Source organism: Vitis riparia, chromosome 17, assembly GCF_004353265.1.
Source record: "Vitis riparia cultivar Riparia Gloire de Montpellier isolate 1030 chromosome 17, EGFV_Vit.rip_1.0, whole genome shotgun sequence".
In the NCBI taxonomy this organism is placed as follows: domain Eukaryota; kingdom Viridiplantae; phylum Streptophyta; class Magnoliopsida; order Vitales; family Vitaceae; genus Vitis; species Vitis riparia.
Genome location: NC_048447.1, coordinates 7,177,978 through 7,279,263, shown reverse-complemented (window position 1 = coordinate 7,279,263; position 101,286 = coordinate 7,177,978). Strand labels below are relative to the sequence as shown.

At 32.9% G+C, this 101,286-nt stretch overlaps 5 protein-coding genes across 10 annotated transcripts; 1 reads left to right on the top strand and 4 right to left on the bottom strand.

Annotated features, from left to right (window-relative positions):
- Window positions 1–23,670: 23,670 nt before the first annotated feature.
- On the bottom strand, window positions 23,671–33,860 carry LOC117904646. 6 transcript variants are annotated; one of them, XM_034817350.1, is made up of 10 exons: window positions 33,639–33,860; window positions 32,754–33,545; window positions 31,277–31,410; window positions 31,125–31,182; window positions 30,881–31,015; window positions 30,210–30,812; window positions 29,982–30,125; window positions 29,785–29,913; window positions 26,065–26,106; window positions 23,671–24,562 (listed from the first exon to the last, which is right to left on the bottom strand). In XM_034817350.1, exons 2-10 carry the CDS (start codon window positions 32,769–32,771, stop codon window positions 23,918–23,920), a joined length of 1,908 nt encoding a protein of 635 aa, XP_034673241.1. In that variant the 5' UTR covers window positions 32,772–33,545; window positions 33,639–33,860; the 3' UTR covers window positions 23,671–23,917. The 6 variants fall into 6 exon arrangements, with proteins under 6 accessions (XP_034673241.1, XP_034673242.1, XP_034673243.1 ...); XM_034817351.1 differs by having other exon boundaries at window positions 32,754–33,034; XM_034817352.1 differs by lacking the exon at window positions 33,639–33,860 and having other exon boundaries at window positions 32,754–33,034; window positions 33,154–33,632.
- A 13,366-nt stretch (window positions 33,861–47,226) lies between these two features.
- Window positions 47,227–48,492, bottom strand: LOC117904049. The gene has a single exon (XM_034816577.1). It carries the CDS (start codon window positions 48,490–48,492, stop codon window positions 47,227–47,229), a length of 1,266 nt encoding a protein of 421 aa, XP_034672468.1.
- Window positions 48,493–55,648: 7,156 nt separating this feature from the next.
- LOC117905107 (E3 ubiquitin-protein ligase SINA-like 7) lies at window positions 55,649–64,391 on the bottom strand. The gene is made up of 2 exons (XM_034818011.1): window positions 63,860–64,391; window positions 55,649–56,492 (listed from the first exon to the last, which is right to left on the bottom strand). Exons 1-2 carry the CDS (start codon window positions 64,238–64,240, stop codon window positions 55,806–55,808), a joined length of 1,068 nt encoding a protein of 355 aa, XP_034673902.1. The 5' UTR covers window positions 64,241–64,391; the 3' UTR covers window positions 55,649–55,805.
- Window positions 64,392–70,469: 6,078 nt separating this feature from the next.
- On the top strand, window positions 70,470–85,801 carry LOC117904277 (ATP-dependent Clp protease proteolytic subunit 3, chloroplastic). The gene is made up of 5 exons (XM_034816801.1): window positions 70,470–70,817; window positions 71,464–71,578; window positions 74,478–74,653; window positions 85,048–85,143; window positions 85,252–85,801. The coding sequence occupies exons 1-5, from the start codon at window positions 70,527–70,529 to the stop codon at window positions 85,534–85,536; spliced, it is 963 nt and encodes a 320-aa protein (XP_034672692.1). The 5' UTR covers window positions 70,470–70,526; the 3' UTR covers window positions 85,537–85,801.
- Window positions 85,802–86,472: 671 nt separating this feature from the next.
- Window positions 86,473–93,614, bottom strand: LOC117904276 (ell-associated factor Eaf-like). The gene is made up of 4 exons (XM_034816800.1): window positions 93,374–93,614; window positions 92,538–92,908; window positions 88,596–88,638; window positions 86,473–87,440 (listed from the first exon to the last, which is right to left on the bottom strand). Exons 1-4 carry the CDS (start codon window positions 93,501–93,503, stop codon window positions 86,944–86,946), a joined length of 1,041 nt encoding a protein of 346 aa, XP_034672691.1. The 5' UTR covers window positions 93,504–93,614; the 3' UTR covers window positions 86,473–86,943.
- Between the last annotated feature and the right edge of the window lie 7,672 nt (window positions 93,615–101,286).

Genomic DNA, 101,286 nt, shown 5'->3' with positions numbered 1-101,286 from the left:
ATCGCTATTGTTGTCATCCTCTACCTCTTTGATTATTGAACAAGGTGATACTTGTGCTACTCATTCGTCTATCTCTAAACCTATCATACCTAGCACTACTCCATCCCACTTCAAACCTTTCCATAGAACCTATTTGCCACCCCCCACATCAAGCCAAATGGTAACTTGGTCCAAAAATGATATCTTCAAACATAAAGCTTTCATCGCCATAGAAAACCTGGTTGTCTAATCCATTAAACCTACTTGCATAGCTTAGGCCCTCGAGTCTTCTTATTAGCATCAAGCAATGATCGAATAACTCAATAGCCTCCTTCACAATGGCATGTGAGAGTTGGTTGTTCCAAGTCCCACCGACTAAATCTCTCTAGGCTACAATAAAACATCTTCTATGATATTTGGAACATATTATCCACTGCACCATGTTTCTCAAAAGAAATCATGATTGCACCTCCACAATTACATGAATTGTTACCTTAATGGCAATGCCATTCATGGTGTTCAATGAAGCAAAAATCAATTGCTCAATCTTCTATAGAAGTAGAATATCAAGCACTCACCTTATGTGTCATTGAAGTTCACTAGCATTGCAATCTCCTTAGTGAATTTTAAGTGTCTCTTACTCAAAAACCTATCATCCATTATGACAACATTGATGCTACTTATCAATTAGTAAACTTGAAGCATATATTAATTGACTATCATTTTATCTAAGATGATGTTGCTTGCAACTCCATTGGCATGTTGTGTATCTCTTCCAAACACCAACTGATATATTCTTTTACAAAGCCTCTCTATTCTCTTTCCAGTTTTTATGCACCAAGATCAATATCTTTAATGAGAATATCATCTTGTCAAGGCTGATGGGAACCTTGGATCTCTTCGCTCCCAAACCTCATATCATATAGGTACTTGCAATCTGCACTAAGCTTTTAGAACCTATGCAATGGAAGTGAAAAATAATATTTTTCTTATTCTAAGATCTAGATTAAAAGCATTAGAAAAAAAATACTTTTGATTTTGACATTCCCAAATCAACCCCTTATGGTGAAAAAGAAGCCTGAAGAGTTTGGAGAGTCGTACACCTAAAATATATCGCCCAATGATTCAAACCATAATTTTGACACTCTAAAATGTGGGATTTGGAAGGATAAATCCTTTTACTCTCCCTATATTTCTTTGAAGATGGAAGATGATGATTAAAAGCTTTGGAAACCCTAACTCCTAAGGGATATTTATAGGGTTCCCCTATCAGGCTTAAATCAAGCCCACTAAGGCTTGAGTCACTTAATTAAACCTAAAATGGGTACTAATTGATTAATTAATCATAAAGCTATCTATTTAATCAATTAGCCCAATCCAAAAACCTTGTTAACTATCCCCTAGGCAATCCTACGTAATTATCAAAATACCTTTATGCATAAAAGTGAACCTAGAACTAATTTAGTTATCATAAACTATGTCATCATGATATATAAGTTCAAGACAGAGACCATTAGGAGCCATAAGAGTATTAACTACCTCATAATCCAATTCCAAAGTTGTTTCAATATTCCACTAAAGAGAATCAATTGCATTCCAATACCTTATGTAAATAACAATAAGACAAACCTTAGGTTTGTGACCTACTATTCATTATATGCAAACTTGTCATGAACTAGTGTCTGTAATCTAACAAGGTAGTGTTAACCTATCAAGATTACATCTTCAATCATTGAGTTACAAATCTCACTTATTATGTGATCAATTAACATACTTTAGTTCCAAAGAGCATATGTTAAATTTCCAATAAAGAAAATGTTATGGTCATAGTTTTTTAGATCACATATTTTTTCGATCACCCAAGGGGACACATTATCTCAATCCATCAACAATGACCTAATTCATAGGGATATATAACCACCTTAGGGTCTTGTCCATAAAACAAAGCCTCATGTTCACTTTAGCATAAGCTCAATATTTTCTTAAGATTGAGAGTCTACGTAGTATAGTAGCTTGGTAAATCATGACAACCAATAACCTTATGTCATGATTCACCGTAGGTCTTATCCAATGTGCATCACATACACTAGTGTACTTACTATGGGAAAGCCATCTAGACGACTAAGGTAAGTTATTCCTCAAATTGGGAGATAGTGCACTACACTCTCATATGGATTGTCTAAATCCATGAACAGACTGTGGTACTCATCACTATACAAGGAACCCATGACTTGGATCTTTTATGCAAGTCTTAATGCACCTTAAGTCATGTACAATGCAAGTGATATAGGGTGTATGTACTCAAATAACTAATTAATGCAAAAGAGATAATAAATGAGAAACTAAGAAATATAAATAAATCTCTATTTATTACATCATGTCATGATTTCTAATGCTCAATCCCAACAAATGCATGTTGTTAGCCCAAGGGTTCTCCTAATCAGGTTTTGATGATAACAAACCATGGTTAAGTGACTAATTGTTTTAAACTGTTAAGAATCTCAGGCTTAATCTCAAAAATTCATCAAGGACCAAACGAATACGGGATCGAGATCATTTGGAAGACTTGTGATCATAGGAAATGAATGTAAGATGATAGCATGAGTGCACTTAGGATGTTCATACCTTTTCATGCATCTTAGAAAACTTGGTTTATTCTCTAAAACTTGATTTTCTTTAAAAACCCTAGTTTTATCAAATATACCTTAGGCAAATTGATTCAAAATTGGCATATTAACTCACCTAAAGACTTTGCCTAAGTATTGGAAAAGAAAGAAATAAAAAAAGATAGGTTTTCAGGGCCAAAAGGCTCAACCGGTCGTGGCTATGGCCAACCGGCTCAATCGGTTGGGGAACTGGTCGACCGGTTGCCCTTGTCCGGTCGAGGACCGGTCGAGGGAGACACAAAATTTTCTCTCTCTCCCAATAGCTTTCTCTTCCCGGTCGAGCCTCACCTTTGTCCGGTCGAGGTCCGGTCGAGGCAACGATAACCTGCCATGCATTAAATGCACCAACGGCTAGTGATCCGGTCGACCCTTTGCTCGTCCGGTCGAGGCTACTTCTCTGCTGTTTTTGTCTCCTGAGCTTAGAAACCTATAAATAAAGAGCTCCTCTTCATTTATGAGTAAGAGAACAATTGCATTCAAAGCCCACCTACTTGTTCTTGATCAAAAAGCTCTCATTTTCTTTCTAAGTGCATCAAACCATCACTTGCATATTCTTAGTGCACTCTTGCAATTCATCCTAGCTTTCTCTTGTACTTGAGCCATCCTTAAGCTAGGTTGAGAGTTTCATCCTTGTATAAACTGAGTGTGAAAGCCTTCAAGTGGTTCAAATCTTGAAGAGATTGTGTGAGAGCCCATTGGAGCCGGAATCCAAGTGTAAGACGATTGAAAGCTTGATTGAAGCTTCAAGTTAGTGGAACCCTCACTCGGTTAGGAGATTGAGGAGAGTGGACGCAAGTAAGGGAGGGCCGAACCACTATAACCCGAGTTTGAATTCTCTAACTTTATCTCTTTCCTTTATTTATTTTGTGCATATATTAGTGTGTGGAAAAAGATTTTGAAAAACCCAATTCACCCCCCCTTTTGGGTATTTTCCTTAATTATTCATAGTCTTTGTTTTATCACATGTTAAAGACTCTTATTCTGGTTTCTCAAGTCAAGGGATTTCATTTGATTTAATTTAATCTCATTTTGGTTCCTTAAGTCAAGGGATTTGCTGTGATTTTAATTCATTATTTATTACATTTAATTTAAATAAGTTAATGTGATATTTCTTATAATCTAATTTCCTAATATTCGAGTTTTTTTGTACAATTTGTACATAAACATTTATGTATCACCAAATGAATTTATTATAAAACACTTTGTAAATTTTCTGGTTATTGTCAATAATCACGTTCAAAGCTTAGTAATTAACATACATAACAAGATCCATCAAGTTTATGCATTAATAGGATAGGTGATGAAAAATGGGAGTGTTTAGGTGAATAATTCCATAAATAGGTCATGGACTGAAGGAATTGATTAAATTGGATTTAATTAATTTTTTATTTTGATGTAATGACATGAGAAACTAGACTCCAATTGAATATCTTTAGTGGAATTTTTAGTCAACTTCAAAATTGGATTATGAGGAAGCTGATATTTTCCTATGAGTCTCAATTGTCTTGGCTTGAGCTCACATTCTTTGGTGGCACATCATTTGAGGGATGAGTGAATTTTTTATATATTCAAAGTGTGTATAAGGGTGTTTTGGTAAAAATGTAAAGTTATATAGGAGCTTATGATTTGTATTTTCGGATTGAGCTAATTAATTAATTAGAGTCCAATAAGGCTAGTTAATTAATTAGAAGTTGGTAGATTAAACTAAGTGACTTAAGCCTAAGATGAGCTCAAGTAACTTAAGCCCATTGACAAACCTATATAAACCCCCTTTAGAGTTTAGGGCTTGAAACTTCAACCATCTTACTTTCTAGAAAGAAAGAACTTTACTCTCCATCCTTATGGAAAGGATTCCATAATCCTCACTTGTCAAGGTCTAAGAGAGAGCCATCGAGTAGAAGAATATGAGGTTTCAAAATCTCTATTATGAAAAAATTTGAGTTTGGGAACATCCAAACCCTAGGTATGATTTATAACACACCTTGTGAGGGCAAAAATATATTTTTTATTGGTTTTTTTATGCTTAGGATCTTAAATGCATGTACCTCAAAACCCAAACAACACCATAATCAACAACCATGAAATTAATAATAATATTTTGAAGGAGATAATTCATGAATTTGTTTAACCATTCACCAATCTATAAAATTGTTTGTACTTCTTAAGTCAAGCAAAATAGAAATGAAGTTTTCTTTAAAAGACTATGCACACAAAGGGTTTGCGGATTAAAAGACCCACCTAATGCATGTAGGGAAAATTTCAGTTAATGAACTTTATCAACCATTTAAACATCTTTATCAATTATATTATCATGATCATCAATCTTAGTTGGCCATTTACTTTCAATAAGAAAAAGTTGTTTGATCATGCATTGAAGACCACATTGGAATTATTGATAACAATTAAAGAATAAGGCTTGCTATGATGTTTAGCCAATTTACATGGCAATAATTAGTTAAACAAGAATTTTGGAATGTAGATTTATTGTTGATTAAAGTAGCTATAGATGGTGAAGCAAGTGTAGGTACATACCTACCATTAGATGTCTATGGTTGGCAAACTAAGAAACTATAATTTTTCCCCAAACAAGTTTCAAATAGCCTAAATAAGTGATTGTGGGACAAGAAGCTTCACATGCATCAACATGGATATCTTTTTCTTTTTCTTTTTCTTTTTCTTTTTTAGTATATCGATGACATAATTAATCATAAATGACCCTAACACTTTGATAACGAGGTTGGTGTGGGCACCCAGGTAGTGAGGTAGCTGAGTCTGTCCCAAGTAATATTAACCTGAATGGTCTCATTTGACCAAAAACTATCCAGGTAGTAAGTAACCATAAATAGATGGCCATTATGTGTCATCAGCGAGGCAACATTATGAGATTAAATGCAAATATAAAGAAAAGTCATTGTGAAAAAAAAAAGTTATAAAATTCATCTTATATAAATGATAGAGGGACAAGAGTTGAAAATACAGAATTCTCCCCCATAAATTCACTTCTTAATTCTCAAAAGTGACCTAGGCTTAGAGAGGTCTACCTAGAGCATACCTAGGCTTACCTTTTTCGTAGGATCATTGAATACAAGAGACAGTTAAGAAGCTACCCAGAGGGTGATCACAATCCAAAACCAACAATTGGCGTCGTTTATGGGAATCTGAAACAAAACCTACTATAAAAAGATTGAAAATGATGACCAACCCATCTAGAATTGGTGCCAACGCTTAATCTGCTACACAACCTTTTGGTTTTGATAAAAGATTCAACACATTTTAGGTGAAATATGGAAAAAAGATAGAAAGAATATGAGCTATGTATACAGTCCCTTCTTCAACACATAAATCAATTGAGGCAAGAAAATGAAGAATTATAAGTGCTTATGCTTGGAAAATAATGCTTCAATAGGAAAAGTCATTACTCAACCAATTTGAGTCTCCCATAATAGTCTCGGAGTAAAAGGACCAAAGTTTCATCTTTAAGTAGACAACATTCACCCCAAGTAGATTATGAACTATCCACAAGTGACCCACATATCTTGCCTACAATTCAAAAGTTGCAAAAAAAAAAAAAAACATACTAGGGAGATTTGCTCTGATGAAGCCATTAGCATGTCTACGAAAAGGTGTCATTGAGGCTTAACTTAAGGCCCCAACATTGCTATTACACTCAGAATGTGGTTGAACATCCCATACAATGAAGAGACTCAAAACCCCGAGCATAACAACCAATCCAAGTAGATCTCCAAAGAAATCGGACTTATAACATTTGTAGGTTTTGTCAGTAGACGCCTAGATAACATGGTATTCACATCATCGCTCATATAACGAACTATGAATCTTCGAGAGAATTCATGGTCCTGAAGTTTACTATGTACGATAGGACAAGTGATTCATTCAATCATATTCTACATTACAAATAGGAGATAACTTTAGACATAGGGAATGATATCCTTCTTTGTAAGGTTTTCCCCAACAACTTGCCGACCCGACTTTATCTTGGTTCCATCACCTTTCTCATAATCTTATCAACTCATTATATAACATCTTGAAAGTATTTGTAGTGCACTATTTGTACTCAACTCGCTACAAGCAAAATATGATCAGGCTACAAAACATAAAAGTGATGGAAAATGAGTATTTGTAGGATTTCATGAAAAGGTTTGAGCAAGTCATTATCCAGGTGGAGTCGTATAGTATAGATGCAATTCTATAGATTTTCAAGAGAAGCATTAGTCCAGGTATTTCTTTTTTTGAATCCATCACTAAGAAGCCACTGGTGTCAAGGGAAAATTTATTTTAGTGGGATGATAAGTATGTAATGTTGGAAGATGATATCCAAGCAACTTTACAACAATTTTTGGTTGCAATGCGGTGTACCCAAGAAAATAAAGCAAGAAACTCAAGTCTTCAAGGAATAGATTAAGGCAAAACAACTAAAAGCCTGTTCAACACAATCAAAGCAAGAATGAGCCATTGCAATTAACTCATCTTACTATCTCTTATAAATGACTTATCGTGTTGGTTCACGATCTTCTTAGGCCTACGAGATTGAACCCTATGAGAACAAACTCGACAAAGAGAAACCAATGACAACACTGCTCCTATCATAAAGAACATGGTCATACCATAGAGGAATGCCATCACTTCTACTTTTTAATAGGAAAGTTAATAAAAGTCAATACCTTCACCAATATATTAGCAAACCTAGTAGTAATAATAAAGCTTCACCGACTAAGAGGAATAGGGGCACACACTCTGCTTTTTGAACAATGTCCAATCATCCATTACATTCATGAATGGTCAGTTGATAATTAGTACAAATCCCAAAGGCATAAAAGATAAGTGATTAGAGTCATGTCATGGTGAAATGAGTGAATGTTGTTCAATATTCCTTCATGTTGGGTAGCACATAGCCGATTGATAAGCCCATAACCTTTTTGCCTATCCAATTAGGATAATACTCCATTCTTCATGAAGATGCCCTCATTTTAACTTCGAATATTAATGGGTTTAATCTACATAAGATATTGGTTGATCTAAGTAGTTTCGTCTATTTCTTGCAAATGACAACATATAAGTAGATAGGTCACTCACTCGCAACCCTAGAAAGCCTGGGACATATCCTAATCAAATTCAATGGAGCTACAATAATGTCATTGACGATGTAATACTTCTAGTGGAATTCGTGACTATTCGACTAAATGCGAATTTCTCAGTTATAAGGAATCTATCATCATATATTGCCATAATGGGGCAAACATGGATCCATAAAATGAAAGTCATCCTATCTACCTATCATCAAATGGTCAGTTTCCTCACGAAATAGAGATAGGTAGATTTGCACAAAAGTTAACTAGTGTCTCGAAAATGCTATCAAATAAACACAAATTGAGCAAGAGAAGTAGCCCAATGTGCCTAGTCCTTAAGCAATCATTCCAAATAGCAATTACTATTTGAGGAAAAAAAATAAAGCCAAGGAGTGTGAATCTCCAATTGTAGACACATTAGTAGGAGTTGATTTTTTAAAGATAGTAGCAAGAAAATAGTGTATGTAAGTGTTCTATTGTCTGATGAAGAGCATAATTGGCTAACGCTAGTTTTGAAAATAAATAATGATGTGTTCACCTAGAAGTATTTGGATATGACAAGCATCAATTACAAGGTGGCATCTCATAAGCTAAATATCGACTCAACAATATGACCACTCAAGCAAAAGGTTTGACATTTTCACCCAGATAGATAAAGGATTATTAAAGAGGAGGTAGCTAATTTGTTGGAAGTAAGTGCATTCATGAAGTGCACGACCTTAATTGGTTAGCAAATGTCATTGTGGCGCCTAAGAAAGAAGAAAAGTGGAAGGTTTGCATTATCTTCATTGATCTAAACAAAGCTTGTCCAAAAGATAGCTTTTCGCTACTGAGGATTTACTACATAATAGATGCCACCCTTGGACATGGTATATTGTCATTCATGAAGGCATTTTTTTACTATAACCAAATCTCAATGTATTTGCCAAATTTAGATAAGACCGCGATAATAATTCCTCAAGGCTTGTACTATTACAATGTAATGTCATTTGGACTTAAAAGTGTTAAAGCAACATATCAATGAATAGTGACTAAGATTTTCTAACCAATATTAGGAAAGACAATTGAGGTTTATATTGATGATATGCTTATTAAGAGCTTCGTCCGAACAAACCATTTACAAGATTTGGAGAAAGCCTTTGTTCTTCTTCGAAAGTATGTATGAAGCTAAATCCATTAGAAAGTGTGTTCAATGTAAGTGTAAGGAAATTTTTAGGGTCTATGGTTGCCATAATGGGAATAGGGGCAAATCTAGCTCAAATTAAGGCACTACTCGAATTCAAGTCCCCAACTAGTCGTAAAGAGGTGCAAAAGTTGTTTAGAGCATTATCAACTTTAGGAAGGTTTATCTTTCAATTTACTGATTGCCTTTGACCACTTTTTAATATTCTTTGAAAATCAAATTCAATTGAATTTATTAAAAAGTGTGAACGAATCTTTCACTAGATAAAGCAGTATTTAACTAAGCCCTTGATCCTTAATAGTCTGGTTGTATATGAGGGTTATATATGTACCTGGCTATCTTAAAAATTGTCGTTAATGGGTATCATTGCGGGTAAATGGGGAAAAACGACAAAAACATGTATATTATGTGAGTAAAGCCTTGATTAGAGTTGAGATAAGGAACACTCACATCAAGAAAGCAACATTTTCCTCAAAATTAACAACTAAGAAACTTTATCATTATTTCCAAGCACAACCGATTGTCATCTTGACAACTTTTCCTTTGCGAGCCATGTTGCATAAGCTAATCCAAGAGAATGATAAAATAAGCACTGGAATTGAGTGAGTATGGAATTCAATATAGGTATAGGCTATATCTCAAAGGGTAGGTCCTAACGGACTTTAATGTTGAATTACCTTAGATGGATGTGGCAAAAAAAAGAACTATTTGGACAATGGCGGCTCTTAAATGTAAATAAACCATAAAAAAGCATTTGGATCAAGAGTGAGAATCCTTCTATAGTCCCCAAAATATGAGTAGATTAAGTCAGCTATCAAGCTATGTTTTACAGCTTCCAATAATAAGTCCGAGTATGAAGCTATAATAGTCAGCCTTGATTTCTCTCTTTCACTCTTTGCATCAAAAATGGAAATTAGAAGTGACTCACAACTAGTAGTCAAGGATATTCAAGGGGACTATGAGAGAAGTGATGAGCACATGCTGCATTACTTAATGTTAGTAGTGCATTCTTTATGAAGAAGACGGGAAAGTTGATGCTTTAATTGAGGTGGCGACCACAGTTCTTATAAAGTAAACAACACTTTTGTTAATTTATTTTCATTCAACTCCTTTAAAAGTAATACGCGAAAAGAGTGGATGATTCATGCCCAGCTGGTGTATGCCCTGTTGATTGGTGTTCAATCAACGAGTGTACTCTGATTTCGGTCATCAGAAAGGAGTAATCAACAAAATTTATAAACCTATTTCACCATATACTAGGGTAGCATTAGCTAGCATAGCATAGTGGCTCTAGGATCGTCCATAGGGATGGGTTTTCAAATTACAATTGATATTAGTTCAAAACTGAATTGGTGCCTTTTCTTTTCAAGGTTAGCTTTAAAAGAAAACATAAATATGTTTGAAAATGTTGGTTTTAAGTGAAACCAATAATAAAGTAACTGGCATTACTTACAAAGAAAAGTGCTTCTTGGAGTTTTAGATCACTAAGCTCAGGTTTGTCATATAAAAATGGAGATTTCAATCACTTGAATCTTTTCCTCGCATTGGGGATTTAACATATAGTTATTTCCCGAACCGGTGTGGTACAAATGCTTCCCCTTAATGGGTTCAAACACTAAATCCTATCACTGAATCATCTTGCAATGGTTCATACCTCTCACCTAGTATTGGCCATTCAAGGTGATCCTTAACCCTAGATTACCCGTCAAAAGCTCATAAGAGATAACTAATGGATGTCTCCTAGGAGTCCAAAAGCTTACCAAGTGTTGGCTATTCTAGATAATCCTACCTTTAAACCACCTCCCAAAGGCTCGCAAGAGATAAACTAGTGTATCTCAATGAACGGAGACCACTTGCCTTACCAAGTGTTGGCCCATGTGATTTTAAGGGATTTTAAGTTAACTAAAAAGATAAAAACCATTAACGGATCACATTTTCTCTTCATTAAAAACTAAAACAACAAAACTTCCAATTTTGCATCCGGAACCTTACCCAGCTTCCTTCACTCCAAGAAACAAAAAGCCTAGCCACTCATCCTTTGGGAAAACATCATCGGAGTTTGATTTGCTAGAAATAAAAATAAAAGAGAAAACAAAATGAGTAGGTAAGGCAGAGCAAAGCTTCGTGTATTACTTTCTTGAAAAACTATACAAAGTGTAGTCTCTGAGAAAAACTCCTGAGATATTATATATTACAAAAAGATATTTCTAGAGAGGCTATTTACCCCTCCTTCTAACTTCTGAACCAAGAAAACCTATGATTGGTGGATTACAAGGAGAAAATAGGGATTTATACAAAAATATCTGAAGATAAAAAATCTAACAGAGTCAGTCGCAAATATCTAAGATCACACAGGTGGATTTTGCAACTTGGAAACATGACTTGTGAAAATTTCTTAAGTTGCGAAATTGTCCTTCAGCTTGGTGCAGTTGTCTTCCAATAGCCATAACTTCTTCTTTTCGGCTCCGATTTGCACACCATTTGAAGCGTTGGACTCCTGACTTCCCGAGCTTCAAAAAAATATATAGTATGTATAAAATGGACTCCAGGAAGTGCTCTAAATGTGTCTTGCAGCTACTCTCCTTGGTTCATGTTAGATTCTTCTCTCTGTTTTTCCTCCTTGCATTCTTGATTTGGCTTTGGCAAAGGGTTACGAAGCTCTAAAGCTTGGATTCTTCATGTATTTGAGCTCCAACTTGCTTTTCCATGGACTATACAAAGCTCTTCCTCATTCTTAGCTTGCTTTGGTGATCAAAAAACTATTAAAAACACTAAAACTTAACACAATTTGATTAGAAACGATTGCAAGGGTCCTTAACATGCCAATTGAGTTAAAAAGTAATAACTACTACTCAAAAATGTTTAAAAGAGTTAATTACAAGCTATAATATAGCACTTTTTGAGTAGTAATTAGTGGATGACATCAAGAATGCAAAATCTTATAAGATGAGCAAAATTGTCAAATATCTTGAAATATGAGAAGTCTTTGATGACTCAAAAGAAGTTCACACACTTTGAGAACAGGCAACCCGATATTCGGTAATCAATGATCAATTATATAAGCAATTGTTTGAAGGGGGCCCTATTTAAGATGTTTAAGCGAGACGAAGGCTCAATATGATCTAGTTTAATTACATAAAGGACTGTGTGATAATCATTTGGAGGACAGATAGTAGCACATTGTGCACATACTTAAGGGTAGTATTGGCTAATAATGAAAAAATATATATTGAAGCCTATACTAGGAAGTGCGACAAGTGTCATAGGTATGCTCCTAAACCCTATTTACCATCCAAGTACTTAATTTTAGTTATCGGCCTTTGGTTGTTTGCATAATGGGAAATGGACATTGTTATGTCATTTCATACAAAAGCTATTAAGAAAAAGTTATTGCTCATGGCCACAAACTATTTCAACAAATAAGTGAAACTTGAAGCACATGCCACCATTAAGGATACTGATGTCATAAAGTTCATTTAGAAAAATATAGTTTGCTAGTTTGGTATAATCCAAGTGATAATAACCGATAACGGGCCACAATTTGATAGTCTAACTTTTCAGAACTTCTACTTGGAGCTAGGAATTAAGAACTACTACTCTACACCAAGGTTCCCATAAAGTAATGGGCATGCGTAAGCTACTAACAAAGCCCTCCTAGTCACAATCAAGAAAAGATTCTCTAACACTAAAAGAAAATATGTCAATAAACTACCCAGAGTATTATTGGCTCATAGGACTATTGATTGTTCGTCCATGGGTGCATCTCTATTATCTCTAAGGTACAAATAGAGGTTGTGATCTCAATCGAAATTAGCAAACCCACTTTGAGAATCACCTTCGCTATAATGGAAAACAGTTTGGAAGACTTGGGAAGTTATTTGAATTAGGTAGATGAAACAAGGAAAATAACTTGTCCAACTAACCACCTATCAACAAAGAGCTATTGGCCAATACAACAAACAAGCAAAACAATAAGTTTTTTCGGATAAAAGACTTGGTCCTTAGAATAGTATTTGACAATACCTTTGAAGTTGGTGCAAAAAATCTCCAAGCCAATTAGGAAAGACCTTACATTATTATAAAAAAAGGTCTGATCGGCATGTACCACCTAGAAGATATGAATGGAATTTCAATACAACAATCATGGAATGTAGCCAACTTAAAGAAGATTATCAATAAAAATGTGAGTTTGATTATATAAATGTTGATTTTTAAAAAGGCATAGTGGCCAAACATACTGTATAGGAAGATGATAATCTCTCGACTTCCATTAAACTAAGCTAAAAACCTAAAGGCTTAAGACCTAATTAAGTTTTAAACCTCTAGTTACTTCTTAGCTTTAAGGCCTTCAAAGCTTTAAATGCTCAAATATGTTGAGTAGAAAGGTAATACATCTCTCGGCTATGACTTAATTTGAGTGCCTTAAGGCTAAATGCCCCAAGTCATGAACTACCTGACTACAGCCAAGGCTTTAAAGGCCTAGTCATGTTGAATAGGAAGATAGTAAGCCTTCTAGCTAAAACAAGGCTCTAGTAACTTGAAAGAGAAAACAAATCTTCAAATTATAAAGGTTAAAGGCCACAATATCAAAAATCAGATATAAAAGCAACAAAACAAATCAAATTCAAATGTTAATAGACAAAAAACTTATATAAGCATATATGAACATATGAAAGTATCAAAATATGAAAGTGTTAATGTAGTAATTGTTATGAGAAAAACATTAAAAATGTTGACACAAAAAAATTTGACCCATAGCCTACTTGGCCATATAATTGGGTTGGGTTTATATATATATATATATATATATATTTTACTATCTGTGGATGTGCCTGGATTCTCATTAACCTCGACTGGCTTTACTTCATCAGATGGCTCTGCCACATTATCTGAACACATATTTTTCAAGATCTTATGTTTTTGCATACAACGTTGATAGTCATAGAAGTGCATGTCATCTAATTCTTGGCGTACTCTTTTTCCAATTGATGCTTTTGATTCACAAGATCTAATTTAGTTTGGTTAAGCTTAACCTTTAGCTTCCCATATTCCTTTACAGTCTTTGTTCGATCAAAGGTTACCATTTCTTTTTCTTATTTCAAGAAATAGTGTTCCACCTACAAAGCCTCATTTTCTTGTGTTGTCTTCCAAAGGGATTCAACCTCTTTTTAGAACTTCATAGTCAATTCTCAAGCAGTCTTCAACTCTAACAAGATTCTTTTGTCGATAGACGGTTTGGGCAGCAAAAACCCTTAGTTTCCCAACCGATTTTGACTTTTTGAGGAGACACAAGCATCACCAGGTAAGATCTATCACCCCAACCATAATATGTGAAGTTTAGCCACAAGATTAGTTGAAAAAAAAACTCTAGAAAATTATAGGAAACAAAAGGAAAAAAAAACATTACTATTTTAATTGTTTGCTCGACATTGAACCCTTGGATGGCTACCATAGCTTGAATCATGTGATGTGGAGTGTCAATAGGGATGCAAGTAGTAAAGTTAAGCCTAAAGTGGTTCTTAACCTCAATCATCACTCTTTGAAGTGGGAGAAAAGATCACTCAAGTTAGCTATTGAAAGTTTTTCTCTTGCAAAGTTGGGGATTTGCTTTAGAATGACTTTAAGCTCCTTAACGTTCAAAGCTTATACTATAGGCATTGTACAAGTCTGATAGGGCCTTAAAACCAACACATATATAGGGTCTGGAGTTGTACGAGGAGGAATTGAAGTTGTGGCATCCAATTCTTTCACAATTAGATCAACCACTTGGGGGGCAAAAGTTGTATTGCTGATGGGAGACTTAACTCTTAAAGTCTCCTCTCCTTTCATAAGAAGTAGAAGGTTTGCTTTTCTTTGGTGGCAATGGTGTGAGGGTAAGCATCATACATTCGACTAGTCTTTTTTTTTTCTACCTTTCCCTAAAGTCGATACACAAGTCAAACACCATATTTTCATCTCCTTCCTCTTCAATGATTAGAAGAACCAAACAGGATGACTTTGTTAATGCACTTACTTGCATTTTTCTATAGACTCAAATGTGCAGGTGGTTTGAGATTGGATGCGTTTCACCACTCGACCTTGGGCAACTACGTAGAAAGGGCTTGGTGAAGAGTGTCTTCTTGACACTTCTTTTCTTAAGTGAAAAGAAGGGTTTGGCGTGCTTCATTGTCTACCACTCGAGCAACTTCGTAAAACTCCAAGTCCTTAAGGAAAAAAATGCTCCCCAAGAACTAGATAATCTTGAGTAATTCGAGGAATGATTTGAGGCATGAAAAGAGTCGAATGGCTTAGGACTCCCTTAAAATTCTTTTCAATAAAAAATATGGTATACTTCCTTTCAGCAACGTCAATAGCAAATAAAGGGTTGAGACATACCAATGAAACATTTTCTATCCACTCTACCAAGTAGTCTCATCATTCCTTACCTGCAAAATCTAAACAATATCATTCACATGCATAGGTGAAGAACGATATAGTAAAATATTATCATATTTGGAATATCTAAGGTATGGTTTAGATGAAAATCACAATTTGACTCATTTGTCAATCCACGTCATGGTTCAGACACCATGATGTTATATTTTCCCTATTCCTTGCTTAAGTCAAGTAGACCAATGACCATTTATAGGGAAAGTTTGTGTGCAAACAATAAGAATCTCTCTCCTTAATTTATCCTGAAGGTATATATAAGCAAAACCTTTAGAAGGGATAGCTCCAACCGATAGAGCATGTTTAGCATGTTACATCCATGAAAATCTTAATCACGTTGGGTAAACATATATAGGATGAATCTCCGAGTAGTGTAAGAATTGTTTCACCAATGACATAATAGGTAGTTGGAGGTTGGCCTCGAACTGTTCTTTGGTAAAAAAAAAATGGTGTTATAAGAGAATTTGACCGTTAGTTGTACATTGTCATTTGAAGTAAGCTAAATGTGGATTGAGTTTAGAATTTGGAGGTTTGCCTGGAACTTTTCTTCAGACCATTTGTCCATAAGCTAGTACTTTAGGTAAGAAACTCTCATCCCATGCTATTGGGTTCTCCCACTCGTTAAAATTGTACCTCGTCTCTCCATATACTTGAAAGCAAAATGAAAAGTTTTGATTGAATGAGTGAAGTCTTGGCTAAGGAAAGCATAGAAAAGTAAAAAAAAAAAAAAAAAAAGATAGATTGTTGTACAAAGGTTAAAAGTCCAAGGGTACCAACAATTAAGTTACCTTTCAAAAAAAAAAAACCTAAAATGCTAGAACATCGTCCTAATTTTCTAGGTGAAAACCCATAATAACCCATCTTGGGAAAGAAGTTTCCCCCTTATGAATGCATTGTATCTCAACTTCATGTGAACAAAAACCCTAATAGAGCCCTAGCTCAGAAACGGAAAAAAAAAAAAAAAAAAAAACAGAAAAAGACAAAAGAAAAAAAATGAACAAACTTGGTTAACTGACGATGATTTTAATAGCAAAAAGGGCATTGATGCCAATGATGACGGACTAGTGCTCTCCACAGTGAAACAACAGGAAGAACATAAAGGGAAGAAAAAACATGAGACAAAATGTGAGACAAGCCAAAAATGAGAAAATGGAAGAAAAATAATGGGTTTTATAAGATCAATTAATTCTCACTTTCATGAAGCAAGGCAAATGAAAGTCAAAACTTTTCTTAGCTACCTTTCCTCGAGTTAGGGTTCGACTAGTTGACTAGTCGTTGGGCAATAAATGCATGATTGGTGACCGTTCCTCGAATGGGCCTATACCAGACCTTGACCGGGCCTAGATCGGGAGAACCTACCCATCGACCAAGAATGCAAGACTATTGGAAGAGATAGAAGATTTTTGCATTTCTCGACCAACCCTAGACTGAGAAAGCATAATCGGTTGACCGATACCCTAACCAGTTGAACCAGTTGACTAGTCTCTTCACCGGTTCACCTATTGGGGCCTGAAAGCCTATTTTTTTTCTATTCCTTTCACTTCTAACACTTGGGCAAGGTCTTTAAGTCAATGAATATGTCAAATTTGAAACAATTTACCTAAGATTCATATGTTAAAACTCGAGTTTCAATGGAAATTTAACTTTAATGCATAAACCAAGTTTTTAAATATGCATAAAATGATATAAAAATTCTAAGTGAATCCATGCATTCATCTCACATAGATTTCCTAAGATTAAAAGGTCTTTTATATGTCTTGATTTTGCATCCATTGAGTCCTTTGATGAATTTCTCAGATATGTTTTTTAATTTTCAAACTAAAACTTGAAATTCTTTTAATTAAAAAACGATTAGCAACTTAACCATGGTTTTTTACCATCAAAACATGATTAGAAAAACCCTTAGTCTAACAGGTATCAAGTAGTCATGAATTCACCAAGCTACTTCATTATGTTGTCTCTCAACCTTGGAAAAATATTGAGTTTGTGCCAAAGTTAGTAGTAGTTTTGACCTATGGGTGAGATCGTAAGTTTATCATATATTCCTTTTAGATTAGATCACTGTTAATGGAAGTCAGTGGTAATAAGTATTCTTGATAGAAACAACATGACATCTCATGGGATTAAGATAAAGTGTCCCTTTAAGTGATTTTAAGGAGGTGTGTTCATGTAAATTATGGTCATAATAGTTCTTCAAGTAGAACTTGACATATACTCTTTGAGAAGTAAGACATATTAGTTGAACACACAATCATCTGTAACTAAATGATTATAGAGGTAGTCTTAAAAAGTTGATAGCTTTCATTTTATTAGACTATGAACACTAGTTCATGGGGAGACTAAATGCAATAGATAGCAGATCACAAACCTAAGCACATAGTGTCTTGTTGTTTTTTATATAGAATATTAGAGTTTAGTTTATTTTTTATAGTAGGATATTGAATCAATTTCAAAATTAAATTCTAAGGGAGCTAGTATTCCTATATGTCCTAATGGTCCTCGGTCTGAGCTCATATACCTTATCAACATGAGTTATGAAGATTGAATGGACTCTAGGTTCACTTTTGTGCATAAGTGTGTTTTGGTAATTATGTAAGGTTACACAAGGGTAAGTGAATAAGGTCTCTAAATTGAGCTAATTGGTTAATTATACGCCCTATTGGGTTAATTAATCAATTAGCCTAATCCAAAGACCTTATTCACTTACTTTTATGCAACCTTGTATAGTTACCAAAACACTCTTATGCATTAGGACCCATTTTAGGTTAGATTAAGTGACCTAAGCCTGATTACTACTCAAAAAGAGCATATTTTAGATAATAATTCTCATGAGTTTCATATCTTTTGAGTAGTAATTATGCTTAAAACACTCAATTAACATGTTGTTTCCCTTGCAAGAGTTACTAACAAGTTTTACGAAGTTTTGGAGTCATTTCAAGGTATGATTTTGATTGGTGATAAAAGAGGTGAATCAAATTGAAGATAACAAATAAAGTTGATGAAGATCCAAATGCATAATGAAATAAGTAATGCAATTGATTTGGACTGGGATTTGGAGGTGATTGAAGTGGATTAAAAAAAAAAGAAATGAAAGAAATGACAAAAAAGAGTTGAAAAATTATGTATTTCCATTTTGCATGATCATGCAAAAATTTCGCATAGTCATGCGAAATGGACCTGAAGACATTTTTTTATTGCAACTCAAAGGGAAATCTCAAAGCTGATTTCGCATGACCATGTGACATTATCGTACAATCATGCGAAATGCTCTAGGAATGCGAAATTGGTGCTGATGCATTTTCCACTTCGCACAATCATGTGAAATTGTTGGAGCTCATGTGAAATTGTTGGATCTCTTGCAAAATGGGCATTTTAATACTAAACTCCAGATTTCTTGGTGAAGAAGCCTTCAGAAGACCTCTTTGATGATGCCAAGTGTCCACTTGACCTTGGCCTATAAATAGAAACTTGATTTACTCATTTGAAGGCTTTTTGACATTTCTAATTGTAGAATTTTTCAAATTTTCTCTCTCTAGAGAACTCTCTACTTTTCTTTATTTTCTCTCATTTTCTCACTAGCCAAACATACCTTGTGAGGCCAAATCTCCAAGCATGAGTGGCTAAATCTCGTTTGTCTCGGAGAAAGGAGGATCTAGAGGCAAGATGTATGGTGAATTAGAGAAATGAGCTGGAATTGCAAAGGTAATTTGATCCAATTGATTGATTAATTGAATTTTGGGGATTTTCTCTTCAAATTGTCTTGGATGACTTCTACAATGCAAACTAGGTAGATTCATTAAAATCTTAAAGCTAGGTTTGATGAGATTAAATAGTTGCATTGTGTGAATCATTGGAAGATAATTTAAGATGAATTGAATATATGATTTGAATTGATCTTTTGGATTAATGTTAAATTTGAAGAGAAATTAGATCTAGATCTAAAGCTAAATCAAAAATTGGTTTAGATGAAAATTTAGGTTTTCGATCTAACTTGATGAAAATTAGATCTCAACATCTATTCACCATGGAAATTGTTTTCTAGAAAATCCGAACTCCGAGAATTTCTCCTCCTATTAATTTTCTTCTATTTTACATTTCATTTTTCTTCTCAATTTTAAACCATTGTTACATTGATTTTTCACTATGAATTTTTAAATCAATTTCACTTGATCATAATCATTTCTTGTTCTCACACTCAAACCTTAATTACTGAGTATAATCCATCCTAGTGGACGACACCTAAAAACCACTATACACGGTAGTTTATACTAAAACCATTTTTTATCAGACACAAAGTACTCTAGAATAGTGAATTAGGTTATAAATTTTGTTTTGATCTAATAAACAACAAAAAACCAAGCGATCAAAGCCCTTAATATGCTCAAGTCACTTAAGCCCATTAAATAACCCTATAAATACCCCCTTAAGAGTTAGGGTTTCCATAACTTTTGCTAGAAAATCGTCTTCCACTTCCTGAGAGAAAGGTATAACCTTCACTTTTTTTTTTCCATTCCCATCGGAAGTGTGTCAAGATCAAGGTTTGAGTCATTAGACGGAAAACTTTGGGTTTACAAGACTTTTACAACTTCGTTCTTCATCTTCATCATGTGGATTCGATTCAAGAACATCTGAATCTAAGGTATGTTTTTCGCTAGCACTTTCTAAATCCGTTTTAAGTTTAAAACTACATTTTTTTTCTCCATTATGCATAGGATTTAGGAAAGCCTAAGATAGTTAAGCATGTTCCTAACCTGATCTAGGCTTGGGAAATGGAGAGATCTAGGTTTTTGCCATCAAATTCATCCTAAGACCATGTTTTAACAACCTTCTCCATCTACTAGATAACCCTTCATTTGAGATGGAAAGAAGCCAATTCAATGTTCTCCTATTTTGGTGTTTAGATATAGTTAAAAAAAAAAAAAACAAATTAGTTTGTTAGAACCAACTAAGTGAATCGTACCCTTAAACTTTGAAAATTCAATTCAAGTGTAATAAACCCACAATATAGTTGACAGAAGATTAGGTTAACGAAAACCCAAAATATTGGGAAATCGAGTTGATAGGATTAGAGCAAGATTAATTTGGAAATATTGGTACTAAGAATGGTTAAGTTGTAAGCTCCTTAGTTCAAGTAGATGCAAATGCTAGCAATGTTTGCAAATCTACTTTGATATCATTGAGATTGTTAAAACTCTACAAGTATGAACTTCAACCAATTATGGAGATATATGGACTCTTTAATTGACATTTGAAATTGATGAGTTGAAGTATCTATCCAACCAAATAGGGATGCAAAATTAATTTCCAACCTAGTATTGCTTCTTGTGTGCATGTGATAGTAGGCATTAGGTTAATGTAAATACTAATGATATAATATCATTTGACGAAGATGAAAAAAAAAAAACAATGTTTTGAAAATCGGACTAGAATGGCTAGTTCAACTATTGATCAATGATCTTTTTGATCCAATTCCCTCCATTGAACCACTTAGCTATCAAATTGACCACGAACTACCTGAACTGATGTTCGAACCAATGAACTGAGCAATTCTTCTTAAAGAATTAAAGGTTCAATGTCCCATTCTCTTTTTACCATTTAATGGATTTTTGGCAGAAACCCAATTGCCACCACCTATTTATTGTTTTTTTTTAAGGCAAAAAGCCCATCCAAACAAGCCCATATTACCATATGTAGGGCTCTACCTTAAACCTACGAACATGTCTTTACCGTGGATAAGTAAAGCATTTAAAGCCCTCCTTACTCCTATCACCCTCCAATGTGGAATTGATGATATTAGTTTAAAGAAAATCCCACCCACAAGGATTTGACATGGGCACCACTTGGTTGCACACTTTTTAATGCCAAGTACAACAAACAAAAGAAAATATATTGTTTTTTATAAAAATCATAATATTAAATAAAAATAATATATATTTTTTATAATTATAAAATTATTTAAAATTAAATAATTAATTTTTCTTTCATTTTCAATATATTCACATTTAAATATTATACATATTTCATTTAATAAAATTTAAAATATTAATACTTTTATACCTTAGCATGATTTAATTTGATAATAACAAATATAAAAAATAAATATTATTGATTTTTAATTTATTTATACATATTTTATTTTTTTATAATTACTTTAAATTTTAATTAATTAATATTTATGACATCCCTGATTCAACCATAGTTCAACTATTGATCCGACCATTGAATCATAAATCAATAACTTTTTTAATTCAATGACTTTTTTGGTTTTTAAAATATTTGAGAAGAGAGGAATTACTAAAAATAAATAAATAGAAAATAGGACAATAAAGTGAAAGTAGAAGAAAGAGCACCTCATCTTCTATTTACATGACTTATTTATGGTAAAAACCTTATGTAATTCAACTACTACAAAGAAGTTAACAACTTTCTTAAACCAATCAAACTTGGAATAATTAACAAAACAATCTCCTAACATTTAAATTTTAATGAAAAATATTTAAACCCCAAATAATTATCAAAACAACTTCCTAACATTGAATTATTTAGATAAAACCAATAAATAGAATCATCTAAGAATGGATGAGGCCAACAAAACAAGTTAGGGTAAGGAAAAATCTTAGAGGAGAGGGAAAAAGGAAGGCAAGGAAAGGAAAGTCAAGGTTTTGGGTAGGGCAGCTTGAGGTTGAAAAAGATGGACACGAAGGTAATTTTGCATACCCTTTTTAAAAAATACAATAAAAAGTAACATAAATAAATTTAGAACTCTCCCACTTTAAATAATTTTTTTAAACAAGTCAAAATTATTCTAATTTTTAATAAAATCACTTTTTTAAAAGGAAGATGTTGCACACACCGTCCCTAATAATTTATAAAAAATTTTATCATCTTATATGGTGGTGGTAGGTCAATTTCACATAAACAACAATTTCATTGCACGTTTTAAAATTTTAATAAATTCATTTTATAATGTTTTTTTATGAAAAACAAAATTAATGAGAGATACATGATGGTACCATATGCACAACCAATAGTTTCTTGGGTATGCTTATATAGCTCATAATTGAAAATGATAAGAAGTATAACTAATAAGCATTAAATGTAAAAGTTTTTGCACTTAATAACTCTCCATTTACAATGTGGTTAAAGTTCAAAAGTTATAACTTTAGAACAACTAAAATTATGTTTTATGCCAATTAAAATGAGATAAAATATATTATCTCATTTTTTGGTTGTTCCCAATGAACCAAATATGATCTTAATAAATGATAACCAATGATAAAAATATTGGGATATATCGATGATATATTGTGTATTAGAGAAGATGAATACGATATGCAAACTTAGGCCCAACCCACCCATCTATTGTGACCAGATACTGTATGAGGTAGCACCGTAAATAGAGACTATAAAACTTTGCAATCTCTCAAAATTTTGATGTGAGATTATGTTCTTATTTAGGCAAAATGAAAAAAAAAAAAAATATATATATATATATATATATATACAAGATAAGGACTTGAATTCAAGTGTTTAGGTTTAAAGCAAATGACTTCTACCATTAAGCTAAACTTATTTAATAGTATATATATATATATATATGCTTAAAATTGTTTATGTATATAATTATTATACATATATTTTTATATATTATAATCTATTTTATAAATTAATTAAATAAAATTATTATAAATGAATTAATTTTAATTATTTTATAATATATTTCATATACTAATTAAATATAAGATAAATATAAAATCATAAATAAAATTATCAATATTTTTAAATAAAAATATTTTATATCAAAATATCCATCAATATTTTCTCCATATATCCATAAAATCCAAGTACTAATATTTTCATTATTAAGATGTCAAGAGTCATATGCGTAAAAACCATATCCATATTCAATGCAATGCAACCTAACCTGAAATTACATAGTAAATGTTTTATGTCTGTATCCAAGACTCCATGACAATTGTTAAATCGATTTGATTTTGTTAAATCCACTTGATTGAATAAATTTGACGCATTCCTTGCCTCAGGAGTCAAAACCATTGCCACCCAAAACTGTCATTCAACCGCTTCCTCTAACCATGATGTAGTAAGCCATTTTGGGAACCTGAAAACCAGGGAATTGAGAAGCTGAGACATATCCACACTCATTGAGAATGAACAGCACGCTTTCTCAGTAAATCAACAAGTTTCATGCACCCTTATCCATTAGAGAGCATGCGCTTCATATCATCTGGATATTATCTATTGGGTCTTTTCAATTGCTTTTGATGGGCAGAGTTCAAAATGGGATGGACTTCACAATCAGGAGGCAATGGTTTATAATGTACATTTATTTCCAAAATGGAGAATGAGAGAAAAGGACAACATGCAAGAAATTTTGTTGAATTTCATGTACAAGAAAGAGGGAGAGAGAGCAGGACAAACATGCATGAATTCCATATACAAGAGAACACTATTGTACACTAGATGCTTAATGAAATGGGTAAGAAATGCACCAACTTCTATTGAATTCCATGTGGAAGAGAATTCCATTATTGGTCAAATTGTACCCCAAATGCTCATGAAATGGCCAAGCCAAGGGCAGGGCAATCGGCACCAAGTTCTGCTGAATTCCATATACAAACCTCTACATTGAGCTGCCGTGAAGAATTGAGGAACCGAAATGGAATTAGAAGGAAATCCACTGGAGGAAAGCCCTCCACTCGACCTGGGAAATTCTGTGTAAATGATTTTAGCCGAAGAGAGCTGATTCCTCTTCCTGATACTAAATCATACAAGAACGTCTCCTTTGATGAACTTGGCTTAATACAAGTTATCATGATTGTATTTCCAATTGCTTCAATCCCCTTGTTGAGAAGAAAAAGAATCCCATCCTCCTCTGCTTGAAGAACAAGGAATTGCTCATTCATGCCCAAGGATATGGCTTGAGGGCAATTGTATCTGAAACGCCTTCCAGAATCCCAATGTTTACTGCTGAAGTGTAATGACAACTGTTCAGATGAGCCAACAAAGTCGCACTCTAGAAGAGGACATGTGCATGGTGCATAGCTGCAAGTCTCTTCATGTTCACTTTTCTTCATGTAATCCAATGTTTCTTTGCACCCATATTCTTTGTTCTGGCATGCTTTTCTCACTGATTCCACAACCACTTCAATGTCTCCACATACTACATTCTTATCCCCAAGATAAATTGGCAAATTTGCCTGCATTAACATAGCAACCTTATAATTTAGCATGAATGACTAGGAAAGACATGTTAGATGCCAGGTAGGGGGTAAAAGCACCAAATTCTACTGGTTGATCAAGGAAAGTACCAAATCAACTAAGCAAATTAGGATTTCTTACCTTTATAGATTATCAGCAAGTCTTACTTCTTAATGCTTATCTTTTAGGCTTTTATCATTTTATTTGGTCAAAAGTTATTATATCAGGATGGATTTTCTCTTTTCCCACAAAGTTTAACACCTTTATTAGGACAATGGTAAACTAAAAGTTTCTCTAATAAAAATCTAGTACAAAGTGCTGCTAGTATTGTCACTTGTCCATTTTATAAGGACTCATGACACTCACAGAATCCTGTGAGGGGGTAAAGAGAGATTGCAATCCAATTTTCTAAGTATGGGGCAAAGGAAATCATAAAGTGATGCCTTTTTGGAAAGAATACCAAGTTTTGAGACAAAACCTTTATGAAATAGTCAATAAGACGAACTAAGGACAAAAAGGATGTCCAAATAGGTGAAAAAAGAGCAATTCAAAAACAAGTCCAGAATATATTAACAACAAAACAATTTATTTAGCCACTAAAAACCAATATAGGCTAGTACTGTGGCAGACAAGTCCTCTGGGACACCTTCCATAAGGGAAAAAGTGATATACTGAATTGTTTATACAAGTAAGAGTATATTTTCCCAAAATTTAAATAAACCAACTTCCAGTAACATTTTTTATCAAGAGACAAAAACTAACTTCTAACCAAAATAAAAACTAAATAAATAAAGGCGACAATATATAGTTCTAAATGCCTTTTGAAAACATTTCTAAAGAGCATCAGTTACTTATCCAATTTTCTATAATAGACATCATGATAGCACCTATGGAGGAATCTTTGATCATGTTATATATAATTAGAGCATGAGGCACAGACTATTTGTATGCGGGCATAATACCATACAACTTCATTGAAAAGTGAGAAGAGATGAAGAGGCAGTTGTAGGAGAGTAGAGATATATGGATATCTAGGAATTTTGTGAAAGTTCTGCAGACACATGGAGTTTAATCAAGACATTAGATTTGTAGGGCAACTGATTTTAGTGGAAATCTTTGAGAAACAGAGATTAAAGCTAGTGCTTATTATAATAGTACAAATTAACTACATGTTTTATCTCGTTCATCATTCCAGTGTTCATTTGTAATTACTCTCCAATTCCTTTCATAATTGTTTTGAATTTTTTCCATGGTATATTGCATATCAGCATATAAGATAATAACAAGTTGTATCATCAAAATCTAAATGCTCAGACTCACAGATAGAGTGATTCATGCAAGCATGCAATGTCTTCAAGGAAAAGGTTTCATGTCCCCATTATTTGAGTTTAATAGAAAGATAGTGGTTCATAGGATACCCCCAACACACCTTCAGGTGACTTGCAAAGAAGGAAAACGAAATTACCAATAATATATAAAGAAAAGAATGACAATTTACTACCTCATCCATAATGATTTCTCCATTCATTTGATCTCTCTCAACCTATAAAGCAGACAACCAAAAGTAAGTATAGTACATTCAATGGATATAAAAGCAGTATTCATTTTTTGATCAGAAACGAAGAGAAATATATTAATAGAAGGAAAGATACATGAGAAAGAAAGAAAAAAGTAACAAAAGAAACAACAAGAAGGATGAGAGGTCCTTCCTACACAATCTGAACAACATAAAAACCCCCAACATTAGCTAAAAACAAAGAGAAACCCCCCCAAACTCAAACTTTTGAAGCGCAAACCTCACTCCAGTTGAGTTGTAACACATTTAAAGGAACTCCTCTAAAAGCTGCAGAACAAGAAGCCCAAAGAGAGGAATAGAACAAAATCAAATCCCATAACGTCTCTTCCGATCTCCCCTTATCCTCAAAAATCCTATTGTTTCGCTCTTGCCACACTATCCAAACCAAAGTGAGGCAAGCAACTTGCCAAAGAGTCTTGCCTCTTAAGGAGTTCCCCAAGCCTTTAAAAGCAATAACCAACATGTCCACAAACCTCCTTGGAGGGACCCAGACCAGCCCAACTAGCTTGAACAACTTGTTCCAGAGTCCAATGGTAACAGGACAATGAAGAAAAAGGTGATCAATCGACTCCCCATTTCCTTTGCAAAGAATGCACCATTGAGGACAGAGGGACTTGTAAGGTCTTCTCAACTGCAACTTGTCATTGGTGTTCACCTTCCCATGAGCTACTAACCAAGCGAGGGCCTTAACCTTTGAAGGGGCTTTTGAACTCCACAAAAACTTGGCCGGAAGGAACAAAATAGGATTAGAGACTTTTGACAAGGCCAAGAAAAAAGATTTCACTGAAAACAAGCCTGATGAAGACAAAGACCATGCTCTATAATCAGCCAAAGAAGGAGAGAAACGCATTGAACTGAGGGAGGACATTAATCTCTGAAGGAGATCAATTTCTGAGTCGGTAAGATTGCGGCGAAAATTTAAATTCCAAGCCAATGGAAAGGAATTGCCAAGGACATTTGAAACAGTGAGGTTTTTCATAGAAATAACTCTATAAAGATCAGCAAATTGCGAGCACAAAGATTGGTTACCCCACCAAAGATCTTCCCAAAAGCGAATTCTCTCCCCATTTCCCACCACTAGACGAACAAAAGGGGAAAATTCCTGGAAAACTTGAGCAATAGCCTTCCAAAGACATCTGTGTGACCATCTAACCACCATGTTGGCGTCCCATCCATTAGGATGTGTCCCATATATACTCACTATAACCTTATGCCAAAGACCACTCCTTTCTCTAGGGAACCTCCAAAGCCATTTCCCTAAGAGAGCAATATTTCTCAAAGAAATCTTCCCAAAACCCAAACCTCCCAACTCCTTTGGTCTGCTAACAACCTCCCATCTGACAAGATGATCTTTCTTCCCTTCCCCTGCCCCAGACCACAGAAAATTCCTTTGCATCTTCTCAATCTTTGAAGCAATTGAAGCTGGGATTTTAAATAGGGAGAGGAAGTAACTAGGGATGTGAGACAAACACGACTAAATTAAAGTAATCCTCCTTCCCAAAGACAAATAGGCCTTTTTCCAACCATCCAACCTTCTCGAAATTCTCTCAACCACTGGGTCCCAAAAGCCTATTGTCTTTGGGTTCCCTCCCAAAGGAAGACCTAAATAAGATAAAGGCCACTCAGACACTTTGCAATCAAAAACCGAAGCCAGACTAGACAATAGCTCCTGCCTAGTGTTAATACCAACCATGGTGCTTTTCTCTAAGTTGATTTTTAAACCAGAAACTTACCCGAAAACCAAAAGGATAATCTTGAGGTTTTGAAGATGTTCCAAAGAGGCTTTAGAGAAAAAGATAGTGTCAATATTCATTACTATTAGCAATTACCTTTGTTGCAATTAAAGATCAAAGTAGATATGCAAATTTTCTTAAGTTAAAAAATTCAAGCTCATGTGGAGATTTAAGCCTAGGTTTGCAACTTTTCAACCTACCCAAATGCACAGTCAAATTCCAACAGGCTTAACTATTTCACTCACATCAGGCAGCTAGATTTCAACAGGTGCAATTCTACTAGTCAATGTTCCCTTTAAGCAGTGACCCCATAATCCGATGAGTCCAAGTAGAAAATCATCAGTTAATTTTAACTGAAATGGGTGAGTTTTTTGTGTGATATGCATACTCCTTTTTTTCAAAACATCCTAGACCATTGAAATATTTGAATGAGATTAAAAGGCAGATCATCAAGTCTACATGAAATTTAGTACATTTGATCTTAGTTGATAAAATCAGATAGCTCCCGGTCGTTGCATAGTGCCAATATGGCATAAATAGAGAGGTGTTTATATTTGAGGTTTAGGAGATATAATAGGAAAGGGTTAGAGGGAGGAGTTGGGTCCAGGTCTAAGAGAGAGGAGAATATTTAGTTGAAATTAAAAAAGGGTTGGAAAAAACAGGGGAGGGATAAAAACATTATATGTATGCATGGTGCAAATGTGTGTGGGTGTAAATGTGTGTGTGTGTGTGTGCAAGTGTGTGTGTGTGTGTGTGAGAGAGAGAGAGAGAGAGGAGAGCAAATCGGAGATAAAGATAGTGAGGTTGACTCATTTCTCTTAGTCATCACATGCTTGCACACATTAAACCCTAGCTTTCAACTTGAGCATGCATATTTTTCATTTTTTTCTTGTATGGTGCATTGTACCATATTGTGTTCTTCTTTACATATTCAGAAATAAACAATTGAATTTATGCATATATAAGATATATGCATAAGCATGAAGTAGAGAAAACATACAACCAATACACCAAAAAGAAACTATTATTATATAAAAATATGTAGTTACTTGTATAAAGTATATAATGGAGACTCAAGCAAGGAAAAACTTTTCCATGACCCAAAATGGAGGAAATGTGAGAGTGTAGAACAAAATTTTATATTTCCTTTTCATGCAAAAGAAACCCCTTACACGAGGAATGATCTAAATTGGGGAAATATTCTCCTAACGCAAAGGTACAGAAAGCCAAGAGAAGAAGCACCAATTTTGGCCCTAGTATGATTTTTTTACTTTCACACTTTCTATTTTTCTTAATTCAAGTGTTTTCGTCTTAAAAAATGTGTCATAAAACTGAATCCAATATGATTGATAGTTAAATCCTATTCAAAAAACTCATCCCACTGATGTAGCAACCAACCCAGTACATTTAGTGAGAAAAATATCAAATGTAACACTACAACAAGGCACATGAAATTTATACCAATAGCAAAATTCTTTTTTCATTCTTTAAACAAACAAAAATTTCTTGGAAGGACATATTATGGAACAACAAGAGGATAAATTACAGCCCTCAACATGAGGCAGTTGGTTATAAATGCCATGGTGATTTTTTCCAGGTTTGGAATCACAAGGAAATGAGGTTTGAAACCGGCAATGTAATATTATACACAGGAAAGGTGCAAGCACCATTCTTCCTCACTACAGCTGTATGGGATCTAAGGTTGGTTCAGGCTAGAGGAGATACATATGAAAGCAGAGGATGAAGGCTCCAAGATATGTTGTGCTAAGGTGCTGTTTCTTGCAGTTCAAGGGGCAAACAGTGACCAAGTCACCAAAGACCCAAACTTCTGCCTAACTATATTAGCTTTGCATCAAGGGCCTATAAGTAATTGCCGATTACCATATGAAGGATAGGGAAAAGAGGGGATTACCTGGTTCCCCTCATGTCCAAGGGCAGGACCATGCTCAGAGCTAGTACCCATTCTGCCTGATGGCAGACAATCTAGTTGGGCTCTGCATCTGGATGATTCAGTCCCTAGGCAACTCTCCTTGTAAAGCACCTGCACAGGAGAAGCATGACAAATCCATGCATATTTTATAGCGTCACCCATTGAAAATGTAACCATACCTCTCCAAAACCATAACCACCAAGCTCTCTTTCTCGTTTTTCTCTCTCAGTAATCTCTTCCTCTCCCCATGATGACAAGCATGGACCAAGACCAGGCACCAATGAACCAGGTCCTTCCACAGAAACAGTCTCATAGTAAAAAAGCTGTAAAGGAACTAAATAGGTCAGACAATTTACAATGTTCCCCAAAATATTAAATAAATATATGCCCCAAAGCAGTGTATTTACCTGGAGAAACAAAAGACAGCCACCAACTGCACGTTGTTTGCCTTGATGAAAGCGAGATACCTCTCGAACTAGCCGGTCAAGCAAAAATTTTCCCCAGTTGTATTGATGGATGGTATCCATATTTGTCAAGAAATGGAGGAATGAAGGACTAACATCTAGTCTTGCTGTAGGGCACAACACAGTGCCCAATGCATAAAGGATAAATGATCTCTTAAATTCCTCTCCTGCTTCTGGAGCCGCCAATCGCTCCTCGAGAAGACGTACAGAAATCCCATGATTTGTAGCATTATAACTATTACGTAATTCTACAATTAGGTCATCAGGGCCTGAATTAACCACATCCTTCCCACTAGCTGCTAACCCCATCACCAGCTCCACATCCTTTGGGGATAAAGGAATGCGCTCACCACAAATCTCCAAGCTGCGTCTTGCCGTGTCGAACCTCTCCAATAACCAAAGGCACAAACTGCGGCGAAGGGTCCTGCATCTGAGGCCAAGGAGGCTTCCAAATCCCATGCTTCTCACTGCAGCCTTTTGATCAGGTGTGAGGCGTTGTAAGACATTGAATAGCCGTCCAGGAGAGCACCTTGTGACAAGGTTAGTCTGCATCATTTAGGTTGGAAGATTCACATGACATACAAATAAATGGCAATCATTAAAATATAAGCTACCTGTTTTCTAGGTTTGGGGGCACGGGCGGGAGCTGTTGTCAAGTAGTTATCCCATACTTCACGGGAACGCTTAGTGTATTTTGCTTTCTCCTCAAGGCTCATAGATTTCCAAGCATCTGAGGCAGCCTTTGTGGCCTGAAATGGACAAACTCATTATTTTGATTACTGTATTTAACCACTCATTACAAAGGAAAAAAGAAAGCTTTAAAGTTAATACAAGAAAAAGGGTAATTAAGATGCTTACAGCTTTAAGGCCTGAAGACTCAGGATGGGAAGCACTATACTCCCTAATAAACTCCCGGCTACAAAAATTGACTCCTACATTAGCAAAACAAAAAAGACAAAGAGGCACATACTTACACATGTGAGATCATACTTTGAAGAAACTATGATCACCTAAAATACACCCAAGAACATGCAGGACGAGGTGTTGCAACTTGCTTCTTCTTCTTCTTTTTCTTCTTCCCTTCCAAGGCAATAAGTTCTTCTAACTTTCTTTTTCCCATCATGGAATCATTTTCACTTGGTACCTTAAAATTCAGATTAAAGAGATATGTTTCAGTTCTTTCAGATAGTACTTTTTTCCTTTTTCTATCAGAACGAATAGTTACTTATTTACAAGCAAAAGAATACTTCATCCTTCCCAATTTTCTTAAAGATCAAACTTTAAATAGAAACAATGACCAATACAAGATAGTTTGTCCTAAGAATGAAACATTTAGGTACATATGAATTGACTAAATTTTAAACCTTTGGAATGAAGCCCTCAGAATGTCCATACGCATGTTATAAGTTGTGCTTGCAATAGGATTTACATCATTCCTTTAATGTTCCAATGTATGCTGATCTCAGTTATAAGCATTTTTGAGTGGCAGTTGATGTTCATGAGGATTATACCACATTCTGCAGTGCCAGATATGAAAAGGCTTTATGCATTATCCTGCTCTAGGTAGTTGCCATTCATTTCATAATAGGTACAGGTACAGTTCTAATTATCCATCTTTCATAGTGAAAATAGGTTCACCGCTTGGACAAGTTAGAAATGAATTTAAACTTAGGGAACACACATGAGCTTGAACCACAAAATTTAACTTTGATAAACAATGTTAAAGATGGTTGTCAAGACTTAATCCTAAGTTTTTAAGTGCCTTCTATAAGACTCTCAAACTTATACTAGGTTTGACTTAAGTCAGTTACAAGCTGTACACCATGCTCTTTGAGGTTGCACTTTCTGTTCTTCCAGGTTGCATTACGTTATATGTAATGTATACCATTTGCAGATATTGGCAGCAATTTAATAATTCCAAATCACACCATTTCCACATACAGAAAAACTACTGTCCCAAGTTAATTTTGAATTCAAAGCAGAAAAAGCCAATAAAAAGGTACAAAGACTAACAAGAACAAAAGCATGGTTTAATTATAGTAGTTAAAGTTAAAAAATTATGTAGTGGAAGTAGTGGCTAAGAGGTAGACATACAACATGGAGGATACATCAATGCAGTTCCTAATATTGAATCATTACATTATACAATGTACTTGATGCTATTCTAAGCAGTAGTGCTATTTGGTTACCAATTGAGGTCTGTATAACAAAGTAGTTTTTCCAGGCTATATCATCCATCATTCTAATTTCTAAGATATACATCATGGTGATTTGGTTGATACACGCATTTCTCAAGAGAACTTCATTAAACATGTGTCCAATATTCTGTGACTGCAGCAGTAATTCATTAGTATTTAACATAGGTAAATTAAGGAGTGATGGTTGAAGGATAACAAATTAAATGACTAACATGTGGGAATATGGTAATTCTATCATTAATAAATGACTCTAAAATTGATGAATGCATGTAAGTCTGTACAAGCATACCATGTCCCATGTCAGCATATCTTAGCAACACATATATTGCTATCTTATATTGCTCAACAAGGTACACCATGAACTTCAAAGCAACACCAAATGATCTTTTGCATTAATTCCCATCATCTTCAAGTAAATAGTCACAGTGTGCTCCAAGTTTTTACAGATTAGACAGCAAGCTTTGTCTAAGCAGTAAGCCAACTCCACTCTAGGACCTCGTCTTTTCCTAAGAACAATCCTCCTCGGTGACGGCGTGTTCAACATAGGAATGCTCTTTTGTGTTAAATCCCCTGGCAGTCAAGATAATATCAATGCTACTCATACTGAGCTTATTAAACAGTCAGAAACCATGCTAAGCACTTCTCTAAATGATTAATTAAGTGAATATCCGTGCTTCTTTGAGTAGTACCTAATGCTATTCAAGGTTGTCCCTCACATTTTGGCTCAAAACCTACTAACTCTAATCTACAAGGTTACACCAATTGCGATGGCAAGAGAAAGAGTGGTGTTATTGAAAGTGATGCCATACAATTGTTAAGCATACCCACAGGCTTCTCTGGGTTGTACCTTCTGCTGTTCAATATTGCACATCCTTATTTTCCCACAAACCCCTAATGCTCTTCTGGGTTTAAATCTCTCGTCTTTCAAAACAGCAACACCACCGCCTCTCAATTCAGACACCAACTCATTCAACCAGGCACACAGCCTCCCTAAGAGAGGCTTAGCTGGTTCAAATCATGCTCTTTTGGGAAGTCCCCCACAATGTTTTTAGGTTCATACACCCCTTTTCCCAGAAACCATCTGGGTGATAAACAAATTAGCACAAGAAACAATCAAAGAAAGGGGAAAAAACATGAATTAATGAACGGATTGGTAAGGGTTCGAGAAGCAAACCATGACAGTGTAGGAATGGTAGAACTTGAGATTGAGATCCAGCAACCAATTAGAGGGATTTTAGAAAATGGGTACCCAGCAATCAGAAAAGGGAAGGGGAAGAATGCGAGGCTCTGCGATGAGCGTACGTGTTTTGTCTTCGTCGTCCTCGTCTGTCGTCTTCGTCGTCCTCGTCTGTCGTCTTCTGTCGCAGCTTTTTGTGTTATGTGGTGTTGTACTTTCCTCCAATTTTAAAATTTGAGTCGCAAAAATGCCGTTTTTTAATTACACTCTCAATAGCCTTATTGTTCGAATTTCACTACTAATTTGTCGGTCTTCAACTTGCAGGTTGATCGGGTTAATGGCTAATCCCAATATAATCTGAATTAAGAAACAATTAATGAAAGATCAATTAAACTCGACTTCTAATAAGAGGTGCTGAATTAAAGCCCAATTCATTTTTATTTTTTTTAAATTCTAGTAATCGAATTAGTTATATTAAATTTTAGTTGAAGTATGGTTAATTGAATGGATTAGATTACAAGATTCAAAATTTATTTATAATGATTTTTAAAAAATCTTTTTTTTTTTTGTATTTATACTAAAATTAAAATAATAAATAAGATAAAAATTTTAAATAATAATAAAAAAGTATAAATAAATTTACATACTTTTTCTAAAAAAATAAAATATATATAATATAATTATAATTTAAAAAAAATAAATAGATAAATTTATTATACATAATAAACATTATAAATATTATAAAAAATATTAAATCGGATTCATATTATGCCAAGTTATTCGAAACTTGCCTTAAACTCAACCCAAATTGAACTTAATTGAAAAATTTTAAGTTCAACCTGAGTATTAAAAATGTTTGTCGGTTGAATTCGAGTTGAATGGGTTGAATCAAACCAACCCACCCAAATTGTCACCCTTACCATTTTAGAACATGATACTAGTGAAGCTGATAATTATAAACACTTCACTCATTTCAAAATATTTTAAACACAGTTGTCCCTTTTAATTGCATTCTAACATTGAAAGCCATGTCAATGTGAAAGAATATTAAAATAATTATAAATTAGTTCCTAAATTATTTATAAATGAAACAAAATTAAATATTAATTTGACAAGTTGTAATTATTATAAGCCCCAATATCTCAATCATTCTCATCTTTTGTATTGATTATTTTTCATATTCATCTTCTTTGTGTTATTACTTTTTACTTGCCAAACTCATAGGAAATTCAAAGTTTTATCTTATTTTGATATTTAGTTATTTTTATTTTTGTTATTTTGTGTCTTTATATATTGAGTGGAATTTTTAAAATTCTTAATATTAGGGTCTTTGTCTTCTTCATGTTGGTTTTCTTTATTATAATTTGTGTTTAATTTTATATGCTTCAATAGAATATATCTTATTCTCCTTCATAAAATGTGAATAGAAATGCCAACATACTGAGATCAATTCCTGCCACTCTCATCTAACCCATTCTAATTATTTAAATCTATTCACATCTTTGTCTAAAAATTAAAAAAATTAAAAAAAAAAAGTTTTATAGGCAACAATGTAGGTCAAAACAGGTAGGCTAATTTCCCATATTTGACATGCCCCACTCTATTTAATTTACATAATTCATTTTCAAGTCTTTTATGTGTTAGAAAGAGGAAAATAGAAATAATTAATTAAATAATTTATATATATAGGATGATAGATGCATCAATGACGATAGATGCATTCGCCATAGTTTTAGCATTATGGCAAACCCGTGTCAAATATATAGCGGATTTGGGCATTCTAACTAAAATGAATCATATTTCGGCTATTACCTTCTCTATTACTATATTCTCATATACAAGAATACCCTTGTTAGTCGGCTTCTGTAGCAAATTCTATTTGTTCTTTGTTGCCACAAGTCATTTTAGGAGACCGAAGGTAGGGCAGTTCTCCATGCATCAGACACATAGCTTACTGAATCAATAGCAACGCAGATAGGAATACGTGCTATGAAAGATAGGGTCGAGTATATATATATATATATATATATATATATATATATATATATATATATATATATATATATATATATATCGAAGTTTTGCCTTGGCCTCTTGGATTTCTTTGTCAAGCCACCTAAAGGAAGTCAAGTAGAGCAATGTCCAAACCTGTCATGCAACCCAACCCAACCTAGGTTTAGAATATAATTCCTAGAAATCCACCTCCAAATCATTTATGTTTATTTCAAACTTGTCTTATTAAGGACAAGATGGATCACTAAAATTACTTAATCCCACTTCCATCCTAGATTTAGTCTTTATCCTTATTTCTTTGCTTCAAACATTTTAAATTCTTCAATGAATTATTTGTTTCAAACATTTTAAATCCTTCAATAACTACAACAATGTAAGATTTAGTCACATTTTTTTTTGTCTATATGTAACGACCCGCACCCAACCATGTAGATATTGTCCGCTTTGAGCCCAAGGAAGCCCTCACGGCTTTAAAACACGTCTACTTGGTTAAGAGGAATCTCTACATATATAGCGCCAGAAACATTCTCCCCTATCCGATGTGAGACATCACAAACACCCCCCCATGCAGACACAACGTCCTCGTTGTATCCCATGGGATTGCGGGGCCAAACAGACAAACACCCCTTTTACGAAGTCAAACAAACCCCCACACCGAGGTCGGGGATCGGCTCTGATACCATTTGTAACGACCCGCACCCAACCATGTAGATGTTGTTCGCTTTGGGCCCAAGGGGGCCATCACGGCTTTAAAACGCGTCTACTTGGTTAAGAGGAATCTCTACATATATAGCGTCAGGAACATTCTCCCCTATCCGATGTGGGATATCACACTATGACTACAATTTCATTATTAATTATGAATCTTAAGCTATGAAAGAGGGATTTTGTTATAGAATATTTTATTATGAAGTTTTTTTTACAAAACTATTTTTTGACATTAAAGAATTGGTGCAAGAATTGACGCTCGTTGGGAAATTTTTTATGACAAAAAACATATATTTGTGATAAAATTATTTATCACTAATTTTTAATTTTTAATAATGAATATTTTTTTACACTAATAATGAAATACACATTTTTTTTTATGAAAATTGTGTCACTAATTTTCAATTTCCAGTGATGAATATTTTTTGTTACCAAATCATCAATCATTTTTGGGAAAATATATTTACTATTTATAACTATTATTATGTGATAATACTATTGTATTAAAAAAAATTTAAATTAAAAACTCACTTTTTGTGACAAATTACTTTGTCATCAAAGTTTTTTTTTTTTGACACGGTAATTAATGATAAAAAAATAGTGATACTTTAACATTTTTTCCAACACCTTTTAGAACAATAACATTTGTTATCTAGCACTAATAAAAGATAAAACTTATAAAAATTTAAAAATTGATTTCTTTTTTTTTTTTGACATAAACAATTTTATTTTTAAATTTAAAATTTTATTTTCTTTAGCATTTTGTTAAAGATAATAATATTTGTATGGAAATAAGAATTGATAATTTTATGAAGTTTGATTTGAAATCTTTAATTTTTTTTTCTCAGCATTTTATTATTTTATTAATATGTTTATGAAAAATAATCTTAATTCAAAATTGGTGTAAAAATAATTATAATGTTCAATTTAATTAAAAGTATAGTATTGGTTTTTAAACTTCAATTAGTTTATAGATGAAATGATAAAAAGAAGTGTTTTCAAAGTAAAAGGTTACGGAATCACAAGAATTGTAAGTTAATATTATAATTATTAAAGAAATAAAACATCTTCCCTAGAGACTCGGGATAGGTATGAGGGGTGTCATCTTGACTTTAGAAATTATCATTAAAAAATCTTTTACCACAAAACTAGATTCGTCACTAAAAATGCCTTTTTCGTGATGAAAACTATCATCATACAAAATATGCATTCTATGACAAAATTGTATTATTTTTTCACAAATATATATATAGTGACAAAATGGTAGGATTTAATGACAAAATTTTGTTATTTCTTATGATGATTTTTTATGTCATAAAATGTTATTATTCAATGACAATTTCAATTTTATCACCAACGCTTAATTTTTCATGATGAAATAGAAGATTTGCATATTATGACTTTCAATTATAGGTTTATGTTTACCAACCCCATGACAATTTTTCTTTTTTTCTTTTTTTATCATAACGCACTAATAGTGACAAATTATTATTTATCTATGACAAACACTTTTGTAACAAAAATTGATATTTGTCGTAGTATTATTTGCTTCAAGCATTTTAATTCTTTAAAAAATTATTTTTTTAATGCATTTTAATATATCTATGGATTCAGACAAATATAGTATAGTTACATCGTAAAATATAAATTAAGTCTTTTATAGACTATTGATCATATAATTAAATCATTATGAGAGTTGATACAAGATCTCCACAAGAAACCTTATGCTACTAATCATATTTTTTATCTTATGATATCAATTTTTTCATTGCGCATTTGTACAAATACCTATTTGTACATAACAAGATTTACATCTTTAGGTGTTTGGACTACACATTCAAATACTTCTCATTTTATTGATGAGTTTAATTCTACTTGCATGACTTCTTTCCATTTTTGGCCAATTATTTTTGTGTCAACATTCTTCCATAGCTTATGGCTCAAGAGCTTCATTATTTCTTAAGATATCAAAGGTCACTTCGAAAGTGAAAGCTTTATTAATAAAATTATTATTTTAATCTCATTTTTCTCTCATATGTACATAACTTATTAAAATCTCACTATTTTCAAGTACGTCTACCTCTTCAATTTGTGTTGGAGTATTCTCAATGCACATATTTGCCTTTATTACTTTCTTTATATCAATGAATACATCTAATAATTGGTTTGCAAGATTTTACAAATGAATGATCATTTGAACTTCCAATTCACATTAATTTGGACTAGCATCAAGATGAGACCAAAAGAAGATGCATTCTAGGTAATTTCTTGTCATTCTTTAGAATCGACTTTTCTCTCCTAATGATGGAAAAACATTTTCATCAAAATAGCAATCCACAAAGCAATTGTAAAAACATTGTTTGTCAATGGTTTAATATATCTTATAATAGACAAAGAATCAAGACCTACATAAATCTCAAGTCTTTGTTGAGAACCCATTTTAATGAGTTATGTAGGTGTAATTGGTTCATATACTACACAACCAAAGGTTCGTAAGTGAAAGACACTTGGTTGTTTTCCAAGTACAAATTGTGAAAGGGGAGTATTCATGGTAAGTTGTAAGTCGAATATGGACTAAAGTTGTAATATGCAGAATAGCATGTCCCCAAGCATAAGTAGGTAATTTTTTTTTCATTATTAAGGATCAAGAAATTACTTAGAGATGTTTAATAAGGGATTTTGTCAAACCATTGTGGGTATGAGTATGAGTAACAAAATGCTCAATATCAATCCTAATAACGTGGAATAGTTAATGAATATTTGAAAAGTAAATATGTCAACATTATCAAGACAAGTAATTTTAATTAAATAATCTAGAAATTGTGCTCATAATCTTATTATTTGTGCAATGAGCCTAGCAATGTCAATATTACATATAAAAAATGACAATTATGCAATCATCTAGTAGAAACATCTATTAAAATCATAAAATAATGGAATGGTCCACATGGTGGGTGGATAAGCCCACATATATGACTCATATATGACAATTATGTCCTCATGTATTCTTTCTAAAAAGATTGTGGACTCATATATGACTTTACTAAAAGATGACCTAACTATCAAATTGTCTCATGAACCAACAACACATGAATATTCATTGGACAAAAGAATCATATACTTCTTTAATGAATGCTCACATGAGTATTTGATGCATCATTGAAAACCTTGATTGACCTAACCGGTCATACCAAGGCATAAAATTTTTTTACGTCCTGAGAACTTCTGGTTCATGACAACATATGACTTAATAGGCTTTATGATTGTATGATACAACCCAAAGAAGAAAGTTTGACATTTTTTCACTGTAAACTTTTGGCTAGAAGAAAAAAAAAAGTAACATGATATTATATATTACTTTCATTCATAGTTTCAATTAAATATCCATTTCTATAGATATCTTTAAAATTGAGTAAATTTCTTCTAGATTTGATAAAATATAAAACATCATTTGTATGAAATTTAATTCCACTTGGTAACACAATATTTGCTCTTTTGGAGCCTTTAATCAAGTTTATAATATTTGGCATGGCAATAACATTAGCCTTTGTTGATGTCAAATTAAAAAAAAGTATCTTTTATGTAGAGTATGAGTGGTTACACAATTTGCAAAACATACATCTTCCTCATTCAACTTGAAGCAATATATGCAATTTTATATATAAATAACATTTGAGAAAAACAAATGGGAAATAAAAATAATAAGCATAATGATAATATACAATGTATCACCAATTAATAAGAATATTTTATCATTCACTAAAAGAACAATTGTTTTACTAAGACATTCAAAGAAATCAATATATATCAAACTAAATTAAATCTAATTCATCACTATTATTGAAATTCACTTTCATCTCTTCCCCTTTTGCTTTTGATGATACTTGATAAAGGTTGACTAAATATTTGAGGGTATAATAGGTATGTGACTAATACCCTTTCTTACCACACTCATAATTGTTCTTAATATTGTTTCACTATTAGTGATATTGTGTGGTTTATTTTGTTGTATAACTTTCACTTTAATATTCATAATTAAGGAAATAGATTTGTATTTGTTTTCAGGAATAACATTACATTCACTTTAGGGAATAAAATTGTTTTCTTGTGTAGTTTTAGGCTCTACCAATATGTGAAAAAAAAATTATTTACATAACTTCTCACTATGAGAAAAAATATAAAATTATTTCCATATAAATTATAAGTATAAGTAAATTTTAAATTAATTCTTACCTAACTTCCGGTTATAATTTATAATTAGTTTTTTATTATTATAAATATAATTTTTATATAGTTTCTAGGTATAAGAATAATTTTTACATAACTTTTAACTACATAATAATTTGTACATAGCATCTACCAATAATGGTATTAAATGAGATTTGTGCATAGCTTCTAGTTATGGCCAAGAAAAATAATTTGTACATAACTTTTAACTATAATTTGAAAATAGTTTATGCTATCAAAATGGGTTTTACATAGCTACTAACTACGTAATAATTTCTACATGACATCCACCGATAATGGTAATAAATGAGAATTAAACATGGTTTTTTACTATGACCAAGCAAAATAATTTATGTATAGCTTTTAACTATGTATAAAAAAATAGATACTAATAGAAATATGTGACATCTATTCTATATTAATTAATAATCTAAGTTTAAGATATATATATATATATATATATATATATATATATATATATATATATATATATATATCTTTAGAGCAATTCACATTGATAATGTATTATAAAACTAGAAGCAAACTATCAATCTTATATAAAGTAGAATTGAAATAATAAGAGAATGAAGCGAAGGGAATTTTCTTACTCAAGATGATCTTTCTTTTTATTCCAAAGGCCTTTATAGGCTTACAAAAGTCATATTAATTGTTACTTCATTTAATCTTTCATCACATTGAATGCATTTATGAATGCATTTATAATTAGAATAGTGTTTTGTTTTTTTTTTACAATATTTTCAAAACTAGACCAATTATTGAAACCGTAATCAAACCAATGACGCTATAAATATATAATTTATATATTATTAAAATTAAAAATAATAATAATTTATATATATTATTATATGGTATTTAAATCATATAAGAAAATGATGACTAATTACAAATCAACACTCCAAAAGAATTCTTTTATCTTACAACTTATAATAATTCTATTGTTTTGTAGTTAGGATAATATTTATTGTTTATACCTTATTTGATATTTCTTTGATCTTATTTTTTATTTAAGTCTCTTTTATTTATAATTTTATTCAATAATTCAAATTTAATCATATATCAAAATTATATTAAACTTCGACATAATAATAAAAATAGAAGTTATTTTTTTAAATATGATTGTTATCTTATTTTTCAATAAAATATTTTATACAAAAATTACTAATAAAACAACAAATTATTGAATGAGTTGAAAAGAAATATAAACATGAACATGAAGAATAGAACTTCATTTATTGAGTCTAATTTATATGTGAAGGTGAAAGACGGAGAATGAGGGATGCATGTCAAAGAGAAGATGAGAGGTTGTGATGAGAACAATGCAAGAGAGAGAGGGGCTTCAGAGTTTACGGCCAAAGTAGTTTATTTGTAAAAAAAAATGATAAGAATAGTATCAATTTGAAAATATTTGTCAAAGTAGTCTTCACTATCCACGTAAGCATCCACATGGATTTTAAGTGTAAAAAACCACCGTTGGTGACTGTGGTTTTAAAACTTATAGAAATTTCCTTAAAACCGCAGTTTGTAACTGTGGTTTTACAATTTCTCTTAGAACCACAGTTACTAACTGTGGTTTTAAAAGAAATATCCTTAAAACCACAGTTACAAACTGTGGTTTTGCAATTTCCCTTAAAACCACAGTTAGTAACTGTGGTTTTACAATTATTTTTAATCCTCCCCCGTTTTAATAGTGTTATAATTTTAATATTATTTTTAAAATATTTTTTTATCAAAACAACCATAAAACCACAGTTAGTAACTGTGGTATTGCAATTTCCCTTAAAACCACAGTTACTAACTGTGGTTTTACAATTATTTTTAATCCTTCCCCGTTTTAATAGTGTTATAATTTTAATATTATTTTTAAAATATTTTTTATCAAAACAACCATAAAACCACAGTTAGTAACTGTGGTTTTACAATTTCTCTTAGAACCACAGTTACTAACTGTGGTTTTACAATTTCCCTTAAAACCACAGTTATTAACTGTGGTTTTACAATTATTTTTAATCCTTCCCCGTTTTAATAGTGTTATAATTTTAATATTATTTTTAAAATATTTTTTATCAAAACAACCATAAAACCACAGTTAGTAACTGTGGTTTTACAATTTCTCTTAGAACCACAGTTAGTAACTGTGGTTTTACAATTTCCCTTAAAACCACAGTTACTAACTGTGGTTTTACAATTATTTTTAATCCTCCCCCGTTTTAATAGTGTTATAATTTTAATATTATTTTTAAAATATTTTTTTTATCAAAACAACCATAAAACCACAGTTAGTAACTGTGGTATTGCAATTTCCCTTAAAACCACAGTTACTAACTGTGGTTTTACTTACAATTTCTCTTAGAACCACAGTTACTAACTGTGGTTTTACAATTATTTTTAGTGTTATAATGTTAATATTATTTTTAAAATTTTTTTTTATCAAAACAACCAAAACCACAGTTACTAACTGTGGTTTTACTAATGGTGTTGTAATTTTAATATTATTTTTAAAATATATTTTTATCAAAATTACAATTATGTTGTAATTTTCACAAATATTTTTAAGGGAAACTCATGTGTAAAAAAGTATGGGATTTTAGAACTTTGCTTTTCACAAATTTTTTTGTTACGACTGTTTTAAAAATATATATATTTTATCTTTATTTTTTCATATTTTCCTTGAAAATTTGAGAAAATAATTTGGTCTACATGCATTCCCATAAAAATTTAAATTTCCTTATATATTTATGGTAAATAAAATATTTATTTTTTTACAAATATTTTCACATATGAACTAAAGAAAATTATTTATTCATATTATTTTTAAATTTAAAATAACTAAAGAAATTGTTTATATTATTTTAAAATTTTATATTTTCATATGAAAATTAATGCCAATGATTATGATTTTAGGTTATTTATTATTAAGTATGATTTGAATTTATGTCTTGGTTAAAATGTATAATTTTTTAATTATATGAAAGAAAAATAGGTAATGGTTGTAATAATTTATTTAGTTAGAATTTCTTTCATTTATACTTTTGGATGCATTTGAGTTTTATTTGTTTAAATTATCAAGGAAACATGTGAATAACATAATATCACTAATTTGAATTAACACTTTATATAACCTTAAATGTATAAACCAAAGTATAATAGTTCTACAAACATGAAAAAAGATCTCAATGTGTCCCACATGATGGAATCTTTCTCTTTCGTTGTGAACATCTACGGTAGGTGGCCATATTTGTTGTATCCATCTGTGCTATCTGAAAAGTCTCCATCTCTATAGACTGTGACACGTCATCTACATGAGCTGTCGAGATAGATGGAACTGATGGAGGTAGACCTCGACGTACACGTGGAGCTCGATGTCCTCTAGGTACCCGTACATGTAATCGTGCAGCATGAGCTGTCCCCTGAAGAAAAGGTAGAGGTGCAATGGACTCTGTAACAGGTGGAGGTGCAATAGACTCTGTAACAGGTGTGGGTGCAATAGACTCTGCAATAGGTGGGGTGCATCCAATGATATAGATGGCTGAACAGGGTAAGGGTAGATGGTATGGTAGTCTCGGGTCGAGGTGAATAGACTGGTATGGATACATCAGGGGGAGAAAGTGGCGACTCTAATGATGCAGATGGCTGAAATAAAGGAAAGGTAGATGTGACTGGTGGATGTGAGGGTTGTACCAAAGTAGATGCCAAAGGTACATGTCGGTGACCAACTCGACGACCACCTCTCCCCCGACCTCTAATGGGTGGTACCCTAACAGGCGTAATCAATGATGGTGGTCTCATGGATGACACTGAAGATGTGGATGGCTCATGTGTCGAGTGTACGCGATGGTCCTCTCCTATAGCACGTAAAACATCAATAGCAATTCGGTGAGTTTCCTCTAAATCATTTGAAATAGCCATCTATGATACAGCGGTGATCTGTATAAGAAAATGAAACATGAGGCATTTGCACATAATTTAAGTTTAACATTCATTAAAAAATGGTTTTGTATCTCAAATGCTCTCACCAATAACTCAGTGGCAGAAGCTATACTATGGAACCTCATATGATCTCTATGCAAAACAGGTGCGATCAGGCGTCGCGTGATATGTCGATACCACTGCATATATGGATCATAAAAAGACATGGTAGTAATCGCAAGTGGTGCTGTCGCAATACGCTCAGAACGAGTAGCCCAAAGAGAAATATACTGAGCATGGAATGTGACCCAATCGTACTGATGTCGTCCTCGCCTATCCACTAAATGTAGCTCCATATCTATCAAACAAGGTGGAGGTATCCCTTGTTGCATACCAAACTGGCGTAAAACTCGCTCTAGTCTATGCCACTCGATAATATCAAAGCAAATTAGAGGTGACATAGTTCGCCAAATTTCTTCATCAGCCTGACATATAGCCGGAAGATGTGCAGTCAAATTTGCTGTATATGGTTCCCATAATACCTGTAATTTTTTTAAAAAAAATAATTAGTCACATTGGTGGAAAATATTGCAAAGGTAAGCTTACGCATCTACACTTTACCTGATCTTGTGTCTGGGCATCCAATTGATCTCGATAGAATGTCAACACATGTGGTGATGGGTTATGAGACCAAGACAGGGGTACTCTCCACCTGTGGCCCAATGGATCGATTGGAGTGCCTCATCTGGCAATAGATGATCATGTAAACCATCAACTACATCATCATGGACATGTGGGACTACTATAGGCACTGGAGGACGACCGAAATCAGGTCGACCCACATGAAGTCTCTCCCATGACCACAACTACAAAATCAGATAACATTATCAAAATTAGACAACTTACAACAATAATGTGAGTCAATTAATTATAATAGATAGTTATGTCGAAATACCTGTAATAGTGTGATAGGTCCAGAAATCTCTGTGGCACTATCTAAACTCGCACGACATAGCTCTCTATATAAGTATGCCAACACTGCACTGCCCCAACTATAGTGAGAAATCTCAGTGAAGTCTCTCAACAGTGGAAGGTAACATAACTGTACATGTGTGCCAGTCTTGTCTGCGAACAATGCTCCACCCAATAGTGCTAATATGAAAGCACGCGCATAACGCTGTAAAATAACATCATCGACCCCTGCTGGTGGATATGAGAACTGCTCACGCAACCATCGTGCTGATATAGATGACCCTCTAATCTGAGATGGAGGTGGGACGACACCTAAAAGCTCAGAACATAGTAGTGACCAATCTACGTCACATGTGCCAGTGATAGGAGGCCCATGAATACGTAATCCAAGAATCATGGCTACATCCTATAAAGTAACAGTCATCTCTCCAATAGGTAAATGAAATGTGTGTGTCTCGGGCCGCCATCGCTCAACAAGACTCGTGATCAATGGCCAATCTAGTGAAATGTGTCCAACACGATATACACCATAAAATCCAGACTGCATCACAAATCGCCGAATACGAGGGTCCATCTCCCACTCTCGCATGAATGGACATAAACGTTGTCGACATGTCAATACCTGATTAAGCTACAAAAGATACCATTTCGATTAAATAAGAACTTAATTAAGGTTTATGATTATGTTTTTCTATACATCTATATTTATATATACATATATACCTGACCAGAATCCACTAATTGAGACCTATGTCTGTCCTGTAGTGCTAAAATAGAGCGATCTAATGGATCTGGATCGAATCTGCACTCTCTATGCTCCATTACTATACTGTCATAATAAAATAATGTTAATATTATAATTTAAAATATTTATTTGTAACCAATATCAATATCCAGTACAATAATTTAAAAAAAAAAATTGTCAAACACTAATGTTCACATCCAAATATTAAAAATTTCGGCAGAGTATCCCCTATAAATAGGGCATTCTCCAAAATACAAACAACCTGATTAATCAAAATATTTATGTGCAACCAATATTAATATCCAAGTACAATAATTTAAAAAAAAATTGTCAAACACTAATGTTCACATCCAAATATTAAAAATTTCGGCAGAGTATCCCCCTATAAATAGGGCATTCTCCAAAATACAAACAACCTGATTAATCAAAATATTTATGTGCAACCAATATCAGAATCCAAGTACAATAATTTTAAAAAAAAATTGTCAAACACTAATGTTCACATCCAAATTTTAAAAATTTTGGCAGAATATCCCCTATAAATAGGGCATTCTCCAAAATACAAACAACCTGATTAATCAAAATATTTATTTGCAACCAATATCAATATCCAAGTACAATAATTTAAAAAAAAATATCAAACACTAATGTTCACATCCAAATATTAAAAATTTCGGCAGAGTATCCCCTATAAATAGGGTATTCTCCAAAATACAAATAACTTGATTAATCAAAATATTCATCTACAACCAATATCAATATCCAAGTACAATAATGAAAAAAAAAATGTAATAATATGATGTTCGCATCCAAATATTACAAAATTTCGATAGAGTCTCCCCCATAAATAGGGTATTCTCCAAAATACAAACAACCTGATTCATCAAAATATTTATATTACAATTTTGAAATTAACAGCAAAGTCTCTCTTATAACATAAGTATTGTCCAAAATACAAATAACATAATATCAACATCCAAAACCTAGCACCCATCATGAAGGCCCAGCACCCATGTTCTTATTTGGACAAGAACGACGATTGTGACCACTTTGTTTGCACAAACCACATGTAACTGAGGTTTTACCTTCTCTAACATCCATTTCATTGTGCAAACGAGTAGATTTAGGTCGTCCACCTGACACACGTTTCATTGAATCTGCAGGCACAATAACTGGACCAACATATGGTGGCCACTCGTACTCATTGTGTATGGGGTTAAACAGTGGTGCCCAAGTGCTAAAGTACGATTGTATAGTGTAATAATGTTGAACAAATGATCTAAAATCAATTGAACGAAAATGATATGCCGCTAGAATATGACTACATGGGAATCCATATATGAGTATTTTGCCACATGTGCATCCATGCTCACGTAGGTTAACACGATGTGTTCTTCCACCAGATGATGTCTTTTTACTACCCCTACTGGCCTTTACATGAAACAGTCCTTGGAAGTTATCATACAAAACAACCTCATGAGAACCTGCCTTAACAATATTTGCATTAATCTTAGCATCAACATAAGGAGTGTATTGTTCACCTGAAGCAAGTCGACTAGCACCATGTTCTCTTCTTACAGCAAAGTAACTATTAACTCGATAGAATGCCAATTGAACAAATGCGGTGATAGGGAAACTTCGTGCCCCTTTAAGCACACTATTGAACACTTCTGACATGTTTGTAGTCATTATGCCATATCGTCGACCTCCATCATGTGATAGTGCCCATTTCTCAAAGGGAATAGCCTCCAACCAGCTGAGTGCATCTTGATTGATTTTCCCAATTGTCTCCATATGCATGTTGAATTTTTCTACCTTAGTTTCTAAGGCGGCTCTGCATAAAAGTTGTTTCAAGCATTTGTCCTTAAAGTGAGTCATAAAGTTGCTAGCAAGATGACGCATACAAATTCGATGATATGCATTTGGCTCAGACCAACCAAGATAAACATCAGCAAACACAGCCATAATGCCCGGATGACGATCAGAGATAACACAAAGACCCCTCCTTTGAGTTACTCGATTTCTAATACATGCCAAAAACCATCCCCAACTATCAACATTTTCACCCTCAGTTATTGCAAAAGCAAGAGGAAACAATTGATTATTTCCATCACAGCCCATGGCAATCATTACAGTGCCCTTATACTTCCCATACAAGTGTGTACCATCAATAGTTAACACAGGACGACAATGCTTGAAGCCCTCTATGGAAGGATGAAATGCCCAAAAGACTCGCTGAAATACCTCTTCATTTCGCATATTTCCTGGGAATGTTTTAGAAATTACAACACATCCTGGATTGGCTTGCTCTAAGGCACCAAAAAAATGTGGCAGTTTAGCGTATGATTTATAAAAATCACCAAACAAATTAGTTAATGCTTTACGCTTGCCTTTCGAAGCCTTAGTGTATGAGATATGGTACCCGAATATTTCTACAACACTTGCTTGAATGGCAGCCACTGAAAGTGTAAATTGTGTCTTAATCATTCCCTCTATATGGGCAGCTATCAGGTTTGAGTCTAACTGATGATGATCTTGGTTCATGCAAGGATTGACACATGTGTGTGGGCCACTATATTTGTTGATCTCAAATAAAGATGTCCCTTTTAACAACTGTAGCACGTAGTCTCCAAGGACATTGAGACTGTTTAGCTTTCTTGCATCTTAGGACCAACAATTTCTTTGTGGATGACAAAACGATATACTCTTGGTGCGAATTAATAGAGTACATCTTTACAGCATGTTGCAAATCTCCTTTGGAATTAAATATTTGTCCAACTATGAACTCTCCATTTGGATGTCCCATAAGAGTGTTTCCCCATGGGGTCCATTCACTTGACACAACATGACCAATGTTTTCAACATTTTCAAACTGTGGTGATGGTGCCAAATGATATTGCATTGGAGATAATTCAATTGGGTCATCTAAATCCTCTGTATCTGGATTGTTTGACAAGTTACATCTTTCCCCATCAACAGCCACATATCTCATTTGTTCTCTTTCAATTGCCTCACGAACAGCTAAAAAAGGCGAGCTACCTTCCCTATCTTGATTATCATCATTATGAACATCCTCGGCTCCTACACTGTCATCATCACATTGTGTTCCTTCTTTGTCTTCCTCATCCTCTTCTGATCTATGCTCAAAAGTAAATGGATTTTGAACATTACTAGTACCATCATTTTCACCAAGTAACAAAGGCATGCAATTACCAAGTGGTGAATTCATTTGTAAGTCAATAGGTACTTGTTCAACAAATAACTCAACTTCATCCATCCCAAATCTGTTATGCATTTCTAACATTCGAGCTACACCACTATCATTCTTTACTGGGCAAGGTTGGAATTTATTCCCTTTTTTCATAGGATACTTACAACTAAGTATTAATCAAAAATGTTCTTTATTGATGTCAGTGACCAAGTATATCATTTCCAACAGTTGTTCATATGTTGTCCCAAGAGGCACATCATAGGGTTCAACCACAACTCTATCCCCAACATAATCAACATCGGTCTGTGTTCTCACCATTTTCCCATTACAAAAACAAACTATTGCCACCGATAAATTAGACATAGTTTACCTATAGAAGAAGCCAAAAAAATCAAATCAATTTCATTTTTAACCACAAAATTACACAATATAAAACATTACTAATAACATCAATTTGTAATGAAATAACAAATAACAATAATAGGGTATGTTATTAACAATAATCAAATAACAAATAACACCTTAATATCCAAATAATTCAATGTTTTTTATTAATAATATTTTCTTATTATTTATTACCATTAAAATTGAATAAAAGGTTGTTATTTTTCCATTAACAATTAAAATGTCTTTGTTTAAGCTACCCAAATTAAGTGGGAATTTTTTTTTTAAATTTGTTCAAGAATGGATGTAATGTGTACATATTCAACATAATTATTTATAAAAATATTTTATAATCTTTAGGAGTCTATCTCAATCTTATAGATTTTTCCCTCTATGGCCTAAAATATTTATAAAAATATTCTAAATAACTTTCCTTATTCTATGAGGAAATATGATATCACAATAATAAATTATCTTTATAAAGATGATGATTGAAAAATGACACACTCAAATTATCTTTATAAAAATGATGATTGAAAAATGACACACTCAAATCTCATTCATCCTAATAAATTTTTTTAAAAAATATATATATAATAAAAAGTATATATTTTTTTAGAGGAGAAAAAGAAACAAAAATAAATTTAATAATCACTTCCAATTTTATAAAGTTAATAAATTATGAAAACAAATTTAAAAATAATTTGAAAAACTTAAGCATTTGTAATGATGGTTTCTCGATAAATCTAGTAATTATAATAAATAAGAAGATAAAATATTTATTAGGAAGTGTAGAGGCTTTCACTTTTCTTTTTCTGTAACTTTTTGAAGTTGCTTCCATATGTCTTATGTCAAGAAGATTCCCATAAATATGTATTAAACCTAGAAGAAGCAGATTCTTACAAAAAATAATGAGTCATTTTTCCCAATTTTTTACTTTAATGCATAGGTGTTTTACAAAATCCACAAAACAAAGCTTTGTGGATTGTAATAAAAGTAAATGTGAACACCAATGCTCATCACCCAATTGGCTCTTTTCTAACATACAAAGAAGGCAGTAGACAATGACAACCACTTCCCTTGTCGCATGCACATTTATACATTTAAAACCTCTTTTTTTTTCCTATCTAAATCCTTTATAATTTATATATATATATATATATATATATATATATATATATATATATATTTCTTTGTAGTCTTTGATTAATTAATTATTTACTTCCATAAAAAAACTAATATATTGAATCTTATGAGAGTATGGTGCCATTTTCCTCTTCAATTTAATATTCCTCCTTGATTAAGTGTTCAAAATTTGTATGCACCAATTATTTTTTTCTATAAAAATGAAATACATCTTCAACAGATCATCATATGAACACAAAAAATATGGACTAGGGAATAATTTCCAAGAGCATGCAATTGGAATCTATTAAACAATGACACCCCATATTCCACGTTAGATAGGCTTTCCCATAAAAAACATTGATGTTGATCAATGTTGGATTTGTTCACTGATTTTTCCAAGCTAAACCATATTTTCCCTAAAGACCAAAGAAGAAGACTTCAATGAGTAACTGTATATAAAGAATGATAAGTCACAAAAGATATATAAGAAAAATCTTTATTTATTTATGTACTTTTTTTTTTTGAGAAATTGTGGGTTTGATACATTCTTCAAAACCACTTTTAAAATTTTAGCTAATCATCTAGAATGATACATGGATAATTACATGGTAGGAGATTTTATATTTTTTATGTTATGTATGATACATTACTAAAAAGGTATAAAAATAATTTTTTATTACATCTAAATATAGAATACATTATTAAACACATTATGAAAATATTTTTTTGTTACATCTAAATACTAATGGATTTTTCTTAAAAAGTTTTTCTAGTAGAAACACTAATAACATCTTTCACATACTTATCCAAGAAAAGTTAAAAGGAAAAAACATCATCAACAGTTATCATCATCCAATTTCTGATTGGAATTGGCTAAAAAGAAAAATTTACACTTCATGTGCAGGGATAACAGAAAATAATAAACCAAATGATATTGTAGTCACAAATTCATCAGGGGTGGCCATGTCCTGTAATACATCATCATTATTCCAGGTATAATCAAAGCCAAATAGCAATAGACCATTTGTCCCAATTTTGAGGAACTCACTGAAACATATTCTTTTCTAAAATTAATAGTCACTTGATGCATTGTAACTATGTTAATTTCCAACATATTAACTCCATTTTTATAGAAAAAATAATTTTTTTTTTCTCCCTTTCGAAACCCCAATCCGAAAAAACCTTAACCTCTCCAAGTCTCTCTCTCTCCCCACCTTCATCCAATCCGAAATCCATATTTTGGATCACGATGAAGATGAATCATGGGCAGATCGACAGTTATCAGGATTCCGAGATGAGAGGAAAATGAGGCAAAGGTTAGGGTTTTTCGGGTTCCAGGACAAGAGGAATACAAGGCGGAGGAAAGGGTTTTTCAAGTTTTTTGGATAGCTATGAAATTGAAAACAACTTGAGATTTTTAAAATTTTCAAAACAACTTGTTTTCCTCTGTTTGGTTGGGGAGAAAGCTAAGGAAAATGAGTGGGAAAAAACTCATGAACCCGAAAAAAATTTACCTAGCTACTGGTGGAGCTGCTGGTGGGAGCCACTGGTGGGAGCCGCAACCGGTGAGGAAAGAAAATGGAGCTGCAGATGGTGGAGCCGCAGATGGTGGAGCCACAGGAACTGGATTGTTGGTTTCGGGAAAAATCTGGGTCTCCAGAGTAAAAAAACAGGTTTAATGAAGATGCCTTGTTGACGTGGGTTGCTTACGTGGCTTCAAAGGAGTAGTTTGGCAAATACTTTGAAGACCGGATCAGTTTGGGCTTTTTTTTCCAAAGAAATATTACTTTGGCCCTAAACTCGGGGCTTCACCACTTCACCTTCCCAACCGAGTTAATAGTCAATGTCCAATCACAAACCTCTCCCAAAATTAAACTACCGTAACAAGCAAACAATAACACCCGTAAACCTTCCCTATTTCTCCTTCATTTTTACTTTTCTTTCTTATCCAAATATCTCCAAAAAATTATAGAGAAAAAATAAATAAAATAAATAAATATCATTTTTTTTTCTTACTAGGCCATCAAAAGTGGAGACTCGAGGGAGGCTATTAGAGCTTGGAGTTGCCACTGGAGTGCAAGGCAGCAAGGGGTGTACACGCTAGGGCCTCTATGGAATAAGACGTCATTTATACGCAAACAAAACGACGTCATTTTACTGTAAAATGCATCAAAACGATGTCGTTTTAGGAAAAAAAAAATAGTAACAATGAATCGTTCAGTTCATAAAGAACTTATCGGTTTATCCGATTCACTGGTCTAATCGTTGGTTTCGATAGTTTAAGGACGATTTGAAAGATAAATAGTTTAAATGGTTGAACAAAACTGGAATGGTCATTGGTTGGCAGTCGAACTAGCCGTTCCAATCTAGTTTTCAAAGCATTGGTTTTTTGGACAATTAATTAGTAAGTTATTCTTTTACAAGTTTTTTTTTTGGTTATATAACATATTACTAAAAATGGTATTAAAATGTTTTTTATTTATATCTATAACCTAAGTGATTGTTACATAATAATTAGTTCATGTATTTCTATTTGGACGTAGTAATTAGCTCATGGCACCTAGACACTTACTACAATAAATAAGAATGAAAATAATATTAATAATTAAAATATAAAAATAAAGTATAAATAAATTAAAAATAAATTAAAATTATAAAAATATTGGTTTTTGTGCAAAATTCATTATTATGAATATAAAAGAAAATTTGAAAAATAAATTATATGATTTAGAACTAGGATGTGTTGATAGAGTTCATAATTATCATTTTATAGAATGAATATTAAAAAAATCGAAGTTGAGAAGACCCATTAACAAAAGAAAATTAAAAATAACATTAATTTAAATTTGGTGAGCTTTAAAAATAATTTATAAATATTAAAAGAATTAAAATTAAGATCAAAATAATAATTTTATGAAAAAAAAACAAGATAAATGTAAATAAGCTATAAATTTTAGATAAAAGAATGTAGTTTTAGAACCAAAAATTTTTTATTTTATTTTAATTTATTTTTAACTTAATTTAATTTTTATTTGATCATAATTAACTCACTCTTGCCTGAATTTTAATGTCATGAGATAAGGTAATAAACTTTAATTAAAGACATTAGATTGTTACAAGAATGCGTGTCAAGTATATTTGTACATGAGATAATACACATTCATTGTTAAAATATTTACAAATTTTTTAAAATAAAAAATATAATATTTTAAGGGGAAATTATATTTCACCAAAACTTTCTATGCATTCGTCCTTTTAATGAAAAAATTTAAAACACAAATGCCTCTTATTGAAATCCTTATATATATATATATATTTTGTTGATATCCGATATGGGATATCACATTAATGTCATAGCCGCGCCTTTCAGAGAAAAAAAAAAGGATTGTTTTATTAAAAGAAGTTTATTTATTTTTTATGAAAAAATAAAATTTCATTAATAGATATGATCATATATATTTTGTTGATATCCGATATGGGATATCACATTAATACCGCGCCTCTCAGAAAAAAAGTGGATTGTTTTATTAAAAGAATTTTATTTATTTTTTATGAAAAAAATAAAATTTCATTAATAGATATGATCACATCAAAAGGTTTTTAGGTAGAAAAAAATGAATCCAAAAATCATTAGTACCCGTTATTAAGACTCCTTACTAGTATTTTCTTTTAAGCTTGGATAAAAGGAGAGAAGGTGAATGTTAAAATGTACCTTTCTTGATAATCATCTTTCTTTTTTTCTTGGTTTTATTTTTCCACGTCAAATCCACCTTGCAACCATCTACTTTTAAACCCGGATAAAGGAGAGAAAATGTGACAATTAAATGTACCTTTCTTTTTCATGATCATCATCTTTCTTCTTCCTTTGTTTTATTTTTCCACGTCAAATCCAAGTTGAGTCTTGGAAAGTAATAGTGGGCTTTTGTGTTGGTGGGTCTTATTTGTTTCTAATTAAAATAAATACTTGACTAAATAGATGAATCCAAATGCAAAACAAATTAAAATTTAATTAAAAATAAGGATAATTTCATTCACATCCTTTTGAAGTTTTAGCTTAATACAATTAGTCTTCATTGATTTAAAAATTTGTTAAATACCTCGTTTATTTTAAATTAAAAGGAAGATGAGTGAAAATATTAAATGAAAAGAATATGAAAGACATATAATGAAATTTCAAATCAATACAAATTAGGTGTATTTAACCAAAATTTTAACCCAAATGTGACATATACTTACCTAATTATTAAATAGGTAACAATTCATATAACTCGCTTAATAATCAAATATTAGATCGAGTTAGATATGTTTAAGTCTATAATTAATCTTCCATCTTAGCATGTTTAGCATTCAATTGATCTGTTTATTCAAAATCAAATTTTAAATGAGTCAAACACATATTATAGCTATGATCAAGTTAATCAACACATTTATTAAATAAATCAATTCCAATCAAATTCATATTATATAAGTTTACCCAAAAACATGTTTATCAAACAAGTTATGCATATTCACACAAAAACATATGTATTAAACAAATTATGCATACCAACACGAATTTGACCTAAATACAATTATATCCGATCAGAACTTACGAAAAATGTGTTAAAATCAAATTATGTTAGTGAATCGTATCAAATTTTATCACCTATACTAGACTAGTTTCCTCGTTAGATGCAGAAATTCATGTTAGAGTTGAAAGTAATGACAAAAATATTAGGACAAAACCGAAAAAGTAATAGGAAAGAAGCAAGTTTCAGAGTGTGGAATAACAATTATATATACAATAGACCCGAGTCAATTTCCAGATAACCCTATACACCAACGTCTACCACCACCATTTTAAACAGCACTACTTCAGCTTTATTTTTTTTGCAGGACGTGCATTGTTCCCCCTTATACACAGCTCCAACTTCAACTGTCCTGAAGAACCCAGGAATGCGCTTGGAATTAGAAGAAATCCCATTGAAAGAGAAGGAAGTTCAATAACTTCTCTAATATTCTCCGTGAATGATTGTAACATGATCGACCTGTCCCCTTTCCATGCTGCAAGATTGAATGCATGCCCTCTAGATGATCTAGGCCCAATACGACAAACTGTGACTGCATGCCCAAGCTGTTGAATAGAGCTACTAACAATGAATAGGGCACCTTCTTTTGCTTCTAGAATGCAGAACTTGTCCACTGCATTAAATTCCAAATGAACAGGGAAGAAGCTGTTGTACTGGAAGCGTATCACTGAATTCAGATGTTTACTTCTGAAGTGTTGAGCTAGCTGTTTGGATGATCCCCGGAAGTTGCAGTTGGAATGAGGGCATGAACATGGTACGTAGTTGCATGTCACCTCGTGGTCATGTTTCTTACTGTAACTCACTGTTTCTTTGCAGCCATATGCTGTGTTTTGGCATGATACTTTGACTGATTCAAGAACCTTTTCAATAGCCCGGCAACGGTTATAGCCAATAGGCCAGGAGCAGGACGGGCATCTGTTGCTGAGTTTGGTGCAGCAGGAAGAGCATGCTGTATGCCCATTCTCACACTGAATTTCCAAACAAGCATACACAAAAAGGGAAGAAGAAGAGGAAAAAAAAAAACACATATATCAGACGTGTTACTATGCATTCATGCTGGGAACAGGAACAGTTCTGAAATTAATCTGACAAACTATCTGGTTTAGTAATCTCTGTTGGGGGAAGCAATGAAAACATACTTTTGCTAGGCAAGAGAAACCAATGGAAACATACTTCTACAATCATTATTAAATCCTGTTCTTTCAAACTTCAAGCAGGAATATCAGATACAAAGAAATCCATAGTATACTTTACTCAATACAAATTGAAAAATATTTCAAGAGAAAGCTGTGTCGAACTTTAATTGTCTCATGTTGTCTGTGCTAACACGTTGACATAGTTTCTAGCTCAATGTGTACAATCTAATCCATGCTTGCTATCTAAAAAGACTTAATAATACAAATTTCCGATTTGCCTCCTCAAATAATTTATAAACAATCAGAAAATGAGCACATGACAACTTCCTCGCCACAATGAAGAAAAGACCTCCCACCCAAGCCCCACTCCCCAAAACAATAACAGAAAGAGCAACAAGAATAATAAAGAAAGCCAGAAGAAAAACACTGGACATTTATGTCCAATTTACCAAGGGGAGTACAAGAGCTTACATCCATTTGGTAAGGAATTTTTAAACCATAGAACAGTTTCCAACATTTTTTTTTTCAATTTGCAATTGGTGAACAGTTGATTTATATTAAAAAAGAAAAAGAAAAAGAAAAGAACAAAAAGGGGGAAAAAAGACTGAGCAACCAGATTTCTTTAAATGAGTCAAAAGATAAATAAATAAACACAACTGATTAATGAGCATAGATGCATTTTCAAAAGCTAAATACTAGTTGGAGAGAATTAAAACTAACATCAATTAAAATGAAAATATAGCAGCATATTCAAATTACTAATAAGTAGGTATTTGGAACTGACAACAGTGACTCAAATTTACATTACCTAGTTGCTGACCTCTTATGAAACAATAACACTGCTAATTTTACTTCTTGATATTTGACCATGTTAACACCATGTGTGTCTGTCAGATAGGCCACAGTATTTAGGACTGTTCCTTCAATGCTACTACGGCAATCTGAACAATAGGAATAAGAGGAACGCCCAACAACACTTAGTTTACAATCAACTTCCTCCTTATTTGAGCAGGATCAGTCATTCGGAGCTAGGCAAATACACATTTCAGATTTTCCACCACTTCCTAATAGTAGAAGTAACATTATATGTCCTAGAATTACTTGAGTTAAGAGTCAAGTCAAACTAAATATGGATGGATATTCCTTGGGTAAACCAAGTCAACACAAAATTGGATATCCAGATAGAAATTTAGAAGGTTTAATATTTAAGATTTCTGAAACCAACTAGTTTGGATGATGTTGTAAACATTGACCTTTTAGCTAACTCAATGAAGGAGTGGTTCTGAAATAAGCAAGCCTAACTTAATCAATTATAAGGGCTCCACCATTCAGTGAGACATTATCAGAGATCAACCGAAGATATATACGAATCATTAGAAACAAATTCAATGATAAACTGAAGAGAATAGGTGAAAACACGAGAAATTCTCCTGGACTCTCTTTGTAAATTGAATAGTTGGTGCAGTAGCCCTATTCCAACAATTCTGTGGACAATAATATTTTAGACTAAGGGAATTTATACACATGGATTTAGGACAACTGATGGGAAGAGTGTGTTTAAGACACATAAATTCCTCTCTTTATAATAATTTAAGATACCAAGCCCACCCTCCTATTATGTCTCATGAATTTTGTCACAAATGTATCATGCTTTTCAATCCTAAAGCTAATATAAAAATTAAATCTAAATTCAAATTTTAAAATTTCATATATATAAAGAGAAAGAGAAAGAGAGATACATAGATCCGCTTCATCAAAATGAAGCTCCTCACTATCAGCGGGACTGGAATGAGAGGCAGGCTGGTTTTAGATCAGTGGCTAGCTTGATCCTCAACCTCCATGGGAGGCTGGATTTCAGAGATTTCAAGAGAGAGCCTAGCTTCTTCTTCATTTGGAATCAGGCTGGGGGAAAAGAAGTTGTCTCTGGAAGGGGAGTCGAGCAGATCATGTTCAATAACCTTCTCAAGGATTACCTAGGGATTTCCTCATACAACATCAACTTCAACTTGACCAACAAGCTTCAAATTAGGCACAGTAACTGATAGTGTAGAAAGTGAGATTCTATATTCTATAGCCTAAGTGACTGCTTCTGATGAGACAGAAGTAGGAGGTGTTGGAGTTTAAGGGTATGAAAACAAAAGACTAGCCCAAAAGACACAAACAAAGAATAAAATGAATAAAAAGAAAAACTTATCGGTTGAGGCGTGACAAGTATTGTTCTTGAAATAGATCCACCCTCCTCAAAGACGAACTCGATGCACTAGGGTACCAGTGGTCTACCTCTAGGATTCAACAGTCAGATCTCGCCTTGGGTGCACTCTGTAAGCGAGATGTGTACAACTCGGGTTTTGAAAAAATTCCTCCAAATAAATGTATGAAAATACTCCCTGAAAAACTCTCTGAAAAATTGGTATTGATGTATAGAGAGAGGGGTGACCTACTTTTATAGGCCACTAACACAGTCCCAATGGGAATCTACCTGTAATTAGAAGATGACACAAAGTGGAAAGTGATTCTACTTATAAAAGGAATGAGACTCCACTAACACAATCCCAATAGGACTCTTCCCAAAAATATAACATTAATAGAATAAAATAAAATATAATAAAATAAAAAATAATTCTCAATAGGACACTTCCCAAAAATATAAGACTCATAGAATAAAATAAAATAAATTCCCAAAAATAAAAATAGAAATTATTTACACTCTTTCTACAGGAGGCACGTCTTCCTTCAGTTGGCCTGTCATCAAAGGATGTTAGCAAAAGAAGTAGAGGCTCCAAGGCTTGGGTTGGTCAAGCAAACTGATTCATTTAATTTTTGTAAGTGTATTTGTGTATTGGCAATTCCGGGTCAAAATTCCCATTGTGTCTCATAGCTCATACTCTTCAAATCCTTCCTTGGACACTTGCCTTTTCCAAATTGTTTGTGTTTGAAGATGGCTAGAGGAGTTGGTAAGCGCATTTAAGGTATTGGATGACGGCAAACATTGATCAACCTTGTTTTAAACTCTTATCATTTTATTAAAAAATGGAGTGGTTGCATAAGGAGTGTAAAATATAATGTTTAAATCATTTGAATTGATTTTTGATCAATCAAACTTAAGTGTAACAGTTTCTGCTATACCCAATTATTTTTAATCTTCTCTAATCGATCAAACTTTAATCACATCTACATTCCTTCAACTTTTTCTCAAGTCATTCTCAACCGTTGGATGGGTTTTAAAACCCTAATACTTAAGCTTTCAGAAGAAGAGAGGCAGCTGTGAGAGTGAAAACCTAGTTTTGAGCTTCAAGTTTTTCTTACCAAATTGGGGAGTGTTTGCCTTAAGAGAAAATCACTTGTGTTTGAGTTGAAAAACATTTTTGAGTGAGAAATTTTTGTTTCAAATGGGTTGATTCATGGTGTTATTCATCCTTGCTCTCATATTGCTCTCATATTCAACATATTTGGGGTAAAACCCAAGTTTCTTCTTGTGTGGACTCAAGAAGAGGCTGAGATCAAAGCTTGGAGTGGATTCCAAGTATTTTCCAAAAGAAGAAAGGTGGTATCTGAAGCTTAAAGGTTCTAGGCAAGTAATTGGGGAGAGGATAGAAGGCTTGGTCTAGGTAAATCCTAGTACTCAACTAATTTTTCTTCATAGTGGATCATTTGATTGCTTGAGGCCTTGGTATTTTTATCTCTTCGGAGGTTTTCCATGTTAAAAAATTGACGTCATTGTCTCTTTATTCTATCTCATCTTTTGATAAGTATTTCATTAGCTTAGGATGTTTTTCATTGAGTTATGTTGATTGTTTAAATGGAGCATAAGTTGAAATTTGACTATTGGAGCTTTGCAAGAACAAGATATATTTCATTTTTGTTGATTGATGTCAAGGGGCATGTGAAAATGAGTGTGTGGTGATGCAATGTCTTATATATCATGTTTGGGGAGTGTTATTGCATTTGCATGTGACTTGCATTGAATAACTTGTTTGGGAGAGTGTTGTTGCATCCATTGTTGCTAGTGATTTGCTTGTTTGTTCATAGAATTGAAAAAGAAGATCAATTCATAGGAGAAAAACAAGGGAATTGTAAGCATTTGTAAGACACCTTCTCTAATTGTTGCAAAAAGACCTATTCACCCCACCTCTAGGTGTTATCCATATGTGAGATTCATCTTCAATTTTTATATTAAATAAGGATTTAAAAAATACAAAAGAAGGATGAGAAATCCTCTCAAAAACAAAGAACTAAACAATAGGAACCTCCAAAAATACTAAGTAAATGTATACAGCTGGGGTGTATCATAAAGCAGGTGGAAAGTACACACAACTCTCCTTGCTAGCCCACACCATTGGACCTACACATGATAAGTTAATTTTTCACCTAGTCTTATTACCCGCTTGTGTGAGTGCATGTTAAAAAATTGAGAAGCCGGTTGCCATTGATATGGAGAGAGGAGACTGGCCTCCAGCTTGCAACTGAACCTAGATCTACAATTTCACATCATCTCTCCTCTAAAACTTTGTTTTGATCTCGTTCCCTACCATAGATTGATTGGCAGTCCAACTTTCTTTGAATAATTTGACTAATAGATTCACCATTTCCCTCTTCTTTAGTCACCAGTTCCCAAAAGGTTATGGCAATTTTCCATTGGAGGAAAAATTCACTAAAGTCCAATCAAATAACTGATGCTAATTTATTTTTATGAGTTCTGTTGGCTGCAAATTGTATCCAATTTTATCAACTAGCAAACCAACTTTTTCAAAACTCAATTTTCAATTGCATTTATTAATTATTATGAATCAGAATGTTAAGGATCATTCCAACTATTATAAATGTAAAGTTCTTAGCTCACAACAGGTTGGAAAAGTTGCTTTTAGCACTCACAACACCTTTTTTTTTTTCCTTCTTGAATGGCAGAGAAAAACTCTAGATGCACTATTCATTGCAATGGATGTGTTCACTTACGAGGAAAGAATAATTAGCAACAGGTTAGAAAAGTTGCTTTTAGCACTCACAACACCTTTTTTTTCCTTCTTGAATGGCAGAGAAAAACTTTAGATGCAGTTTTCATTGCAATGCATGTGCTCACATACGAAGGAAGAATAGGAGGCAGAAATATTTAAGCTTAAAATTGAGAATCCCTACAACAGTCTGATTGGAAATTCCTTCAATGATTAGTAAATCGTTTGGCCTTCAAGACAGGTGTGGGATGTATATCACCTGTAAAGTAATGGTGAATAGGTCACAAGCAGGATTTTCCAGGATTTCAAAGGGTGAATGGATCACAAACAGGATTTTCCAGGATCGCAAAGGGTCTCGATGAGGCTCCTTTATTTATCAGCATTCCTGTTCATGAGTATGATAAATACTTCAGGTGGATTGGTAACCAGGGCAATAGAAGTTTGCTTGGCTGAGGGGTTCTGGGTATAGAGAAGACAGGAGAAAGAGTGTCTTACCCTTCCTATATGCTGATGACACCATCATCTCTTGTGGGAATAATGTAGAGCAACTAAGATGTCCCAGATGCACCCTATTATGTTCTGAGGCATAATCAATTTGGATATGAATTTGAGAAAGAGAGAGTTTATTCCCATTAGGACAGCGGATGAGATTAGTAGCTGCATTTGTTAATAGGGCAGCAGTGAGAGGAGATTGACCTTTGTCAATAGCATTTTTCTTCGCTTGCCATCATGTTTCATGTCTCTTTATCATCCTAACTTCAGAGAATATAAAAATTTACAATCATGAAAGTGTAAGATAGGGCATTTTAGTGCCCATGAGGCAAGGTGTAAGCCCCAAGGCCTTGAGGCTTAAGTCTTTTGGAACTCTAAAATTTATCATAATTATTAAGTGCATAAACATAATTTAAAATAACAAAAAAACATAAAATGAAAACAGAAACCAGCAGAAAAAGCTAAATGAAAAAAAAAACACACACACACAAAAAACTAACAAATAATGTAAAAACTAACAGATAAATGAAAATAGAAGTCACAGGACAAAACTAAATGAAGATAAATAAATCTGGGTAAAGAAGTAAAATGAAAGTACTTTCAACAGGGTGAAAGTTGAAAGTGGAAGTTTAAGATTGTGACATTTGTGGAAGATGGTGAATTTGACAGAAGGGAATGATTTTCTTTTCCTCAATTGACAGGTGAACAGTTCAAATGGTGGGCAGGCTACTCTCTCTAGAAGTTGATGGCTTTATCCTTATTCTTTCTATCAACTCCTTGAAAGGAAAAAACAGTTCAACCTTCAAGTAGATGGAGCCATTCCTGCACAAGAGCAAGTCCTTGGGACCCTGGTTGTAGATGGGTGGAGAGTTTATTTTCTAGTTTTCCCATGTTTATGTGCGACCTTTTCGGTGTCTCAAGAGAATCTTTGCTTCCTTCAAATAATTATCTTAACCGCAATAGCTTCCTTGATTATGCTATATGGATTCAGGTAACTAAATTGTATGCAGGTGTATCAAACCTCTCCAAACCCTAAGGATTTGGACACAAGGACATAGCTGAAATACAAATGACCAAAATTTCTTCAATGCCCTGGCAGAAATGAGACATCCATGAACATATCGTGTCCAAAATGAGAATATAATCATTTTGATAGATGCTTAAAACTAAAATAGAAAGAAATCAAGTATGGTACAAAACTCTTAGCAACCAGTGACTAGATTCCTTTCTGTTCAATTGGCACTCATGCAAGCTCAGTCCAAAATGGGAATGTCTTTCATGAGATTATAGAAGAGGAAGCCAAAATTGGATTTAGATTTGTCGTGTTTTCATGTTGCCTTTCAAATATGTAATAATTATTTTTCTCCAGAAAACACATCATCAACAGTAAGAAACCCAGAATTTTGCATGACTGCCCTCAATTTCCTTAAACGCACACACCCACCCACCCATTTCTGGGCTATATCATAAACCAAAGGAGTCCAACCCGAAACTGACTCTACCCATCTCTCCAAGGACATTCAAATCCTCCTCCCAACTGTCTACAAGTGCAAAAGCAATAAAACATCCCTACACTCATCAGAATTTCAAAAACCCACTCCAATTCCCCAACTCTCTCAAACCAGGAGCTCCTACCTTCTACAAACAACACAAGTACGCCATCAATGGTAAACAAAAAAGAGATTCAAAAATTTCATCAAAAACAGAAAACACACAAAAGGAGAACTCGAGGGCACGGCATGAAAAATACTGACAAACCTGAAATACGGGAACGCTCAAGGGTTCAAGGCAAATGGAGCAATCAAGCACTTCCGGGTCAGTCAGGATCACAGAAACCGAAGCATCTCTATTAGCCTCGCTTCCCGAACTTGTTCCCTGACCTGGGTCTCGCACTGGCTCCACGATTTCTTGTCCATGTTCATCATCAACAATTTCCACATTCTCGTCCGCGGAATCATCCGCATCATCATCCGACCCTTCAGATGAGCAGGAGCTGTCATGTTCTTCGTCAGAGGACATCCCCGGTTGCCCTGCACCTCCAATTCTAAATCTGTAGGCTATTCTCCGTTCTCTTGCGAGCACCACCTTCACTGGCAAAGCATCGTCGCAATCGTCTTCTGAAAACCTTAACTTCGCCATTTCTCTATCGTGAGACCAACATAGAGAACACTCCGGGGCGATTGAGAATTGGATCAGATACTTCTGGATCAAAAATTCATCTTATTCATAATTCTCATTTAATATTTTTTAGATTTGAGATATTTGATTATCACGCAACAACCACCGCTATCATTTTCGCGGTTTCCAGTCATTTTTTATTTTATAATTATATTCGGTGGGCGTTCCCAAAAAATTAATATTTATTATTTAAACAATAGTTTAAATTGACTTTTAAGTTTGCGATTATTATGCTTGTGGGTTTGATAGGCCGATAATTAGTGCGAAGGGTTACATTTTGTATAATCAAAAAGGATATTATAAGGGACAAAATTACCCTTTTAAAATAGAGTCGGGACTCGAGAATAACTTAAAATTTATTATAAATCATCAAATTGATATATTTATCTTGGTTAATTTTAATTAATAATTATTTTCGTTTATTTTAACTAATTTTTATTTTTATTAATTTTAAATAATAAATATATTTATAAAATATTCATATATTTAAAGTATTATAAATATATAAAATAATTATAAAAAAATGCGTCATGTACTTGGAATCATTATTTTTAAATATATTCTCACTATGATGTCTAAATGAATAAAATATGTTTGAAATTAAAAATAAGTTAATTAAAGGCAACTGGAATCGAGTTAATATATGTGGAAATTTGATTAATTGATAGTTAAGGTTCTATTTTTAGTTCCCACTAAGGAATATAATCCTAAATACCATTCTTGCATTATGCATCCTATCACTTTCCCAACTTATCCTCTAAAGCAAACATTTTTTTTTTTCATTAGGCAAATGGATTTCATATTAAATGTATTAAACTTAATGAGGGTGAAAGCTAGGTATATTCTCCTTCAAAATTAAATTTTTTTTAGGACATCTACCTTTATAGGTTATGTTTGGTTCCCGAAAAGTACTAAGGAAAGAAAAAAAATGTTAAGCAAAATAATTTTCTTATGTTTGATTGTCTTATAGAAAATAATATATAAGTAAGATTAATTAAAAATTTATATATTTTTAAATTATTTAATATTTATATTGGAAAGTGAAAATAAGTAAAATGAGTTTGAGGTAGTATTTATTTTCCCTCGTTTTTTCTTTCCTTCCATTTTTCCTTTCTATTTTCTTTTCCTCGCATTTTCCCTTATATTTTCCGGGACCAAACATAACCAAGGAACTCATTTATGTTTTTTATCAATATGTACAAAATCCAAAAAGCTACCATTTCAAAATACGTTAATTTAATATTTAAAACAACAAACACAACAATTATATTAGCCTAAAAATTATTGCTTAAGTTAGAAAAGCAAAGACAATATTATACAATCCACACACTTGAGTTAGTGCAACCCATACAATAACGAATGAAAATAAAATAAAATAAGGTCATCAACATCAAATCAATAACAAATATTTAATAAATGTCATGCTTGGGGTTGAGAAAAAAATTTAAATTTCAAAATAAGATTTTATGTTTTTCTAGTTTTCCAAATAATGACAAATTCACAACGACCAACTTTAAACAACTTTAAACATTGGGCAACTAAATTTTATGCTAAAAATTTTTAAATAGTCCAAGGTTACATTGTGATGAATACTATCAAACAAATACAATATAACTCATCATATCAAAGATAGTATATACACACTTGAAAACTTTAATTTAAGAAAAATATAAAATTGTAAATAAAAGAAGAATGAATAGGGAATAAATGCTCACCAATTAGTAAACACATGCAAAAAATAAATTGCATTGATAAAGGGACAAGTAATTACTACTATAGATTTTAGATACCAACAAACTATAAACACATGCAAAAAATAATCGTATGAAAAAAAATGGTAAAATTGTCTTCAATTAAGATAGAAATTAAATTGAAACACAAATTATAGTAAAACCACATTTCAAAATTGCTACCTTAGCCTTAGAAGTTATAATTCAGACTTGAGGTTGTTCTCGAGGTGGTGCATGTTATAAGTTTATTTCATATTATTGTTAATTATTAATTATATGGTATTAATTATAAATATTGTATAATGTTAATTGATATTACATTTTGAAATTTTATAAAATCATATTTTATAAGTTTATTTCATAGTATTATTAATTATTAATTATAAATTATATGATTATTATTCATAAATATTTCATAACATTAATGAAATATAGGTTGATGTCAAATATAATGAATAGGTTGTGAGGAGTATTTTTGGAATGAAAAGTAAAGGTATGAGGGCATTTTTGGAATGAAAGAAAAAAAAATATGAGATATATTTGGAATGAAAATTTTGACAAATATGTCGTACTTTTATTAATAGTAGAGATGTGTGGAATAAAAAAAATAGTTTGTAATTACATTTAATAGAATTTTTAATTTTTATTGATATAGCATACTTTCTTTTCCTAAATGAATTAACATCTCAGCTCACTTAAGTTTACTCAATTTTCAAGTTGTATTGGTTTTCTTCTTATACCTATAAAAATGAATAAATATATTTAAGTTATATTTGGCTTCCTAAAAATACTCGGGAAAGGAAAAAAAATAAAAAATGATTATTTTTTCATATTTGATTTAAAGTAGGTCAAAATATTGGTAACTCTACCTTTGTATAATGTACAAGACACTAATACGAGGCTTATCCCATTGCAACATAATAAATACGATTACACCGCCACTATCATCATATCGCAAAAAGTTTTGACCCCTATTACTTATAAAATACAACCCAAATATAAGATTACTCACATATTACTAGCATAATGATCATTATCCCACATTAATCACATAATAGTTGAAATAAAAAAAAATCATTCCATAATTATTACATAATGGCTTAAGCCTTCAAGATGGACATAATGAAAATCATTTGAGGCAGAACATAAGTGATACCTTCATTTATTAGCTTAATAATAGATCCATCAAAAGCAACTTATGAAAAAAGCCTCAACCTCAAAACAAGGTATAAAAAACAATTCATTCTTTATCTATTATTTTCTCACTTCACTCCATAACTAACTTAATCATTAAAAAGGGATTAATTCAACATAGTCAAACCCTTTTTATTATTCTATCTCTAAAGGAAGAGGACATCTAATTGGAGCCTAACTTAAAAGGGGCACAACAAGTTGGCATCATGGGAAATAAACACAAAAGCCATCACTTAATCAACTTAGTGATGGTCAACACTCGAACTAATAGTAGGTGGCCTTGTGACAATCCCCCATTATTACGGATCAAGAGTAAATGGAGAAAATGGAACAGAGGTTCCAAATAGAAAGAGAATAGATGATGCACTAACTCAAGGAGTTGAATAGGTGTAGTAAAGAACTCAACCATGAAAACATTCGACTAAAAAGATAAATTCATGAGATCAGTTGGCATCCAAGCCTTCTCAGTCCATAGCCATCCCATTAAAGGTAAGTTAGGGAAACATGGCATAAAAGGAATCACTTGTTTGACTAAGAATCCACCAACTCCAAACAGGCACGACATAGTCCCACATCATAAGGGAAGGGAAGAGTGCCCACTAGGCCATGGCTAACGAATCTTGTATGCTTGTTATACCTTGTCAAGCCTTTGGATTTGTAAGTAGTGCATGACATCACCTCTATTTCGTTCAACAAGGCTACCATCAAGGAAGAAGCACTTAAGGAATTTGTAATCAATTTGTAATCCTTAAATTTAATATGTTTAATGGGATTAGCAACCCATTGGAGCTTCTATTATATCTTAAACAAATGATGATTTTAACACAAAGAAATGACTTGCTACTTTGAAGGTCTTCCCACATAGTTTTTAGGGATTGACCTCATGTGGTTCCCCTAATCACCATCTAACTCCATCTTGAACTTTGAGTAGTTGTAAGCTATCTTTACCACTTAGTACATCTACTTTGTACAATAAAAAAAGAGGTTAGAAGCCTCATTCCAAGTGCAGAAGACAACTAGAGAATTGATACAAGCATAACCAAATGCAAAAGTCCATTCCTGTGAAACCTTGCTTTTTAACCAAAATGAGTTTCAATTAATTAATTAACTCAATTTAGAAAGACAATTCATAAACTCATATGAAACCTTTCATTTTTACCAAAATTCTCTTGTACATACTTATGAATAAAAACCCCATTTATACCTTAAACAATGTGCCACTTAGGAATGTGAGCTTGAACAAGGATCATTAGGACTTATAGGAAAATACTAGCTCTCTCCAAATCTAATTACGAAGTTGATTCAATATTCCACTAAAGAGAGTCAACTGCATTATAATATTTTACATTATTACATCGAGATAAGAGTTAATTAAATCTAATTTTCCTTCAATTTGTTACCTATTATCCAATGCATGCAGACTCCCTATGAACTAGTGTCCATAATCTAATGAGGAAGATGCTATAAACCTTTCAAAATTACTTTACCATCCCCAAGTCTCAGTTCCTCCTATTATTGTAAGGAACCTTAAATTACTCCATTCCCAAGCCTTAGATCATTAAAGTGCATGCAATTTGTTCCTAGGACTCTCTAGTTTAAGCACATTAGAAACATGGTATTCAAAACTAATAATAGAACCTAAATCTAGAGATATAGTTACATGCCTATGATTTGCATGTTCCCATATCAATTCTTATTGGTGTCGAAAATTCCAAATCTACAAAAGATCTCATAAACACAATAATCTTCCACCCAATCACTTCTTAAGTTTAGACACTGAGATGGTGGAAATCACTAAGTTAGAGGTTAGGGTTCTCTCTTTGGACTGAAGGAAGAGAGTGAAAAAATTCTGAAACCTTTTTAATCCCTAAGGGGATATTTACAAGTTTCCTATTAGGCTTAAGTGACTTAAGTTTACCTTGGACTTGAGTCACTTAATCTAGCTTTAAAAGGTTGTTAATTGATTAATTAACTAATTGATTCAAATTAATCAATTAGCCCAATTTAGAGATATTGTTCACTAACACCGTGTAACCTTACATATTTACCAAACGTCTTTATATACATAAGTGAACTAAAAATCAATCTAACCTTCATAAACCATGTCATCAAGGTATATGAGCTTAAGTGAGGACCACTAGGACCCATAGGACAACATTGGTTTCATCATAATCCAATTTTGAAATTAACTCAACATCATATTATAGAGGGTCACTTGCACTCTAGTACCTTGTATATATTACAATAAGACACTAAATGTTTGAGTTTGTGACTTATTATTATCCATTGTATATAATATCTCCATAACTAGTGTTTATAATCTAACAAGGTGAAAGTTATCAACATTTTAAGATTACCCCTACCATCCTTGAGTTATCAACCTTCTATTATCTAATTAAATGACATATTCTAACTTGCAAACAACGTATGACAAATTTCACTAAAGGAATTACTGTGATGTTGTAGATTTCATGATTACACGTCCTTAAGATCATTGAAGGAGACACGCCATCTCAAAATCCATGAGATATTATAGTGCCCCTATTGAGAATACCTATTGCTATCGACTTTCATTAATAGTTACTTAGTCCATAGGAAATATATGATCACTTTAAGATCTCACTCCTAGGTCAAAACCATTAAATACTGAATCACAAGAACTATTCTTAACTTGTTCTTTATGTTTTAAATTATATTTTAAAAATAACTTTTATATATATTATTTTATTTTTAATCATTTTTTATATTAGTATAACTATTTTTTTAAAATGGTTATAAAAAAAGGAAGTGAAAACAACATATGTTTTTTTGGAAAATATTATACTTTCTATTTTAAAAATAAAAAATTATTTTCTATTTTTTTGGTTATCAAACGTACTTTTATTTTTAATTTTTTTGTTTTAGTGAATAAAAAACTATTTAAAAAACATTGTTAAATAAAATCTTATTTTCTGTTAAAAAATTATCCAACATGTTTTTGAATATACAAAACAATTTTTTTTTTATTTTTAAAAACGAAAAATAGTTTTCAAAAACAATTTTGACCATGCTTTAATTTTTCGAAGTAAAAGAGATTCATGAATAATGCGTTGGAAAACATATTTTTGAAATGGGTTCTTAACTATATATTTTTTTTATTATACTTATCGTTTTTAAATTTTACTTCACTTCTCCGATTTACTATATAAGTCTACTGGCGATAAAGGTTTATCGGCCCAAGAACGACACCGTTTTAACCCAACCAATAACAGTCTTATTTTCCATTGCTTTCCCGCAGTTTCTGAGGAAAAAGGAGAAGGAAAAGAAAGAGAGAAGAACCAGAGATGGAGAGGAGCTTAACTCTAACGTATGCAGCGTCAGCCTCAAGACCACTATGCTTCAATCGCAGTCCTTCATCATCATCGTTATGGCTTCCAAGCACTAGCAGAAGCAGTAGAAAGGGAAGAGCCGTTTCAATGGTTAAGGCATCCTCTGCCTCGAGACCGACCCTCGCTTCGAATTGGGATCTCTCCAGTCTTCAGTCTGCTTCAGCCCCCACTTGGATGCCCAGATTCGAAGATCTTGACACCACTAACATGCTCCTACGCCAGCGAATCGTGTTCTTGGGCTCTCAGGTTTGCCCCGCAGACTCTTTCTCTTTGAAAATTGAGTTTTAAAAAGTGGATTTTTGAGATGGGTTTTGCGGACCCTTTTTTCCTTCGTCTTTGCAATTCTTTTTCTGGGCTGAAATGCCAAAATAGAATGAGATTTGAGATGGGTCTATCTGGAACTTACATTTATTTATTTATTTATTTATTTTTCCGGCTTAATATTGAATTCTTGAGGCGGGTTTTGCTGATTTCCCAGTGAGAAATTAAAGGAAGGGAGAATGAATTTGGGTTTCTTTCTATGAAATTTGATTTTTCTGGATTAATATTATCTTTTGAGATGGGGTTTTGTTTATTTCCTATGGGAAGTTTAAGGTAAGGTGACGCTTAAGATGGTTTTTGCTTTTCCATGCACCAGCTGGTTTTTCTAGCTTAAAGGTTGAACTTTTGAGATGGGTTGTGGAGATAATTACTCTTTAGCATTCTTTTGAGGATTTTAGTAATTGTTTGTGCTGATTAATCTTGTTTTATATATGCTTTACAGTTTAAAGCTGGAACTTCTGAAGGCAGATTTTCTGTGCTCCTTGTTTCTATTATCAATTAAGTTTCGTATGTATTGAACCATGAACAAAGCGGGTTTTCAAGTTTTGGTTTTTTTATTGATGATGGTCAGGTGGATGACATGACTGCAGATTTGGTCATAAGTCAGCTCTTATTTTTGGATGCTGAAGACCAGGAAAAGGACATCAAGTTATTTATCAATTCACCTGGTGGCTCTGTTACTGCTGGTATGTCTAAAGGGTCCATTTATTGAGCTTGATGATCATTTTTTCTTCTAATGTATAACTCTATATGTTCATGGTTATCAGAGCTAATATTGAAATTTGTTCTACATGCGCACTTCAAAGCATGTGAAGTACCTCTGAGACATGACATAACAAGAGTTTGGTGTAGGGTATGCATTCAACATTCCTATTGGTCAAATATGTATTTGATAGGTGTAGTATTCAACTAAAAAGAGAAGAATAAACTCTTATTTCATTGTAACATAAGACTCACATTGGACATTCTATCTTAACCATACACTTCAATTTGGACCAGGGGATACTACATAAAGAGAAAGCAAATTATTTAGTCATATCATGTATCCTAAAATCTGGGGATTAAATGAATTTGAGACTTAGACACACACTTGCACCCGACCCTTGTACCCAAGTCCAAGTAGAACATACTAGAGTTGTTCAGTTGTTGAATGAAATATGCTTGTGAACAGATGGCTTTCAGCTTGTTCTCCAATCAAATAATTGAAGCTTGAACTACACTCCCAGGATTGTCTGGGAGTGTAGTGAACCCTTTGCAAAGAGCAGTATGGAACTCCAGAATGGGATTAATAAATGCTAGGTAATATAATAGAAAACAATAAACAATATATTATCTTGTACATGCATCGACTAATGAACTTGCGGCAGACCACAAACCTGATTTTAAGGATAGTACCCTTCACTAACCATTATTATGTCTTCAATCCACATGAATTCACCAAATTTCTTGACCTAGGAGAACTTAGATTCACTAAGTTGTAATCATCTGCTGCTGATTAAGATACAAAACCACTTTCAATATCTTACCTATCAAAAAAAAAAAAAAAAAAAAAAAAAAATGAAAAGAGAAAAAAAAACCACTTTCAATATCTTCATGACGAATTAATGTGCTCTATCTTGTAGGCTTGCATTTTCATTTTGATCGAGCATTTCTTAGTCTCATTTACTGCTAAGAGTGCCTCAAAACCGTTTTCTTGCACAATTTCTGTTTAAGTTCTAGCATTCCCTATTACAGTAGCTCAAAAGTCTGCGCTTTCCAAGCTGAATAAAATGATTATCAAAGGCATAGAGAGATTAGATTTAAGAATGAAGGACTTGTTCCTCAAATCATTATTTGCTTGGTATATGGTGTGGCAGGAGGATGCAGAGATTTCTTTGTTAAACTTCATTAGAGGGTCTAGTCTATGAGATAGTCTTTTCTATTTTTTATATTCCTTTTTCTTTTATGGTTGCCTTCTTTTCTGTCAAGTTACTTCAGTTTTCCCCCTTTTATTGGCTCTTTTAATAACCTTCTCTCTTGTTTGCCTATGGAAAAACAGATATAGAAAGTAAAACCAAACATCAGACATAACCAAATTTCCACTCAAAACTTCAACAAACATAATGGGGAAGAAAGTAAAACCAAGGAGAAAGAGAAGAAAAAAAATAGAAAATCTTAAAACTTTGTTAGGCTGTTGTAGAAATCCCACTTTGAAAAGAAGATAATGGAATCTCAAAATTAGTATGAAGATAGAGATAGATAAATCTTGGATTCTCACTAAGGCCTTTGAGGAGTGTCATTAAGGAGATAACCGAGTCTCACTATTAAATAATGCAAGGATGCAAAGATCATGATGATTAATTGTGCTCTTGTTTTGTGGCAATTAACATTATTTGTAGGCTTTAGACAATTCTAAAAACTCAGCAAGACAATAAACTGGAAGTTTTACTAATAAATAACCTATTGGGACTTTAATTCTTTTTCTATCTCTCTTAAACATTCCTAATAATGAAATTAAAAGAAAATAGAAAGTCTTCAGAAAATAGAACTTTTTAAAAAATCTCACATAATCAACTATTTCTAGTATCAACTGCCAACAACCTAATTGTGCAAAAGTGCCAAAGCTTCTTCCATTTTGAATAAACCTTAAGGGTCTCTCCTCATCTCCCTCTTTCTCACACGCACACACTCCATCTCTTCGAACCACTTCTATGCAATATTATATTCTTAATCAGAAGATCTTAAAAAAAACACACACACTCACACATGATCTCTACTCTGATATAATTGGTATGCTGTAGGACAGCCTGTCTGTCTTACCACTAGGCCATGCCCTTTTGGATTTCTCTTCAACATTAATAATATTTATCAAATGTTTGTGAAATGGATTAGATTGTTCCTGGTATTTGGACATGTGTGTATGTATGTTTGTGGTGTCTCATGTCCATCTCTCTCTATGTGTGTGCATCCCTCTCAGTAACAAATGCACAGAATGAGCAATTTTGTTCAGGTGACACTGTCACCTTTTTTAAATTGTAATTGGGATTAATATTATGTAATGCTTTGATCAGAAGTGGCTTTGTAATAGATATTTTTTTAGCCTTTTTTTTTTTTTGTTTGCAATCTAAAATTATTCATTGTAGTCTTTTCCCTTATTTAATTTAGTACTCGGTTCTTCCTCCTATTCTTTCTGAAATGTAAGATGCTTTATACTCATAATTTGCTTTATTTTTTATTTGATTTCTAATTCTGTTTTCATTTAAACAAGATTTTCTGCTAATTTCTTTGTAGCATATTTCTAGCAGAACATCGTTTTAGTTTTGTTTCATGTGCTTAGAGTCTAATCTACTACTCACCGGTCCCAAATTTGGAGGGAGGGTGGGATTGGGTTTGACAGAGAGCTGAAACATTTTGTGGACCTTGTGATGAAGAATCCTTTAGGTTTGTGATTGATATGCCTTTAGATAGAGCTGAGTTGCAGAAAAGTGTGCATTTACACTTATCCGAGTAGCTAGGGATAAGGTTTTGTTGAGTTTAGTACATTCAAAGAACTTTTTGGTTTGTTTTTGATATCGTTTTTCTTCTTGCACTTACTGCTGCATGTAGGATTGGGAATATATGATGCGATGAAGTTGTGCAAAGCTGATGTTTCTACTGTTTGCCTGGGGCTTGCTGCATCTATGGGTGCCTTTCTTCTTGCTTCTGGTTCAAAAGGAAAAAGGTTTTGCATGCCAAATTCAAGAGTGATGATCCATCAACCTCTTGGAACGGCCGGGGGCAAGGTAAATGCTTGGATTCTTTTGTTTATTTTCATTGATCATGTTCAGAAATAAGAATTTTCTATCCTTAGATACAAGGCTCGCTGTACTTTTTCATGATCATATTATTTGGAATGATGCTAGATATTGGTCTTATACATTAGAATTTGAGTCATGATGCAGCACCTGCATTGGGTTAGTAGCTGCAGGTCTAATGGATAAATCATAATGAATCCTGGATGCATTTTCTGTCTCCGCTTTAGAAAGTTGGAGAAGAAGAATTATGAGACTAGGAATTGGAAAACAAAAGTACATGGACTTGTTTCATCACCAACCCTTCTTGAAACTGAGACCTATGAGAGATGGTACGGTTTCTTTAATTCCAAGGGAAGTTACTGGATAGCTTGAAGGAAATTCAGTTATATGGAGATGACTATGGAAGACAAGGATGATTTTGGTTGTTTGGAGCTCATTCATGAAAGCTTAAAAGAAATGGAGGCTTTGCAGCTAGAGATGGTCTTAGCAGAACCTGAATGTTTTCTCTCCTTTCTCTCAGCATTTAATGGCGAGTATCCACTACATGATTGAATTGCATTAAATCAAGCCTAAACATGAGCCATGAATCAGCAGTAATCCAACAATGGTTCATGGTCTTCACAGCTCCACAAAATCCACTTATTCTCTTATCTGCTTCCTTTCGAAATCGGCTAATGTTATTCTAGGTGTTGATAACCCCTGTTTGTAAGCTAAAGTACATGAACTGATTAGCTATTAGAATAGTTGTAATCTGGGCAGTGATAGATATGATGGATGTGTAACACTGATTTTGAATGGATTCATTGGTTGGGAGGATTTCCTGGTCTTAGAGAATTGTTATTCAGGAAAAAAAATATTATCCTTGTCAGATGGAGTCAGTTTCATTGGTTGCTTGATTTGTTTTTAGTTTGCCTCTTTTATTTATTTTTTTGCCTTCTTATTGCTTCTAATTTCAGAACTCATGCACCATTTTTTCTTTGTATTTTCCTTGTCTTTCTAGTTTCTTTTTGTTTACATCTTAAGAAAGGACTATTATAGATTACACCATAGTGAAACTTTCATAGGAAGCATTAGCACAAGAACCTTTTTTTGTTGAATAATTTCTATTTGTGTTTTCTGTGATAATATAAAAGATATCAGTTATCCCCACTTTTAGTTATGAAGATCCATACAAAAAGCGTCAGTTGGGTAGATTGCACCAGTACATCCTACTCTTTTTCTTATTCTATCCTTGATCTATTTTTATTAGACCTGAACCAAATGATACTTGTAGGAGCACAGTTGTGAGGCACCATAACAGAATGAATGTCATACACTTGGTTTCAAAAGATTCAGCACTAGGGCTGAAGGCGAGATTGAAGGTGTGGAATAAAGAAGTTTTTGGTAATGCTGCTGTCCAAAAAGAGCTAGCATTGAAGCAGGTGGGTTTTTGGGATTCTAAAGAAATGGATTCTCCGCTACTAAGGAGGAAGAGGCAGCCAGAAGGGCAGCAAAAGATGAGTACTGTAAATGGGCTCTTATAGAGGAAATCTCTTGGAGGCAAAAGTCTAGATAGATTTGGTTGGAGGAGGGGGATAAGAGGACTAAATTTTTTTCCCAAAATTGCAAATGCCCATAAGTGGAGGAATTTTTTTGGCTAAGATTAAGGTGAATGGGGAGTGGCTTTTAGAGGATTTCAACATTAAGCAAGGAGTGGCCCAGGCTTTTCATAATCTTTTGTTTGACATGGGGGAATGGTGAAATTCCTTAAATGACATTTCTTTCATGACTTTGGAGTTTGGATCATCATGAGGTGATGATATAGGACAACCCTAGGATGGTTGCCTACACTCAAGGGTAGGTGGGCTAGGGTTTTATTTTTAAGGTGTAAGGAGAGGAACAAGGAATAAATTTTATGGTAGAGAAAATTATAAGATAAGAAATAGAGAGAAAGAAGAAACAATGAAGAAAAGATGGAAAACCTTAGAGTCTCACTAAGGCCTTCTAGGAGTCTCACCTAGAAGAAAATCAAAGGAGTCTCACCATTGAGGGTTGCAACCTTATAATGAAAGAAAGTATAATATTATTCATCAAATTCATCCCTTTGATTTACATTGATTAGCCTATTTATAGGCTTCTCTAAGAAATCCAAAGTCTACTAGGACTCTAATAACTTATTATGATTCTAATTTTAATTATAACATCCAAAGTCTACTAGGACTCTAATAACCTATCATGACTCAAATTCTAATTATATTATAACTAAACTAGCTAATCCTAATTAGACTCCAACAAATACCAATCCCAATTCAATTCTAATTAATATTAATCCTACTTAAAGTTTACTTAGGTCTTCACTTTCTTCCTTGAATAAACTTTAAAAGGCTTTCCCCCATCAGGTGATGGGCTTAGAGGGGTCCTTTTCAAAGGAGGAAGTGTTTAAAGCCTTGTCTGAACTAAATGGGGACAAAGCTCTTGGTCCAGATGGTTTTACTGTGACTTTTTGATAATTTAGTTGGGATTTTGTGAAAGATGAGGTGATGGGGTTCTTTAGAGATTTTTTTCGCTTGAGGCAAGTTTGAAAGAAGCTTAATTGCCACCTTCTTGGCTTTAATTCCAAAGAAAGGGGGTGTGAAGGACTTGAGAGATTTCAAATCAATTAGTTTGGTAGGTGGTCTTTATAAGCTCTTGGTAGAGGTGTTGACAAATAGATTAAATAAAGTGATGGGAAAAGTGGTGTCTAAGTTTTAGAATGCTTTTGTAAAGGAAAGAGAAATTTTAGCTGTGACCCTTATAGCAAATGAAACAATCAATTCATTATTGGTGGACGGTTTTAGTGGTGTCATTGGTAAGTTGGACATTGGAAAAGCCTATGATAATTTCAATTAGGCTTTCTTGTTAGCGGTTATGGAAAAAATGGGTTTCGGCAAAAAATAGATTTGATGGATACACTGGTGTATATCCCTAGGAAAGTTTTCAGTGTTGGTCAATGGGACACCTTTCGGTTTCTTTTAGAGTTTGAGATAAGGGGATCCTCTTTCGCCTTTTTTGTTTGTTTTGGCCAGGGGGGTGTTGAGTTACCTATTAGAGAGAGTTGGGAGAGGGGAGGTCTCACATCTTTTGTTTGCAGATGATACTTTGGTTTTGTGATTCATAATATCAATTGGTTCACCTAAGTTGACTACACATGGTTTAAAGCACTATCAAGGCTTAAAATTAATCTAGAAAAAAGTGAATTGATTCCAATTGGAGGGGTTACAAATGTAGATGTTTTGGCAATGAAATTGGGTTGCAAGGTGAGGAAAATTCCTTCTTTTTACCCAAGATTACCTCTGCGAGCCCCTTATAGATCTGAAGCAGGTTGGGATGAAGTGGACGAAAAGTTTCATAGAAGACTATCGATGTAGAAAAGATTATACATCTCTTAAGGAGGGAGACTTACATTGATTAGAAGTACTTTGTTGAGTTTGTCAATTTATTTCATGTCTTTGTTTGTAATCCTAGAAAGGTTAGAATGAGATTAGAGAAGTTTTAAGGGAACTTTTTTTTTTTGGGGATGTGAGACTTCAGAGAAAAAGTCTCATTTGGTTAGTTGGTCTATTGTTTGTATGGATAAGAGAAAAGGGGGCTTGGGTATTACAAGTCTCTCTCTATTGAATCAGGCCCTCCTTGGCAAATGGAGCAAGAGATACGTTTTTGATGGGGGATCTTTTTTAGAGCAGATTATAGAGGGGAAGTGTGGGAGGGAAGGAATGGGTTGGCACCCTTGTGAAGTTAGAGTTGGTTATGAGGGTTGGTGTTTGGAAGGAGTGAGATCTTTTCTTTAGTAAAACCTCTTTTGAAGTGGATAATGGCAAAAAGGTTAAGTTTTGGACGGATAGATGGTGTGTGGAGGAGTCCTTGTGTAATTCCTTTGTCTCTTTGTATGCATTCACTTTGTCAAAAGAAGTCTAGGTGGTGGATATGTGGAAAGACTTAGGAGGGAAAGGGACATTGGATCTGTGTTCACAAGGCATTTTAATTTTTGAGAGTTGGAAGTTGTTGAGACCTTTTTTTTTTCCAATGTTGTGAGGAAAGATGGTTAGAAGGGAAGATAATAACAAGGTGATTTGCATAAAAGCCAAAAAAGGATTGTATTCAGTCAAATCTTTCTATGCAACCTTGTAGGTGGGGAGGGTGGTCTTTTTTCCAATGAACATTATCTAGAATCCATGGGTCCCGTCTAAGGTGAAATTTTTTGCATGAGAGGTGAGTTGGGGGAAAGTTTTGATTTTAGACAATCTCTAGAAGAGAGAGCGATCACTAGTGAATAAATGTTATTTGTGCAAATTGGAGAGGGAATCTATTGATCACATTCTTCTTCACTGCTCTAAAGCAAGGATTCTTTGGCTCCTATTGTTCTTCTTATTTAGTGTAAATTGAGTGATCTCTTCCTCAATAAAAGATACATTTTTAAGTTGGCATGGCATCTTTGTAGGGAAGAAAAAGAAAAAAGGTGTGGAAAACTGCCTCCCTTTGCATTTTTTAGACAATTTGGTGGGAGTGTAATCAAAGAGCTTCTAAAGATAAGGAACAAAATGATCAAAATTTTTTTTGTTTCCATATAATCTTTCTACTTGGGTTAGCATGTACATAAGTAAAGCTCAATGACTTTGTTTGATTTGCAGAGTGGGTTGGGTCTTCTTGAGTGTCTTGGGTGTTTTTTGTATACTTTAGATGAGGCCTTCCTTTAGGTGCTACTTGTATATGTCCTGTGTACTTGGGTGTACTTTTTTCTGTTACTAATTTATATTTAGCTATCTTTACCTATCCAAGAAAAAAAAAAAGAAAATTGATTCAGCACTAGGTTGATGCAACATGAGGAGTAAACCTAAAGGTCATCAAAAGGAGATGACATGAAACTATCTAAAGATTTTATAGTACTTAAAGAGATGATTTTTAATTTAGACTAAACATGGGTATTTTATTTATTTATTATTTTTGTTGTTTTTATTATTATTTCTGTTATTATTATTATTATTATTATTATTATTATTGTTATTGTTATTGTTATTTTTTTTGGGTGGGTGGTGTGAGGAAGTGCAAAAAAGATTTTTTATTATAATTAGGTGCAAAAAAGATGCAGATGCATATCAACTGCAACCTTCAAAATTTGAATATAAATCTACCATTTTCACTTTTTACAATTGCAGGAAAGCTTTCAATATAAGTAGGGTAGTCAGGGAAGATTTTTTTGGGTGGGTGGTGTGAGGAAGTGCAAAAAAGATTTTTTTATTATAATTAGGTGCAAAAAAGATGCAGATGCATATCAACTGCAACCTTCAAAATTTGAATATAAATCTACCATTTTCACTTTTTACAATTGCAGGAAAGCTTTCAATATAAGTAGGGTAGTCAGGGAAGATTTTTTTGGGTGGGTGGTGTGAGGAAGTGCAAAAAAGATTTTTTATTATAATTAGGCGCAAAAAAGATGCAGACGCATATCAAGTGCAACCTTCAAAATTTGAATATAAATCTACCATTTTCAGTTTTTACAATTGCAGGAAAGCTTTCAATATAAGTAGGGTAGTCAGGGAAGATTTATTATTATTATTATTATTATTATTATTACTATTATTATTTGTGGGTGGTGTGAGGAAGCATAAAAAGATGTGCAAAAAAGATGCAGATGCATATCAAGTGCAACCTTCAAAATTTGAATATAAATCTACCATTTTCAGTTTTTACAATTGCAGGAAAGCTTTCAATATAAGTAGGGTAGTCAGGGAAGATTTTTCTTAGGCATTGACATCAAGGGCTCAAATTGAATTACGATTCTGAAGCACTAAAATACAATGTATGCCATTTGGTGGCCCTGCTAAGGGAGCTTTTTTTACATTTTTTTTTTCTTTTTGTGTTGAAATGATTACATTATCAAAATTTAGTTTTTCTTTTAGAAATTTTTTTGGATAAGAAACAACAATTTTATTGCATCAAATTATGAAGTACAAAGAAGAGTGAGAAATCCTTTCAATAAATATACAATCCTCTATACAAAGAAGGATAAAAAAGGCTGATAAGTGTATGTTGGTTTAAAAGGTCAAATCTAACTATAACTCACATAATATAGAATCTTGTACAAAAGAAATCATGTCTTGCTCCATGTTTTGCTAATGCATCTGTTGCATTTTTGCTTAAGCGATGAGTCCAGGAGAAGGAATATCATAACTCATCAAACTTTCATCATCATCTTTCTTTCTTAGTCAACCATGATATGACAATAGCATAATCACCTTCTACTAGAAAATTAGAGAAATCTAAAGCTTTGGCCCATACAAACCCTTCCCAAAGGGCTAGAATTTCTAGCCTTAATTTGTAAACCCTGGCCTACAGTTTTAGAGAATGTTCTTAACACTCTGCCACAATGATCTCTAATCAACCCGCCAATCCCTAATTGCCCTTGGTTGCCTGAAGAACATCCACCAAAATTTAGCTTAACAAAACCACTATAGGTGGTAGCCATTCATTAGGTATCTCCTTAGTTAATTTGTGGTTCTGCAAATGAAGTTCCAATCTAGCAAAAGTTTCACTGTTGAAGTCCATAGTGAAAAAGAGAAATAAAACAGGTCCCAAATTGCTCCTAGAGTCCTCTACCCAATCCTCAAAAGTACTTGCGTTCCTTTCCCACCAAATGATCCAAATCAAAGTGAGACTGACAATAGGCTAAGAGTATTGTGTATGATCATCCAATATTTTACCATGTAGATAGCTGGTGGGAGCACTAATATTTGGTGCTAAAGTTTTATGCCTCTATTCTTGATGCCGTGAGTAGTGAGGATCAAATCAGAGAAAATTCAATGGAATTTCCTTTGAGGAGCAGTAATCTAAAATCATTCACTTGTCAAGTAGTGGAGTTTGGGAGTTTTTCTGTGCTTATCATGGCTTTATTAGGGAAGTAGCTTTGGAGATTTTGGGCTGAGCAAGATAAGTTGTGGAGGATGAGTATTTAGACTAAATTTGGGAGGGAAACTGGCGTTGGGCCTCTACTTTAGTCTGACTAAAATGACTTCTTTTCCTGAAGGAAAAGCAAGCTGGGAAGGGAAAGTGGTTAAGGAGGGGCTGGGAGGGGTATGGGGTTGGCTTGCGGAGAGCAACTAGGAAGAGGTGGAAGCTTGTTGATGAAATACATGCATTGTAGGGGTGGACAGTCATGCATTGAAGGAGATTTTCTTATGGTTTTGTTTGACATTGCCTTGCACAAACAAGCTTGGGTGGTGGACATTTGGGAGGGGCATGGTGTTCTTAGTTATTGGTCTCCTCCCTTTTGGAGAAGCTTTAATGATAGAGTTGGGAGTGGTATATATTTTTCTTCAATTTCTCCAGTCAGTTGTTTTGTGAGGATGCAGCTATAATATGGTTTGGATGATAATGATGAATGGTGCTTTCTCTGTCAAATTTTTCAATATAAACCTTTTGTCTTAGGTGATCAACATCTTTTTTGGCTAGGGAGAATTGGTCTCATTTTGTGCCATCTGAAGTGAATTTTTTCACTTGGGAAGCTCCGATGGAGAAAAATCTTTCTAGTAAGTTTTAAAAACAAGTGCTCCTTTACCATCTGAAGTGAATTTTTTCACTGGGGAAGCTCCGTTGGAGAAAAATCTTGCTAGTAAGTTTTGAAATCCAGTGCTCCTTTACTATCAAGTATTGTCTCTATAAGTAGGATTAGGAATTGGGTATTCATATCCTAATTCACTGTAGGTTAGCTAGAAGGTTGTGGATGTGATTTTCTTTATTTGGTATTTTCTGAGCACTTTCAAGGTCTTCAAGGGGCCTTTTGCTGTAGAATTACTGATGAGATCTTTGTCTGGAGAAAGCAAAGAAGGTTATGGAGGCTTGGTCCTTTGTGTGTGATCTGGTCCACTTGGAAAGATAGAAATAGAACAAGCTTTGAGTGATGAAAATTCAGAAGGGTTGGTGAGAGCATCTTTTTAAATATCTTGTTTTTTTGGTCTGCAATTTCCCTGGATTTGAATGTTGAATCCTTGTCAGACCTTATTGACAGGTAGGAGTGAGGCTTTTGTCTTTTTCCTCTCTTTGAAGTGCTCTGTATACTTCCAGTGCACTTGTATTGCACTGCCTTTTTGTTAGGAACCTTTTGTAAGTCTTATTTTATTTGCCTATCCATCAAAATATTAGAGAGGGGAAAAGCAAGCCCGGATGGAAGGGCATTGTATCAATTGCTTGTTGAAAATCGATCTGGAGATTGAGTTAGAGCAACTGGCAAGCTGAGCAGTTGCATGAAAAAACTGTATAAATTTGGTTTCCTAGGTTCATGTAAGTTTGGGCTTTTGGGTTCAACTAAACCCCAAGTCAAGCCTAACCCAGAGGGTCTCTGGACACAGTTTGATTGCCCTGTGTCTGGCACTTAAAACACTGAATTCTTGCTGTTGAATGTGGCACTGGAGTTGCTAAATGTGGAGACTTTTGTCAAGATTATAAGGGTTTTGGAACAACTAAATATGGATTAGGGTTATTTAGTGGCTTTGGTCCATGCAGTCTTGGAGTTAAGCTCTACTACTAGTATTGACCCATATATTAAGCCAGATTTCCAAACTAGAACTTTGTCTTCTTTGTCCTAAAGCAATATACCCCAATCTTGCCCCTTTGACCTGTGAGCATGTTTGCAGACTAGAATTGAGGGCCATTCGAATTGTCCAACATATATGCAGTAGAACTGCGTATTAAACGGTTATTACCAAGGAACCTGGTACCCAAGCATGACTCCTAGTTCTTCCTGGGATATCATATTACACAAACATTAAACTCATTTTGGACAGATATCAACCCAGGATGTTAAATCTGGCACAAATTCAACTGCTATTATCATCAGTCAAGATAAATGCAACATTTTCAATCAAATCTCAATCGAGTACTTTTTTGCTGTTACTATTTGATCTTGATTCTGAATCAAATTGGATGTTGGTATTCTAAGGCTTGGGTGTAACCATGCAAATGAAGCCTGCCTATGGGATAGGCTAGGTTGCAATGCTGTGGTCTTTTTAATTAGATGTAATCAGATTGGATAGGCTAGCGTGAGCAATCTGAAGATTCGTTCCCTGGAAAGTAATTGTTTGAGGAATTAGAGGAAAGAGATTACTGGTGAATAAACCCTAGTTCCTCTTATCCAGTAGCCATCCACTTTTCCATAAATTGCCTAATAGTTGGTCACAACTGGCCATGTGACCATAAGAAAATAAATTAAGGTGAAAAACAAATCTTGTTCATACTGTCAGGTTTTTTGAACAGTGTAAAGTATTTGAAAAACTGGTTTAAATCAAATGGTTAATAGCCACCCCACCAGGCTGATTTTTTGCTTGATCTAGCAAATGGGATCATGAAATGTTAGTTCCTGATTTCCTGTGATGTTGACATGCAAGTTGAAATTGGTTACCAGGTGCACCAGACAGGGTACAATTAAAGAAGAGCCAAGCTTTTTGGTTTTCCTTCTTCCATGTAGTCACCTAGTTCCACAAGGGAATTTAACCCAAGTGAATAACTATCTTCTGTCCTAAGTTTTCATTCTCTAGTTTAATCTTCTCTACAATTTTTCAGAAAACATTGTTGCACATGAGAGGTGAACTTTGTTAGACCATCAAGCTGGGATAGCTGATGAAACTGCCATTTGGAAAGGTTGCAAAACTACAGCTGTGTTAACTAACTACTTGATATAAAGTGATTTTACTTAAACATTTAAAGCAGTGCCTTTGGAATTTGGTTTCTTGTTGTGAGGTTGTAAATGATTTGACCCTACGTTCTTCAGGGTGACAAGAAAAAAAAAATGCAAAAGTAAATGAACAAAAATTTTTGCCTGATAATTTTATGGAAATGATTTCCTTTAAAATGATGAGCTATTTGATGAATTATATGAAGTTAGTTTATTAAATGATTGTGCTAGATCCCCTTTAAATGGAATTTGCAGCCGAGAGATTTCCACTGCTGAATATGGAACTGTAGTAGATATTTTTCTTCATTTTTTTTAATCTTGTTAGGAAGCATTTTGGCTTATGTTTGTGTGAAGCATTACATGCTAAGAGCATGTTTGGAATGTTGGAATAGAAAATGGGAATGAGAAACCAATTCCATTCTCATTTATTAATGTGTTTGAATTGTTCTTTAGAATGAGAATAGGAATAAAAAATTCAGTGTTATGAAAACCAAATCTCCCTCTCACTAGGATTTTGATTCCTCTCTTGTACATGGGATTATGATTCACTTCCATGCCCATCCTATTTTTATGTGTATTCCTGCATACCAAATGCACCCTTAGTGTATTAATCAGTGTAGAAAGGAGGTTTAATCCTCATGTTTCTTGTAACCAGGTGGGACTCTGTTATTTCTAACACAAGGTTTATATGTGATTCCAGGCAACAGAGATGGGGATACGAATCCGAGAAATGATGTACCACAAAATTAAGCTGAACAAGATACTGTCAAGAATCACAGGGAAACCTGAACAACAGGTTTTGGACATCAAATAATACAGTCTTCTATTTCTCCTAGTATCCTGTTTTGGTAGTTCATTGTGAAATTTCCCTTATTTGTTTAGTTACTTTGTCCATTATTTGCAGATAGAAGCAGATACTGACCGTGATAATTTCATGAATGCTTGGGAGGCAAAAGAGTATGGATTGATTGATGCAGTTATTGATGATGGAAAGCCAGGATTAGTTGCACCCACCGCAGATGCAGGACCTCCTCCAAAAACGCGGGTTTGGGGTCTGTGGAAAGTTGAAGGGAGTAGGAAAGCCAAACAGAATCTACCCTCAGAGCATAAACTTTTGCAAAAAGGGCACCAAGGAGGTGATGATGAGAAAGGCACAGAACAAGAAAAGGAAGCATCATCACCAGTATGAGGATGAAGCCAGGAATATGGTTTGTTCACCTTGTAATGTTTTACCGCTCACTGCAGTCAAATTTGCTAATTGTTTTGAGTGGCTTGATCAATGCGAAGCATTTAGAGAAATGGAACAATTGTGAGGGATCCTTCACACTTACTGAGTAGAAGTACTTAAGTCCCCCATAACTTAAAATTTTGCTTTTTACCCAAAAACAAAATACACTATTTGTATTAGTGCATGAAAATTTTGTTGGCTCTATGCTCTTGTAGTTTCATTGTAACAACCACAGGGATGCTGCGTGAGCTGCTTTTGAACTTGATAAATGGAGACCAGAATCAGCCCTGAGGGCCAGGTTTTTTTCTCCTGTAAAAGGGCGGGGCAATTCTCATCAACTTCTAGTTAATGGGATTATGGGAGTGATTAGGATTGGACATGCTCACCATCTCCATAGCTGGAAAAGAAACCAAGGAAAACATAGACATGAAAATGACTGGGAACCAGATTTGATGAAGAGAGAAATGTATAAATACTGTAGTTAAGGTTTTTATTTTCAGGAAATTTTTTTACCATTAACCACTTGACTTGGTTTTTGTTTCATGATTCATTAGCCTACTTCCCCTTCGAATGTATAACCAATACAGCGTCAGTATCAGCGTTATTTACATGGCTGCATTGGATTGAAACATCTACAAATTATAGACCATTTCGGTAAGGTTCTCAAGCTCCATCAATTCAGTTCCACTGCAGTGGTGTCTGAGAGCCATCTGGGCAAGGCAAACCAACATTGGACCATCCGATTACCTTCAAGTTTATGATCTGATCCACCAAAAGATGCTCAAGCTCATTGAGCCTTACCCTACTTCTAAGTCCATTTTAGTAAAAGCTACAACGATTCATCACTCACGTCTGCTCATTTACAGTTTACCTAAGTGGTGAAATGATGTCGCAAACTGCTCTGAAAAATTTGTTCTACTTTTATTATTGAGAATGCAGAATACCCAGAATATGGTCCTTAAGGTCACCTGAGAAAGACGTGGTGACCATGACATGAATTCCAGAGGGAGCCAACTAACTCACATGGAAATTTGGGTTCCCTTCTGATTAATAATTTTACAAACAATTAGATGTTACATGAAAAGAAACAAAAGGGTGTTAAGAAATGCAGCTCTTCAAATCAAATATAAGCAAACCCATAAAGTTGCTTGATGTTGATGCATTAGCTTCAGCAAAGCAACACCAGAATATCACTTAAAAATCAACCCCATGCGATGGAATCTCTCAAGCTTCTCCTTTTTCCTGCAATAGCATATGCTCACCTGATGCAGCAGGTGATGATGGGCAACCATAATATGTAAAAACCCAAAGTTGTTTGTCCATTTTTGCACTGTTCAAACTTAAGCAGCATGGCTAAGTTTCAATCCTTCAGATGGAATTGACAGAGTCAGCATCGCTGGTTTCACTGTCACTGCTGCTGCTCCTCCTCCCACTCCCGCTGCCACTGCCACTCCCACTTCCACTGCCACTGCCACTCCCACTTCCACTTCCACTCCCACTCCCACTACTTTCACTCCCACTGCTACCGCTTGAGCTAGAAGTCTTCTCCTCCCTGCCCTCTGCATCCACCTGGGCTCTAAGGGCTTCTGCAGCATTAGGACCCTTATCTGCTTCATCATCACTGACATCAACATCAGCAATCTCATCATCTATGTCATTTTGCTGTGGCAGGTTGATATCAATGCCGGTGTGGAATTCCCTTTCGGCGACATTTTCTTTTTTAGCTATTTGAAAATTATCATTGTCATCATTAATTATATCCAAGTGCTCCTCCAGTTCATAATTCTTAGGGTTTGGTGATGTCACTGATGGATTTGGACGGGAAGGTGGGTAATCGACAACCTTCCCATTTTTAGCTTTTGTGCCTGGTCAGAGAGACAAAAAGGTTATTACATTGAACAGAAAAAGCATGTATACATGTCAGTATTCATGAACATAGCAAATTATTAAGAACTGAATTCCAAAATGAAATCTGGAAATATTGATTTATTGTTCATAGTTTCATTTAAATGCAGGAAAGTCTACATAAGAAAACGGCAAAGTTGGTCAAACAACATTCTTATTTCTTCTTTTGTTCACCGGGGGATGACATGATAAAAGAGTATTGATTCTTGTGAGGCATTTTATTACTGAAAAAAACTACATGGTCAGAAGTGCACACACTCATCTAAGTGCAGATTACTCATCAAGACACAGTTGAACACAAGATAGCAAAATTCAGACTCAGTCAAATTTGAATTAAAATAGTAATACGTTAATTCATTTCAATAATTTTTTCATCTAAGTCGGAAAATTTTGTATAAGACTAGGTTAAATTTGAAACCACTTAAAACAATTAAGAGTGCATGAAACAGAAGTGAAATGTTTTCTTCCTCTTTGTGTTTTATAATTCCGTCAAAAATCAGTATCCTAATCTTAAATTGTTAAACTAAGATGCGAGGGTTATTCACCACGCTAAGCACATGTGGGCATGCACTCACTAAATTGATTCATTCAACCCCATGGTTTCAAAAGGAATTACTAGTTACTCCTAGCCTATACTTTTTTTTTTGCCTATGCTTGGCATTTCCATCTCTCACTGTGTATTTAGGTGGATCAGCTTCATTCAGGTAAATCCCTTCCCAAGCAGTTAGCCTATGGAACTGTCAAAAAGCAATTGGTTTAAAATTCAAAAAATGTCAGAGCATGGTCACTTTCTCCATTTTGTTTTGCTGAATCAAGACAGTCCACTCTTTGTTTGAGCTTAACAGGGCTTAAGCCCATAACAATTTTATTTTGTGTTTTCCAGGGGTTAAAGGGTAGTGTATCATTGTTCCATCAGTGCCAGAATATTAATCAATAGGCACGCATTTCTTTCCTTTCTAAATCAATTCCCAGCTTAAAAGACAAGAAGATTACTGGTCAACCTGAGAAGCCAAAACTGTAGCTATACAATCACTAATAATAATAATAATAAAAAAATAATAATAATAACAACAACAACAATAGCATCTACAATAATAAAGTTAAAAGCAACATACCTAAGCTCTCTGAGTTGCCAATATCAATACGTTCGACCTCAACCTGTAGAATTACAATAAGAAAAAGTCCCAACTTATCAAAGTGGGGTGGGTCATTCTTCACAGAAACAGAACATAATACAAGGCAAAAACAATAAAATTGTTTCCTATCTTTGTTTTTTTCTCAAATCTCAAATTACACAGTACTAGAACAATCAAAACTAGCAAAAAATTATTAACAGAAATAGGAGATAAGATGTAATTCATGCAATATATGGACAGGAATTAACAGAATAGCCAGACAGAATTGCATTAAACACAGAAAAAAAATCTGGTAAGAGCACAAACAAAAACAATCTCCCATTGTCAGGAATATGTATTCAACCCTTGGATGGTGGTGTTGCTCTTTATCAGAATAAAATAGATGTCCTGCAACCTTAAATCCTGCATGCAAGTAAATAACTGGAAGAGCAAGGAATCAAATTCATAACGCTCTCACAAGAATCCAAATTTGCCCACCCACTGTTGACAAATGCAGAGTAGACAAGGTACGTGTTTCAAACATGGGCCTAACAAGAGCAGCAGCCACAAGCAGGGGTACAACTTGATTCTAGTTAGATTTTGTACATAAACCTAAACTAGAGAGGTCTACCATATAGGTTGGTTTTCCTTTCTACTAACTTAGTGTGTCTTTTGGATTTCTAAAACCTAAAAATAAGGTTATTTCATGTAAAGGACATAGCATGATGAATGGTAATAAGAATCTAGAAGGCTTTAGCAACGCTCTAAGGTTTTTACATCTCTTTCTTTCTTCACTTCTTTTTTCCTTATTTTTTTAATATGCATCTTTCCTTTTTACACCCTTCCTTTTTTAGGCTCCCATAACCTTGGTTTCTCATTTCCTTCCTTAAATATTACAAAAAGTATATCACTGGACCACCCTTATTTGATTGTTGAAAACTACCTTAGGGTTTTCCCAACATAGTGAAATGTGTACCATCCCACCCCACAAACTGGTGCTACTCAACCCAACACTGATGTTCTAAATCTTCAGTCAAATGAATTCAAGTTTCTATTTTGACTCGAATCAGAGGGTTTGAGTTAGAGTTAGATAGCAACATGGGAAATATTTACATAAAATGAGAAGGCAGCAAATTAATCTATTTGAAGCAAAGATTAACAAATGACTGGAATGAACAAAATGGAATACTTCGTTCTAACCTACTCAACAAGATGCAACATGAGCATCAAAGTTTAATAAGGACACAAGGTGTTTTACATGGCATCCTCTGTAAAACCAAAATATGAGATAACCATACACTCATGCATGTTGATATTGGTCATCGGGTAATCAATAGTAAAGGGAAGAATGCCTAAAAAAAATGAAGAGAAGGATTGGAAGAATCTGTCGACAACTTAAAGGAGAAAAAACTTAGGCATGTAGAGATTTGTCACTAGATGCCCAATATGGTAAAAAGAAGAATGAGAAGAAGCTGTTGGCATGCTAAAGAAAAGGAATAAACAACATAGGAGAGTACTTGTTGCATATTTTTCAAGACTGTTAACACCTAAATTATCCTTGATCCACTTGTCTCTAATCTCAAGACTGGTAACACCAAATTGATCCTTGCACCAAATGACACAGGAAGTTACAGCCCACTAAGGGGAGAACAGAGTGCATCTCACAACCTCCAATACAAACAAGACCAATCAGAGAGAGAGAGAGAGAGAGAGTACATGCTCTGTTTTCCTATCAAAATCAAATTTAAAACCATAAATGGCAGATAGTACAAAGTCAAGACCAAAATTTAGCTCACAAGCATAAATAGAACACGACCACCAGCTCAATAGAAAGAGATATTCTAGAACTTAAATTTTGATTTGTCACTTATGTGATTGATCTCAGAAATGTGACCAAAATCACATGCAATAGGCAATAAATAAATCACAAGAAAGAGACACAGGAGGGGGTGGGGAGAACTATGAGCATGTCTGATATGCCACTATCTGGGCTGGAGTCAAAATCAAATTTAAAACCACAAATGGCAGGTAGTACTAGCTCACAACCAAATTTTTTTGCTCATGATCCCAAATGAAACAAGAGGACAACCAAAATAGAAAGATATGTTTTAACAGTTGTTTTAATTGTTGTTAACGGGTGATTGATCTCAGAAATGAGACTAAAATATTATATGACAGGCAACATATAGATCACAACAAAAAAATTTGTACACAATCTCAAAAGGACCAGCTGGCACACCGTTTTTCAGACTGCTTGTATCGATCACCAATATTCTTTTTAAGTTATTCAATTCTTTAACAAGAAATATGCTTCACATGGACTAAATAAATTGAAATGCACCTTTTTTTTAGTAAGTAAAAATGAAGCAAGTTGAGATAAATTTGTTGTGAATATGCTGATCTTATCCATATTATTGCATCAAAAAAATCTGCTCATGGATTTACAATATCAATCTCTAAAATACCCAAGTCACCTTTTTATTAAGGGAAAAGAGGCAAACAGAAATTTTAAAAATTGAAGCCTGCACAAACCAGCCCATCACCCCAACCAATAAATCTGACCACTCTACTTACTCTCACGAGAGGTAATTGGATAATAACTTCAGGTAAGAAAGGATATGTAAGGTGAGGAGCAGAGAGCATGCTGGGCGTCTCTAGTTCTTGCTTAATAAAGATAAAAAAGAATAAAACACTAGTTAAAGGCCGTATCCCAGTTATCAGGAAAAGCCACCTCGTGAATGAAGAAATGTGCATGCGAGCTTATGCACTAGGTGCAAAGAATTTATTGTTTCAAATATGTGTGTGTGTGAATATATATATATATATATATATATATATATATATATATATAGGCAATAAGAGGGAATGCCTTGATAAAGCCTTGGAACAAATACAAAAAAGTACACCCAATGTATACAATAAGCGCCAAAAGGCAAAAAAAAAAAAAAAAAAAGGGAAATAAAAGAGAAAACAAAAACAAACCTCCTTATATTGAGCATAGCCATTCAACAAAGCCTATCATGGACAATGATTGATTCTCTACATACAGATTAATCCGTTCTAAATATATATGAAAAGACCTTCTTTTCTCTTGTAATCTAAGTCCTAATCCTATCCTATAACTAAGTAGCAAGACTTAAAGTTTAAGTAGATTAAATAGTGTTTAGTAAAATAATTTAATACCTCGATTTAAAGTTTAAAATAACTTTTTAAGTATTAAGTAAAAATAGTTAATTTATTCTGAATCTCCAATCTTTTTTGTCCCATTTGCCTACATCTAGTGAGAATATATTTTACAACCATGACTTTACATCGATGACTCATTTTTTATAGTAAATATTTTGTGATTATCTTATATATCTACAATAATTTAAATATGAATATTTAACAGACAAATTTCTTGCTTAGATTAGTAAAATTAAATATTAGTTAAAATTAATGAAGGTAAATATAGTTAAAGTTAATAAAAGTAAGTATGTAAATTTAAAGGCTTAAAATAAATTTTAAGTTGACTTTATCAAACAACCTTAATACTTATAATAAAAATCAAGTAATAAGTTTTAAGTCAACAACTTTAGAATAATTCAACTTAAAGTCAACTTAAGTTATTAAGTAATAAGTATTCAATTTCCAAGCACCCTCTCAAATCACTTTCATTCTGCTACTCATAGGTATGCAATGCAACACCACTAAGCCACAAAAATGATAATGCATATTGAAACAAAGGGAAATACAGATCTCACATTATAAGTTAAGACCATAATCAATGAATGCAATTGAGTCAAAACTCCAAAAAGGCAGCTATATTCATAGTTCTATAAAAGAACAATTTGAAAACTTACACACCCTTGGACTTCCATTCCTACTCTTCTTTCATTTATTTTATTGGAATGGACATAGCAAAATCAAAATCAACCTAACTTATTCAGATAAAAAGCTTACTGGGACTGGATGAGCAATGCTTTTATTAAATGACTGAAGTTTTGCTCCTTTCCCAATTGGTGGTGAATAAGACTCAACCGGGGGGACAACTGAAGTAGTAGCAGCAGTAGTGGCAGCTGCAGCTGCAGATTCACCAGGTAGCCGTACATGCCTTAACCGCTTAACTGCTCGGTGCAATCGCTCCAACCGAAAAGTCTCACCATCAAAGAACAAAACTGCATCATTTTCCTTATAATCCTCACTACTGCCCTCGAATGTCACTTTGGGTTTCCCCGGTTGGTTGTTATGAAATTCTACCGTAACCCTATTTTCTTTGTTCTTGTGTAGTGATCCCGGTTGGTTCTTATCAATTGAAGCTGGTTTGAATTCATCTGAACAAGTTCAAATATAGAATTATCATTCCATACAGCTGAGAAACCAGAGGGGAAAAAAAAAACAAAACAAAAAAAGAACAAAAATTGAAACCTTTCTATTTTCCACTGTTTTAGGTTCCAAAAAAAAACAGAACTTACAATGCAAGGATCATCACTACATGTAACAACTCAAAAATCTTTTTATTTCTCAATTTTCTGGACAATCAAACAGAGCAAAGAAAAATGCTCGAAAATGACTCAAAATATGGATTCATCCACCCCTCTCCGAGAACCAAACCAATCCCAAATCTCAGATGTTATGGTGCATAATCGCATCTTTTTTTAGAATCCAAACAACATAAAAACAGAAAATTAATAGCTTCATTTTTCTTTCGCTCTTTCCCGACAATTTTCTAGGCTTCCAAACAGAGACAAATGATAATCGGAAAACAGAGACGAAAATAGAGAAATACGATGACTTACATCGCAAAGTGCAGAACTTGGTAGAGGAATGGGGGTCCTTAAAGGAGGAACCTAGGGTTAGATCATACCAGCGATCGGACTCAGGAGCAGTGCTGGGTTCGTCTTTGTTGTTGATGCTTTTGTTCGCCATTTGAAAAGCAAGATTGAAACCCAAGAAATCTAGGGTTTTGAAGGAGGCGTGGATGGACAACCGTTGTGATTTGCAGAGGGAGAGAGGTCGGCTTCGTCTTTTCGGTTGGCAAATACTGACGCATGTCAGCGAGTGTCCGTACTTTCATTTTGGGCCCCACTCTCCCGTGTGGTCGACCGGCCGCTAAAAACTTGCCAACTCAGCATCAGAGGTTGATGCTGGGCCCAAATAGCTTCTTCGGAGTTGCAACGAATTTTTACAATGCAACAACAAAGAAACTTTAGGCCCCCCTCTGAAAATGTCACTTAAAAATAATTTTCAAAATGTAATTTTTGAAAACAAGTTTTAAAAATAATTTTTGGTAACTATTTTTAAAACAATTATGAAAAATATGTTTTGTAAAGTAAAAATCTGTTTAAGAACTTGAAATGTTGTTAAGTTATTTTTAATATTTTAAAAATAATTGTTATATTTAAAATTTTATTTTTAGTTATTATACATATTTATATAATTATTCTTTAAAATAATTCTAAAAAAAAAAAATAAAAACAGTTTAAAACAACTAAAAGATGTTTTTTAAAAACGCTTTATTTTTTGTTTTTGAAAATATAAAGGAATAAAATAATTTTCTGATTGTTTAACGTGTTTTTTTATTTTTTTTATTCTAAAAAATAAAAAAACTATTTTTAAAAATAGTTATCAAATGGACCTAATATTTCATGTAACAATAGTTTGTTATGCAATTAAAAAATATTTTTAATCTTTTTTTTTTTGTATTTTCAAATATTTGTTATAAATAACTTTTATTTGTAATTTATTATTTTGAATCATTCTCCATGTTTATATAATTATATTTTAAAATATGATAAAAAATAATTAAAAACAATTAAAATATGCTACTAAAAAACGCCATATTTTCATAACAATTCTCAAAATCCTATTTTGGAAACAATTGAGGGCCAAAAAAAAAAAAAAAAAAAAAAAACTTTTCTTACCAACACTTCTCACATTCTTAATAGGGAAACTATTTTTTTAAACTCAAAATTGATTGTTTCACTTGTTTAAAAAAATAAAAAATAAATTACAAGTATAAAAAATATTAAAAATAAAATATTACATGTAAAAATTATTTTTAAAAAACATGTGGAACATAGAAACATGTTGAGAGTATTTCAAGTTCTACTTTTCTTCTAAAAACCATTGTAGAATTGTTTTTAAAAATTGTTCTCAAAAAATATTTTTTGAAAACATTTCCAAACAGGTCCAAGTCTCTTCACAAACTCATTTATAGGTTCATTATATTCATGGGCAGTGAGCCGCCATCGCACTTCTCTCCATGCAGTCATAGCTCCCCCACACCCTTTCATTCTTTACATTTGGAGCCATCATTGCCATTTATCATTCTTGCTTATGCTTGTGGTGGTCTCGAAAGGGATTTGAGGCTAATAGTGAACCAAGAATATTGCTTATGCTTTTGACCTAAAGATAAGTGAGATACCAAGTAATGATGGAGATGCTTTTGGCCGAAGGATAATTCTTAAACTACACCAAAAGTATCTCAACTTGGCTAGAGTTGAAGCCTTCTCAATATACACCAACATACTCTTAGAGATATTTGACTTTTGGCCCTCATGCTCCCACAATGCATTTGCTGCAACATTGGCACACTCAAACATTTCAAATCATTGAACTCATTAGAGGCCTAAACTAAGATATGAATCGAATCTTGGTTTCACTGACCTCTTTGGTGCTTAGATACTTAGGTGGTGTTTGTTTTTTTACTTAATTCTAAATAGAAATTTTATACTTAATAGTATTAACTATTAAGTTGCTTGTTTTTTTCAATATTTTTTTTATTAAACATTAAAAAGTAAAAAAAAAAATTCAACATATTATTTTTTTCTATTTAGAAAAAGTTAAATATTTTGGTTTTTTATATTTAGCAAAAAATTTATAATAAGTTATGAAAAAAATAGAAAAACAAATAACATAAAGTTTAAAAGCAAATTGTTTTCAGTAAAAAACTGAAAAAACAAACGACCTCTTAGTTGACATGGCTATCGGCTTAAAAAGAGAAGACTAGATACTTTAAAAATAGGAAATTTAGAATTTTAGAAGTTAGACTAGCATAATTGAAATTAAAAGAACACCAAAAACTAGAGAAATAAATTGGAATGTATTAATGCAAATAAATTGGAATTAAATTTATAATTCCTTAGGATCATTTAAGGGAACACTCTATTTCATTTCCATACAATATTATGGTATCTATCATAAGAATATCTATTATCATCTGCCTTAATCAATAATGACTTAATTTGTAGAGAAAAAAAAAATGTTTTAAGAGTTTCAACTTTCACGTTTCAAGCCAAACTTACAATGGATCAAATTATTTGAACGATGTACATTTCATATGACAAGTCATAATTGAAAGTCTACTCATTGCTTTTTTTTTTTTCTCTTTCTCCCCTTCCTTTGTATCACCTTTTCCTTGCCTTTTAACACCTGACCTTTAATACTTTTGTTTTTTAAAATGTATAATATATTTTTTTTCTCATGAAACCTCTTTAATTTCATTTTTTTCCCCACTTTTTCATCTTTTCATATTTTATTGATTTTAATCATTTTCAAACGTATTAAACACAAAAAGCCAACATATAAGAAATAATTACTGAGAAAATTAAATATAGAATGAGAAAAAAATGAAAATACTATCCCATAAACAATAGACTTGATAATTTCAAATACTAATTATAGTAAAACATATAAATATAAATATACAATGAACAAAAAATAAAAGTATTATCTAACGAATAATACACATGATAATTTTAGATATTAATTATAGGAATACATTTGATAATTTAGAATATAGATTTAAAAATAATGTTTTATTATTTAGAGGTTTATAATATAGGATGTTTTGTATTAATGCTAAATACAAAATTTATTAATTTTTAAATCTTATTACATGTAAATAAAATAATTTTTTTTCATATTATTTTAATATTTATATTATTATTTATTTTTAATTTAATAATTAGTGATGATGGTTTTAACTTATTATTTATGATTCTAATTTGACTGTGGTTTCAATTATTTTTTTTTATTAAAAATTTCAATTTTTATTTAAATAAAATAAAAACGAATTTAGGTACATCCTCAAGATACATATGTATATCTTGGTCCAAAATAAGTACATGAATTTCATAATAAAATTCCATTTTTCCTTCCCAACACATGGCTAACAACCCTCATTTGATGTCAATAATTCATTTTTCGTTATGTAATCAAATATGTATGTTGGTTATCCCCAACTGATGTCGGAAGGAATAAGTTACATCTTTCATAACTTTTGGTGCATCCTAAATAAAAATCGACATGTCAACACTTAAGAAAAATATGATACATTCTACTAAAAAATAGATACACTACATGTCTGAATATTACTAACCTCAAATAGTTGGGCAAGGAAAAATGAATCTTGTGCATAATGCTCATAGAATGTACCTCTATTTCACCATAATGAACAATGTTTTTATTTTATTTTATAAAAGATGTATTAATTTGTATTCAAGATGTACAAGAAATTATGAAGGATATGCATAATCCCAAATATGTGTAATCAAGGAAGAAAAAATAGATGATTGTCATTGATTAATGACACATGAATCTTGTACATAACATTCATACAATGTACCTTTTTTTTTTTTAAAGTAGAATGTAGCTTATTTTCTTAAAATTGTATGTATTTTTATTGAGGATGTGCCACAAGTTATGACAGATGTACCTAGCCCCCTTCAACATCAATTGACATTAGTAATCCTTAAACATGCAAGATTAATTAAGGAAATGTAAATTATTATCATCAATTAATGACAAATGACTATCATATATAGCGTTTATATAATGTACATTTTTTTCAATAGAATGCACCATATATTCTTCAGGATGTACTTATTTTTCTTTAGGATATACTATAATTTATAAAGGATGTACATAATTTTTTTTCACATTAGTTGAGGTTGGTAATCCTTAGACTTGCATGATTGGGCAAGGAAAAATGGATGATTGTCACCGATTACTAGTGGTTGACTCTTGTATATAGTGTTCATATAATGTACCTCTTTTTTAGCATATTATACCAATTTTTATATAACATATACTAGAATTTATGAAGGATATGCCTAATTCCTTCCTATATTAGTTGAGAGTTACTATTCCAAAATATTACCCCTTGCACATGCTTGACAACACAATGAAAAATGGATGATTAACATTAAATGAAGGTTGTTAACTCCAGATATGCATGTGTTAAGAAGGAAAAATAGAATTTGATTATAAAATTACTTTATGAAAAATATTTTGGAATAGAATGTACCTATTTATCTTGAGGATGTATTTAATTTTTTTTTTGTTTTATTTAAATAAAAAAATTAAAAAATTAAATAAACCAATTACAACCATGGTAAAGTTAAAACCATGAGTAAAAACTAAAATCACACTATCACTAACTATATATATGAGATAAGATTTATAAAATAAATAATTTTTTTACAAAGCATTAATGTAAAAAAAAAACCTTATATTTACCCCTTCAAATAATAAGACAATTTTAAATCCAGATCCTAAATTATCAAATGTATTATTATAACTAATAATTGAAATTATCAAGTATATTATTTGTGGAATAATATTTTTATTTTTTATCCATTATATATTTATACTTGTTATTAATGTATTCAAATAATTATTAATGACCTCATAGTCACTTATGAAGACTTTTACGTTTCCTTGTAAAGAATTAAATATTATATTTAATTTTAGTTTTTCCTAGCTCCTATAAATAAGAGACCCGGATAAATGAAAATTATACTCTCAAAGTTCTTTCATAACTCTGCTTTCTACTTCTCCTTTTTTCTTTTATATTCTAATACATTATTAACACGATGAGTCTCTGCAAAAAAAAAAAACTCTTCAATAACAAGGAGTCTTTATAAAACAAAACTCTTATCTAAGAGTGTTTCTAGAAGACCAAAATATCGAGAAAAGTGTTTGGTAAAGATAAAGTTGTTACCAAAACCTTCTTTCTCACGTGAAAGGTATGTGATAAACTTACACTTTTATTTTCTATTTTATTTATATGTGATAAAATTATACTTTGATTTTGTATCTCGTTTATCTTATTTAAATACATAAACATGTAAAAATATTATTTAGAAAATATATTTTCATTTTCTAATTAAAAACTATGAAAAAAAAAAATCCTCATAACCAGAAGTTATAGATGAAATTACAAAATTACAAATATATAACCAAAAGTTTTTCATATGATTCTTAATTCATTTTTAATTATACTGTATAATTGGAAGTTATGCAATACAACATTGTATAGTCGGAAACTATGGAATGAATGGTTCATAGTTTGAACTTATGTACAAATTTGCACATTTTTTGTTTTGATAAAATGATCCATACTCTAAAGCTATGAAAACTATTATTTTTTAATTTCTATTTCGTTAATACTACCTAATGTTCATGCATTTTTAACATATTTATAATTGACAACAAAATATAGCAAAATCTTATATCATTATATTTTTAAATGTTATGTACTTGATGAATTATTAAGTTATTATATTTTATTTTGATAAATTGAAGTCTTCTCTGATTAATTTATTATATATATAGTTTTCAAATAATGTCAAACCTTACAAAGCTTAAGTCTGTTGTTCTCGATATTTCAGGCAAAAATGATTTATTTTAGGTTTTGCATGCTGAAATTCACCTAGATGCAATGAATCTTGGAAATACTATTAAAGAAGGAAATTGTGCATCCTTATAAGATCACATCAAAACTTTAATATTCCTTCGTCGTCACATTAATGAAAAATTAAAAGGTGAATACCTCATGGTCAAAAATCTTTTCATCATTTGAAATAATCTGAAGGAACAATATGACCACCAAAAGACTGTAGTCTTTCTAAAAGCACACTATAATTGGATGCACTTGAAATTATAAGATTTCAAGTCTGTTAATGACTACAACCCAATTTTATTCAAAATGATCTCATAATTAAAATTGTGGATAAAAAGTCACTGAAGAAGATATGTTTGAAAAGACATTTATGATTTTTCATGCCTCAAATGTGCTCTTACAATAGCAATATTGAGAGCATTGTTTCACCAAATATTCATAATTGGCTGAACAAAATAATGAGTTTTTACCAATGTTTTCAAAATCGGATCGGTCATTGAACCTAAAAAGTTACTGGTTCACGGTTCACTGGCGGACTGGTGGTCGAACCGCTATCGAACCGGTGACGTCATAAATATATATTTTATTATTTTATAAATTATAAAAAATTAAAAAAGTAATAAATTCTATGTAAATTTTGACAGCATCTACTTTGTTTGTTGAGTTTTGTCACAAAATTTTTTACCTGTAAAAGTCATCAATTATCATATATGATATCTATAATATAATATAAGATATTATACATTCATAATGTCAATAAACTCAATATTTATCAAATAATCAAACCATTACTATCCTATAATAACCAAATTATCAAAGAGTTGTTAACTTAACACATTGTCCATAATAGATAATACAAATGTCAACCATAGGTCCACAACACTTAAATAATTACTCAAAAAAAGATATAACATGTCAATGTTTGAATATTCATGAAGATTTTTGCATACTAATAAATATAAAAATCATTTCTTCATTCATTTTGGAAATTGGAATATGGAGATTGAAAATAAGCATCTGGAAAACCAAAGTTCTCCACATCAAGCCCTTCTATAGCCACGTCACCACCATCCTCATTATCTACAAAAATATTGAATATATATCAACAAGAAATCATTTTTGAAGAAAAAAAAATATAATTATTGAACTTTTATAAGTTTAAATATTTTACTAACCAATGTGAGAACTTGAACCTTCCACTTCATTTATTGGAATTGACCCTTCTTCATATAGAAGAGTTTCCAATTCTTCAACATCTAGCTCTGCTGGCTTATCGTCATCAACTGTCCAAAAATCGGTCTCATCAATGCATGCATAGTCAATGGGATCATAGATTCTTTTCTTGTTATAAAACCTAAAAAAGAAAAGAAAAACATATAATTATTCATAATTGTGAATAAAAGAAATTAAATTCAAAACAACTAAGAAAACATTTATACCGATTTTTTAGCCGAAAATTGTAATGAATGTATACAAGATCATTAAGCCTTTGATGTTCCAATCTATTCCTTCTTTTGGTATGTACACTCCAATTCCTTTCACATCCAGAAGACGATGCAGTTTGGCTCAATAATTGAATGACCAACTTTTGCAAATGTGGTGCACTGTATCCATGTAGCCTCCACCATTCATCTAGTTACCATTTCACATTAAAAATAAGAAAAAAAAAATAAAACACATTAGCAAGTTTAAAATATTAAATAGTAAGTAGGTAACTAATAAAAAAGAACAAACACACTAATAAATGAAAATATCTTTTACTAGGTTGAAGTACTTCACGTGAAGAATAAGCAAGGTCTCTTCCAAAACTTCCTAATCGATCACGAAACAACTTCATTTCATTCATTGTTTCAAGCTCGCCTTTCAGAACTTTCTGATCAATAACATCCATGACTCCTCCAATAACAGTTGGCTTATTACAAAAGTTTTCTTAATCATATTGGAAACATGGATTGAACCAATAAACTGCTGAATGAATGCTTTTCTGTAGTTGTTGATCCCAACGTCACTTTATGATCTCTGTAT

Bases quoted from the DNA above. Each gene is read 5' to 3' on its own strand.
- LOC117904276 (XM_034816800.1), bottom strand. From the start codon at position 93,503: ATGGCGAACAAAAGCATCAACAACAAAGACGAACCCAGCACTGCTCCT. The intron at 92,909-93,373 runs GTAAGTCATCGT...GAACTTGTTCAG, and splicing joins CAAGTTCTGCACTTTGCGAT to ATGAATTCAAACCAGCTTCA. The intron at 88,639-92,537 runs GTAAGCTTTTTA...GTAATTCTACAG, and splicing joins GCATTGCTCATCCAGTCCCA to GTTGAGGTCGAACGTATTGA.
- LOC117904646 (XM_034817350.1), bottom strand. The intron at 31,183-31,276 runs GTGATCATAGTT...CAATTTTTGTAG, and splicing joins TGTTCTTGGGTGTATTTTAG to CCGGGAGTTTATTAGGGAGT. The intron at 31,016-31,124 runs GTAAGCATCTTA...TGTCCATTTCAG, and splicing joins AGTCTTCAGGCCTTAAAGCT to GCCACAAAGGCTGCCTCAGA.
- LOC117905107 (XM_034818011.1), bottom strand. From the start codon at position 64,240: ATGGCGAAGTTAAGGTTTTCAGAAGACGATTGCGACGATGCTTTGCCA. The intron at 56,493-63,859 runs GTTTGTCAGTAT...TTGGAAATTCAG, and splicing joins TGAGCGTTCCCGTATTTCAG to TGTGAGAATGGGCATACAGC.
- LOC117904277 (XM_034816801.1), top strand. From the start codon at position 70,527: ATGGAGAGGAGCTTAACTCTAACGTATGCAGCGTCAGCCTCAAGACCA. The intron at 70,818-71,463 runs GTTTGCCCCGCA...GATGATGGTCAG, and splicing joins TCGTGTTCTTGGGCTCTCAG to GTGGATGACATGACTGCAGA. The intron at 85,144-85,251 runs GTTTTGGACATC...CATTATTTGCAG, and splicing joins CAGGGAAACCTGAACAACAG to ATAGAAGCAGATACTGACCG.
- LOC117904049 (XM_034816577.1), bottom strand. From the start codon at position 48,492: ATGCGAAATGAAGAGGTATTTCAGCGAGTCTTTTGGGCATTTCATCCT.